The sequence below is a fragment of the Neolamprologus multifasciatus genome, chromosome 4 (genome assembly GCF_963576455.1).
Source record: "Neolamprologus multifasciatus chromosome 4, fNeoMul1.2, whole genome shotgun sequence".
Classification (NCBI taxonomy): Eukaryota; Metazoa; Chordata; class Actinopteri; order Cichliformes; family Cichlidae; genus Neolamprologus; species Neolamprologus multifasciatus.
In genome coordinates this window covers 1,049,936-1,191,610 of record NC_140442.1, presented here as the reverse complement: position 1 = coordinate 1,191,610, position 141,675 = coordinate 1,049,936, and the positions used below count along the sequence as shown (strand labels likewise).

The 141,675-nt window shown below is 44.7% G+C and overlaps 5 protein-coding genes and 2 long non-coding RNA genes across 10 annotated transcripts in view; 4 read left to right on the top strand and 3 right to left on the bottom strand.

Moving 5' to 3' along the window:
• The window catches only part of nupr1b (nuclear protein 1b), a 1,869-nt gene extending 1,426 nt beyond the window's left edge, over positions 1 to 443 (top strand). Inside the window, exon 3 of the mRNA XM_085156594.1 lies at positions 193 to 443. The gene's annotated coding sequence lies outside the window, so the exon portion shown is untranslated. The remainder of the gene's footprint in view (positions 1 to 192) is intronic.
• A 9,381-nt stretch (positions 444 to 9,824) lies between these two features.
• Positions 9,825 to 13,695, bottom strand: LOC146519385 (uncharacterized). The gene is made up of 2 exons (XR_014873671.1): positions 11,441 to 13,695; positions 9,825 to 11,330 (listed from the first exon to the last, which is right to left on the bottom strand). It is a non-coding gene; the product is annotated as an uncharacterized LOC146519385 (long non-coding RNA).
• A 7,635-nt stretch (positions 13,696 to 21,330) lies between these two features.
• Positions 21,331 to 87,697, top strand: doc2a (double C2-like domains, alpha). The gene is made up of 11 exons (XM_085156540.1): positions 21,331 to 23,490; positions 37,366 to 37,698; positions 45,520 to 45,599; positions 51,218 to 51,292; positions 53,202 to 53,311; positions 61,820 to 61,946; positions 62,310 to 62,369; positions 78,332 to 78,537; positions 80,460 to 80,541; positions 83,182 to 83,278; positions 83,631 to 87,697. The coding sequence occupies exons 2-11, from the start codon at positions 37,371 to 37,373 to the stop codon at positions 83,765 to 83,767; spliced, it is 1,302 nt and encodes a 433-aa protein (XP_085012666.1). The 5' UTR covers positions 21,331 to 23,490; positions 37,366 to 37,370; the 3' UTR covers positions 83,768 to 87,697.
• Positions 87,698 to 87,773: 76 nt separating this feature from the next.
• On the top strand, positions 87,774 to 91,252 carry LOC146519383 (uncharacterized). The gene is made up of 2 exons (XR_014873669.1): positions 87,774 to 89,925; positions 90,025 to 91,252. It is a non-coding gene; the product is annotated as an uncharacterized LOC146519383 (long non-coding RNA).
• Positions 89,150 to 95,306, bottom strand: LOC146519382 (uncharacterized). Its single transcript, XM_085156543.1, has 2 exons — positions 94,778 to 95,306; positions 89,150 to 93,797 (listed from the first exon to the last, which is right to left on the bottom strand). Exons 1-2 carry the CDS (start codon positions 94,968 to 94,970, stop codon positions 92,749 to 92,751), a joined length of 1,242 nt encoding a protein of 413 aa, XP_085012669.1. The 5' UTR covers positions 94,971 to 95,306; the 3' UTR covers positions 89,150 to 92,748.
• Positions 95,307 to 96,082: 776 nt separating this feature from the next.
• Positions 96,083 to 122,107, top strand: LOC146519381 (proline-rich transmembrane protein 2). The gene is made up of 5 exons (XM_085156585.1): positions 96,083 to 96,619; positions 109,455 to 109,740; positions 113,755 to 114,044; positions 114,518 to 114,650; positions 114,789 to 122,107. Exons 2-5 carry the CDS (start codon positions 109,503 to 109,505, stop codon positions 114,803 to 114,805), a joined length of 678 nt encoding a protein of 225 aa, XP_085012711.1. The 5' UTR covers positions 96,083 to 96,619; positions 109,455 to 109,502; the 3' UTR covers positions 114,806 to 122,107.
• Positions 122,108 to 134,004: 11,897 nt separating this feature from the next.
• The window catches only part of mvp (major vault protein), a 12,997-nt gene continuing 5,326 nt past the window's right edge, over positions 134,005 to 141,675 (bottom strand). For 3 of the 4 annotated variants that reach the window (XM_085156497.1, XM_085156499.1, XM_085156500.1), the window contains exons 7-18: positions 141,232 to 141,468; positions 141,013 to 141,138; positions 139,061 to 139,273; positions 138,256 to 138,491; positions 137,994 to 138,191; positions 137,696 to 137,840; positions 137,034 to 137,245; positions 136,816 to 136,932; positions 136,422 to 136,548; positions 135,688 to 135,876; positions 134,696 to 134,842; positions 134,005 to 134,336 (exon numbers count right to left, since the gene is read on the bottom strand). In XM_085156497.1, the coding sequence (XP_085012623.1) occupies positions 134,717 to 134,842; positions 135,688 to 135,876; positions 136,422 to 136,548; positions 136,816 to 136,932; positions 137,034 to 137,245; positions 137,696 to 137,840; positions 137,994 to 138,191; positions 138,256 to 138,491; positions 139,061 to 139,273; positions 141,013 to 141,138; positions 141,232 to 141,468 (1,926 nt within the window). In that variant the 3' untranslated portion in view covers positions 134,005 to 134,336; positions 134,696 to 134,716. The remainder of the gene's footprint in view (positions 134,337 to 134,695; positions 134,843 to 135,687; positions 135,877 to 136,421; positions 136,549 to 136,815; positions 136,933 to 137,033; positions 137,246 to 137,695; positions 137,841 to 137,993; positions 138,192 to 138,255; positions 138,492 to 139,060; positions 139,274 to 141,012; positions 141,139 to 141,231; positions 141,469 to 141,675) is intronic. The other variant, XM_085156501.1, reaches the window with a different exon arrangement.

Genomic DNA, 141,675 nt, shown 5'->3' with positions numbered 1-141,675 from the left:
ATAAACTCGTAGATGTACCTGACAGATCCCGTAACGAAACTGTAGATGAAGAAAAACATGGAAAAGTTTAATTTTGGATTTTTTTTAAAGCAGATTTTTAACACATGGTGCTGCTGTTGGTAAATAGATGCTTGAACTCCTCGTGTTTATTTATTTTAATTCATTATTTTATATCTTTCTTTTCCACTTCAGGGAATCTCGGACGGCTCATCCCGGAAACCGACCATGGCGTCCTTGGCGACAGAACGACACGTGCAGATGGCAGGAGCTTCTGAGCTCCGATGGGCCCGCAGGTGTTACAGAGCTCTCACCTGAGGCGGCGTGCCCCTGGGTCCCCGCTTGGGCCGCGACCGCGCACCGAGACTGCGGTGGCGGCAAATGGCTCATTCTTAAGGATGTTTTTTAAAACTTGTTTTTACGATTAAAGACTTGTTAAACTGAAATGAGAGCGTTCGTTGTTTCTTCCTTTTAGGCCTCAGTGAAAAAACACAGCCTGTATATAAAAGATGGATGTAGTGAGGTGCCAGGAAAGAGCCTGGAAAGTTCAGAGCCACACTAACGTGTTTAAATACCAACGTCTGAGCTTTTGTGGATGTTCTAAATGTGAAGCACACTCTGACAGCTTGTTGAAACAAAGCACCAGACTCCACTGACAAAAACAGGAATTAAAGCTTTCAGATCACAGGAGTGATGCACTACTGCTGAGTGCTGCTAAGGGATCGGGAGGACATCTCTTATGACGGGTAAACAGGTGAAAATGTTCTAAATATAACCGTTGCAGTTGGTGGGCCGTCATTTGAAGCAAGAAAGGTTTTAAAGCTAACCAATCACAGCAGGAGCAGACAACTCAGTTTATGAGGTAAAACTTGTTTTTGTGAATGGAGTCTGGTACGGCTAACACCAGCTGCACTTCCTCAGGCAGAGCTGTTTGAATGCAGGTGAAGAGGTGAAAATGTGCAGGTTAAAGGTCAATCTCATCTGCAAAGTGATGAAACAAGGTGATTGTGACGCCACGAAGATGAGAAACACTGAGAACGTGCAGCAGCGATGTAACTTCACCAGCAGCACTCACACAGGGTTACAGTGAGTTATGGTTAGAGTAAGGGGCTACTGTAAATATCAACACTTCCTCAGAGGCTCCGTAGACCATTTAACACTTTATTTCTCTTTCACATTACTTCTAGAAGGGAGATGCGTCCTGCACGACACCACACATGGTGGTGCGCCCCTAACAGTTTGATTACAGAAGCTCATTCTAGTCTAAACAGCAGTCTCAGTAACTTTCCACTACAGATGGTCGCCTCTTATCTACATTTTCCAGGCAAGTGTGAGCGAGAGTCTGCAGCTTTCTACTCCCCGAGGACACATGGTCTCATGCCTTTATTTTCAGGGCTGTGCCCACTTAATACTACACTACATGACTTTATAACACTCATTATTAATAAAAAGCAGAGAATTATTGAGGCACTGCAAATCATTGAATCCCAACACTACGCAAAGCATTATGTCAATTAGATGTCCCCACTAAGATATGAATACCTGTCTGTGTGTGTGTGTGGAGAGCAGAGATGGGCAGTAACACGTAATCTGATTACTTTTTTCAAGTAACCAGTAAAGTAAGGGATTACTATTGCAAAAAAGGTAATTAGAAACTAACAGTAATTAGATTACCGTTAGTTTCCCGTAGGAACGCTGCGTTACTGCGTTACTAAAACTGTGATTTTTTTGCAAGAATGTCTCATGACAGTGACGTAAGCGAGTGCGACGTTCGTGACAACAGCTGTGTGCAGATCAACAATGGATCATATATCGAGTGAAAACTTCTTTTTACAGCGAAAAAAACCCTAAACTTCCGAGCAAGCACCGAGTAGCTACGACGTAATGGGAAACTCACAGAGAAACTCGCAGATTCTTCCACTGACCGCGGCACACCTGCACCAGGGTAACCCTCCGCCTACCCCACTCCTGCTTTACAGGTGAAAATAGAGCAACAGGACCGCTAGTCTTTGACTTTATTTATTTTCTGCTGTGTTTTACTTGCATCTATTTGAACGACTGAGAGTAAACCCAAAAAAATATTTTATTTTATGTGCTGGAATGTGCAGAAAATAGGTTTAAATGTTAAACTAATTTCTTCCAGTCAGAGAATGTTGCAGATAATTAAATTTTATAAAGTTAAAAGATTAAAACTAATAAAACAAGTTTTAAAAAGAGACTTTTCCATTTGATTACATTTTGTATGATGATTATGCAGAAAAAGTAGAATTGGGCTGAAAGATCTATCACTTTATCACCTATTCAGGTTGTAAATCGTGTTTTTAAAAAGTAACTAAGTAACTAAGTAATTAATTACTTTTGAAAATAAGTAATCAGTAAAGTAACGGGATTAATTTTTGGGGGAAGTAATCAGTAATTAGTTACTGATGACCTTTTTCAAGTAACTTGACCAACACTGGTGGAGAGCATGGATCGTCCAGCAGGGGGCAGCGTCTCTCAGCCATTGAGAGTCTGGTATGTGTGAGGACTTTACAGGTCACAGCGATGTGTTGCCTGGCTTCACCTTGGACTCTGTTGTTCTGTGAGCACAGACTTTGAGCAGGACTCAGAGAAAGTTGTCTGATCACACTGAAGTTTATTGTGCTGCAGTTTTAGATGCGAGCTTATGCAACAGTGCAGCGTTACGTAACACAGACTCTGCGGAGCTCACACTGAAGCTCAGGACAAGCTGCAGAGCTGTGAGCAGCAGCAGGTGATGAAACTCAACGCTCAGACGTCCCCGCAATCAAAGATGCTCCGACGACCTTTTGGGTTTTTATGTGGAGTAAAAATCATCCCACAGGTTTCTACACTCAGCACTTCATTAGGAGTTAGCAAAGCAACCTTCAGCTTCTCATTTTTAATAGCACACAAACTGTATATAAATGATGGACATAGGCAAATATGACACGATCCATGTCCTGCATTAACATTTGATCGTGTTCGTGGGTTTTTGTTTTAACTAATGAAACTGTTCAGAAAGAAGCACGGGGGGGGGGGGGGGGGGGGGGGGGGGGGTAAAGAGCCCAGTCATTCAGGAGGAGCTCGGTGTGGAGTCGCTGCTTCTCCACATGGACCCCTTGGAGGTGATTCAGGACGTTCTGGGCAGACCTGACAGTATGTCTCAGCTGGCTTGGGAACCCCTCAGTACTCCAGAAGAAATAGCCTGAGGACCTGGGCAGGAGAGCGATGTGGGCGTATCTATGCTCGCCATTGTGATCCCTGCTATCACCAACTGGGGTTTAAGTTTTGTTGAGCCAGCTAACGCAGAGCAGCCGGGCTGTGCTGGACTTCTTTTGAGTGCCCAGCCTCAGGAGTCCAGAACAAACCGTCCACATCACCTCGACCTGTTTGGGTCGAAGCCGTTTTATTCTTCCTCATGGAAACATTTCGGGTCAATCATTTTTTGTACCTAATAAAAGGATCAAATCAGTCTTGTTCTAAAGTCTTGGCTGGCTGGCGAGATCAGGTCTGTGACAGCGATGGTTGTTGTTTGCTTGTTTTTATAAAGAAATGTTTGATTAGTCTGATTAGGTGACAGTTTAAAAAAAGCTTTTCAGGTATGAGCTGGGTGTGGTCATGTGACCTGCAGGTTGACTGTGTGTTTGCAGCTGTGCAGATGTTTCTGGCTGTGTGTTTATTAAAGTGAAGCGCCGCGTACCTGCAGCAGCTCTCCTCCGATCACGGCGGCTGAATCTGAACCATCGCTGTGATTGGTTCATTGCCCGCCTCACTCCGTGTGAGCGCAGATACGGCGTGAGGCGGGACGCTTATTGAACACAGGCACTTTCGTGTGTGCCGTCAGGGCTTCAGCGGCGGAGATCCTCGCTGACAGCCTCAGACACTTTTTCATTATTATTTCATATCTGAAGTCTTTCCAGAAAAAACAGGAGTTTGCTACTCTGTACTTTTCCTCATCTCAACAAATCTCATGTGTGGCATAAACCCAGCTGTGCTCTGCTTGACCTTTGTTTCTTTAACAGCCCTGAAACTGGACTCAGAGACCCCAATACTCAATACAGAGTAATTTGCTGCTTTTTCCTGATTGGTTCCCCTTTATTACTCTAGTTTTTTAATAATAGAAGCATGTAGGCACCCTTCAACATTAGTGTTTTGCCATATTTAGACAAGAAGGTGGAGTGCTGTTATCAGCTAATTCTAGCTAGCTAGAATTAGCTAATTCTAGCCAGTGTTGCCAACTCCTCAGTAAGGAAAATCGCTATTGGTTGTCCTAAAAGTCGCTAGAAGTCGCTAAATGACGTCATCACCTAATTTGCATAATTGGTCATGCTAATGTAATTGTAACCTATGCTGCTGGAGAGAGAAATAACATCATGGACGAGACATAAAGTGAGCAAAAAACGTCCTAAATGCATTTAGAATTTATTTAGAACTACAAATTAAATTTCTTTTAGCAATTATTGTTTTTTGTAATGTCTTTCACGTCTTTTTTTTAGCGACTTTTTTTTAGAAAAAAAGTCGCTAGGGGGTCTGAAAACTCGCTAAATATAGCGACAAAGTCGCTAAGTTGGCAACACTGATTCTAGCTAGCTAGAATCAGCTAATTAGCTAATTCTAGCTAGCTGATAACGGCTAGCTAGAATGAGCTAATTAGCGAATTCTAGCTAGCTTGTTAGACTGTATCTGGTCTTTAAGTGATGACGTATGAACCCTGGTTCCAAACTACTCTGTGTTTATTAAGGCTGTTGTGTTTTTAACATGTTTTAATGTTTGTATATGTATATAACCTGGTATTGTGGATGGATTATCTCAGTTGTTCTCCTGACTAAAGTTCGTTTAAAGCATCCTGCCATGCGACTGCATTTTACTGTGTTGTTGGTCAGATGATGTCACTAAAAATGGATGTTAGAGGAACCTACAGGTGGCAGTTAGCTGCTAGCTCTCTGCAAAGACAGCTAGCAGCTAACTGCTAGCAAAACTTGTTAGCATCAGTAGTAACTTGTGGAAACTTTAAAATGCAGAACTCAGAAACCTCTGGATCAAGTCACCGTGGCGACATATATCTTTTATAAAGGTCTGTACTGAAGGCCCAAAGTTTAAAGAAGTTGACAAGTCAGATCTATAATTTAACATCCAACTCTGCGGCGGCTTCCCTTGCCTCAGCTGAGGGAGTCGGGAGTTAGCCGGGCGCCGGGCAGGAAACTTCAGAGACTGGAGGCTGATTTGTGTCAGAGTGAAAACAGAACACGTTTCATCAAATCTACACCTGCAGGCTAAAGGATGCTCATCCAACTTTTTATCGGTCTCGGATAAATACCTGTAAATGATTTATATTTCTAGGTATTTTTGCCCCATCCGTGGAAAAACGACTTTTTAATGGAGGCCTTCTTCAGTAAGAAGCTGGAACAAATAAATGGCTCCGTATCATCAAGATGCCGTCAAAGGGACCAAAACATTCAGATAAATCTATTTATTCATTCATTTACGTAAACAGGCATGTTTGGAGTTTACCTTCATATTTAATTTAAAATGTAATAATTTTTTATTTATAGCTGTCTTATTTATGATTCTCACAAAACCAAACATGGATTATTATGTTTTATATTCTTGATGCATTTGATGGATTATTTATTCCTGTATTATTCATGACTTTGGCATCGTCTGCCTGTCACAGCATGAACCCTGCCGCTCTGATCAGCTGATGGATTTGTTTTTCAGTCCACGGGCTGACGCGCAGCACACCTGAACGGTCTCACCTGTTTGCAGATCATGACCTTCAGTCCGGAGCCTTCATGGGCCTCCTGCTGCCGGGAAACCAGATCCCGAGCATTTAGTGAGACAGGATCAGTTCGTGCGGTGCGAACGGGCCAACTAAACGGTCTATTTCTGCTTAATCCTGACTTCCTGTTTGGCTCCACCACCGTTGTAAACGATGCTGCTGGAAAAATCTGCTGCTGCTGGACGAGCGGGGAGCAGGACGGCTCGGATCCCCCGCACACCTGCAGGATTTGGCTCTGATGTGGAAACAGGGATCAGGAATATTTATACACGCTTACATAACCAGTCTCACCATTCAACATCCAGATCAGTGTTTCTGTACCACTATCTCACACACACGCCTCCCCCATCACCTCCCCCTCTGCAGAGGAGATACCAGTGCTCTTAGAAACTCCCCTGGTTGCCTAGCAACTGGTCCTGAGGACTGCCAAAGAGACAGAGATCATTCGTCTGTTATGAGTGGGTAATATGATATTGTGTAAGTGGGGGTGTAAGCGTTCATGTCCATGTTTGTGAGGACCGACTGAAGTTTTTTTGGAACCAGAGCGCGTTGGAGGGCTCAGCTGTGATGAGTCGGGACGCCGTCCACGCCTGCCCTCGACCGTCACCACATGTTCTGCATGTATGTACGCAAATCAGACATTTCATGGAGTTTCTGTAAAGCGGGGACACATTTTGTGTATTGGGGACAAACGTTTATCAAATATTGAACCATTAAAGAAAATATTCATGATATAAACTGAAACATAACCAATAAAGTAAATTTCCTTTGATGAAATTGATTATTTTTACGTTATGTTTCTATAAATGTATCTGTTTGGGTGTATAAAGCCTGTTAAAGTTCCAGCTTCGTTACACTTTCATCCTCTTTTTGCTCCACAGTGACACACGGGAACATTTAGGTCGAGTACTACAGGTTTAGTCCTGGTTACTAATCTGGCCTCATGTTTGTGGACGGCAGGTTAACAGCGGTTAAAGGTCAGAGAGGTCGGCCTAAAGCACAAAAATCTATAAACCTTTGTCACACAGTGAAATGAAAACAAAACACATCGAGGAGTCTGTCTTCGCATTATAACGAGTCTCATATGGAGGCCGACGGAGATAAACACGCTTTCAGACGTGATGGAGGCGGCGACGAGGATGCGGCGAGCTGAATGAAATCAGCCCAGATCGAACTTCCTGCTGCTGATGGTATCTGCTGTGTGAGCTGCTGGTTTCATTACAGGGAACAGCGGGCGCGAGGGAAAGGTCGCCCTGCAGACATTGTTTTCTCGTTCCCGGCAGCCTGCGGGTCACAAATATCGACTAGGCCGCTTCCTGTTGTACGACTGAAACCGTGTTCGGGAGAGAGGACGCGAGCAGGCGGGCAGCTGAACACAAATGAACTTTGATGTTACAGTTTGGCTACAACGAACACGTAACATACGTGAAGTGTCTGCAGAGTTTATGTCCTGTTGGATCAGCACGAAGCTCTGAGGCAGCTGCTGTTAACAAAGGAGGGAAGAAAGGAAAAGAAAAGAAAGAAAGGAGGAAGTAAAGGAAGCTAAGAAAGGAAAAGGAAAGAAAGAAAGGAGGAAGTAAAGGAAGCTAAGAAAGGAAAAGGAAAGAAAGAAAGGAGGAAGTAAAGGAAGCTAAGAAAGGAAAAGGAAAGAAAGAAAGGAGGAAGTAAAGGAACCTAAGAAAGGAAAAGGAAAGAAAGAAAGGAGGAAGTAAAGGAACCTAAGAAAGGAAAAGGAAAGAAAGAAAGGAGGAAGTAAAGGAACCTAAGAAAGGAAAAGGAAAGAAAGAAAGGAGGAAGTAAAGGAAGCTAAGAAAGGAAAAGGAAAGAAAGAAAGGAGGAAGGAAAGGAACCTAAGAAAGGAAAAGGAAAGAAAGAAAGGAGGAAGTAAAGGAAGCTAAGAAAGGAAAAGGAAAGAAAGAAAGGAGGAAGTAAAGGAAGCTAAGAAAGGAAAAGGAAAGAAAGAAAGGAGGAAGTAAAGGAACCTAAGAAAGGAAAAGGAAAGAAAGAAAGGAGGAAGTAAAGGAAGCTAAGAAAGGAAAAGGAAAGAAAGAAAGGAGGAAGTAAAGGAAGCTAAGAAAGGAAAGGAAAGAAAGAAAGGAGGAAGTAAAGGAAGCTAAGAAAGGAAAAGGAAAGAAAGAAAGGAGGAAATAAAGGAACCTAAGAAAGGAAAAGGAAAGAAAGAAAGGAGGAAGTAAAGGAACCTAAGAAAGGAAAAGGAAAGAAAGAAAGGAGGAAGGAAAGGAACCTAAGAAAGTAAAAGGAAAGAAAGAAAGGAGGAAGTAAAGGAAGCTAAGAAAGGAAAAGGAAAGAAAGAAAGGAGGAAGTAAAGGAAGCTAAGAAAGGAAAAGGAAAGAAAGAAAGGAGGAAGTAAAAGACGCTAAGAAAGGAAAAGGAAAGAAAGAAAGGAGGAAGGAAAGGAAGCTAAGAAAGGAAAAGGAAAGAAAGGAGGAAGGAAATGAACCTAAGAAAGGAGGCAAAGAATGGAGAATGAATAAAAAAAGAAGGAAGAGAAAAGGTAAAAAGAAAAAGCAGCAAACGAAGGAATATGAAGAATGAAAAGGAAAAGGATGGAGGAGAGGAAGGAAGGAAGGAAGGGATGAATTCCTCAACCACTTGTCAAACATGTAGGTTTCATTTCAAAAATAAAAACATGTTATGACCTGTTTTTGCTTGCACCACCTACACGCTGCTATCACACCTGATGTAGCTGCTTTCAGGGATTCGGTTGGAGGTGTGCAGTGCTGCATACGCTCGCTGCCACACGAAGACGCAGCGTTACAGGAGGAAGTGTGGTGGTGGTTGGGGGAAGATAACATTTACAAACTCATCAAGCAAGAACAAATCGACACAGGCAGGAACACAATCTCCTCCACCAAGTGAACACAGGGAACAGACGTAAACAGACTCTGTAAGTGCTTTCTAACAGTCACACTCTGATGGATGCATCAGCAACTTGGGGTTAGTGTCTTGCCCAAGGATATGTGGAAGGGTTAGGCAGGCTAAGGTGTGGTTAGAAGCACAAACACAAACACAGCTCTCTCTCCAAATATCGCCCAAACCCACAGGAATGTCCTGTTTGTGGTGACTTAGAAACTAAGCAGGAACTCGTACTGATCCTTGGGGAACAGCACAAATAAAATAACAGATAAGAGGGAAACCGAGCGGTCCTTAGCAGAGCTGCATTTCTGCAGATGATCACTGAGGTGTTAACGGTAGATTGACTTTCAGAGGACGCGTCCGAGCTCACCGGTCATCCGAGGCTGTAACTTCTGATTTACACAGTTTAATATTCAGCTTCATCTGCTGAAAAGTAAAATCAGTTTCTCTTCACAGCTGTTAATCTACACGCTGCTGCTTCAAATAATCAGGTTTAAACCTGTTTCCACTTCAGTAATCTTGTCGTCTTCTCTGTATCTTATACGTCTATTTGTTTTCCTCGCATTCCTCTCATTTGCATTTTAATGATTTGCTGTTTTTGAAAAGTGCTTTGAAACGTCTTCCTGTATAAATGTGTTAAACGATGTGGCCGTGGCCTGCAGTGGTAACAGACGAGCGTCTGGGTCAGTTTTAACCTCAGTTGTGAATATCTGTGATATAAATATTTGTTAAAGAAAAGGAAAAGCATCATGAAGAGGTTATCCTGACTAAAATGTTCCCACCCTGAGATCGGAGCAGCAGTTAATATGCAGCCTGCAGCTCTTTACAGAAGTCATTATGGCTGCTAATAAGATGTTATGAAATGTTCACGCGCAGCGACTCCCCACGAAAGCAGTGAGCTGACTTTGGACGATCCCCGAACATCGAACGCTCACAAACACACACTGACACCCGCTGACTCGTGCATGATGACGATGATGAGAGCACGAGAGGAAAAAAGCTCCGCTTGAAGGTTTGTAAAAATAAAAACGCACAAACTCTTTTTCGTGTGCCAAACACTCGGCGCCGTCAGTGCTAGAAAATTAGACTTTAACTGTTTGAAAGATGAATTTAAACTTGCTCATGCGTGTTTGTTGTGGTCCCGCCACAACAAACACGCTGGCTGTAGCTCAGGAGGTAGAGCAGGTCACCTACTGATCGGAAGGTTGGTGGTTCGATCCCTGGCTCCTCCAGTCTGCATGTCAAGTATCCTTGGGCAAGATACTAACCCCAACTTGCTCTCCGATGCGTCCATCGGAGTATGAATGTGTGTGAATGTAATTAGTTAGCAGTATAGATAAAGTGCTTGTGAGAATGTGTGTGATTGGGTGAATGTGACATGTTGTATAGAGCGCTTTGAGTGCTCCGAGAGAGTAGAAAAGCGCTATATAAGAATCAGTCCATTTACCATTTACCATTTACCGTCTTCAGAGAGAAGCGTTCTCAGCTCCAGATCGTTTACTCTGGTCTGAATCCTTTGAGTGTGTCAGCTTTTTTCTGTGGTTTCGTTTCTTGTCCACAAAGAAAGCTCAAAGCTAACTGCGAGCGAACCACGATGCTGCAAACACTCAGTGGGCTGAGGTCACACAGACTGAGCGTGTGGGGTTAAAAGGCTCGCCAAGCGTGTGCTCATATGGTTGTTGGTGTTTCTCTGCAGGACTGCTTCAAGTTTACAAGCGTCGGGAGATTTGGGGTGGGGAGTGTTGACACACACATTGAGAGTACTAAGTATTGGTGTTGAATCGATACGACCACGACGATATTTTAGTTTCACTGCGTTGCTCATCAGAAAGAAGCTCCTCCCCCTGACTGCAGGTAGGCTGTGCGAGTGACAGCGAGCAGCTTCACATGGAGATATTTGATGGCGTACATCAAGCAAAACTCGACTGTGACAAGACTCAGACCTGCAGCTCAGAGGTCAGAGGTCACAGGCAGTTCTTTCAGAGAGGTAAAGAATCTCCAGGTAACTGATGACGATGACAGCGATGCTGCAGTAAATGTTATCGGTCATGTTGGTTCTTCAGCAGACTATATTCACACAGTCCAATAAAACATTCAGCTCTCTGACACCAGAGTCGTTTTATTAGAGCTGGAATCCGAACCTGGAGCTCCGTCTGTGAAAGTGTGACAATAAAAACCCGTCTGTGTTAACTGTCAGGTCCTTTTTTATTTGAAGAGGAGAAGCTGACGCACACGTCTCTCATTCAGGACTCCAGTCGGTTCAAAACACAAACAGCAATCACATCATTCAGTGATCATGTATGCAGATTTAGTATACTGATGGTCAGTCACCTCCACACGCTGCTCTCACCTGCATAAGCTGCATTTATAAGTTAAAATATTAGTGCTGGTATCAGACTGTGATATCAGACACGCTTCCAGAGGTTTCCAGAGGTCGCTGGCCGGCCTCTACACCCGTGTGACGGAGGAAGCAGGTGCCTTGTTTGTTTGTTTGGTCGACAACATGGAGGATCCTCCTGCATCCCAGAATGCAAAGCGTATCTGACTTCAGGAAGGTTCTTTGGTCGGGTCACCGCCTCAACATAAACAGTCACTGGGAACTGGACTGAGACCCTCCCCTCACAGCTGTGGTTGCCTCGAGTGCGTGGCAGTTACACGCCACAGCTGCACAAATAACCTGCAGCGAGCGGGAAAGAGTAAGCAGCACGTGTTAAACATCCCAATGCAAACACGTAAGAACTCAGACGAACGCCGATGTGACTTCACTGAGGATTAAAGACTTTATACCTGCTGCGTTGTGCAAACAGCGCCGTCTGATGTCTAACATGCAAGCACTTGGTGACAGTGGGAAGGAAAAACAACAGGAAGAAACCTCCCGCAGGCTCAGGGAGGGGCGGGGCCATCTGCTGTGATTGGTTGGAGGTGAGCAGATGAAGACAGGATAAAGACATGCTGTGGAAGAGAGACAGAGGTTAATAACAGATATGATTCAGTGCAGAGAGGTCTGTTAATACATAGTGAGTGAAGAAGAAACACCCAGTGCATCATGGGAATCCTCCGGCAGCCTACATCTATTGCAGCATAAGTAAGGGAGGATTCAGGGTCACCTGGTCCAGCCCTAACTATATGCTTTAGCAAAAAGGAAAGTTTGAAGCCTAATCTTGAAAGTAGAGATAGTGTCTGTCTCCTGAATCCAAACTGGAAGCTGGTTCCACAGAAGAGGGGCCTGAAAACTGAAGGCTCTCCCTCCCATTCTACTTTTACTCTAGGAACAACAAGTAGGCCTGCAGAGCGAGAGCGAAGTGCTCTGATAGGCTGATATGGTACTACAAGGTCACTAACAGATGCTTTGTTGTCATCACACTCTGAGGTGTACAGTAAACTGCTCTCAGCTGTTACAGACGTGTTTACACATGGAGGCGAGCAGCGAGAGGACTGGTGTTAGCGGCCTCGTCGTCGTTAATAATGATGATTTCCGAGCTTAAATCACCACGTTAGCTGAGAGGCGGCGACTTTGTGAAAACCTGATTAAATCCAGGCGGCGTGCAGGGCGAGAATCAGGGGAACATATTAAAGAAATGACAAAGTGAAGGTGAGAAGCAGCAGCGGCGACTCCGTGCACTATATCTCCAACTAACCGAATCCCGTGGCGTGGAGCTCATTTACATGCGATGGTGTTAAAAACTCGTAAATCCATGAATGAAGCGTCGAGGCGTGAAGGAAAGATTGAAAACTCTGAATCTAATCACAGGGTTGCTGATGTTGGACGCGGCTGTTTAACTGGGATTTGTTGCCTCGTCTCTGCAGACTATTACAGAAATCAATCTGCACGTGGACGCCAGCGAGGTCACGACTGAATCGGGGAGATACGACCCTGTGTGAGCAGATCATAAATAAAACACGACCAGGGCGCTTCTCCTCCTTTGTTTCTCTGTTAGAGGCTTTAGGCGTCAGAATGAAATGCAGTCCAGCAGCGGAGACCCTCTGAGGGCCGCGGCGAGTCTACAAAGAGCAGCAAAGCAGAGGCGACAGGAAGTCCAGCTGAACACGAGCGACGTAATGAGGCTCGGAGGGAGCGGGCACTCATCAAAGAGTTTAAGGCTCGTGGGCTCGCGACCTGGCACGCGGGCAGGCGGAGGACGTAAACACCAGGGAGCTCGTCTCTGTACAGCCGCGAGCTTCAGCTGCAGCACGAGCACAAACTGAAGCAGGTAAATTAACGGTTCATTAGCTCATCAGGACCTTTTCAATGAGCAAAGATTAAACAGCAGGAGAAAAACCTGTTTCGTCTCATCGTCTCGTGTCAGTGCAGCTGAGGTGTCTCACTTCCTCTTTTATGTGTTTTGGTTTAGTTTGACTTCCTCGCCTGTGGCACCATCTTTATCTTCACCTGTGTTTTGTTACCCCGTTGTGTTGTTTCTGATTATACGTGTAAATAGCGCCGTCGTCCTTCCCGTCTCAGCGTCGGTCACACTGTTTCCACTTTGAGTTAACTCGGCCTTTCTCTGAATCTTGCATCAGGATCCACAGTAGACGACACACGTGACTCTACACAGCAAATCCAGCACGTCCAAATTAACACTGTCAGATTTGATTTCAACACTATTAAAGTGTCTATATGGGTCCACACCAGAGAGTGTTCATTTAACTCTTTTTGGAGAGTTGATACGTTAACTTTGATTTAGTGTTAAACACCAAATCTGTCTGGAGTTGATAATTTAACACTTGGTGTTAAGAGTTTATATATTAACTCTCAAAGAGTATTTTAGTTTAACTACGTAAGAGTTATCTTCTAATTAATTCTAAAAAGCGGGAATTTTCCTGCTCTGAACTTCTAGAAATTTCTTTTGGAAATAAACATTTACTAAAAAGACGCAATGGTTTTTGAAAAACATTTATTCTGAACTGTGCACCACAATCTCAAAACATTTTCTGAAAGATGTAACAGTGTACATGTTCTCACTTTCATTAGAATTTTGTTTATCAAAAGGTCTGACATAGGTGAGCTGGTAAATGCAAATAACAGCATTCTCATCACTTATGTCTTCAATACAATATGCATGTCCTTCATTCATCACTTTGTGGAACTTCAAAGCAGTTCTGCTCATTTCTACCTAAACTGTGTGCACAAAACTCTGGAGGGATCTAAATGCTAACGTAGAACCAGTCAGGACGTCTGCTACTGCTGTTTGCTCGTTTTTTATGGGAGATCATTTTCAGGCTTCAAGTAGCTCCATTATACCAACATTTACATTCTAGACATTGTTTTAGGTGCATTTGACCAAAGGTTTGACTGAAAATTTACATGCAAGCTTTTTTTCAAGGCTGTGGTACTTGCCTTGAAAAAAAGCTTGCATGTACCTTTCAGCTAGCTAAAACAGAATATTATGCTATCAGCGAGCAACATGGCTAATGCCTTTCAGCTAGCTAAAACAGAATATTATGCTATCAGCGAGCAACATGGCTAATACCTTTCAGCTAGCTAAAACAGAATATTATGCTATCAGCGAGCAACATGGCTAATGCCTTTCAGCTAGCTAAAACAGAATATTATGCTATCAGCGAGCAACATGGCTAATACCTTTCAGCTAGCTAAAACAGAATATTATGCTATCAGCGAGCAACATGGCTAATACCTTTCAGCTAGCTAAAACAGAATATTATGCTATCAGCGAGCAACATGGCTAATACCTTTCAGCTAGCTAAAACAGAATATTATGCTATCAGCGAGCAACATGGCTAATACCTTTCAGCTAGCTAAAACAGAATATTATGCTATCAGTGAGCAACATGGCTAATGCCTTTCAGCTAGCTAAAACAGAATATTATGCTATCAGCGAGCAACATGGCTAATGCCTTTCACACAGCTTTGTCTCAACTCCAAAGAGCCACAGAAGTAAAAGCTAATAATAATAATTGAAACAATCTTTGAAAAAAGGACTTACCAAGCATGGCAAACAACTCAAATATGTAGAGCAAAATGTTCTGAAACAGCTTCACTTCAGCTTCGATTGGAGCCTATGGTGCTGGGGGCGGAGTCTGTGAATTTACTCTATTAGTGTCATAGCCCCTGTAGGAGTTCAGAGTTAAGAGGTCAAGAGTTAATGTTTCCATTCTAACACCTCCAGATTTGAAATAGAAACACTCATTTTTAACACTCGATTTTAACTACTATCATTTTACACCTCAGAGTTACATTAAAAGAATGTGACTCTACTTAGAGTAAAATTAACTCTAAGACTGCTAACGCCAAAACATTTAACACTTTTGAATTTGCTGTGTACATCAACACAAAGTGATCCCTATGAGTGTCACCTACTCCAGTCAGAGACATTATCAGCTGATGATGATACAAATATGTAAAAAACATAAAGTTAATTAAATTAACAAAGAAATGCAAAGCTGCAGGAAATCTGGTGGTTTAGCAGCAAAACATTTTAAATCCACTGAATGATTTTCTGGCTCAGTGCTGCTTTTTGTTCTTTAAACTGACGACAACCAAAAGACACAAAAGGAGCACAAAAATCAGATAAAAGAATAAAAACAGAAGCACAGCCGGCTGAAGCCGAGCCTGTGCTCATCAGAGAGATTCATTCTCAATCAGTGAGTTTCTGCTAAAATAAAGGCTGATGTACGAGCAGACCTTTGCACCGCTGTTCTCTGGAGAAGCTCTGCTCTATAAAAACTCACAGTGCCAAATAAAACCTGACGGCATCACTTTCTGTCACCGTGACACCAAACTGCAACCAAAACTTCCCAACAAAGCAACATTTGGCACATAAACCCTCTCAGAGCGTACATCAGCTCCGCTGCCAGCAAAGGCTTGATGAGCTTCATGAAACAATAACAGGACTTCTGGGCACTTTCAATCTCCCAGATGATGTTCACCGCGTTGGTTACTGCCTCAGCAGACAGGAGCACGCAGATGGAGTCTGAAATGGAAATGCAGCGTAAGGAACCTCTGACTCACTGACATTCAAGTGTTTTTCACCAGTCTGTCACTAATGATGTTCCTACACCACGAGCTGCTTCGTCAGTTAGAGACGCAGGAAAATCAGGGAGGAAATGTTCTGAATGAAGCTTCACCGTTCAGAACGACACAGGGAGGAGGCTGGGGTGGAGGACGGGTGGACGAAACACATGAACTGCACACCAGAGACACGTCCTTCACCCATCGGAGGTGTAGGCAGCTAAAGACGGCGTTAAAGCTGAACGTCACCGACCCCAAAAACTGCGACACAGAACAGACAAAAACAAAAACCGAGCTGCAAGCGGCTCCGCAGCCCTCCCTCCCCCGGAGGACTACGAGCTGTGTCGAAGGATCGCTTTTTGCCTGGTGAAATCACCATGGTAACTGATGATGAATATATAACCTGGTCTGGAGCAGGTGATGTTCAGAGTTTTGATCTAAAATCAGCTGCAGAGCTGAATAAATCCACTGGATGAAGCACCGACAGCGTTTAACACCACCACACCAGTTCAACCAGTCGCCTCCACTTCACTCTGATCTGAAAGGTTGGAGGGTGAAGTCTGGAGACGGCGTGAACCTGCTGGAGGCTGCACAGCTGCTCAGGCTAACAAAGACACATTAGGAACAGCGACCGAACTTCAACGAGAACATCTGAGACGATCCGTCCCTCACGGATGAGCTGCTGCGGTTTTCTCGCGGCCGAACATCCCTGATGGTGTGATGAGGATCTCAGTGGCGTTTGTTTTCTGTCGGCACCGTGAGGAACTTCTAACTGAAGTTTTCACCCAGACGTGAAACCGAATCAAAAGGTTTATAGTTTTACTTTCAGCTTTTCTGACAAATCTAAAAGTCTGCAGGGTGATTATCAACAAAGACGTTAGTGTGAATTAATTAAGGCACGAATAACAAATGCTGTCACACAGAGCCTTAATTTAGGGGCTCACCAGGCGGCTGTGGATGATGATATGAGCTAAGGGAGCAAAGTTTCAGCCAGTATCTTCTGCTGAGGGGGGTTGAAGCGTGGACCCACGTGGTGAAGCATCCAAAGACAGTCGATGCTGCTGAGCAGCCACTGAGACGTGAGCTGAATCTCCAACAAACCGAGTGAGATTCAGGCGAGAAGATGATCCGACACAAAGCAGGACGAAGGCTCCACATGACCACAGGATTACAACACACAACCCGAGTGAATTCAGACTCTGGGTATTCCTCGTGTCTTCAGGGCCTTCGGGGTTAATAACACTCAATCTGCATAATACACAACAACCCAGCAGCACCGCGTGTCTCTAAGGCCGAGATCGGCACAGACGAGCAGGCCGGCTAATCATCGGTGATTAACGGCATCGTTGGCCACGAGAATGACTGAAGCAGAGCGGAGAAAAAGCAGAGCAGGGTGAGGTCGTTTATTATCCAGTGTGACCAGGTTTCTGACTAAAGGCACGTCTGTGAGAGGGCGGCTGGACGATCAAATATTTAACAGCTCTTATAGCGGACATCCTTCACGTTCAGAGGACAGAGCTCTGCTCTTCTTTCTCTCTGAGGTTTCCAACATTAAATCTACTTTAAACAACTGCACGACATCCACGAGACTGCAGATGTATAAAATATGGAGGCAGAGCTTTTTACAGGTTCTCATTTCTTCCACCAGAGTTAAGATGATGAGAAGCAGCCAGGTGCTAATAATGAAACACACCTGATTGGCTGATCCTCATCAGTGTGAGCACATCTGTAGAGCTGAGGTTTCTGATGTTTGCAGGTCTGGAGCGTTCAGGTGCGTTAACAGTGACGCAGTCGTCCCAGGAGTGGAAGTCGCTGCAACTGCAGCCCAAGCAAAAACCCAGGAGGAGACTCCACAGGCCTCAGTCAAAGGTCAAAGTTCATGACAGCACAGAAACAGCCTGAACAAGTACAGCTGCAGGAGGAAACGTCCTCAACACGGTGCCAAAGTTTAACTTTGCAAAGCTGCATCTGAACAAAACAAAGACTTCTGGAACAGACGAGGCTGAAGCGGACATGTTTGTCCTCAGACCAGCTGGCAGCATGGCGGTGCAGCGACGATGGTTTGGGCTCCTCGCGGTCACCGATTGGACCATGAACTCTTCAGAGGCCGCTCATATTGTACCGTCGTTACTTTGCAGTATGAAGAATACGAGAATTAAAACAAGTTAAAAAGCCTGCCACAAACAAGTGTTCAGCTCATTATTAAAAACGTTATGTTTAACATCCACGTCTACAAGAGGAGCAGCACATATGTGACAGGAAGTGAGGAAAAGCAGAAGACGTTTACTTCAAGTTTTGGATTTTCAAAGTTTTCTTTGGATCAAAGTCCAGGAAACAGACGAGAAAGTAAACAAGGAAGCAAAAGCTCTTTAATTACCACGTTCAGCCTCTGCTGTCTCAGCAAACACACATTTCTCCATTTCATCATCATTAAACCCTGCAGCTCTCATCCCTGAACGCTTTTAGAAAACACGTTGTTGTTGCAGCGCAAAATTATTTGTGTTGCTCTGAAGGAAAAGACATGAAATCACACAAAATCACAACAGTCCCCTCAAGGTGCTTTACAATGTAGAGTAATACAGAGAAAACCCAACAATCATATGAGCCCCTATGAACAGCACTTTGGCGACAGTGGGAAGGAAAAACTCCCTTTTAACAGGAAGAAACCTGCGACCGGGTGGCGAGGAAGACGGGACGAAGACATGCTGTGGAAGAGATGAATAATAACTCAAGATTCAATTCAATTCAATTCAATTCAATTCAATTTCAATTTTATATAGCGCCAAATCACAACAAAAGTCGCCTCAAGGCGCTTCATAGATATAGAGAAAAGCCCAACAATCATATGACCCCCTATGAGCAGCACTTTGGCGACAGTGGGAAGGAAAAACTCCCTTTTAACAGGAAGAAACCTCCAGCAGAACCAGGCTCAGGGAGGGGCGGGGCCATCTGCTGTGATTGGTTGGGGTGAGAGAAGGAAGACAGGATAAAGACATGCTGTGGAAGAGAGACAGAGGTTAATAACAGATATGATTCAACACAGAGAGGTCTGTTAATACATAGTGAGTGAGAAAGGTGACTGGAAAGGAAAAACTCAATGCATCATGGGAATCCCCCGGCAGCCTACATCTATTGCAGCATAACTAAGGGAGGATTCAGGGTCACCTGGTCCAGCCCTAACTATATGCTTTAGCAAAAAGGAAAGTTTGAAGCCTAATCTTGAAAGTAGAGATAGTGTCTGTCTCCCGAATCCAAACTGGAAGCTGGTTCCACAGAAGAGGGGCCTGAAAACTGAAGGCTCTGCCTCCCATTCTACTTTTAAATACTCTAGGAACAACAAGTAGGCCTGCAGAGCGAGAGCGAAGTGCTCTAATAGGGTGATATGGTACCACAAGGTCATTAAGATAAGATGGGGCCTGATTATTTAAGACCTTGTATGTGAGGAGTAGGATTTTGAATTCAATTCTGGATTTAACAGGAAGCCAATGAAGGGAAGCCAAAACAGGAGAAATCTGCTCTCTCTTTCTAGTCCCTGTCAGGACTCTTGCTGCAGCATTTTGGATTAGCTGAAGGCTTTTCAGTGAGATTTTTGGACATCCTGATAATAATGAATTGCAGTAGTCTAGCCTGGAAGTAATAAATGCATGAACTAGTTTTTCAGCGTCACTCTGAGACAGGATATTTCTAATTTTAGAGATGTTGCGCAAATGGAAGAACGCAGTCTTACATATTTGTTTAATATGTGCGTTGAAGGACATATCCTGGTCAAAAATGACTCCAAGGTTCCTCACAGTGTTACTGGAGGCCAAGGTAATGCCATCCAGAGTAAGAATCTGGTTAGATACCATATTTCTAAGCTTTTCAGCGCCGAGTACAATGACCTCAGTTTTATCTGAGTTAAGAAGCAGAAAGTTAGTGGCCATACAAGTCTTTATGTCTTTAAGACATTCCTGCAGTTTAACTCATTGGTGTGTGTTATCTGGCTTCATGGACAGATAGAGCTGGGTGTCATCTGCATAGCAGTGAAAATGTATGCTATGTCTTCTAATGATGCTGCCTAGGGGAAGCATGTATAATGTAAACAGAATTGGTCCTAGCACTGAACCCTGTGGAACTCCATAATTAACCTCAGTGTGTGAAGAGGACTCTCCATTTACATGCACAAATTGGAGTCTATTAGATAGATATGATACAAACCACTGCAGTGCAATACCTGTAATACCTACAGCATGTTCTAATCTCTCTAATAGGATATTATGGTCAACAGTATCGAATGCTGTACTAAGGTCAAGAAGGCCATAAGAAGATCATTTGTAACCTTCAATAAAGCTGTTTCTGTGCTGTGATGAACTCTGAAACCTGACTGAAACTCTTCAAATAAACCATTCCTCTGCAGATGATCTGTTAGCTGTTTGACAACTACTCTTTCAAGGATTTTTGATATGAAAGGAAGGTTGGAGATTGGCCTATAATTAGCTAAGACTGCTGGGTCTAGAGATGGCTTTTTGAGTAAAGGTTTAACTGCAGCCACCTTGAAGGCCTGTGGTACATAGCCGATTATTAGAGATAGGTTGATCATATATAAGATCGAAGAATTAATCAATGGCAGGACTTCTTTGAGCAGTTTTGTAGGAATGGGGTCTAAAAGACACGTTGATGGTTTGGAGGAAGTAATTATTGAAGTTAACTCAGAAAGATCGATTGGAAAAAAAGAGTCTAACTTAACATCAATGGTACTAAGAGTAGCTGTAGATAATATTACATCTGTGGGATGATTATTGGTAATTTTTTCTCTAATGATAAAAATTTTATTTGTGAAGAAGTTCATAAAGTCATCACTAGTTAACGTTAAAGGGATGGTTGGCTCAACAGAGCTCTGACTTTTTGTCAGCCTGGCTACAGTGCTGAAGAGAAACCTGGGGTTGTTCTTATTTTCTTCAATCAGTGATGAGTAGTAAGCTGTTCTGGCTTTGCGGAGGGCTTTCTTATAAAGCAACAAACTATTTCTCCAGGCTAAATGATGATCCTCTAAATTTGTTACACGCCATTTCCTCTCCAGATTACGAGTCATCTGCTTTAGGGTACGTGTTTGAGAATTATACCACGGGGTCAGGTACTTCTGATTAGAGACCTTAGTTTTCACTGGAGCTACAGTATCCAGAGTCGTACGTAGTGAGGAGGTGAAGTTATTAACAAGATAATCGACCTCTGTTGGGGTAGCGTTCAGATAGCTGCTCTGCTCTGTGTTGGTACAGGGCATTGACGATGATAACAGTGGCTGGATTATATTCTTAAACTTAGTTACAGCGCTTTCAGAAAGACATCTACTTTGATAACGTCTACTCTCCACTGCTGCGTAATCAATTATTGTAAATGTAAATGTTATCAAGAAATGATCAGACAGGAGAGGGTTTTCAGGAAACACTGTTAAATGTTCAGTTTCTATGTCATATGTTAAAACAAGATCTAGAGTGTGATTAAAGTGGTGGGTGGGTTCTTTTACATTTTGAGAGAAACCAATTGAGTCTAACAACAGATTAAATGCCATGTTGAGGCTGTCATTTTTAGCATCTACATGGATGTTAAAATCACCCACAATAATTATTTTATCTGAGCTCAGAACTAAATTAGATATAAAGTCTGAGAAATCAGACAGAAACTCTGTGTAAGGCCCAGGTGGACGATAGATTAAATGCAGAGAGGTGAAAGTGTGTCAGCTTTCTGAGGACAGCTTCAAGGAAAAGGGCGGGGCTAAAAGAGAGTGTGATTCATGTTGTTCTTGTGGGCGTGGCCACTCACTTCACCAGTCTGCTCTTCTACTTCATAATTATTCACACGCACGCTGTTGCTCATTGGGTCAACGCTGACCAGAGCTGCTGACTCCACCTTACCCCAGCAGATGGCCCCGCCCCTCCCTGAGCCTGGTTCTGCCGGAGGTTTCTTCCTGTTAAAAGGGAGTTTTTCCTTCCCACTGTCGCCAAAGTGCTGCTCATAGGGGGTCATATGATTGTTGGGTTTTTCTGGATTATTGTGATTACTGTAGGACTTTACAGTATAAACCAGCGGTCTCCAACCTTTTTTTGCGCCACGGACCGGTTTATGCCGGACAATATTTTCATGGAGCGGCCTTTAAGGTGTCGCGGATAAATACAACAAAATAAAACTAGTACCGGTACCGAAAAAAAGAAGATTTATTCATAACACACGTGAAAAGACCCAGGAAAACCGAGTAAACGATAAAAACGATAACAAAATAACGCTGAAAACCGATAAAAACCCTGAAAACCAAACATTTCACACCTGAGCCTCAACTCTCGCGGCCCGGTACCAAACGACTCACGGACCGGTACCGGTCCGAGGCCCGGGGGTTGGGGACCGCTGGTATAAAGCACCTTGAAGCGACTGCTGTGCTGATTTGCTGCTATATAAATAAAACTTGGAAGTCATTAGTATTAGTTAGTTAGCAGATTTAAAGTTCTTTCCTTTTGTGCAGTTGTAATAATCATATCTGTTATTAACCTCTGTCTCTCTTCCACAGCATGTCTTTATCCTGTCTTCCTTCTCTCACCCCAACCAATCACAGCAGATGGCCCCGCCCCTCCCTGAGCCTGGTTCTGCTGGAGGTTTCTTCCTGTTAAAAGGGAGTTTTTCCTTCCCACTGTCACCAAAGTGCTGCTCATAGGGGGTCATATGATTGTTGGGCTTTTCTCTGTATCTATGAAGCGCCTTGAGGCGACTTTTGTTGTGATTTGGCGCTATATAAATAAAATTGAATTGGATTGAATTGAATTGAATTGAATAATAATTCAACTGCCCTACCTGCCCAGACTCCCCAACGCTCTCCACCTAATCCTCCACCCTGCTCATCTCCATCTACCCACAGAGTTCAGTCCTTTCACTCAGCGTACTCATTACCGCCTCTTAAAAGGAAACTGTTCCATCTGGGTTCTTAAAAACAAGAACCAAGAACATCAGCAGCGGGAGCAGCTGTGGTACCCGTCCTCATTTTACCCTTGAAGTGGACTGCAGGGTTTCCTGTCATGTTGCACTTGAGACCAGAGGTGGAGAAGAGGTGTGCATGAAACGTGAGAAATAATCACAGGGTTTCCTCGTCCATTTTGGCGTGCATGGACGGAGAGAGAAAGACCGAGTGTGTGGGTGGATGAGATGCAGAGAGAAGAAGAAGAGGAGGAGGAGGAGGAAGGATGGAGAGTGGCACATTCTCTCTCTCTCTTTTTAACACGGGGTTCCTCTACCCCAGGGACACCTTCTGTGTGACCACAGGAGCGAGGAAGAGGAGGAACAAAGGGCCGAGGAGGTGGTGGGACGAGAAGGATCGGGGGAGGAGGAGGCCACATGTTCTACACCCTTTCCTGCGAGGGAGGAGGAAAACATGCTATGTGTGATTGTATATGTGTGCTGGATGCACAAATGTATCATTAGGCATCATTAACCACAAATTATACAGAGAGAGAGACAGATGCTGCTGTTGGCACATTTCTCTGCTCCCTGCAATCTGCAGGAAGGAAAAAGAGGGGGAGAAAGAGGGGAGGGAGGGGGAGTTAATCTAATACATGTGTAGTGTGATTAAAGGAAGAGCTTCCTCGCCGCTGACATTTCAGATGGATGTGAAGCCCGGCGAGAGGATATTAAACACACTTAAATATCTGAAAACAGAGGCAGTGAGGAGGGGGTGGGGTGGGGGGCAGAAAGAGTTAAAAGTCCAAATCTCCGAGCTCTCTCTCTCTCCTCCTACCTCTCTCGACCGCTCGGCTGCTCGCTCCTCTCTCACCACCTGTTAGTGCGGACCCCTCGTGCACTGACATCCACTTGTTTGTGCAGGAATCTCCTCCACTCACCATCAAAGGTACGAACATTTACTCTTTATTCTTAATGCTGCTGCGTGTCTCCTTCTTCTTTTATTTAGGGGGGGGGGGGGGGGGGGATTATGCACTTCTCAGAAGCTTTTATTCCCGCTCCAGTCTCCGCCTCCTCCTCAGTATCCCTCCATCCTCTTGTCTCTCAACAAATTTCGGTGTTTCTGCAAGTGGTGCAAAGTGCATTTACTCTGATGCAGCGAGGTTTGCGTGACGCGCTGCGCTGTTTTATTGCACTTTAACGCTTTAATTACAGTTTGGAGGCATTTAGTAGCCGTGGTTGATTTTTGAGTTTGAGAACAAAATAAAACACTAACCACAGATGGTCTGTTTATTGATCGTGGAGCTAAAAATTCACATTTTCAATCAGATTTAAATGTTGTTATCAACTTATTTTGGTGATGTGTGATCTATGGAGGACTGAAAATGCAACGATATTATTAATATTGAGACAAAAAAATAAAAGAAGGAAATAATGTTGAAATATATGTGTATACAAGTCAGTTAATAAAGTGTGAAATCATTCATAGTTTGGCTTTACTGTCACAATGACCTCTCATTCAGTTTCCTCCGTGTAACTGTAAGTATGAATTTGTTTAATTATTTCTGTAATAATTGACATTATTTGTTAATAACGACTCGTACATTATTGATACGACTACGGGACACGTACAATTTGGGAAATAAATATTTACATGAATATATTTATAAATAAAATAAAATATTAAATGGAAGAGCAAAAATATGAACAAAAAGCGAAAACATACTAAAGCAAGTGATTAGTGATAAGTTGTTTATTTATTTATTTTTTACTTATTCAGCTGGTTTCGACCTCCATACGAGACGAATCAGCTGATTAAATTGTATTAAGGTTTACAGTGTGCATTATTAGGGGCGTGGCCTCTTTGACTGACAGGTGGATGGTGACACAGGCGGCTGTAGCTGCTAGCTGTCTGCTAGCTTCACCTGTTTGTGCTGTTGGAGCCTTTTGGAGCATCTGACCAATAATATGGCTGCTGTGAGGTCACTATAGCAACAGACCGTGCAACGAGGCTGAGCTCCAGGTTTGGTTAAATTCTGGGATTTTATTAATCTGAATAAAGCCCAGACTGTGGTTAAGTTTTGTCTGTTGTTTGGATCTTTGTGCAGTTTAGTGCTGCATGCTGTGAATTATGATGATTTAAAACATTTATCTCAATAACTTGGCTCTGGTGGAAAAGTCGTCGTGAAATAAAGACAGAAAGAAGTGAGCACACATGATGACTCTGGAAATGATTCTGTATCATGTTCGTCTAGTTTAGACGCGATTGAAGCTGTGATGGTACCTCAGCTACTTTAAGCTGAAATCAGTTTGCCAGTAGAAGAAAGTCTCCACAGGAAGCCTGAAGAACATCTGCTCTCTCTGCAGAACTTTATTCCTTTGACCTCACTGTTCATTGACGAAGCTCGGATAGCAGTGCTGCAAAAGCACCAACACGGAGCTGCAGCACAAACGTGACCTTGGACTCATATTTAATCCTGTCCATGCTGATGCTTTCAGCTGCTGAGGTCCGCTTCAAGCTTCTGATCCAGCGAAGAGACGAACGCGATGAGACTCTAACCAAACCTGAACCAAACAGGAAACCAGGAGAATCAGATTTCCTTTCTCTTCCTGTCTCGAGGTTAGAGCGGAGCTCGTCTGTTGTTATTCTGCGATGGTTAAAATGACGTTAAGTGGAGAACTGGCTCCACCCACTATTCAAAGAATGGATGAAAGTATGACCCTGTCACTTTTTTTATTCAAATTACATGTTATATGATTTTAATAGTGAGCACCATGACAAAATAATGTGAGTTCACAGGCTTAAAGAGCAGAGCGAACTCTGGATGATGGGATAAATAAGGAATGACTGACAGGTTGGAGACATCCTGATTGGCTCTGGTGAGGTCATGGCTGTTGTGCCGTTTCTGGAGCGAGGACAGAAGAGGGATGGGTAAGAGGTGGTTAACGTAGGAGGGCGACCTGATGACGGGAGTTCTGGGTGGGCAGGTTACAGGAGTCGTTGAGGTGGTCCTGCTCCTCGACCTCAGGTTTCAGGAAAAGGAAAAATCGACTGTAACATCAGCCACGCGACCTGGTTGGTTTTTGTTTCAGCCAAACTGATGTGTCCTTTAAACATTTCTGAGTCAGGCTCAATTAATCCCAACATTAATCTTCCACTGACCTGGACACAGACATGAACTCCAATGCACTTCTAACTTAATCAAAAGCTTATTTTTTTATTCTGAGGTTACTGAGGAGCACTGAAAGCAACACGTTGGTAGATTTAACCTCCTAACTTCCAAACAGGTTTACCCTTAGCTTCAGGTTCATATCCACCCATTTATTGATTTTAATCCATTTAGTGGGAAATCTTAAACAGAAGTGAAGCCAAAGAACAAGAAAGATCTGATGTGAACGTGTTCAGCATGAGGCTAAAACACAACTTTAACCTTCCACCTTATGTTTCTGCTGACCCGATGGAAGTGCATTAACAAACTGTTGGAGTTCCTGTGTATAATGTACCTACAAATAATCACTAATGCTGCCACAAAAAGATATAAAATGAGCACAAAGTAAGATTTTATGCCTAAAAGATAAAAACAGCAGCTGTAGTTCGCTCACCACATTAATGGCATTTAGAATAAAGAACCTTGTGGATGGTTCTCCTTGTCGGGCTGATCTATAGATCGGCGCGTGCAGTCATTAATGATTCACGGGAGCTTCCTGTATACAGCTGTGCTGTGAAGGTCATCCACTGGCTTTGTTCTACCGAGAATATCCAACAGCGGGTCAAACGGGACCTTCATGCTTCGTGTTTCTGTCGTACGATCCAGCCAGATTTCTTTATTCAGTTGTGCTGCACAAACCGCCCCTCAGCAGGTTTCTGGATGTTAGCCAATCAGAGGAAAGGAGGCTTTTAGGGAAGGGGGTTCTTAAAGAGACAGGACCGAGCAGCGCCTCACGCGACTGCTGCTGATCTGCCGTGGCGCCATTTGGTCCCAAACAAAACAGGCCAATTAAAATCAGCAGTTAAAACATCAAAGGAAGCTGCACCACCCTCCAACAGATGGGTGGATGCTACCAAGCCAGCGAATGTCCCAAATCGAATACTCGGCCCAGCCAGCGAATTTCATCTTTACTTAAAGAGGACAAAGATAAGTCTGATAATAATAATGTGACCTCGAACATGATGAAGACAAACTGGAAGCTTCTGCAGCGTCACACAGATGAACAATGAGATCAGAGGCTGCGCGCTCACGGTCGTGCACACCTGCACACGTGCACACCTGCACACGTGCACACGTGCACACTGACTGCCCGGCCTCGCTCAGCTTTTAATTAAGTTCAGTACAGTTTTTTTTATATAGCAACAAATCACAGCAGCAGTTATAACGTGAACACAGAGAGACCCCAGCAATAGGCTGAGCCTCTCTGACCAAGCAGTTGGTGACAGTGGGAAGGAAAAACGTCCATTTAACAGGAAGAAACATCCGTCAGAACCAGGTTCAGGGAGGGGCCGTGTGAGGAAGACAGGACCGATGACACACAAGCTTCAGTGTGATGCTGATGTGTTTGCTTCTGAGGCGAGCGAGCTGTCGTGTGTTCGTTAAACTCATTAAAATAATTACAACCTCTCCGCTGACTCCAACCAAACAACCGAAAAAACAAATGTCCGTGTGCTTGGATCACGCTGCCTGCTGCTTCTGACTGCGTGTCGCTTTGTGATGGATGCTATGCGTGTTGTTGCTCACATCAGCCAGTAACATCAGGCCTGCGTATTGATTTGCATGCAGCTGGTTGTGAATTATAATGTGGTGTTTTCTGTGGCTGGAGGATTTCAAATCCCAGCGAGGAGCAGAGATTTTTTTTGGCAGAACAACTGAATTATATTAGGTTCCCTCGTCTCTCCTCTCTGCAGCACACGAGCTGATGCTCAGCTTAGGAAGAGAGGAAGCTGTGAGACAGAGACAGAGAAATAATCATGAGTAATTAATGAAGTTATGGAGCAGCAGCTGGTTGTGCTTATTCCAAATTTCAGATCTTTTGTCCCTGCAGTGACTGACCTCGCAGAGCAGCTTTGCATGAGTCACAGTTCAAAGTAATCCTCATGTCTGATAAAAAACTCTTTGCACCATTAGGGGCGTGGCCTCCTTGGTGAAGGGGTGTATTGTGAAAACAGCTGATCTGTGACATCATCATTAACAGAAAACTCCAGTGCACGATCGAATTAACGATGAACTTAATTATTGTCGTGCAGTTTGGTTTGAAACTGCCAGGAGCTGAAAAGTGACAGAATCTGTCCAATCACAGTGCGGCTGCAGCTCCCCTCACACCTGTCACTCAGCCATCAGGTGAGCGTATATGAGGTGACACGAGTCGCCTCTGCACAGCGAGGCTGAGACTGTTAATGCGGAGAGGGACATGAAACGGTGACAGGGCGAGTAAAAACAAGCGGGGAGGGGAGAGCGTCTGCAGACTCCAGGGTGGCGAGTGAGTGGCGGCAGGGAGAGGCGTTTTGTGTGTCTTCATTAAGATCCTCCCCTGTGTCGAGGTCTCACCAGTAATCCCGCTGTGACTGCATATCTCACACTGGACGGGCACCAGGTTTCACTTTCATGTGGGAGAATGTTTTGGCTGATAAACGCCACCTCCCCCTGAATTAAACATGACGGCCTGAGCGCCGGGACACTCGGGGGGCAAACACACGTGACAGAGTGGGAAGGGCCGGAAAATCAAAACAGGACGATTTAAACCCAGGAGACGGCGTCTCAGATGTGCGACTTCTAATTTATAATTACATCCTCATTACGTTTTAATTTTACACGATGCCTGGAGATCTCCTCAGTGATTAGCGCACGTTCAAGAACAGCCTAATAAATTTGACTTCTCATTAAATTAAGTTCAAATTAAATTCAGTAAAGTTAAAATGTTGATGCTGAAATGCCTCAGCATCTCAAAGCTCACTGTTCTACCCTGGAAAATTAGGTGGATGAGATGAGATGAGATTGAGATTGAGATGAGATTGAGATAAGATTGAGATAAGATTGAGATTGAGATGAGATTGAGATGAGATTGAGATGGAGATAAGATTGAGATGAGATGAGCCTTTATTAGTCCCACAAGTGGGAAATTTGCTTGGTCACGGCAGAAAGTGGACACTACAAAGTTAAGAGCAGCAAAAAGTAAGAAAAACAATAGAATAGAATAAATTAAATAGAATAAAGTAGCTGATTAGAATTGAGATTTTATCTAGAAAACATAGTTCTCCCTGTTAATAAAGCGCTATAGCCCAAACATTAGCATCTAAGGCTGAAAAATGAAGCCCCAGCACCTGCAGTTCCCCTGATGTCCAGCTGAGGCAGCAGTGAGTCAGTCCCCATAGACTCCCATGTTAAATCCTTACAGCAGAAATAAACACGTTTACAGCCGGATACACAAACAGTTTGGTCTCTGTGGATCACGTCCCCTTCATAACACCTGTTTTTATAACTCACCTTTTTAAGGATTAAAGTTTGCATTATTAGGGGCGTGGCCTCTGTGACTGACAAGTGGATGGTGACACAGGTGACTCTGGTTGCTAACTGTCTGCTAGCTTCACCTGAACTGCACCTCTGGTGTTTGTGCTGTTTGAATCTAACCATTTGGTTGATTATGACCATCTTTCGTATACAGGTGTTTTGCTGGTTGTTCGCTGTAGCTAACGTGTAGATTCGTGAGCTCTGTGTGTTCTTGTTTTGGGAGCTGAAGCATCACAGACACTTGCTGCTTTGTGAGCTGCTGTTTCCGTCCTGTGTGTTGCTAATAGGACTGCACTACTTCTGCCTGAAAACAAGCTTCAAGCTTCCTGCAGGCTGAACACACAGAATGAGGATTTATTCTGTTAATTTTAATTGGAGCTCTTCTCTGAGGAACTAAGTAACACAGCAGAATCTCTCCTCAGATCTCTGAGTAAACACAAAAACAAAACTGGTGCATTCTCCAAACTGCACCAGCAGCAGGTCGTTAGCTCCTATCCTCTCACCCCGTCTGCTCCACTGGTTTAAGTGGAATATTTAGGAACAATAAGCAACATCATGTGCAGGACGCGTCCAATCCTAAATCTTTTCTTTGATCGTGCATGTTCGACTCGAGGTTCTGCTCCGGCTTTGTTAAGGACGCCCTGCAGAGTTTAAGGAGGAGACACTTAAACAAGCATGATCTCCTTCCAATTACACAGCGTGTGAAATCTCCCACTGCTTAAAGTCCCGTCGGACATCTGAGTCGTCCTCTCTCTTCATGATCACTTAACAAGAAAGCAGCCGCAGGTCCAAGCTCAGGCGTCAGATAACTGGAGCCAGCTGTTGAACATTTTGGGCTAATGACGAGGCCCCTGCCTCCTCTCACTCTGAGGTGGTCTCAGAGCAGAAGGTGAACTAGTCATTACAGCGCTGTGTGTGTTTGTGAACATCTTCTCAGCCTGGTGAAAACTTGGCTTTAAAACCCCCCCAAACGCTTTCTACACTTCATCTAAACCTAAACGAGCAGTTTGCATCTCCTCACAGCTGCATCGTCCTCGCCGCCGCGCTCATTTAACAGCAGAAGTCTTCAGTTTGTGGACACGAATCTCAACATAACACCGCTAAGCTGAAAAACACGCTCGTCAAACAAAATAAGGAGCGCGATTAAATGTTGTCACAAACTGAACAGTTCTGTTCTCCAGACTCGGCTCTCAGAGGATCAACAAACCTGTAATCAGCTCGTCTCTGAGCCGCACTACATTCAGTTTACCTCCGTGATGTCATCAGTGCACGAACGAAGGCTGAAACCACCAATATTATTATTATGATATTATTAAAACTATTACATTTTTATTCAATCTGCTGTAATGTGAGTTCATAACTGCAGGTCCATCCACCCTCACACTCAGCATCAGCATCCACATCTGAGGCCACAGCTCGCAGTCAGGAAAGGGTGGATGCTGACTCCATGTTGGTGCAACAAATGCAGAAGTCAGAGTCAGAGAGGGAGGTGATTTACAGACAGACTGAAGCAGCAGCTGTCAAAAGCTACAGAGAGAGCTTCATAACTCGAGTCGCAGAACGAAGGAGGCAGAGCTCAGGAACAAATATCAAACTTTTAATGTCAAAGACCGGCTTTAAGATCCACGAGGGCGGAGACACGACCAGGAACAGCGCAGGCAAAGACAGGGACAGGACTATTTATACACAGGGACGAACACAGGAGGGCAACGAGAAACAGCTGAACACAATCAAGACAACGAGGAGGAAGTGAAACTCAAAAACAGAGACTATGGCTGTGTCCCAATTCAGGGTCTGCAGCCTCAACGATCCTCAAGGGCCGCGTACTTAAAGACCGCTAAGGCCGGAAGTGCGAGGCTTGTGAAACGGGACGGTCCAGCCTCCGTTGCGCTGCCCAGGTTGCCTAGCAACCATGATACTAACAGCTGGAAACGTTTCATACAGCTTTGTTTGACAGAAATGAAGGAGAAAATCTTTTGTTCGTTTGTTTGTTTGTTTCTACATGAGCTTTGATCATTCTCTGATTAAGCTCAGCTATTGAACGGCGTATATTTTAAAGTAAAGGCTTTAAAACCAAGTTAGTACAAACGTCACTAATGTCACATGACTTTGCCGACATGTGGCCAACAGGAATGTTTTAATGTTCTTCGTTATTAAACATTTGCACATAAATAAGTGACATAATATTCAGTACTTACTTAAAGTTTACTCTTCGGCGCCCCTCATCCGCCGTTTTTTTTCAGCAAAATTATCCACACCCACCGCCGCGCTATGCATTCTGGGATATGTTGGGCCACGAAGTCTACACCGCCACGTCCTTAAAATTCAGGGAAATGAAGGACGCATTTGAGGGCCGCATTTCGAGCAGCCTTCGAATTGGGACAGCCTTCGTCGCGTCACGGTGATGAATTGGGACACAGCCAAAGTAAAACAGGAAATGAATGAGGTGGCCGACAGAGAGAGAGAGCTGCTGGTTCCCGTGAGATGGATATCTAATAAACAAAGTAATGGATTACACACAGAGTATAATAAATAGAGGGAATATAGTGTAATACAACCAAAAGCAATAATAATGCATTTCATATTGATTTATTAATTAATCTATTTGAATAATTTAATAAGTAATAGAAGGAAATACAAATGTAAGATTTTGAATTTTAGTCTTTGTGGAGTAACTAAAGCAGAAAAACATGGAGGATGACACTGGCGGTGACTTGTGTACTTTTATTTTGCCTGTTGTGTGTTTTTTCTGGTTAAATCGAGTCTCTCCTGAGGGGGCAGCTGGTTTGCAGTTGCATATTTATTGTTGTTGTTTATCGTCCCCGGAGTGTTCGAGCAGAGGCAGCACTCGCTGCTTTATGCTCCACATTTCTGGAAGAAACTCTGAGAAAACTTTTCTGCTTCATTGTGGCCTTTAGTTAAAAGACTTTACTTTGAATAAGCAATCTTAAGCATTTCTTGTAATCAGCACTTCAAGGCATGAGTCATACGTGTGCTGCAGCTGAAAAGACTGAAAGTCCCATAAAATGTGTTTTATATCATATTCACAGGTAAATGTTAAAGTGAATCATCGTGTAATACCTGACACTGTTTACCTGTGCGTCACTCAGCGTCCACTCGAGCCTGCAGCGGCGAGCTGCACTCCTCGGGTCTGGAGGGCTGTTGGCGCCACGTTTGACCACGAAAATTACTCTGAAAGGTCAAAGCGTGAGGATTCAGCTCTCTCACTCAGGAGCAAGATGACTGACTTTGTGTTCAGGCTTTGGAACATAAAGTGTAGAAGGTTTTATTATGAAACGTAATCAGGCGTTTCAATCTGCACAGTAAATAAAGATATTTTAAATAGAACAGGATGCTGACGTCATCATTCTAAAAATAATAACAGTGCATGTTGAATTCAGAGGGACTTTGCATTTATCTATGTGGTTTTTATTCAGCCTGCAGATAAAACAATGTCGACGCCTGCAGTTCATCTGACGTCCACTAGGGGCTCCAGCAGACTCCTATGTTAAACGTTGCAGCAGAAATAAACACGTTTCCAGCCTGATGCACGTGGTTTCTGGCGTGCACAGAGATGTAAACGTGACGGCTGTCTGCGTGTGGGCAGAGCCTTATTTACAGCAGATCTCTGAACTGTTTTCTTGGACTCGTTTAGCTCATCTGCAGCTCGGTATTCCTCCTCGAGCTTCCTTCACACAAACTAAATGAAAGTTGCACAAACGTGAGCCTGACTCAGAGATCTGTTTAATCTGAAAGCAAAGCTGCTCTACACAAACACATCGGGGCTGATGTGACTGCGGTTTGTTCTCATGGGTGACTCGCTGAGGCCTCGTCTGCAGTCTGAGCTGCGTTCGGGCGTCTCACCTGTCTCGCTGCTGCAGCAGGTGGAGATCTTCCCTCAGGGGCTCACTGATGAAATATTCTGGCTCGAGGCCCAAGAAGCTGTTTGACTTCCCCCTGCTGTTCATGCAACCTGCAGGCTGTGCGTGTTGTTAGCGAGCTAACTTTTCACTCTCGGGTCGTTCTGGCCGTGTCATTTCCCCCCGTTACGTCCACACCTCCTTACAGGACTGTGGTCGTTAAACTTCCTGCTTTCATCCATGTGTGTCGGCGTCCTGCTGCGACACCTTTTCTTTGTGCTTTCTATGAACCCGGGCTTCCCTTTGTCATGTGTCAGACACACACAGTCCTCATTAAACACCTGCTGTCAGCTCCTGCAGCGGCGTGGAGCTGCTGTCAGGACCACGATGTGTCAAACAGAAGAAAAGGGTTTCCTCTAACACGCTCGCCTCCTGACTGTTAGCTCTGAGCTAAAACAGATGCACTCATCCTTTTCTGCAGCTTTAGACAATAACTCCCTCGAGCACAGCCGAGCTGATGATGAACGCAGCAGCAGGAATCCGTCCACGCAGGTGTTTGTTTGTGTCGCTGAGGTCCAACACTCTGCTGTTGCAGCTTGATGAAGGAGCTCACGGTCCACTCAGCTGCTCTGAGGTCTTATGAGTTTGCTTTTGTGCTTCATGGACAGACTTTCCATACTTGCTCAGCCTGTTTCTAACTGTGCTGCTACGTTTAACCTTTAACCTTTGACTGAGATGGAGCTCCTGGGTTTGAATTTGCTGGGACGTCCACTCCTGGGAAGACTGCGTCGCTGTTAACACACCTGAACGCTCCAGACCTGCAAACATCAGAAACCTCAGCTCTACAGATGTGCTCACACTGATGATCATCAGCCAATCGGGTGCGTTTGATTCGCAGCACCTGGCTGAGACTTGGCCTCGTCATTCCTGTGGTGACAGACACCTGTGGAAAGGCTTCCACGACTTCCTGTCACTCTGAGGAGTATCTCCATCTGCTTTCAGTGACATCCACAGTTTTTCGTGTCTTCTTTTCATCAGCAAGACTTTGTCCCTCGTCAACACTTAAAGTTCAGCCTGGTTTTAACCTGATATTTAACTCACTCTGGTCTTCACTTTGGTTTGTTTGCTGTGTTTAATTTGGGATATTCTGCTCCCGTGTTTGATGTGTCCTGACTTGTATGTATCTCGTAGCTCACTGCACCTGTAGCCGGTCTCTCAGATGCCCCCCCCACCTTCCTGCCGCACCGTCTTCCTGTTAAAACAAAGTTTTTCCTTGTGACTGTCGCCAAAGTGCTCGGGGTCATATAATTGTTGGGTTTCATCTATATTATTGTACTGACTTCTAATATAAAGCACCTTGGGGTGACCGTTGTTGTAACGGCAACCTTCGGTCCTTCTTTGCCGTTTCTGCAGGACGTAAAGTTTCTGACTCGTGCTCTTGTTAAGTAGCTTGGAAGCCTTCCGGTAGCAAAAACGAGGCGAAGGAAAAAAGGGGCAAAACATTTATTTTCCATACAAATCGAAAGGTAAAAAACAAATGCCTCTGGTGGGAGCTCCGTTTACATTCCCTTTATGTTACAGCAAAAAATAACATTAAAACGGCGACGGTCAGAAAACTGTTGCTCCACGTCCTGCCTGCTTACCTAACCTTTTACCCACACCTTAAAGATCATGACAAATACTTAAATATGGTCTGATGTAATTGAGTAAAATATTGGCCTGGACTTGGCTCCAACAGTTGTTGTAATTTGGTGCTGCATAAATAAAGTGGAGATCTTGAGCTTTGGTCTCGGCTTTTTGTTCGTGTTTTTCTTGCCTCCGACTATGACTCTGATCTTTCAGTGATGATGTTTTTATCCAGTTGTGGGTTGCCTGGTTGGATCTTGGACTGGACTCTTCCCCGTTGATCCAATGCTAGTTTTCTTGGCCTGCTGTTAGTCAGCTGGTCCAGATCTTCATCTCTGACCCAGCATGTTCATAGAGATCAACATCTGTACATCTGTACACATCTGGATAAAGACGGCTGTATCTGCAGGCTGCGATGAGGCTTCTTCGCAGAGTTTCGCTGATATTTCTCCTGCAGCTCGAGTCTATTCCTGTCTTTGGACCACAACAGTAGTCGCCTGCAGTTGGCTTAACATATTTATCAGTGTCACAGCCGGCTGTCAATAAAACTGCCTCCGTCTGTGTTTGATGTGCTGTTGGTGCCAAAACAAAACCGAGTTTCTGTCAAATGAAACACTGCATTTAATTTCAGGTCAGAGGATTATTGAACAAACTGCCGCAGCAGGAGAAGACGTCCTTACTCGAGTAATCCAGAGACGGCTGAGGATGTTTTAAATAGCATAGGTTGGGAAAACAAAGTGTATAATTACAGTGCAGCTACACAGAAAGGAGGAAAAGCTGGGCGAGGATAATAAGACCAGACAGAAGGAAGAGTCAAAGTGTTTCTTTTATTTTGTAATGAAATGCAGCTAACAGGATGTGACTGAGCGCCTGTCTCTGTGTTCGCCCTGCGGCACATGGATAACCTGTCCAGGTGTGCGCCGCCTGTCACAGCTATGAATGCTGGGACAGGCTCCACTGCTCGCTGCGATTATTTTACCTGATGTAACCTGAAGCTCGTCACATTCAGTTCTTAGAAAGCAGCGCCGTGTGATGAGGCATCTCTGATAGACAGCAGGTACAATTCACTACAAAGAACCCTTAAAATCACCGTGTCCTCAGGGCCACAACTGTCAGAGATTCTCCTCAAAATATGACGACAATTGCTCCTTTCATTGGCAGGAAGAAAAATCTGGGATAATTGGTCATGAACCGCCTAAAATCTGAGGCTCCCTTCAAATTCTTTTCATCTCCTGGTGGCTCAATTAAGTCCTGTGACAGCAGCAACACCTTTCCCATGACTAATCTCCCCAACGCCTCGTGCTATTTCCTTTGAAATCTGACATCAAACGCACTCAAGTGTTCCTCAGGTTTTCATCACAACAGATCTATTCAGCTTTTATTCAGTTTCTCTGTGAGTCACTTCAAACAAATGAGTCCAAACGGATACCCAGGCTTCATGATCGTCTTCTTAAGGACACGTAAAGAAAGTCACGTCAGATGTTTGCGTGTCAGTCAGTGTTCATAATGCTTAGTTTAGGAAACTGTTGAGTTAAACACTTATTCTGGGTCTGTAACTAACAGTGTTGGTCAAGTTACTTGAAAAAAGTAATCAGTAATCAGTAACTGCTTACTTTCCCAAAAAAGTTTACTTTACTTTACTGATTACTTATTTTCAAAAGTAATTAATTACTTAGTTACTTTTTAAAAACATGATTTACAACCTGAATAGGTGATAAAGTGATAGATCTTTCAGCCCAATTCTACTTTTTCTGCATAATCATCATACAAAATGTAATCAAATGGAAAAGTCTCTTTTTAAAACTTGTTTTATTAGTTTTAATCTTTTAACTTTATGCATCAAGCAAACATTAAATTATCTGCAACATTCTCTGACTGGAAGAAATTAGTTTAACATTTAAACCTATTTTCTGCACATTCCAGCACATAAAATAAAATATTTTGTGTGTTTACACTCAGTCTTTCAAATAGATGCAAGTAAAACACAGCAGAAAATAAATAAAGTCAAAGACTAGCGGTCCTGTTGCTCTATTTTCACCTGTAAAGCAGGAGTGGGGTAGGCGGAGGGTTACCCTGGTGCAGGTGTGCAGCGGTCAGTGGAAGAATCCGCGAGTTTCTCTGTGAGTTTCCCATTACGTCGTAGCTACTCGGTGCTTGCTCGGAAGTTTAGGGTTTATTTCGCTGTAAAAAGAAGTTTTCTTCCCACGCACAACGGACACTAATGTTTTTGTCACTTTTTATGGAATCAAACTCAAAGTAAGGTCAGTACTTCCACGCTTTAAACGCTGCACGCTCATACTCTCTCTGCACTCGATATATGATCCATTGTTGATCTGCACACAGCTGTTGTCACGAACGTCGCACTCGCTTACGTCACTGTCATGAGACACTCGCAAAAAATCACGGTTTTAGTAACGCAGTAACGCAGCGTTCCTACGGGAAAGTAACGGTAATCTAATTACTGTTTTTGCAATAGTAATCCCTTACTTTACTCGTTACCTGAAAAAAGTAATCGGATTACAGTACTGCCCATCTCTGGTAACTAACTGGGTTAACGAACCAAAGCAGAGACAATAAACCAGACTACTAATCCAAACTAAACCAACTTAACATAACTGTAACCAAAGTAAACTCAATTAAACCCACATGAAGTTAAACCAATAAATCAAAGTTATGTATCTAATTAATTATTATTAATGTAAATCTAATTCATCTGTATTTAAACCAACTAAAAAAACCACAATAAACTAAATAATCTGAATTTAAATGCTGTTGATGTGCTGAGATCAAAGCTCTCAGTGAGTAAACATGTTTGTTTGTTTGTTTGTTTGTTTTCAGACTCTATGACGGTTCGGAGAGGAAAGAAGCTCAGCATCTCCATCCAGGAACACATGGCCATAGACGTTTGCCCTGGCCCCATCAGACCCATCCGCCAGATCTCCGCCTACTTCCCCCGCCTGTCCCCCACCTCCCCCACCCCCGTCTCCCCCATCCCCGCCGTGTCCCCGCCGCCGTCCCTCAGCCCAGGCTCGGTGGCCTCGGGAATGGGCGGGTCTCACCTCCTGTCTCCTCTGTTGGCCCAGGGCAGGCCGGGCGGGGGCGGGTCCCTGTCCCTGACCAGCAGCGTGGACACGTCGGTGGAGATCAACAGCTCCGACAGCGACGACTGCAGTGAGCCTCACCGTCGGCATGTGTCTGTGTGCGTGTGTCACCCTGCATCTGTACACATCTGTTTAACGTCATCCCGAGGCTGCTTCCTGCACGCCGCTCCGTCTCAAGTCTGTTTTCATACATTTCACGAGGCTCAAAAATATCACACAGGAAGTGCTCGTGACTCGCCGCTGTCACGGTCCCAGTGACGCTTTTGGGGTTTGGATTTGTTTTTGCTTCTCGGTTCTCCACCGTTAGGCCTGTAACAGTACAGAGGACTTTAAAATACCATCACAGCTGTTAGTTACAGTTACCCTTCGTTTATATTTTGCAGGAAAATGGCTTCAAACATGCAAACACACCATAGAGAACACAAGCCTGCAATGAGTTTGAAAGTGAATTTGTGCTGTGAGCAGTGTTGGACAAGTTACTTGAAAAAAGTAATCAGTAACTAATTACTGATTACTTCCCCCCAAAAAGTAATCCAGTTACTTTACTGATTACTTATTTTCAAAAGTAATTAATTACTCAGTTACTTAGTTACTTTTTAAAAACACGATTTACAACCTGAATAGGTGATAAAGTGATAGATCTTTCAGCCCAATTCTACTTTTTCTGCATAATCATCATACAAAATGTAATCAAATGGAAAAGTCTCTTTTTAAAACTTGTTTTATTAGTTTTAATCTTTTAACTTTATGCATCAAGCAAAAATTTAATTATCTGCAACATTCTCTGACTGGAAGAAATTAGTTTAACATTTAAACCTATTTTCTGCACATTCCAGCACATAAAATAAAATATTTTTTTTGCGTTTACACTCAGTCTTTCAAATAGATGCAAGTAAAACACAGCAGAAAATAAATAAAGTCAAAGACTAGCGGTCCTGTTGCTCTATTTTCACCTGTAAAGCAGGAGTGGGGTAGGCGGAGGGTTACCCTGGTGCAGGTGTGCAGCGGTCAGTGGAAGAATCCGCGACTTTCTCTGTGAGTTTCCCATTACGTCGTAGCTACTCGGTGCTTGTTTGGAAGTTTAGGGGTTTTTTTGCTGTAAAAAGAAGTTTTCTTCCCACGCACAACGGACACTAATGTTTTTGTCACTTTTTATGGAATCAAACTCAAAGTAAGGTCAGTACTTCCACGCTTTAAACGCTGCACGCTCATACTCTCTCTGCACTCGATATATGATCCATTGTTGATCTGCACACAGCTGTTGTCACGAACGTCGCACTCGCTTACGTCACTGTCATGAGACATTCTCGCAAAAAATCATGGTTTTAGTAACGCAGTAACGCAGCGGAAAGTAACGGTAATCTAATTACCTTTTTTGCAATAGTAATCCCTTACTTTACTCGTTACTTGAAAAAAGTAATCGGATTACAGTAACGCGTTACTGCCCATCTCTGGTTGTGAGCAGCTTCATCCTCGAGCTCAGCCTCTGTCGGCTCAGATCTCCAGATGTTTCTCCAGGCTTCCTGAAGGACATCCAAAGCTCTTCTTTGCATGTTTCTGCCTTTGCGCTGCTCCCTGTCAGGATGATCCACTCATTGTTGTTATTTTAATGAACACCAAAGCAGCTGAAACTCACGAACAACCCCTCTGCTACATACCTGACCAGATCAACACCCTGCGTGGATGCACAGTGCAGATAAAGCAGGGCTGAGTTTTGGTTCTGTCAGATGGACTGAAGTATTTTCTCCACGTCTCTTAAATCTCTTAATTCTCTCTCTGAAGAACAAATCTGGGGCTGAATTATTTCTCGTCTTTTTTAATGAATCACGTTGTTTACTGGAGGCTGAAAGCCGGCTTAGGCTGGAACGAAAACAAATATTTTCATTGTGAATTTCCTTCAGACAACAGTGCTCAAGTCTCCTTTGGCTAACGTGCCGATGTGGATGTGGGTTTGGGATGAAAGGTCACAGAGTCTGCAGAAACTCCACGAAGGTCGCTCGGAGTAACTGAGGGACCTAAAAGTGCTGCAGCAGCTCCAGTCTCCACCGCTGCACCGTGGATACATAATTCATGTGTTTGCAGCTCGCACATACGTAACCAACACATCGACGCGTACGCCTCTCGTGCTGAAGCTCGGCCAGACTGCAGATGCTGAGCGTTTTTGGGGGGGGCAGGTAAAAGACGCGGCCGAAACACGTCAACTTCAGAGATGGCTGAAATGTGACGGCACCGGCTCGTCTGGAGGAGCAGAAGGAGCGCGAGTGTGCCGATCCTCTCCTTCATCCTCTCCTTCATCCTCTCCTTCATCCTCTCCTTCATCCTCTCCTTCATCACCACTTCAGTTACAAAAGGAGAATAAATTGTGATAAATGAGTCAGGCTGAATGCTCTCAGAGCTGCTGACATGTTTTCGAGCTCCGCTGTGATTCAGAAAGCAAAGACTAATTAGAGCTTTTTACCATTTTTATCCATCATTAACACATATTTGTTTTGCAGTCACCACTTGATGATTTTTTTGTGCTTTTTAATAACGAGGCGTCAGATTCATCAGAGCGGGGAAAGCCTGAGGGAGGAGCGGAGCGCCAAAGTTTGACAGGCCGTCTCCTCGAACTGAAACTCCAGGCTTTGATCAAACATAAAAGAAACTCTGTAACAAAGAACGCCTTCACAGGGCGCCGCTTTGTGCACGCGTGATCCCTGCAGCCTCGGGCTTCGCTGCTGCAGAGCGATGATTCCTGCGCAGGGCGGTCACAGGCTGTCTCTGCCTCGGGCTGCTGTAAGTCAGTGTAGGTGGGTGGAAGCAGGCTCGGAGTGTTTTTTATTTTTACTCAGTGTTCAGGACTGCAGTGGATTCAGCAGAGAGAGGACGACTATAGGATAGGATGGATGGTCAGAAGCACTGATTTAAGTTTCTGAGGACGACGTCTGATGTTTTACTTACAGGAAAAAAGCCCAAAAGACTCGAAATGCAGAAACTGAAGTCTGCTTCTGCCTCGAGATACTAAAAGACTTAAAATACAGCATCATTACACACTACGCTGCCTTTGTGGGACAGTTAGTTATCTTACACGATACAGAGTCGGTGCCACGAGATGCAAAGCTACCCGGATGTGACAGCGATCATGTCTTTGGGATGCAGAGGGAGCCTTCACTCAGATACAAACAGGACCTTATGAGATATAAAGTCATCACAGGGCTCGCAAAATCGCTAGCCCGACGTCCCGGAGCTAGCAATATCTCCGGTTGGGCGACCAAAATCTATCTCAGCCCCACCCGTCAGGTTATCATATAGCCCGACAGGCGGGGCTGAGATAGAGTTTGGTCGCCCGACCGGAGATATCGCTAGCTCCGGGACGTCGGGCTAGCAATTTTGCGATCATTAACTGTTCTGTAAATGCGTCTCGTAGTGTTGAGATGCTGAGTTTTACTCTTATACAGGACAGACGTTGAGACTAAATCAACGGGCTTCCATGTCTGTGCCTCACGCTGGACGCCAGTTGGTTTTCCCGCCTTTTTCTGTACCAACTCTGTGCAGTTAGCTAAGCTAATTAGTTATAATGGATTGGATTTATATAGCAAGCTACAGTTGTAGCCACAGCTGCTCTGGGGCAGACTGACAGAAGCGAGGCTGCCATATCGCGCCATCGGCCCCTCTGACCATCACCAGTAGGCGGGAGGTGAAGTGTCTTGCCCAAGGACACAACGACCAGAACCGGCGACCTTCCAGATGCGCTTTCCCAACCCCCTGAGCGACGGTCGCCCCGTTAGTTAGCCACATCATCTTTGTACTGAAGACATAATCCAGCCTCTGAGGGATTTACTTAATCTTTACTTTCCTCGTGTTTTCCTAGTTTTTAAATTTTACATTTTTTCCTCTATGTGGTCGATCGATAAGCGGCTTCTCCTCTAGAGATAGCGCCCCCACCAAAAGTTATGGAACAAACTCATTTTGGGTCCTTCTATGCCTTCTGGTATTCTCGTGATTCCTACATTATTCCTCCGCCTCGAGATCTTCACATTTCTCTTCTAACTTCTTTAACTCTGTAGACAAACGCTCCACGGTGGCCTGGAGAGTGGCGATGGTGTCAGAGTGGTTTGATCGTGCTTGGCCACGGCGCTTTTTATGTCCGAAATTGAGGCCTGGACGCTCTGGTTCAAGGACGATATCTCGCCTCTTATGGTGGTAGAAATCTCTAAAGTGTGAGTGTCCAGTGTGGCGCACAATTTAGGCTTGATCGTATTTATCTCTGAACACAAGCTAGTTATAGCAGTTAGTAGCAGTTAATCGGACGGCTCACATTCATCCTTTTCCAGTGCAGCCGTGGCGTCCCCACCAGCTGAGTCCGAAGAGGCTTGCAGGCCTACATCGATCGTTTGGGCTTCACCATTGTTGAAAGGCTCCCAGAAATATCTCCACAGTAATCAGCAGGTTGTGAATTTGTGAAACTCGAAGGCAACGAGTCAAACTGAACACGAGCCTTCCTCAGCACGTGTTGTTATGGCCACAGGTCCTGACAGTTTTCTGGCAGTTTATAGCAAAACTCCCAACTGGTTCTTGTTCTTCAGAGTCATGTTACCAAACAGCGAATCGCAGGCTCACAGCACTATCTCAGTACCTTTAATGACAGCAGCTGACGAGCTATAAGAAGACTTCCCAAAATCAATAATCACGTCTTTTGATTTTGACGCCTTTAATGAAACGAAGGACTCATCACAACAACCCACAAAGTCCTGTCCAACCTGCCCGTGGCCTGACTCGGTCCTGATCACTGTGTGTTGGGAGTTTACCTGACCATGTCATCAGAGGGGCTCCGTAGAAATGTGCCAAAATCACACCTTTGTGTTTGATTTTCTTTTTGTTACTGTGACTGCCAGCTCGTCCTGTGGCCTCTGCAGTCATTTTCATGTCTTTCTGTCATTTGAACATTAAAATTGTGGCCCTCATTTACTCAATACCATTAAATAAATGGGCTTTGGGTTCTTTTTCTAGGCTACTCTCGTACGATATTCTTAAATTAACTTCTCTTTTGTTTCTGGGATCAATGAAGCTTATTCCTTAACAGCAGCACTACACGTGAAAATGAACACTAGTGTCTATAGTGCAGTAAATCATGTCATACACCATGTCAAGTAGAGCATTGCAACCCTCCTTTAATTTACCAAACAATGAAAACAAAATAATAAAATGGCAGATTTCAGTATTCAGGCAAACCAAAAAAAACACACAGCAATTTACCCACTGTACACAGAATCTACAGTGTAAACCACCAGTGATAAAACAATTACAGTCCCAAACTAAACGTAAAGCTGGCAGAGATAAACCCTACGTTGCAGGCCTGTATTGCTCCAGTATAAATCCAAATGATCTCCCAACCAGAAGTTCTTCACTCAACCAGCAAAATATAAATAAATAAACTCAGTACCTTGTGAAACGTGCAATTCCCACCAGATTAATCCAGGCAACAGGTTGTCTTCAGCTCCTTCAGAAACACTCCGCTCTGAATGCAGTAGCACAAAGATGAGGAAGGTCCGTGATCTCCACGTGCTCCACAAGCTTCCTGTTTTAGCTTCCCACGTTGCCAGAGGTACTCTGAGGCTGTGTCCCAATTCAGGGTCTGCAGCCTTAAAGGCCGCATTTTAAGGCCGATTACGTCACAGCGACGCGACGAAGGCTGTCCCAATCCAAAGGCTGCTCGAAATGCGGCCCTCAAATGCGTCCTTCATTTCCCTGAATTTTAAGGACGTGGCGGTGTAGACTTCGTGGCCCAACATATCCCAGAATGCATAGTGTGACGGTGGGTGTGGATAATTTTGCCGAAAAAAATGGCGAATGAGGGGCGCCGAAGAGTAAACTTTAAGTAAGTACTGAATATTATGTCACTTATTTATGTGCAAATGTTTAATAACGAAGAACATTAAAACATTACTGTTGGCCACATGTGGGCAAAGTCATGTGACATTAGTGACGTTTGTACTAACTTGGTTTTAAAGCCTTTACTTTAAAATATACGCCGTTCAATAGCTGAGCTTAATCTTACAGAGAATGATCAAAGCTCATGTAGAAACAAACAAACAAATGAACAAAAGATTTTCTCCTTCATCTCTGTCAAACAAAGCTGTATGAAACGTTTCCAGCTGTTAGTATCATGGTTGCTAGGCAACCTGGGCAGCGCAACGGAGGCTAGACCGTCCCATTTCACAAGCCTCGCACTTCCGGTCTTGGCGGTCTTTAAGTACGCGGCCCCAGTGTTGCCAACTTAGCGACTTTGTCGCTATATTTAGCGAGTTTTCAGACCCCCTAGCGACTTTTTTCCCAAGAAAAGTCGCTAAAAAAAAAGATGTGAAAGCGCATATCGCTTTTACTCTCAACAAGCAGCGGGTGCTGTAACGCAGTCAGTTCTTCTTTTACTCTTATGCTGTTTTGTGGATCAGGTTTAAAACTACTTATAAACACACACACACAAAGTAACTCCACCAGAGTGCCTATTTCGGGTCACTTTTGTCGGTCCAAGCCCGGGTAAAGGAGCAGGGTTGGAATTGTGACATTACAAAAAACAATAATTGCTAAAAGAAATTTAATTTGTAGTTCTAAATAAACTCTAAATGCATTTAGGACGTTTTTTGCTCACTTTATGTCTCGTCCATGATGTTATTTCTCTCTCCAGCAGCGTAGGTTACAATTACATTAGCATGACCAATTATGCAAATTAGGTGATGACGTCATTTAGCGACTTTTAGGACAACCAATAGCGATTTTCCTTACTGAGGAGTTGGCAACACTGCGCGGCCCTTGAGGATCGTTGAGGCTGCGTACTTTAAGGCTGCAGACCCTGAATTGGGATACAGAGTGACTATCTGGGGTGTGTCCGTTGTTATCCAGTTCGGTAACGATCCTCTGCAGCTTGTTACGTTCCACAACTTTAGCGAAACGGCAGCTACAGTAGTCCTTATTAGCTAACGGCTGGGTTAGCCTCGCTTTAACTCAATGCGTGCACGGCCACAGTAAACAAAACACACAGTCCAGCAGCTTCACGCCGAAACTTTACGTGTCATGTCACTAACTTACCGACACTGTGACTTATCTTTCCGAAAAGTCAAAACACACTTACTACTAGTACATAAAAACAAGCTAACTTCTCCGGATGCTCCGTGTAACTCACGCGCCACCGCCCTCTCTCCTCGCGCTCTCCACCCTGTGTTACCTTCACAGACCATATCCCCGTAGGAGATTACAGTTCTCACAAATAATTCACAAGAAAAGAAAGAAAACTTATTTTAAACAATGCAAACATGTTTTTTTAATCAGTTTACATGAACTTTGATCTTTTTAATAAACAAGAAAATTTTAATAAATGAACTCTTTGATATTTATATTCTCAGACTTCACTTATCTTTTACTATTTATGCATCTTTTTAACCCGGGTTACAAAATGTTCAGTCACAGCGGCCCTAAGCCGGAGGTTCACTCAGTGAAGAAGAAAAACCAGGACGTGGCAGAGGCCGCTCTCGTTTACGTAGCCATTAGTCCGCTACACACAGCAGCTCAGAGCGTACGAGTGCGGTTAGTTATGTAAGCAGTGATGTGTTAGTGTGAATCATACGTGTTATCTGAGCGAGCATGTGTGCCCTGTTGCACGTGCACGCCTGTGAATGTTTGCTCTTCTTTGTAGGAAGACTGCGAGTCACGGGCACGTGCGCTCTCCTCCGAATTGGATTCCCATCTTCTGATTGCCTGACATGCCTGACATGTTTCTCTGTTCTCTTGCATGCTTTCAATTAAATCTAACAGTTTTGATCTCTTGTGCTCGTTGATGCGAGGCTTGTAATCATGTTTTCCTTCATGAATCATGGATGTTGTCTGTTTCCTCCCTCTGCCTGCGATGATTCCCCAGCTGCTCTGGGAACGCTGGAGTTCGAGCTGAGGTATGAGCAGAGCTCCAGCAAGCTGCACTGCACCGTGCTCCGGGCCAAGGTGAGGACGCTCTGCACACACCGACACGCTCTTCTTCTCTGTTTTCATGCAACAGGAAGCTTTTCTAATTTCTCTGATATCAGGGTCGGCCCATATGGAGTAAAACCGATCAGCTGATTCACGCTGTGCAGTAACTTCAGTATATTTCATAAACCTTAAAGGAGGATCCCAGGATTTTAAAGAAAAATCCGCCCCGAGCCCTTCACGTGAAAATCACTTTGTTTAGCTTTTTTAAGACAAGTTATAATCCATGCAGACGCTGACAATAAGAGTAATAATAATAATAATATATGAGAAAGTTGCATAAAGCAGATTAAACACAGGGAACTATGTTATATAATTAAAGTCTGCTCTCAGCTGTGGACTTTCGCACTCATCATAAATTAAATCTGCTCTAGTTTCATGAACTGCTACAAATTAGATTCCCTCCACAGAGTGAAGAATGATGAAGGCTGTGCTGTCAAAGATAAATATGAGCTCTAATAGGGTTTCTGTGCAAATTCAGATTCATTGAGCTACTTGGAGCTGTGGGTCTGCTGCTCAGATTGTTATTTGGTCAGTAAATTTCACTCACACACTTTTATTCGTCTGGATGCTGCTGCTGAGGAGCGAGAGTAATCTCTGATTATGGATCTGAGGAAGCTGCAGGAAAACGATGCACCTGCATCCTCAGCTCGTGGTCGACCCAGAACAGTCCCAGAGCAGGTGTTAGGAGTCAGGAGGAGGTGAGATACGAGGCGGCCGAGCCTCGGGCTGCTGAAGGAGACCCGTGTTTGGTGTGAAGAGCAGGTGTCGAGCTGGAGTCACCAAAGTGATTCTGATGGGCGTGTGCTGTATCCAGCAAACAGTCGCATCCGCCCAGCCTGAAGTGAGACGAAACGTGACATTTTCTGCTGTTTTACATCAGGATGCATTTGGTTTCACTGAGGTTTTACCTCAAAGTATGATTATGAAAAACAACATTCGTCGCTTTTAAAACCGTTCCTCAGTTTATCTACATTTTGTTTGAATATCAGCAGCGATACACATCACTACAACCATCAGACTGACAGACTAAAGTTTTCTCGTACTACACCGCTGGCATCAGGTACAAGCGTCGTCCACTTTAACCAAAACACCTCCTCCACTAGAAGCTCCAACACTTTATAGCCTGTCTATATTAAGGCTCAATGTTTGCATTATTAGGGGCGTGGCCTCTGTAGCTGACACAGGTGGCTGTAGCTGCTAGCTTCATCTGACCTGGACCTCCAGTCTGTGTTTGTGCTGTTGGAGCCTTCAAATGATGATAATGACATTATTTGACCTGTAATATGGCAGCTGCGAGGTTATTGTACGAACTGTTCAAGAAGCCTGAGCTGCAGCTGTGCTGAGTGCAATTCTAGTATTTTAGTTGCATGTTACTGGGATATAACACTCACCCTCTATGAAGCTTTATAAAGTGGGATTTGCAAACCACAGCAGGCTGTGGAGTCCAGGAAGTGATGGTTTGGTGTTTGACGCCTTCAGACATCAACAAAAAATGTCTGTGAAGTTTTATGTGTTTATAAAAAGTGGATCTAAAGAGTTAATTTGAGTGAGGAAAGAAATGAAAGCTTATGTTTGTCTGTCCCAGAACCTCTGAGTGGCGTCTCCCAGCATCACAAACACAAACATGATGGAGACGTGTTGCACACTGCTGAGGCTGTTCAGCATTGCTAACCTGCACAAACGCAGCAAATATTAAAGAGATTTCTCCTCCCTGCATGTTGGCGTGTGCTGCATGCACCGCTGCCTCAGTGTGCTGCACAGACCCAGTGTGGGGAGCTGAACCTGCTCCGACTGCAGCCCGTCGCCTCTTTACAGCCTCGTTTGTCTCCCTCTTGTTGTTTGTGACACTTAAATTGGACTCTGCTGTGACAGCTTGATCTGAATTATGGCGCCGTCGCTTCACTTCCTGCCTTTACCTTGTTTATCTGTCCAGAGACCGTTTGTTTGAAGCAGGCTTGTCTCGTCCCCTCGGGCTGCTGGCTTTATATTTCACCGTGAGAATAAACTCTTCGTTCTCATTAAATAAACACAGAAGTGTTTGTGTTTCACAAAAAGCTTTTCATTAGTCACACCAAAGTTAGCTTCAAAGAACCAGAAACAGATTCAAATTCAAAAAGATTAACACAAAACAACAAACTGCATTTTTCTGCTCAGCTCTGCCCGTGTTTCACATGGATGCACCGTCCACAAACTGTTTCCCGACAAATTTCCAAACATCCCAGTTTTATTTTGGCTGCATCCATAATTTCACTTTGCATGAACAAAAACCGAGAGCTACAAGGCTCCGAACGATGCTGATGGTCGTCCTACGAGCTGCAGCAGTTCTCACACACGTCTCCTGACCAATCAGCATCTCTGAAGCTCCTCCAGGTTTGATGGTGTTTTCACCATCAGTAACCTTCACTTTGGTCTTCTGGAGGTTTTTCTTCACCACAAGACCAACGTGATGACCAAACGCATGTTTCTGGTTGTTGTCGTGCTGGAAGGCAAAGCCATGACCCATGACCCATGACCTATGACCCTGGCATGAGACAGATAACCGCTGTTTGTTTATCTGAACTCTTTCGTTTCTTAGACGAGCTGGAAGTTTCACTTCTGCCACATGCGTATGTTTGAAGGTTCAGGGGCACCGTGTGATGCCTGAACCATCCATCTTCATCCACTTTATCCGAGGCCGGGTCGCGGGGGCAGCAGCCTAAGCAGAGAGGCCCAGACCTCCCTCTCCCCAGCCACCTCCTCCAGCTTATCCGGGGGAACACCAAGGCGTTCCCAGGCCAGCCGAGAGATATAATCTCTCCAGCGTGTCCTGGGTCTGCCCCGGGGCCTCCTCCCGGTGGGACATGCCCAGAACACCTCACCCAGGAGGCGCCCAGGAGGCATCCTTGTCAGATGCCCGAACCCGAGTGCTTAAATCTAACTGGGGGTGTTTAATGGCTTCCTGTAACAAACCAACAACTGAAAAAGTAAAAGCATCACAAAAACAACAGATTCAGTTTTATTTAATGTGCACGGAGAAAAAGCAGAAAGCTAACTTTAGGTCATAATGAACTGCAGTCAAGTTTTGAACACAATCCTGAGAACTGGTCCCATTACTGAATCACACTCTGTGCCACAGCTGCTGACATAAAGTTGTCGGAGCTCAAAGCTGTTTCTGTCATTGTTTGTGTCTGCAAAGTCTTCAGATTTTAACGAAGCGGAGATCAGCACGAGCTCGACGTGTGAAAGCTGCTCTCCTTCCCTCTCAGATCACCGTGACACTGATGCAGTCGGCTCTCACTCTGCACTGCAACACTAATAGAAACACACGTGAGAATGAAATTGCTTCATTTCGTGAGGGATGGGAGATAATCTGAGCACCTGCTGGATCCTTTGTTTCCTCTGCTGTGTTCTTAATTTGAGTACCTACTTGAACGTCAGTGATTTCCCTCCTGGCATCAACTCATTTGCAGCAGATGAAGGAGCAGTTTCAGATTCGAGCAGGTGGATTAACTCAGTGCTCCCTGCTGTGTGCACATTTCTTTCTGCAGGGACGAGGGGGAAGCGGAGAATTTTTTAACACCTTTAACATCAGCAAATAAAAGACAAGCCTGGTAACCGCAGCCAGAAACGTTCAGCAGAATAATCTGGTTTAATGTTTGATAGAAACATTAAGAAGCAGCTTTTTGTGCAGCAGTGAATCCACATTATTCAAACAGCTCTGACCCAATGTTGCTGTGGACACGGGACCTCTGACGGGTGCAGCGAGTCCCTCTTGCAGGTTTCCACATGTGAACATTAACCCTGCAGTTGGAAACTCGACTCAACCAGAGAAGTCGCTGCTCTGTCCTTAAACCATCTGTCCTGGGAGAAGCTGAGGCTCCTCCAGGAGGACCTGGGGAGCATTGCTGAGGTACATCCTGTCAAGCCTGACGCTGCCATGACCCAACTTTGGAAAAAGGGCAGCAGGTGGATGGTTTTTTTTGGAGGTCAGGTCAAGACCCGTGCACTTCCTTGTTTTGTGTCATGGTGGCACCACTGTCCTGTGGGTCAGGAACCTTTAATAACGTACTTTTGTGGCTTTAAAATACATTTCAGCCAAACGTTCGTACTGCTGATACGTCTTCACTTGTAATCATCTCATGTCCAGAAACATCTCATCAAAATATTTCTAGATTTGGGGGATTTCACTCACCAAGACTGGACGGTCCGGGTTTGGACCTGTTGTTTTGAGGCTTCGTCACAGACTCACGATTCAGTCTTCTGGAGCTATATAATAATTAATATTCAAATTCTGTGTTAGTTGGTCCAGCACGTAGTTTTCCTGCCACCTCTGGTTCCCTATTTTATTTCCTCAGTTCCCTTTCATGTCCTGGTCTCGTCTCTCGCTGGCGTCCCTCCTATTTGGTCAGTCTTGTTTCCGTGTTTGTTTACTTTTAAATAAATAAAGAATAAATAAAATTGTATTTATATAGCACCTTTGTAGATAGACTCACAAAGTGCTGCACATAAGATAAGATTTAAAAAAAAGTCAATATCAAACAGGCAAAAATGAACCAAAAGCAGTTTTTGTCTCAGTGTCCTGTTATTTCCTCTTTTACTCCATCAGCCCACGTTCCTATGCTGGTCCTGCCTCCACTGGTCCCATGTCTGAGTCTTATCTCGTCAGCGTCCTGGGTTGTGTTCACTTCCAGCTTCTTGTTAGTCTGATTTAGTTCCCCTGTGTTCCCAGGTTCAAACGTCCAGCCCTTAAACAGGTACAGTGGTTCTGAGTGCTGTAAACATGTTTATTTGTGCTGTAAAGTTTTAACTACTCACCGCTGAAGCCTCTGCTGGACATTAGAGGAACTGCAGGTTTTTGAGCTTCAGCTGCTGGAGCCCAAACTCAAAGCTTGAGGAGAGTCAGACACAAACGCGTCCACGTGAATGACTGTGGCTGAACCAACGACTGCTCACACCATTCAAATTAAACTGGACGTCTGACACTGATGAACAAAAGCACATGTAACGGAAACTCGAGCTATCATAGCTGTCATTGTGACACTGGATGGTATTTCAGGTAGATGTGGGAGGTGAGATTCTGTGTGGTGCCTCCGTCTCATTAAAAATGCTGTGGGTGGAGGTGGAGGGGAAGAAGAAATTGCTTCGTCTGCACTGCAAATGTCAAAGCTGTTGAAAGAGATTTAGGAGCAATTTGTCACGATGATCTGCTCCCACTGATGAGGTCAAGAGATTCAAATCAAGTGTTTCATCTGCCCGTGTGGAAAAATCATCTGTCCATCGCCTCTTTTCCTTTTTATACTCCCGAGACGTGAACAGCCGGAGAGAAAATGTCAGGAATCACAGATTATAGCAGCTGGATTTATAGTGAAGTGGGAATTCTTGGTTTTATGTTCCTGTTCTGATTTTTATTTATTCTACTGATAAGTTCCAGCTGACATATTTCACTTCCTCTCTTAATTTTATTATTATGAGTTTTTATAACCTTTCCTGGTCTCACGGTTCATGTAGAGGATAGCTGACGTTCCTCTCGCCATCTTCGTGGTTGTAATCTGGATGCAATGAAACATCAAATAATAATAATAATAATGATCACTTGCTTCTGTTATCTGCAGGGTCTGAAGCCGATGGACTTCAACGGTTTAGCTGACCCGTACGTCAAACTGCACCTGCTGCCCGGAGCCTGTAAGGTGAGAGACCGCTCATGACCACAGAGGGTTGGTGTGACAGAGCGGGACGCTGGGATTGGGCAGGGTGGAGGCCGACTGTGTGGAAGAAGAAGAAAGTCCCACTGAGTGTTCAGGTGTTTCTGACCCACCTGCAGGCTGTGCCTCATGTTGCTCGATGAGGAGCACTACAGCACTTCTGCACTACAGCTGACCTCCCGTCATTCCACAGTGGGTGATGGCAAAAATGACGATGACTCATTAGTGGCAGTAACTGAAGGATGCTTGTAAGGATGCTCCAGAGTCTCCTCAGGTGAAGGAGGTCATCTTAATGTTGTTATGACTGCAGATGCCTCCAGATCACTTCATGAGAAATGCTTTACTTCCTGTTTTATTTTGAAAGTATCTTTCACCATGTGTGTCTCTGGTGTTTTTGCCTCTGTCTTGTTTTCCTCTGACATCTTGCTTCACCGCGGCACTAATCTCTGAGCTTTCATGCTTTGCTACCTGCCGGCTCGTCCCCCTCTTTGTGACAGATACCACAGGGTGATACCAGTGATACCAGTGATACCAGTGATACCAGTGAAACATGGCGAGGGCAAGATTTGAGTGTACCGACTAATTCAACATCCCAGACTATCAGACACTACTCGTCCCTTAGATCCTACCGTCTTTGGAGAGATGTGCACACGGAGACATCGGTCTGACAGCGGTCAGAGCGGCCGTCGGGTCACGCAGACTGCGTTCTGACAAAGTGGGACTCTGAACGGTTTTGAACTTCCCGTGTAACAAATAACACCAAACATGTTGTTTTTGGATTAAATTCATCCTCGACGTGAAGAAAAGTCGACCTCGTGGTCTGATTGGTCAAATCTGATTATTCAGGTTCAAAAAGTCGAGCGTAGTTATTAATAACTATTCATTTAACATCATAAACAGTTCGTTAGACTACAGAAGCTGTTGGGGACACTCAGCGCTGTCGTGTCAAAGACAGGAAGTTACAGGAAGTTACAGGAAGTTACAGGACGTTAGGAGGCTGGAATCACATGACTGTTACCTTTTAATATCTATGCTTCAGAAAATCAAACTGACATCAGTTTGACAAAGTTGATTATGTTCCAAAAAGTGTCACAAGGTTTTGTTTCCCATGGAGGTTATTTTGTGTGAAAGTCTGTGGGAGAATCTTTGTTGAGCTTTACTTTGAGCATCAATGATGCAAAACTGCTCTAAGAATAAAAATATGCAGCTGGAAATGAGAAGAACATTATACAGTCAGCTGAGATATGTAAAGAGTGATTTTATTCTGGTTTGGTGGCCTCTGTGTTCACATAAAGCCGCCTGTGAGCAGCTGAAATGTCCCGTCCACGGTTCAGTGGTGGTGCTGGCAGCACAGTTTTGGCTTCAGCTCATTTCAGGATGTTCAGAAGCCATGAAACGAAATCCTCCTCCTGACACGAGCAATGTGTAAAAACACTGAGGACGGATCGACTTTTATCCTGATGGTAGTTACGTCTCTCGGCGGGTTTCCGGCACCTTCGCTGAAGTGATGGTTTGATTGTTGCTTTATTAATTGTGCGATCTTTGTGAACTTGTGTTTATTGCTGTGAGGAGACAACAACGACTGCCTGCGTCCCCAAATAACATTCAAGTTTATCTCCATCTCGGCTCTGCTGTGAGAAAAGAAAATCTTCTCTGACCTGTTTTTCCTTTCGTCCTGATGGGATCTTATTTTTATCTTACTTTTGTCTTGAAGCGATGCAGCCGTGAGTTCAGCTTTTAATGAGATTTAAAAAGGTTTAAACACATTTTCTGCTCTGTTTCAACTTCTGTGCAGAGAAATGAAATGAAATGTCAAACTATGTTAGTAATTACTAATATATCTGTGTGTGTGCGTGTGTGTGTGTGTGTGTGTGTGTGTGTGTGTGTCCTTCAGGCCAATAAGCTGAAGACGAGGACGATCCGTAACTCCCTGAATCCCGTGTGGAATGAAACGCTCACTTACGTCGGCATCACAGAGGAAGACATGCACAGGAAGACGCTCAGGTCTGTGTTTACATCAGTGTGTGTGACAAACACACACTGATGTGTTTGTGTGTGACAAACACACTCTGGGGATAATTCATCACATCTCATTTCAGAGCAATTACGCTCACAGCCGTTAATCAGCTGCTGTTACATCCTGACATTCACATATGAAGCTCAGTTGTCACATTTCATTAGTTGAGCTGTCGGAGCACAAAGCTGCAGCGCGATGAGATTAAGTGTTGTCTCTGCTGCAGGTATCAAACACGTTTTGTTGCCAATATTGTATCAAGATCCTTCCCCGACTCGCTGGCTGCTTCTAACAGTCTGATTGGACTGAATCCGTCCTTCACAGAGGAGTCAGAGACAACAGTAACGAGCTCACAGCGAGCTGCTGTGAATAAAGATGTTTGTCAGAGTTATCAGATAAACAGCTGCAGCCAAAAAAGGCTCGTTGTAGTTGTTGTTGATATGTTGTTTATTGATTAGCATTCAAATATCTCAGTGAAGACAGAACAAAGATTTACCACAAAGCAAGAAAGCATGAGACAAGGCTAATCAAAAGGTATTGGCTGAAGCATTTGCTTATTACGCCAACCCTTTTAACAAAAGATCTTTTAGCATGCAGCTCCTGTACACAGGGCTCGAAGCAAATAATAAAATTCAATTCAATTCAATTTCATTTATATAGCGCCAAATCACAACAAATGTCGCCCCAAGGCGCTTCATAGATACAGAGAGAAAAGCCCAACAATCATATGACCAACAATCATATGACCCCCTATGAGCAAGCACCCTGGCGACAGTGGGAAGGAAAAACTCCCTTTTAACAGGAAGAAACCTCCAGCAGAACCCGGCTCAGGGAGGGGCGGCCATCTGCTGTGATTGGTTGGGGTGAGAGAAGGCAAAGTGAATGAAGCCATCTTTATTCTGGCTGATGATGGCTAACACTAAGCTAACACTAAGCTAACACTAGGCTAACACTAAGCTAACACTAAGCTAACACTAAGCTAACACTAGGCTAACACTAGGCTAACATGGACAAATAGCAAGTTGCCCAACAAAACCACGAGCTGTGATTTGGTAAATAAGTTTTACCCCTGATGAAGGTAACAATATGTGTCCCACCCCCAGATTGTTAGTGGTGCATGTTGAGATAATTTACACTGCAAACAAAAACCCAGAAATGAACTCTGAGTGTCCATAATCTGATGTCGGTGTGAGGGTCCAGCTGTGGGCCAAGCAGAGGTTGGACCCAAACGCAGCACTGAGACAAGACATGAACTCGAACAGCTGCAGTGCTGAGAACTACAAAGTGCAAAACAATAAACTCCACAAAACATGAAGCACACAGCACTGGAGGCGTGCAGACTGACGACACAGGATGATGAGAGGAGGGGCAACAGCAGCAGGGATAAATCTGACGAAACAGGGTTAGCAAAACACACCCGAGACAAGGTAGCTTCAAAATAAAACAGGAAGTGAGACAGACTAAGACATGCGAGCTTAACAATAGCAGAGGGACCCACAGAGGAGTGTGCTAAAGACCGAACACTGAGACGAATAATGGACGGGACAACAAGACTGACAAACACAGGAAACACTGCCGACAACACACAAGCAAAACAGTAAGAGGACGAAACCAGAGCCACTGTGGAAACACCAGAACACAAACGCATAAACACAAAGCACTGGATCAGCGACCCAGGACAGCGTGCCCAACATTATTCATGAAATCAGAGTGAAAACTACCATCAAGTAAATATAAGAGCAGTGACAAAGATTCAGACCATACTGAGACTCCCCACTTGCCTGATCGGACATCAGAATACCCCACAGAGGAATCTGTGGCTTCTTATCTAAACTTGTTGTGAGTCCCTGCAGTTAGAAAGTCCTCGGTCATGGTTCATGAGACAAACAACCACACGACTGGTTAGAAGCTGTGGTTTGTAGGGCTGAAACATGTTTAAACACATTATCACAGGGCGTCACAGGGTGTCACAGTGGCAGCAGTAATCAATAGTCTGTCTGGGTTCAACGATGCAGCACCGTCTGCACTGATTCTCTGATACTGAGCTGGTCTGAAGAAGAAATGACTGTTTCCACAGCAGCATGCAGAATAAAATAGTATAATTCACAAAAACAACACTGTTAATAGGAAAGTGAAAGACTAATAATGCAGTAGTGCAAAGTTTTATGTATCGCAGTGATAAAAATCAGACTCATGCTGTGCAGACGATGCAGCGTGCACTGAGATTGTGCAGGAGAGAATTCTGGCCTGGCAGTGAAAGCGGCATTAATACAAATATATAGAGTGTAAACCTGCAGAGAGAACAGCATCATCTCCTGCAGCGTTCCTCAGGTGGGTTCTCCACGATGGACAGCAGTGTGTTCAGTCCTGACCCTCACTGACTGAGTTTTTGACCCTGCTCTCACCTCTGGCGACTGGTAGAAGATCTCCAACATGTTGGTGCACACACTGAAGGATCTGAGCTTCGTCAGACAGTAGAAGCAGAATACGGCGCACTCTCAAAGTGATCGTCCTGCTGCTTCTTCATGTGACTTCAGAGTGCAGCATAATCAGAAGTGTCCTGTGGAGAATTGTGGCGTGATCTTCTAAATGATGGAGCCCACCCTGTACTGATAAACGTGTGTTTGCAGCACAGCGGGACGCCTTCGATTACGGCGCTCGGGAGCAAACGTGTGGAAAACACACAGAAGCAAAGCTGTGGATGAAGCTGTGAGGGAAACACGAGCTGCGTCTCACAGTTCCTCCTGAAGCAGTGACCTCCTCATCCTGGCTTTTCATCATCAAACACTCTGCTTCCTTCTTCACAAAGAAAGCTGTGATCTGCTTGGATTTAAAAGGATTTGGGATAATAAATTCTGGCTGAGACAAGTTTTCTTTTTCAGATGTAAAACTTTGCTGTCTTGTTGCTTCGGGAGCTTTAACTTTCCCAGAGGAAACGAGTCTGTGGCTTTAAGCTTCTGACATGCATCCGTGATTTGAAGCTGCATAAATAAAAGAGACTGATATTATATTCCATCCCATGGAGGTCCAGGACAGCCATGAAAGCAGACTGAACAGAGAGACGTTATCTGATAATTGCAGCCTCAGGTGATTATCGGTCATTTCTGTCTGCAGCTCGGCCGTTCGGGGCCATTACCCACTGTTTCTGCAGCCTTTCATTTCTTTACAATTTGGAGACTGAATCCACAGAATTAGCTTTTAATCGTTTCATCTGAGCCGTCACTGAAGTATAAAAACATGAAGACTCTCAGTGCTCTGATTTCTAAATGAGTTTGGACACCAGATGTAACGATACAGATGATATGGTTGGATCTGATGTGCAGTGACTCTTCTGTCTCTGCTCCTCACAGCCTGAAAACCTCTGAAATCCAAATTAAAAGTAGGCTGAGCAACAGCAGCCCAGTAAGTGTTTCTTTGGCCTCCCGTGCACAGAAGTTTGACTCTTTTCAGTTTGGCCCACGCCAAAACTATAAGTGTCAAACCTTCGCTGGATTAAAGAGCTGAACATTGATGAAAACAGCTGAGATCAGACCCAGCTGTGATTGGTTTGATCTCAGTGCTGCGAAAACCTCGTTTTTCAAAAGTTTGGGAAAAAGTTGAAACTGTGAGTCATTGAAATACTCTCCTCACTGCTGTAAAAGTCAGATGATGACACTTCTCACTTTTCAAAACTTGAAAAACGTCTAAGAATCCGTTGTATTAATGTTCTCACTTCCTAAAACAGTTCTCGGTTATAAAACTTCACATTTTAACAAACAGCTTTTTGCTTTCTGAACAAAAACACCTGTTTGGAAAACAAGCTTAATTAAAGAGTCGGGCCTTAAAAACACAGCCTCTCACCCCGTCAGCTCAGGCACTGTGTAACCACACAGATGTGTACCTTTCCTCACTACATCATGGATTAATCTGTGGTTATACAGCAGTTTCTACTCTACGGATCAGTCAAATAAAACGCGCCTCATTCACATAAGCACTTTTTTCTACACCTATATATTAGGGATGCAACGATACTCGTATCGATATTGAACCGTTCATACAGTGCTTTCAGTTCGGTACGCATATGTATGAACAATACAAAATTTTTAATTTATTTTATCAACTTTTCTTCTGACGATGCTGTCTGTGTTGAGCGCTCAGTGGATCTGTGCTCGACAGTGCAGCCTAGGCGGAGTAGTCGAACGCAGATTCACTGAGCGCAGCGCAAGCTAGCAAGACAGAAGCTAAGCTCGTTGCAACATGGCAAATTGAACCTCCCCCACCCTCATTCAGATCTGGCGTTTGGAACTATTTTGGTTTTCATGTGACGTATGACCCTGAAGGTAAGCGCGTCATGGACTAAAGTAAAACAGTATGTTGGATGTGCCAGCAATGCTCAATTACATGGGTGGGAACTAGTGCGTTAGCGCAGTTAGCTCGTTAGCGCAGTTAGCTCGTTAGCGCAGTTAGCTCGTTAGCGCAGTTAGCTCGTTAACTTGTTGGCCGTCCAGCCCCACGCACGGGGCGATCCGCGGTAGCTCGTTAACGGAGATTTGCTGTGTTGTGGCGTTAACGTCATTTCAGATTAACGCTGACAGCACTAGTGGGAACACAAAGAATGCACATTTACTCCGACATCATCCTCGTGCAAAGACAAGTGGAAGCAGACAAAAACAACAAGCACGCATGCTACACACTTTAGCCGAGTCATTTAGACAGCCGTTAGCACATGATTCTCCTTATGGGGACCTGATATGTTTAATATGCTGCTGAGAATATAGCCCAGAAGAAGCGTATACTATAGCTTTTATTTTGGAAAGAGACATTTCTCTGTAATAAACTCTCTTTTCCAAAGATGAGGGATTTCTCCATCAGATTTATTTTTTATTACTTTGTTGTTTCAGCAACATTAAATTTAAAAACTGTACTTTTGAGTTAAAATACATATTTATAATTTTAATAAATGACAAATTAAAAAGGCATGAACATTTTTTTTGTATCGAAAAAATATTGAACCGTGACACCAAAGTATCTAACCGAACCGTGAATTTTGTGTATCGTTGCACCCCTATTAAATACTTTGTCTGACAATCACACTCTGATGAACACAACAGAGCAAATTGGGGTTCAGTATCTCACAAAAGGAGACAAAAAATAAGGAAAGAAAAGAAAAATACTAATGATAGCATCAACACTTCTATTAGAGTGATTAGTAACTAATAATAAGCCCATCCGGTCTGTATGTCTGACGTCATTAACTGTTTCCGGGTCCAAACTCTGCTGCAGGTCCCAAAATCAAACTCTGCAGCATCACTGAGCTACAAGCTTTCATCTGTAACACAATGATAGCCTGGCTGCTGTACCAGGTTTAACATCCAGACAATGAAAACATTATTAAATTTGATGTGCGTTAGCAGGAAGCTAGCGGAAGTTAGCTCGCTAGTTAGCTAAACATGATATAGCATGTTCTGACCGAGAGATTTCTGAAGCATTTAAACGTACAGCTCTGCTGTCACTTCCAACATAAATGAAGACAGAAAACTAAACAGCAGTGACGTTTGTAGGGTTACTGAAGTTGGGCTAGCTGCTATATAATGATGTGCTACGTGCTCGCTAGCTAACAGCTATGTTAGCATAAACACAGTGAAGCTGGACGATGAAGCTAACTTTGTTCCACTCGATAAAAGTTAACGTGAAGGTTCCTGATGGTTAGAGACAAATACAGTCGCATGGCAGGATGCTGTAAACGGACCAAACTTCAGTCAGGAGAACAACTGAGATAATCCATCCACAATACGAGGTTAGTCATTAATGTACTGCTGCTGGGCTGCAGTCGTCTTTAAAAGAAGCTAAAGCCATTCTTAACAGCTGTGGTCTTCTATATTAAACAATTCCTTATTTCTTCGTCTAGTTTCTTTTTTAAAAACAGTCCATATTTTCACTTTCTTTACAAATCTTATGAAAAATCCTCTTTTTCTAAAACTGTTCTCACAGCTTCTGTGAACCTCGCCTCATTAAGCTGCTGTTTAGAGGTCAGAGCAGGGCTTAGGCTCGTGGTCGGGGTCAGAGTTCACGACTAAAGATGTCTCGATTTCTCAGTATTAGCTCTGCAGGCTTCTGACCTTTGAACCGATTTGATCCCCAGAAGCTGGAGATCTCAGACAGATTCAGGCTGTAAATAAAAATAAAAGCCTTGCTGAGGAGAGGTCAGTCACACAAACCCACTCTCAGTGTCCACGCTGTGAATGTCATTTTTTATAAATATATCTGGTGGGCAGCAGTTTGGCGACACGCTCGGCTCACAGCATTCGCTCTGTCTCGATGTTTCCCGTCAGCATTCCCACATTGTTTGCATCCACATTTAAAATGTGTTTGTATGATGTAAAGGTTTAATCCGACGCCGTCTGTCGTCCGTGTCCTCAAAACGACGTTTGATCTGATGCAGTTTGATCAAAAGCAGAAACGTGCGTGTGTGTGTGTGTGTGTTTACACACTGTCAGAACAGGAAGATGTAAACAGTCAGGTAAACTCCAGCAGGATTAAATGAAGCCGTTCTTGCCTCTGGTCTCAGCACAAACCAACACTGCTCGCCTGTCTCCTCTCATGTTTCCTCTTACATTTCCTTAAACCTCTCATGTTTCCTGTTTTCCATCCTGTCTCGTTCCCACCTGTATTCCCACTCCTCTCCCTCTCTTTGTCCTCTGCTGTTCCATTTCTTCTCTTCTCACTTCCTTATTTTACTTTTCTCTCCTGTGTTTCCTGTCGCTCCAGTTTCTCTTCTCCTGTGTCCTCTTCCTCTCTGGTCGTTTCCACGTCTCCTCATCTTTCTTCATCGTTGATGATGATGTTTCATTCACTGCCTGATTCGCATCCTTTAGTCTACTGTCTACTTATCATTTCCCCTGTCACTTCCTGTTTCAGTGTTTTTCCCTTTCTTTCCTCTCCTGTCTCATTTCCATTTGCTTCCTGATTATTTTTCTTTTATTGTTATGTTTCCTCTCCCATTTCCTTCCCAATGTCCTTTTCTTTTTCATGTTTGCTTATCCCATTTCCTGTTTCCTATAGTGTTTCCTCTGCCTCTGTATCCTCTCCCATCTCCTGCTCTTTCCTTCATTACTTCCTCTTGTTTCCTGTTTCCTTTCTTGTCTGGTATAAGCTAACCTCAGCAGAGCTCGATGTTAGAGCATGTTTCCCTCACTGTGTGCTAAATGTAAATGAACTGGACGAAGGCCTGCTGACGCTCAGCCTCGGTGCCGTGTTTGATGGGTGGATGAGGAGGCGCGTGTCAGGAGTCGGCAGCTTCGTTTGATCTGACATTTTGCTTTTTCACTGGCAGCTTCTGCAGTTTGATCGCGATCGCACTCACGACCTTTTTCAGAGCCGTCAAGTGCTCGTCAGCAGCAGTGGGAGGAGGAAGAGGAGGATGATTAGGAGGAGGCTTTCCTCTCCTACGCCTGCTGCTGATGGAGGTTAATCAGGGCGTGAGGAGGAGCGTGAATCACTGTCAGAAATCCCAGAGGAGGCGCGGGAATAATGATATTCTGAACTAGTTCCAGTCTAACGTTGAGCCCGAGGAGGTCGACTCTCCCTCTGCCTCCTGCTCGTGTCCAGATTCCTCCCACTGAATAAAGAATGAGATGCAAACTGAAACGCTCTAAAGATGATCATTAATCTCACTCTGAAAAGCAAAAGAAGAATAAAACTGTTTTTGTTGGCTGATCACGGCAGCGGCGTGCGGGCGGAGGTTCATCTCGAACTCGGTTATGTCGTCGGTTAGGTGCATCTGTGTGTTTCCTGTGTCTGTGAAGTTCTCAGTGAGAAAAAAAGGTTGTTTTGAGCTTCAGACCTTTATGTGCTTCCTTATTTTATTCCTCCTGTTTCCTGTTCCTCTCATGTTTCTTTTCAGCTTCCTCTTTTGATTCCTTTGTAATCTCCTCCTCTCCTTTCTTATTTCCTCTTCTGTTTTCAGTCTTTGTTCTTGTTCTATTTCTTCTGCTTCCCAATTGCTTTGTTGTTTCCTCTTTCGTTTCCTGTCTCCTTTCCCATTTTCATCTCCTTGCCAGGTCTTTTGTCTTCTTACACATTTCTGTTCCTTCTCTGGTCTTAGTGTCCTGATTCCTTATCCCTGTCCTCTCCCTTTCTGCTGCTTCCATTCCTGTTTCCTCTTCTGTTTCCTCTCTTTTGTCCTCTCTTGTTTCCTTTGCTGTTTCCTTATCCCATTCATTTTTCCTTTTCCTTCTGACTTGTTTCCTGCTTCCTTTCCTTCATTTGTTTTCTGATCCCTTTCCTGTCTGCTCTACTGTTTCATGCAATCTTTACTATATTCTTAATACATCTGCAGTTTAGTCTCCTGTCTCCTAAATTCATTATGTTTGTTTCCTCTGCTATGTCCTGGTTCCTTTCCTGCCTCTGGTGCTCTTTCACACTCCTCTCCTGTTTATTTGATTTCAGTTTTTTCTACTTTTTCCTCTTTCCTCTCCTTCCCTTCCCTCCTAACTCCTTTGCTTCCTCTCCTTGTTCAGGTTGTCCGTGTGTGACGAGGACAAGTTGACTCATAATGAGTTAATCGGGGAGTCCCGAGTCCCTCTGAAGCGCATGAAACCCGACCAGACAAAACATTTCCACACCTGCCTGGAGCATCCGCCACCGGTAGGTCACTTGGTCACCCAACGTGAAAAAATTAAAAGTCATTTGCTGCCTGCAATAAAATCACCAGGCAGCGAAAGACTTTTCCTTGTGACGAGGAGGTTACGGTCCTAGTGCACCTTCATGTGATTCACTTCAAAGATCCAGACTTTAAACAGGTTTTACAAAGAGAAAGAATCTGCTGCAGTTCCACTGACGTCCAGCAGGCTCAGCAGTGAGTCAGTCCCCATAGACTCCCATGTTAAAACGTTACAGCAGAAAGAAACACGTTTACAGCCTGACTTCCATCTGCTATATATAGTCTATGATACGATGAAGCATTAAAAGTCATCCTCACTGTTTCCTCTCTCTGTTCTCGTCTCTCAGCTTCCCTCTCCGACTGCCATGGGTGAAGCCCTGAGAGGAATCTCCTGCTACTTACGAGAGGTAAAGCTTCAACAAGTGCAGGTCTGCAGGTCTCACAGCAGACTCAAAGTCATGTGATCACCACAGTCATCAGCTTTGTGCGGTGATCACATGACTATAGTACTCATGCTACTCGTGCAGTAATGAACTATCACTGAGGACGATCAGCCAGCATCCTCCGGCTGTGCTGTCGGTCTAAAACGAGCGCTCTCGCCTTTTTGAAGTATTTATATGATGTTTTCTAAACGCGTGGCTGCAGATGCCTGTGCTCTGACAGCGAGGGTTTGATCTTTGGAGTTCCTTGTTGGCGTCCTGTGGTGCTGCTGAACACTCATTAGGACCTCACACTGACGCTCGCTCAGCAGAAACTGAGCTTAATCAAACGTTTGGCGAGGATTTTTACACAAACTGATCTTCTGGTCCTCTCTGCAAAACTCAGCTGAGAGTATGTGTAATACTTTAATGCTCTGGGTGAGTACAGCGTAAATCAATCAGTTCTTTGATCCCGCCCTCTGGGGGGGCGGGGCCTGTTTCAGTGGAAACTGAAATGACACTGTGCACAATGTGTTGTGTTCTGGCTTTGATCACACAAACTCATGACACAGTTTCACCGTCTGAAGCTACATAAGGGATGTCCAAGTTCATGGGCTGCGTCCTCCTGAGGCCGCATTTGAAGGCCGATTACGTCACAGCGACGCAACGAAGGCTGTAGACTCCTCCGAATGCGGCCGACAAATGCGTCCTCCTTTTCCCCGAATTTGAAGGATGGGTCGGGTGTGTCCTTCGTGGCCCACCATATCCCAGAATTCATAGCACGGCCCAGCCAAACTCCAGTTTCCAACAATGGCGGCCGCTACTAAGTTTTAAAATTACCCTTATTATTCTTTCTGGGTCACAAAATAAACTTTTAACATATTTTCTGGTGAGAAAGTAGCTGTGTAAACATCAAATATCTGCTCGGTTTATTAAGACATCACATATTTGCAAAAGTGCTTTGACGTTTTCAGAGACGTCTGTTACCCACCCAAGGAGCAGACGGACGAGTTTATCAAACTCCACCGAGACAGCGGTGACGCTGATCAGAAAGCTCGACCGTCACATTTCACAGCCGTTCACTTCCGGCCGACCCGACCTTCTGAGGACCTGGCCCACGTAGACCGCGAAGGCCGGGTCCTCAGGAAGATGCAGCCCATAAATTTGGACACGACCATAGAGCAGGTGAGCAGGGCAGGAAGTCAACCACAGGAACAGCAGAGAGAATCATATCAGTTTTCAAAATAAAAGACCCAGGAGCAAAACCAGAAACAGACTCAGAGTAGTTCAGAGGTCAAACCTACAGATTTGTTGTTATGGAGCGTATCCCAGCAGTCCAAGCACAATCAGCAGGTACACCTGAGACAGGTTCAATCCACAGTCTCAACAAACAAAAGCAGCAAACAAAATAGTCCCACCAGTGACAAACCCCAGTTTAAGCCCAGATTACACCTCATTGCTGTTACTGGTTGCACAGCATTATTAGTGAGAGCTGTCGGTGCATCGGATCTCTGAAAGACGACTTCAGCTGTTCCCGTCCTGACGAGACGGTTGTCATGGGGAATAAGTCTCCAGAGCTTGACCTTCCTGAATAAATCCAGCGTGTTGAGTTGAATGTGAGTCATGCTCTGAAACGCTGATAACAGGAGAGGTCGGAGGAATTAATGCTCTAATTAACCCCGTTTCTGTGTTTAGACCAGTGTGTTGCAGAGAGCTGACTCTCTCTAAGCTGTCTCCTCAGCTTAGAGAGAGTCAGCTCTCTGCTGTGAAGGAAGCATAATCTGCATGATGAGGAGCTGAGAGAGTGTCTCTGTCTTTAAGTGATATTTGATGTGAAGTGGATTCAAAACATTTATAGAGGAGAGGCTCTTTGGATTCCCCTCTGACATCATCGAGCTCTATGAGAGGCTCCCCAGGAGGAGGCGGTTAAACATTTCCCTGCGGGGCTGCTTTCACATGTTGATACTAATGAGGCTTTTTAATTGATGAGTTTATTTTCAGCAAAATATTAAAATTAGATAAAAGTTCCCAGATGAAGGGAAAATAAAATCTGAGATATAAAACAGAAACATGAACGGCTCATCAGAGCAGGCCCTCCTCGAACCCCAAATATTTACCCCTCACTTAAACCTAGCTGTTTAAGCTCCTCCCTCTCTAAGCCAACTTTCCTCTGATTGGCTGCTGCTCACAAACAACAAAACCTTCTGCTACTACAACCACGACCCAAAGTACTGCAGAAACTCACCGCTGGATCCACAGATTCAAGACAAAAAGATCATTTATTACGTTTTACGCACACAAAGCTACGAGCGTGCGTTTGGTCTTCCTCGAGTAACAACCCAGACTATCAGCTGATTGGTTTTTGACTCCTTCGGAGACCCCGGAGGCTTTGCCGTGTCTCACATTGTGCTGCAGTTCATTTAGATTCAGCTCCACCTCATTCAGTCTCCCTAAAATAAATTGCCTGCCAATTTCTTTTTAAGTGTACTGCAGACCTCGTTTTGGAGGAAGCAAATTCAAAGGCTGCTCCAAATGTTCTGATTATATCAGGAGTGCGTCAAAATGTAAAGTAACAGCTGTGAAAACCAAACAAATACAGGCTCTATCGATCTGTCTCCACCCGTCCTCTCAAAGTGCACCTCCAACCAAACCAACAGAAACAAAGTGCAGCGTGGCAGTAAGTTCAGCAGTAATAGTTCCTGAGACGTCTGAGCTTGAACAGTAAAAGGTGAAAGGTCGCCGTGTTAGGATTGTGGAGGCTACACATTTGGTTCAGACTACACCACACCTGGCAGCTCATTACCTGGACTGTGTCCCATAATTAAAAAAACAAAAAACAGATGGTGAGAAACAAACAGCAGTTAGGACGTCCAGGATCTGTGGGACGGGACGACCGAGCAAAAAGGACCTGAGTTTGAATAACCTGCAGGGTCGCTGTTATCAGACGAGGTGTAGCCGTTTCGAGCTCGCGGACTTCACAGTGCACCTGCAGTGCAGTCTGATTATTAATGAACAGCTGTTAATTAGATCGTACCTGTGGGATCTCCGTAATGATGGAAATCAGCGTGTGACCGCGAGATGATCACAGCAAGGTGGGACCACAGGAATTCGACCACGCTGAGCGACTTCAAGCAACGACCGCAGAAATTAGCGATCTGTACTGGGAGGATGCAGTTGGTTGTCATATGACAGGGAGGTAAATTAATTAGATTGTTACCAAGGGAACCAAGAGCATGAAATGTCGACAAAGCACCAAGCGACCGACGAATCGCTTCCTGTTTGGACGCCAGGGCTCGGAGTGATGGGACAGTGGAGGATGGGGCGCACCCTTGTGGTGAGGCTGATGATTTTCCAGTCGATCGACGTTCCTACACTCAGGTTTGGGCCGGAGCGCTGGGTCGTGAGAGAACAACAGCTTCTGTCCGTGGGGTGGCTCCGACATCTGGAGGAGAGCCTCCTCTGTGCTGCTGAGTGGATCAGGATGCTTCCACTCGGAGGTTTTTCCAGCTGGGAGGAAAATTGCTGAACGTGGAGACACAAAGCATCTTTGTCACAAAGCTGATTATCAGACATTAATTTTTGGTGGTGGTGAGCATGAATACATAAATAAAGGAAAAGGAAAGGAAGTATGTTTCATGTCCCGAGGAAGCTGGGAGACGTCACCATGGCAACCATGAAAGAAAACCTCTAAAAGATGTTTTTGCAAACGTAACTCAGTTCAGTTCAACTTAATAAAGTATTAGTAGTGTAAGGTAATGTGTATGTGACCAAGTGGTTGGCGGGGTTATACAACGAATTGGGCGCACAGATTCAAGGATGCACACCGAGGCAGGTTGGCTCCGATATTAACAGCTTTATTTATAGTAAAAAAAAGAGTAAAATATTAGGAAAAAGAAATATAGCGCTGTAGTTGACAGTGTCCTAAAGTTACGATAAAACAATCGTGGAACTGGGACTTACCAGCGGCCGTGGACCTAAAAGAAAATCACACAAAAAGAAAATCACCACAGCACCCAGTGCTGTACAAAAGAAAGTGTGCAAACGACAATCAGACAACCTGGGAGCACTTGGCAAGAGTGGGAAGGAAAAACTCCCTGTTAATAATTTAACCCAGCAGTTATAAAGCCGAACATTAACCCAGCCACGTATTTTAAATGAATGAAGAATTAAAAAGTGAAGGTCTGTGACAGCACCTCTAACCTCCAAATATTTTTGTTTTCTGAACGTGGAAAATATTAAATTATTAATATTTAAACTTGTGATTATTTCATGAAGTGTGTTGTACATCAGGCACAGGAAGTCCTCAGGGTCCTCCGGGGGAAGTGTTTCGTTTACGATCGTTGGACTCATCAGGGCTCTTAGACTAATTATTTGTCTCTCTGTTTCTGTCTCCTACATTTAAAACTTTTTTAAAAAACACATTACATGATTCAGTCCATTTACTCCACTAACTGGAATATTCCTGCTTGAATCTGAGGACGTTTGTCATTAGAGGTTTGATGTCTGCAGTAATGATTTATCTTGGGCAGAATTTCTGTGTTGGGTTCAGAGAACGAGAAACTCCGAGCCAGGAAACAATAAGAGCTCAAACTAATGAGAAAAATCTGAGACAGCACAGGACCGAAGACGGGATGGGAGCACGAGACAGGACGCGCTGCCGCCGCCGCTGGAGATACATCAAAGAACCCGAGGCTGTGCCAGAAGCAGCAGGCCGGAGAGGATGAATCTGCAGAAACGAGATCTAATTCATCACCTGAGCTGAAAGTGACAGCGGGAGGAAAAAAGGCGACAGATGACGAGTTAAAACCCACCGAGAGGTCTGGATGGACTCGTGCTTCGTTCCTGAGTAGTCTGGAGACAAAGATGTCTGCCCCCCGCTGAGCTCACGGTTCAGGACATAAATACAGAGCGTAACTTCTTCAGACTCAGTCAGACTGAAAGAAACCTCTCTGGGTTTTAACATTTCAGTCAGGCACAGTTTAATTTCACCTGTTTGTTACAGGGTCAGGCGCTCGTTGAAGCGAGGCACGTGTGAACACAACCTCTGCTGAACGCCCAGTTCGGTGTTTGTTTCGCCCACTTTTATGAGTTTATGCTCGCAGTTTAAAATGGAAGAAACTTGTTTTTTACACTAATCAGACGTTGTAGTGGTCTCCCACAGACCGCCGAGGGCTTCCTCCGACATCCAGCTGCAGAGTTGGATCCTTGAAGGTTTCTTCCTGTTAAAAGGGAGTTTTTCCTTCCCACTGTCGCCAAAGTGCTGCTCATAGGGGGTCATATGATTGTTGGGTTTTCTCTGTATCTTTTATTGTAGGGTCTACCTCACAATATAAAGTGCCTGGAGGCGACTGTTGTGATTTGGTGCTTGCTCTAAAGTATCCCATGGACTTGTGATCTGCTGTGGGACCGTGAGGCCACCAACTCTGAGCTGTGTTTAGCTAAGTTAGCAGCTAATCCTGCTAAACAGTGTGCATCCACAGACTGAGAGCATGACAAAGACACATCTGTGGCTCAGTGACATCCAATCAAAATCCTAGAATTTCACTGCCCGCTAAAGCTGGAGCTCAGCCTTATTGGACAGTTTGTTACTACAGTAACCTCACAGCAGACATATGATTGGTCATTAAAGATGCTCCAAAAAGCTCCAACAGCACAAATGCGGCCCAGAGGTCCAGTTCAGATGAAGCTAGCAGACAGCTACACCTGTGTCTCCATCCACCTGTCAGTCAGAGGCCACGCCCCTAATAATGCTAGCTTTAAACATGTGAGTTATACAAAACATGTTACTGTTGAAAGGTTTTAACAGGAGAGTCTATGGGGACTGACTCACTGCTGCCTCTGCTGGACATCAGAGGAACTGCAGCTCTTTCGTCGGTCTGTAGCTCAGGCCTCGGATTCGTATCACAGTTAAAACAACATGAATCCCAGCTGCTGTGCTCTGAGGTGGAAGCCAAGGGGCAGATTTCGGTGCTGAAATATTGCCCTCACAAACACTTTGACACCTCTGGACTCCTGATTGTGTTTTCAGACACATTCGTGGCCGTGTGTGAAATGTAGGGAGTGAGACGTCCTTCACAGCCCACTCCTCCTGGAGGAGGATTTCAGATCCTGACGTGTCTCTCACAGATTCCCGGGAGGTCACACTGAGGCTGTGAAGGTGGTTTAGAAGGAAAAGCTCACTGATCCAGGATCAGCAGCAAAGACGAGTCAGTGCATCCTTTACAACCATTTAAAAGCAAAACCATCTATAAATATGGATGTAATTCATTTTACATTACATTACACTTTATTTACACATGAGGAGAACTGGCTCATGTGGCGTCACAGACTCGGTGCAGATGTGTGTTTAGTTTTCCCGTTAGGACTCTGGAATCCGCAGACATTCCTGATCCGGCCATCGGGCTGATGTCCACGTGTGTGATGTGTCCTCCTGAGTCTGTCTGCCGTGGTCTGAGGAGCAAACCCAAACAGAGTGATGTCACACACTTTAAGCTGAGAGGACTTTCGTATTAACACGAGGCGTTATCCACCTCACAGGTGATTTATGTTTGGGCCTCAGCGGGTCAGGCGCTCGGGGGCTCTGAGTCTATTTTCAGAGGCTCATTTCAGAGACTCATTTCTGCTCTCTGCGATGCGCTCTTCATCACTTCTCTCCATGTGGGCAGATAAAGTTGGCAGAGCGGAGTGAAGCCCATTATCTAAATTAGTCCTCATTATACGCTCTCTGACTGAGATCATTTCCAGTGAATTAAACTATCATGAGTTGAAACTACTTCTCATTTTCTCTTGGATGAGTCCTTCAGGACCTCTGGGCGTCTCCGAGCCGCAGGTTTAAAACGCGATGCCCCTCCCACCGACCCCAGGGACCCTCGGGACGTCGCGTCGGTCACTAAACTGTACCTGCACATGTCCGAGGGGATGAGCGTGTGCTCTGATCGCTAATAATGGCACCGAGCGTCATGTACAGCTTCAGATATTACAGTGATGTGCAAAAGAAACGAGTCACCTCTCGTCTCACAGGAGACGTGTGTGATCGTACCTGGACATCCAGAGTTTGTTTGTTTGTCAACATTTAGTATTAAAGTTTTGGGAATCAGTTTACCACCATTTAATGTCAGACTGTGTCATCTCTGGCATTTTTCATAGCTTCAGGTAAAGAAAAGGGAAGCAGTGATGTGTCCTGGTGACGGGCGGCTGGCAACAAAGAGCTTAAAGATACGATTAGGGATGGGTATCGTTTAGGTTTTATCCGATACCAGCACCAAACCGGTACTTTTGAAACGGTGCTCGAACCGGTGCTTAAAGAATAGAGAACACAAAATTGGTCAAAAACCTTCATGTTCAGCTGTTTTTTGGTAAAAAGATAACAATGTTAGCCTTTTCTGCAGCTATGGGGCATATATGGTATCACTCTTGGCTGGAAGCAGCTTAAACAATGGAAAAAACAAAAACTTTATCCAAAAACCTCTCATGTTTAACTGTTTTCCACTTTTTCTTTGGTCATTTTAGCCTTTTTGTCCAGGGTGAAGGGAGTATCTGCCATCAAACAAGAAGACAGCCGCATGTAGCTATGATGATGTTTGCTAGTTCACCTTACATGCATTAATGTAATAACGTGGTTAGCCTACTCAACGTAAATTACACACGAACAACATTAAGCTACTCACGCAGAGAAGAACGGCTGCTGCTGCATCATCATCATCATCATTTCTGCTACACTGGCAGGGCTAGGGGCCAGGACTCTCCTCTTCGGGTTTTTGGGGGATGTTGCTAACTCCGGGTCGATAACAGGCACCACACCCGCAGTAGATGTGCTCGATGTGAGGTCTCGCAGCAAGCTATCAAATACGGCGCATTTCTCAGCTTTAAAAAAAACGCTATGCGTCGCCAGGTGTTTCATCAGATTTGAGGTGTTACCTCCTTTGACAGCATCACAGTATCAGCTTAAAGCACTTGTTGCAGCTGCTGAGTTTGCATCTTTTGCTGTGAAGTACAGCCAGACTTTGACCGCTTCGCCTTGGGCATTTTTAATCTGTAGCTCTGCTCTAAAAGAACGTACGTACCTGGACCCGCCTACTATCCTCGGAAACGTAAAATGATTGGCTAGAATCTAAAGTGTATCACAGCTCAGGAAAAAAAGCACCAAAATGTGCGCTGCTTTTCGGTCTGGTTACTACCGTTTATGACAGAACCGGTGCCACCATGGCACCGGATACCGGTACCCATCCCTAGATACGATCAAAAATGATTTAAATAAAATGTGATGATCCATCAGAAATTACCAAAACGAGGTCTCAGTGCTAATAATAACAACAAGCGACAAGTGACACAAGAAACCTGAAATATGAACCTGTAAACCTGCATCTGTGATCATGTGACGTCGTACAGCACACGGGGAAACGAGACATCGTTCCTCCAAGACGACGGTGCTACAAAAACCCCAAAAGAAAGACACAACAGTGCAACAGAAAAGTGCAACAATCACTGTGTGTTGTGCAAAAAGTAACTTGATGTATGAGCACAGAACCGATTGATTCTAATCCATCTATATGATCATATCACTGTATATAGATTAGGTATATAAATCCCTGATTCTCACTTGTTGCTCATCGTCCTGCTGGTTGACGCTGACGCGTTGAACCTGCACTTCCTGTTCTGATTTCAGGATGTTTCCCGTCTGTGACTTTTAAAAACATGGTGGAGGGGCTGCTGCGTGATTAAAGAAGCATGTATTCAGAGCCGTGTCTTCGTTTGAAAAAATGAGCTTCGGCGTCGAGTCGAACTCTTTTACAGATTAGTCTGGAGTCACGCGGCGTGGACGACGCAGGCTCAGCTCGCTGCTGCTGTTGTTTTATGTGTTTAAAGCGTCGCGAGCTCATTAGCCGCCTGTTCTCGCCTCTGCGGTCGTACAGGTGTTTTCACAAAGACGGACGCTCGGGGCTGTTTTACTGTTGCTGTTTTCAGCCAATTGGCCTCAGCGCGCAGACAAACAGATCTCTACCTAATGACTCACCTCCAGTCTGAAAATCCAACCCAGACACACAGCTGCTCTGAGTCTCTCCGGGGATTGGAGGAGCTCCTTCTCCGGGCTCATTTTCCACGTTTTCTCTGTGGAAATGAAGTAATTTGATTGATTAGCAGTGCAATTAAAAGGCTGAGTGTTTTCCCTTTTAGAGGCTTACACAAAAAGTCCAATTAAACTAATTATAGCGACACAGAATATGTATAATTACATCCTTCAGCTCAAAAAGACAGTATTCATTACACATCATAATGTGTTGCAGTTAATGTTTGCTCATTAATAGTTATTCTTTTTTATGTGGACGGCTGGATGAAGATGGTTTAAATCCCCCCTGCAGCTGTGAAGCAGGAGTTGGGGCTGCAGCGACTTTGTAGTTTTGGCGTCTTCAGCCGTGCAAAAAAACTGGTTTGATTAATCCAGCTAAATGTACTCACAGCGTGATATATGATGTGAAAAACACAGAACGAGTTGATGTTAGCGACCTCGTCTCACAGAGTCAAAGACAGACGCGGTGGCCGTGACATCACTCGCTGGTCACTGAAGCCCTGCTGATGTGCATCTCTGTGATGTGACTCGAGGAGCGCCTCATTTTCAGGCTCATTGGACCCGAGCGTGTTTCACACCTCAGGTTTCTGAAACACAGCAAGACGGAGCTGAAATAAACTTTTTATTCAGTATGACCAGAAACAAGTGACTGAGCAGATAAACCAGCAGGTCAGAGGTCAGAGGTTCTATCGGGTGGGAAGTCTTTCATCGCCACCTGGTGGCAAACGTTTCCTCAAGGCAGCAAACAGCAACCTTGAGGGAACGTTCCCTAAAGGCTCCCTAAATGTTGCATTTCCGAATGTTCCCTGAAGGTTGTTTCTGTAGGATCTCTAAGGGAACTCTAAGGCAGCGGTCCCCAACCCCCGGGCCTCGGACCGGTACCGGTCCGTGAGTCGTTTGGTACCGGGCCGCGAGAGTTGAGGCTCAGGTGTGAAATGTATAGTTTTCAGGGTTTTTATCGGTTTTCAGCGTTATTTTGTTATCGTTTTTATCGTTTACTCTGTTTTCCTGGGTCTTTTCATGTGTGTTATGAATAAATCTTCTTTTTTTTGGTACTAGTACTAGTTTTATTTTGTTGTATTTATCCGCGACACCTTAAAGGCCGGTCCATGAAAATATTGTTGGGCATAAACCGGTCTGTGGCGCAAAAAAGGTTGGAGACCGCTGCTGTAAAGAGCCTTCAGGGAACGTTGCCTAAAGGTTTGCAACCAAGCAGCTGCTCTCTTATGGAGAGAGCGCTGCCTAGGTTACACTGTAATGTATTCATGGTAGCTCTTTCACTCGCGCCGCTAAAATCTGAGAAACGTTTATCTGAGTCCCGCCACTTCCTGTCACAAGCAGTTTTTTGCTGATGTCACTGAATGTCGTTCACTTTCTGCGGTCTCTGGTTATCAGGTCACTCCTGGTGAGTACGCAGCTTCAAGCGCCGCACTGACTTCATGTTTCCGAGCCCCGTGACTGTGAGCTAGCTTTCAGCCGCGTTAGCCAAAAGACAGCTCAGGGTTGAATCTGAAACCATACGTTCACTGAATCCTCAACATCTGTCAACATCTGTCAACATCTGTCCATAGTTTCCTCCCTGATGTGAACTCCGTGTTGATGCTGGGAGTAGAAGAAAGATGAAAAGTGGAAAATTCACAGAGCCGTTCACGTGGAGATCAGTCCACAGGCTGGTCGATCAAAAGCATTTAAACATGAAAAGTTGGGTAAAGCACACTGAAGTTTGCAGTGTAATAAATCGTCTCTCAGCTGCTTTTGCTGCTTTTCAGTCTCATTGAAAACATCAAATCAGATTTTAAATCCTCTCCTGCTGCCGGTTTATCTGGATGACCCGTGCAGACCTTTCCCTTTCAAAGTCGAGCGTGGACGCTTCAGTCTGCGCGCCGGCTGCACGTCACCCACTCACCTGGATCGTGAACCTCCGGTGTGATGACATTTCCTGCAGCACAGTCATTGAAGTGTGGATGTCAGTTTCACTTTGTGTTTACAAAGTGCATCTCCCTCTGTTTGGTGGGCGGGAGAGAAATCCTGCCAGGCGCTGCTGATTCCCAGTAAAAGCCATCGATCTGCTCATTCCCGACCTGTTTCCCTTTTTTTAGCTGCAGCTCTTCGTGTCGAATGGTGGAAAGTGAGCTCGCTGCAGCTGAATACCAGCTCAGACCGTAGGAGGCGGTTAGTACACGACTTAAATAAAATCTCTGCCCTTTCATTTTCCCTTCACAGAGTTTCAAACTGAAGCTTTTGTTTTTTAAAGCTCAGTGAAAGGTCGAAGTGTGAATTAGGCCAAGGTCCAGGTGATACACTGAGCGCGCTCAGTAGGGCTGAAATGAGAACGGCGGGGTGATGGAGTGAAGCCGTGGCATCTGACGGAGACAGGAAAGCTCCCCCCGGGAGAAGGGCGAGGCAGACACGGAGGATTAAACCATCGATCTTCTGCTGTGCCGTGATCACAGAGATCAAATCGAAGACCTGCTGTGAGACGAGTTTTAACGAACGCCATCGCTGTGGAGACGCGTCTGTTTGACCTCCATCTGTGGGAACATTTTAAAGAAACAAAAATCAATTTGTTTCTTTAAAATGATAATCTTGGACTTAGGTTTTAGTAAGATTTCAGAAATGTGCAGTAATTTCAACCCTTTCAGGATGAAACTGTGGAGAGGACAGCAGGACGACAGCAGCAGGGATGAGGAGGAGGAGGAAGGTGAAAGTTCAGAGGAGGTGGATCTGTGGCAAAATAATTACACCTGAAGTAATAATGTTGTAATGAACCAATCATGTGATTCAGGTGTGTTGACCCAGGGTGAGCTCTAAAACCTGCAGTTCCCCGCCCCCGCATGGCCTCCTAAGACTCCGCCTTCTTCACCTGCTGGTTCAGGCTGAGAGTAAACCTGTGCTCCAGGTGAGGCTCGACTCACAACCTCGGCACCGCTCTGCTGAGTACTGACGTATAAGTACCGCGCACTAACCGATTGCGCCACTGGAGCATCAGCTGCACCGGGCTGTCTGTCAGGCGACCATCTGATGGCGTTTGAGCCTCTGATGATGTGGGACTGTGCATAAAAATGTCTGAAATACACAAGTTGGATTTTAATGCCACACTTTAGATAAAGCCGTTAGATTAAAGCTGCGTGTCTGCACCTCGATCACAGCTGAGGGTTTAAAAGCTGCTGTGGCGACGGACGGAGACAAAACTGCAATAACGCGTCAGCATTCAGACGCTTCACAGCAGACAGATCTGACAGCGCTGCCTGTGCCCACTCCCACAGCTCACATGGGGATTGGACTCTGGATCACTGCCACTCTTTGCTTTGACACACAGGGAACTGTGACAGATGTGAAATCCTCACCTGTCAGGCCAAAAACAGCATTCCTGCCTCACAGCGTGGCCTCTTCTGTGGGAATAATGAACACAGCTCTTTGTAGACGCAGTCATTATAAATCTGGCAGCCTCACACTCAAAGAGAACACACAGGGCGTCCATGTCACAGCGACTCTGTGGTTCTCACCTGTGGGAGCCGGTCTGCAATATGAACTCTGCAACAGCTGAAGTGAAACCATCAGAGCAGCTGAAGCACCAAAGCCCTGCAGGAGAAACTGAAGCTCCGAAGGGAAATTAATCCAAAGCGTCTGATGTTAGCTTCAACTTTCCTCAAGTGTTCAACTTCTTTCTGCAGCAAGAGTCCTGACAGGGACGAGAAAGAGAGAGCAGATTTCTCCTGTTTTGGCTTCCTGTTAAATCCAAATTCAAAATCCTGCTCCTCACATACAAGGTCTTAAATAATCAGGCCCCATCTTATCTTAATGACCTTGTAGTACCATATCACCCTATCAGAGCACTTCGCTCTCGCTCTGCAGGCCTACTTGTTGTTCCTAGAGTATTTAAAAGTAGAATGGGAGGGAGAGCCTTCAGTTTTCAGGCCCCTCTTCTGTGGAACCAGCTTCCAGTTTGGATTCAGGAGACAGACACTATCTCTACTTTCAAGATTAGGCTTCAAACTTTCCTTTTTGCTAAAGCATATAGTTAGGGCTGGACCAGGTGACCCTGAATCCTCCCTTAGTTATGCTGCAATAGATGTAGGCTGCCGGGGGATTCCCATGATGCATTGGGTGTTTCTTCTTCACTCACTGTGTATTAACAGACCTCTCTGCATTGAATCATATCTGTTATTAATCTCTGTCTCTCTTCCACAGCACGTCTTTATCCTGTCTTCCTTCTCTCACCCCAACCAATCACAGCAGATGGCCCCGCCCCTCCCTGAGCCTGGTTCTGCTGGAGGTTTCTTCCTGTTAAAAGGGAGTTTTTCCTTCCCACTGTCGCCAAAGTGCTGCTCATAGGGGTCATATGATTGTTGGGTTTTTCTCTGTTGTTGTGATTTGGCGCAGAATCACAAACATGGCAACAATGTCCAGCATAAATTGAGACAGCTCAGAGAAACCTCTGCTGGAGTTTCATGGTTAAGTTTTACATACAGTGGGGCAAAAAAGTATTTAGTCAGCCACCGATTGTGCAAGTTCCCCCACTTAAAATGATGACAGAGGTCAGTAATTTGCACCAGAGGTACACTTCAACTGTGAGAGACAGAATGTGAAAAAAAAAATCCATGAATTCACATGGTAGGATTTGTAAAGAATTTATTCGTAAATCAGGGTGGAAAATAAGTATTTGGTCAATAACAAAAATACAACTCAATACTTTGTAACATAACCTTTGTTGGCAATAACAGAGGTCAAACGTTTACTATAGGTCTTTACCAGGTTTGCACACACAGTAGCTGGTATTTTGGCCCATTCCTCTATGCAGATCTTCTCAAGAGCAGTGATGTTTTGGGGCTGTCGCCGAGCAACACGGACTTTCAACTCCCGCCACAGATTTTCTATGGGGTTGAGGTCTGGAGACTGGCTAGGCCACTCCAGGACTTTCAAATGCTTCTTACGGAGCCACTCCTTTGTTGCCCGGGCGGTGTGTTTTGGATCATTGTCATGTTGGAAGACCCAGCCTCGTTTCATCTTCAAAGTTCTCACTGATGGAAGGAGGTTTTGGCTCAAAATCTCACGATACTTGGCCCCATTCATTCTGTCCTTAACACGGATCAGTCGTCCTGTCCCCTTGGCAGAAAAACAGCCCCATAGCATGATGTTTCCACCCCCATGCTTCACAGTAGGTATGGTGTTCTTGGGATGCAACTCAGTATTCTTCTTCCTCCAAACACGATGAGTTGAGTTTATACCAAAAAGTTCTACTTTGGTTTCATCTGACCACATGACATTCTCCCAATCCTCTGCTGTATCATCCATGTGCTCTCTGGCAAACTTCAGACGGGCCTGGACATGCACTGGCTTCAGCAGCGGAACACGTCTGGCACTGCGGCATTTGATTCCCTGCCGTTGTAGTGTGTTACTGATGGTGACCTTTGTTACTTTGGTCCCAGCTCTCTGCAGGTCATTCACCAGGTCCCCCCGTGTGGTTCTGGGATCTTTGCTCACCGTTCTCATGATCATTTTGACCCCACGGGATGAGATCTTGCGTGGAGCCCCAGATCGAGGGAGATTATCAGTGGTCTTGTATGTCTTCCATTTTCTGATGATTGCTCCCACAGTTGATTTTTTTCACACCAAGCTGCTTGCCTATTGTAGATTCACTCTTCCCAGTCTGGTGCAGGTCTACAATTCTTTTCCTGGTGTCCTTCGAAAGCTCTTTGGTCTTGGCCATGGCGGAGTTTGGAGTCTGACTGGTTGAGGCTGTGGACAGGTGTCTTTTATACAGATGATGAGGTCAAACAGGTGCCATTCATACAGGTAACGAGTGGGGGACAGAAAAGCTTCTTACAGAAGACGTTACAGGTCTGTGAGAGCCAGGGATTTTCCTTGTTTGAGGTGACCAAATACTTATTTTCCACCCTGATTTACGAATAAATTCTTTACAAATCCTACCATGTGAATTCATGGATTTTTTTTTCACATTCTGTCTCTCACAGTTGAAGTGTACCTCTGGTGCAAATTACTGACCTCTGTCATCATTTTAAGTGGGGGAACTTGCACAATCGGTGGCTGACTAAATACTTTTTTGCCCCACTGTACATATGTTTATGAGGGGTCAGTGTTTTTCTCCTCAGACTGTGCAGGAAAGACCAGCAGCTTAATGTGACTCCACACGCTGCAGCTCATAGACCTCTGCAATCAGCTGATGTGCGTCTGTCTGCAAAGGCGATAGGTCGAAAACATCTTAATGAATGCTGATAAAACTGTGTGGGCGTGTTGAGCTCATGTTAACAATCAAGAGCTCCAGCTCTTTGCTTACAGGTCTGCAGTTAATAACTATAATAATATAATAATTAATATAATTATAAATATAATTTGTTATATTATGAAGACATAACCAGGTCAGATGGTGACATCATCACACTGAGAGCCTGCTTCACGCTGCGACAGAATCAGCTGGGAAAACGCCGCCTCCACATGATGCTGGTGAAAACCAGGCTGGGAGACTCTTCTTCTTCTCTGGGGTTTAATGGCAGCTGGTGTGATGAACACCTGCTGCTGATCGACATGTCCAGTAGCACATCTGTTGCTTTTGTATTTATTACGTTTATACCCAAGACAAGAAATTAAAGCACAACCTTAAAACTTTCATTTGTTTAACCTGAACGTTACTGCTCGCTGGGGTAAAGGGAATAAAACATGGACGTTAAAATGAAGCGTAAATTAAACCCTGCTCCTACCTGAAGGCCACCAGGTGGCTGTGAGTGCAGAAAGACTTCCTGTGCTTCATGATGAGTTAGTTCATCTTCGTCGTCCTCTGCACTCTTGAAAACCATCCCAGGCTAACCTGAGCTGTCACGTGACCTGACGCGACTTCCTGATAACGGTGTAATCTCGTCCGCAGTGGGAGAACGAGCAGCTGCACAGCCTGGAGGAGCGAGGTCGTCTTCTGCTCTCCCTGCAGTTCCTGCCTCCGGTCAGTCTGGAGGATAACGCCGTCGAAGGAGGAGGTGAAGGTCCTCGCAACGGGGGTCTCTGTGTGGGCGTGAAGCGCTGCGCCCACTTGGCCGCCATGGATGTTAACGGATTCTCCGACCCCTACGTGAAAATGTAAGGGCCCCACGTGTGTGTGAGTGTGTGTGTGAGTGTGTGTGTGAGTGTGTGTGTGTGAGAGTGTGTGTGTGTGTGTGTGTGTGAGTGAGTTTGTGTGTGTGAGTGAGTGTGTTTGTGTGTGTGTGTGTGTGTGTGTGTGTGTGTGTGTGTGTGAGTGTGTGTGTGTGTCTGTGTGTGTGTGTGTGTGTGAGTGAGTGTGTTTGTGTGTGAATGAATGTGTGTGTGTGAGTGAGTCCAAGACTAAATTAATTTTCCTTTGAAATCATGAACGGAGCTGTTGATTGGCTGTGGGTGGGTCTGATTTAGACCAATCAGTGTATCAGGCTGTTAGTTTCAGCTGTGAAGCTTTAACAGTCTATGGGACTGACTCACGGCTGCCTCTGCTGGACACTAAGGGGACTGCAGGTTAGCAGGTCGTTAGTTTTTATGTCCCAAAGGTGGAAAAAGATCCTAACCATAACCTGCAGGGGGCGCTGCAGTCCTGTGTTCATGCTGTCTTCAGCAGTAAAACATTTTTGAAGAATTAAGCGATCAGAGTGAAGACAAAGCTCCGAGTTCTCCAAAGGAATCAGACCAGAAAAAGTCTTTTTGAACTGATCTGAGCTGCCGATCATTATAAAGAATTCTTCTATAAATATATTTTGTACAACGAAACAAAAGGTCTTCATTCAGACAAAATAAAAATATCTTTTTAGTTCAGTGTGTTTTGCTTTTAGGCACTAAGAGGTTACTTCTAATCAGTGAGAGCTTTTTCATTCCTCATTTGTACCTAAACATTTGCATTTCCAGCCAGATATATTTGTTTAAAGAAGAAACGTCATATTTTGGAGATTTTTTGGTGTGTTTGGGCAGTGAAGTGACTTTTTGTGTTAATGTTTCAGCAGCTCAGCATTTTGTCCATTAACCAAACAGATAATGGTCTCCCCAAGTAACTGTTTAAAAGCAGGACTGGTGAGTGGTGCTGGTCGGCACGCTGGTCCAGAATGGAAACAAAGATTTCTTTGTTTTTTTTCTGTGGTTTCCTCCCTGCAGCCTTCGCTGAGGACTTAACCCGACACTTCTGCCTGAAAAAGACAATCAAAAGCTGGAGTTTTGCCATCTTATTAACTTTTGCAAATCAAGGAAGCAGTTATTGTTTAAAAGCTCCGTCTGTTTCCTGGCAGGAAGGATAATTAGCGTGAAGGAGAGAGCTGCGAGTGGCGTCTCGGCTCTGTCAGCGGGAAACATGGGAGCTTAAAGCTTCTCCTCTGCTTTTGTTTCCTCTCGAGGGACGCTCGCTTTGAAGAACAACACTTGTTGTTTTGTTTTTCCTGTTGCACGCTCGCTGAATACAGACGGAGACGCAGCCAGAACAACCAGGCCTGGCTGGGAGGTTTGAGGGAGAAGTGTTTGGTTCACATCCCGACTTTTGCTTTGCTCGCACTCACAGTTTCTCCTCGCCTTCATCGGCCCCTCAGAGCATCCTTTCACCTTCTGCTCTAAGAGTTCGGGGCGTGATCAGGTTTGGGTTGATCACTTCGCAGTCAGCGCTGTAAAGCTGCTTCAGTAACGATGACTTCCAGGATTTCATCAGACAGCAGCATGAAGTTCGTCCTGCGCAGAGCGACTGTCGCCTCGGGCTCCCACACACTCGTTTAATTAAGCTTCATTTACAGTCTGTGACTCCAGATCGCTTTGTTTTCTCTCATTAATGCATTTCTTATTAACAGCAACCACACACAACGGAAACATTCACTCAGCCAGTGTGTACCAGCAGCCCAAACTGAACGATCTGTTTAATTAGCTGAATTCAGTCTTTATTTACTATCCCCTTCAGCATTCACAGGACGTTTCCACTGAAACTGCTCTGCAGATGTTTCTGTATATTAATCGTTTCTGCAGACACACATGTTGACGTTTCTCCTCCTTTTCTGCTTCAGATACCTGAAGCCCGACATAGAGAAGAAATCCAAGCACAAAACGGCCGTGATGAAAAGGACCCTGAACCCCGAGTTTAACGAGGTAAGACCCCCGCAGCTGCTCCCCTCGGCCGAGCGGCAGCGAGCTCCGCCCTCACACAGCAGCGCTGTTAACAAGCTCGCTCCATTCACCTCAGCGGTTAAAGTTTCATTTATCTCTGGTCCGGCTCGCTGACGCCGTCGCTGGAGGATGAATCTCCTGCATGTTGTTTTCCTCTCAGAGGAAATAACTCGTGTTTCTCCCACATCAGCGGACGAGAGACCGACGGCGCTTCTCTGGCACTGAAATGAGTTTTTCTAGCTGGTGATGGAAAACATTCACTATTTCCTAATTTTATGGAAGAAACTGTAAAATGTGTTGCTTTGAAGTATCAATTGGTGGAAACATTTTGTTGAGGAGAAAACTTTGGTGAAGTTATTACAAAAAACAAACTTAGAAAATGTGATTTAGGTGTTTAAAGTCCAGTCATGTGGTGATGGCCCATTAATCAGGGTATTCCAGTTTTAATCAGGGTAAAGATCCTGCAATAATAGAGAATCAATAACTTTAACAATCACACAAAGCCCTGTGAGCAAGTACTTGGCGACAGTGGGAAGGAAAAACTCCCTTTTAACAGGAAGAAACCTTCAGCAGAACCAGGCTCAGGTCATGGGAGAGATGAAGAACATCATTTTCCAGCAGCATTGTGTTCCAGTTCCTCCTGAAGCACTTCAAAGCCAAAGGTCTCTCTACCAAGTTCCAGATGTACCCGGGTTCACCTGGCCGACAAAGACAAGGTGGGAGTGACAGACTGGTCTGAACAACGCCACAAAGACGACTTTTCAACACCGAGAGATGAGAACAGGAAAACTAGTTTGAGGTGTTGACTTGGCCTCTGAATTCCCAAGATCTCGATCCGACTGAGGAACTGTAGGGTCTGCTGGGAACATGAGGCCGATCCATTAGGGGTGGGGGAAATGGATACTTTGTAGCATGGTGATATTTTGTTTCTAATAATGTATGGATACAGGGACAGCAGAAATCGATACTTTGTTACAAAAAGGTTTTTGTGCTCTGACTTCAGAGCATGTTGATCCTTTTTCTGAGCAAGAATCCTGACATTCCTTCACTGTCCAAATGTGTTTAATAAACATGACAGTTTACTTATTTTAATTTAAGACATGTTTTATTTTAATTAAGTTTAAAACTTTTTTATTTAATGTAAAATTATATTTTGTTTTAATTTACTTTCAAATTCTTCAGTTGCTGAAGGGGCTGCATAGTTTTCATAAACTGCATAGTTCAGAATAGCTATAATTGTACCAGATGGTTGATTCAGTTAAGTTGGACTAGACTGTAATACAAACCGTTCAGTTTGTCAACAATCAAACTGAAATGAGAGAAAGACTGAGTGTGAGACTTTGATATGAGAGAAAATGAATATTGATAAAGTTTACCTTTATGTACAGAATCTGAATATCACAAAATATTTTAACCCTTTAAGACCGACCATAGAACCAAGTCCGCCAGAGCTTATATTATATGTTTACATGCTGTGGAACCATTTTTGGGAGCATTTCAAGTTGCTATACATCAATACAACCATTATAGTCCAGATTCTAATAATATGTCTGCATTAAGTGCATAGTAATTACATAAATTGCAAAAAAGTGCAATAAACTACAAAAAAAATTGAAAATCGTTTTTGTTTTTTTAACATATATTTCTAGTTAGAGAAATTTAAGAGGCTTATCCCTCAAAACTGTAAATACAAAAAAGTTGCACCAAATAGTTTCCCACCACAGGAAATTTATTTTGAGTGTCTTCATAGTTTTATTTTTGAAATACACCAATTTTTATACACTGCAGGAAAAACGAAAATAAATATTATGATGCAAATTTGCAAAAAAGCAGCATATGCATCAAAATAAACTATTTCCAGCAGTGCAATATGAGTCCTAAGCATCCCAGAAACCACACAGAAAGTCATAAAGTCAAAGATAACTTTTAAAAACACCAGTATAGGCTCATGAGGCCCTGATGGTAAAAAAAAAAAAAAAACTAAATTTCTGCGAAAATGACGTCACTTCCGGTTTCGGGCAGGTCATGGTGGACATGCGATAGTTTGCACTGACGTCTTATCCAACGTAGGAAGTGTTACGAACAGCTGATCGGATCGGCAAAGCGTGTTTCTGGAATATTATGTTTTTGTTGCTGCAAGTGCTTTTTATGCAGTTTTTGCAAAACTATATGTGGAAGGAAACTGTGACCGAGGACAAGCTGATGGCATAAGATGTAAGTACAACTCCTCCGGTTTCATATGCAAAACAAATTATTGCGCTAGCTCACGTGGTTGCAGAGCTACCGGGATTTAAAAATAGTTACGCAAAACGGAGCGTGCAGCTCTGACTGGCTTTAAAGGGTCAAAAAATTGCAATAATATCGTATCGTGGGATGTATGGTGATTCCCACCTCTACGATCCATGGAGGGCAGAGAACACCTTCACGTCCGCAGAGTTCTCGATCAGAGCGAGGAGCATCTGTAACATTAGGATCGGTGGATCTGACCAATCAGTGAATTTTAGCTTCCTGATGGGGTTGGAGGGTCTGGTTGCCTCATCTGAGCTGCAGGTCCACCCAGCGTTGAGCACCACCTCTCCCGTATGCTCTCCATCCCTGCATCTCTGTTTCTGTTCACTGCAGGAGTTCTTCTATGAGATCTCCCCGTCAGAGCTGGCCAACAAGACTCTGGAGGTCACGGTGTGGGACTACGACCTGGGCCGCTCCAACGACTTCATAGGTGAGCGACCGATCGTCCACGACTCGCCTGCACCTGCAGCTTCTGGGGAAGTTGTCAGAAAGTGTTTTGTACTTGTGTGGAGTCTCAGTTTAACATCGTCTGGCTCAGCTGTGACAAACTGCTGTAAATATTCATGAGTGGAACACATGCTGAGATCAGTGTGTTTAAGCTTATCACTGCATATTTATCACAATTACCATCTGGATTACTGACTTCATTCTCTTCCTGTATTTCCATAAACAGTTCCTACTCTGTTAGTTTTCTCATGTTTGTCCTCAAACAGAGGACACCTGAGGCGCGACTGTTACGCTAACTGCAGGAAGTCTTCCTGTGCTTCCTTCCTGTTGTGCAGGTGGCGTCTGTCTGAGCTCCAAGTCCCAGGGCGACGCCCTCCGTCACTGGACCGACTGCCTGAAGAACAAGGGCCAAAGGGTGGAGCGGTGGCACATCCTGACCAACGAGCTGCCGCGAACCCTCAGCCACGACTAACCCCGAGCAGCGGCGCCCATGCATGCAGACAGTCGCTGTCGATGTTCACAGATTCTCGGGGTTTTTACGGCACAGACGTGAGCGACTTCAGCACAGGAAACAGCGGTAACTTAATGGACGAGTGTATTATAATGTGAGCCGCCATGAGAGCAGGGCGAGGCCGGAGCAGCATGGTGGCGTGCCTTCATCATTGATCTGTAAGTCATCGGGAGCAAAGAGGCCGTTGGGTCCAGCATCAGGTCACACCTGCACTCAGCATCAGGTCACAAAAACAGGGTCAATCTCCCGACTCGTGAAGGGCGGAGCTCTCCGATGACGCCATACGGCAACAACATTTACAGAAACTAAGGCTGGAAGAGGCGTTACAATTAAACTAAAACAAAAACCTCACAAGTTTTGAGAAAAGTTGCAAATTTGCCACAAAAATTAACATTTTGTAAACATTAATATTATCTTTGACATGTTTTGGCAGCTTTTCATGAACCTTGTTTTAAACTTTACTTAATTGTTTTGTAAATCTGCCCATTTTTCATAAAATTTGTTTCTTTTTACTTTGTTTGGTTTTTTTATATTTTCACATCAAAAGACTTTTTTCATTCTTATTCATAAATTTTTTGTTTCCTCTTGAATTTTCCTTTTTTTGGAGAAGTTTAAATTCTAGTAAATATACATTTTTTCTCATATTTTTTGCTGTTTTTCTTTAGTAATTTTATCTTTTCTCTTGTAAATTTGCCATGTTTCCTCTCATGATCTCGCTCCTCTGCCGAGCCCCTTAGTTGTGATTTCTGCCCTCTCTCATAGGAACTCATCAAAGAGAACATGTGTGGACTTTAAGACTCAAATGGGTTTGCATGTTATTTTCCTGTGCATTACGTGTCTGGTGCTCTTTTAAAAAGTAAAAACGAGAAAGTCAAGCAGTCAGAAAATCTCTGTTTACACTGAACTGTTGCTGCTCGAGCACAGCTCAGTCCTGCAGTACTTACACAGCATGCTGTGTTTACATGTACGTATAATCCAGACTGTGAGAAACATGCATGGACGTGTCTTGTGTTGCACTAAAGCTAACTGAGCGCTAACGTTAGCTGGCTAAAAAGCTAATGGACTTGTAGCAAACAACAGCTGAGCTGATCCACTTCCTGTTAATCCCATTTGACAGCAGGGGGCGCTCTGAATGATTTTTAACTGCTGCACAAAAAGTCCAAATTTCATTTCAGTTTTACCCGACCAAGCATCCATAACGTGTCTGAACTGTCTTATGTGACAGTCGGCGCTTTGATAATATTTCAGCTCGATGGAGTAACGTGTGGAGAGGAAGCTGAACCCATTTAAAGATGAAACGTATCAAAATATGGACGACGTGAAGCTTTACGTTTGCTGGTGTTCAGTCTTACAGTTGGTGGTGTTTTAACTCGTGGGTTCAGGGAGCCTCACACGGAGGACGCGGGGTTTCTGTTCGCTGTCGTGGATCGTTTGGTTTGTTTTGGTTGAAAATGATGACGAATGTAACTTCAGTTCAGTTACGACTCCAGTGTAACATCACGTCTGTGTAATGAGACCTGTTTGAATCAGTGGGTAGTGTTTTCATGTGGTGTGTTGTTGGGAAAAGACTTGACGGGGGGTTTCCTTTCTGTAGCTGTGGTTTGGGGCCAGAAACACTTTTGATGGAGTTTGGATGGAAAGCTTTATTTTGCGGAGCACCGTGCAAATATCATCCTAACTGCATTTTAAAATAATCTCTGGTAAAAGTTTATGTTCCTATGTATAACTCTGTGGTGACTCCAGCATGTGCGTCAGCGAGGACTCCATCCACACAGTGACCAGCAGGCTTAAAGGGGATCTATTGCAGTTTTATTCTCTCACATTTATACAGATACGTTAAAAATAAGTTTATTGTTTTATTTAACTTTACCTGAAACTAATGACTGACACATAAGCTCAGCAGGAAGGGAGGCGAGGGTCCTTTTCTGTGGCCATGACAAAGAATGCAGGGTCACGTCGCTGTGCAGACATGGACGCCCTCGATTACTCTGCACTCACGAGTGATTAGTCCCGTGGACGCTTACATGTCACTGGGACTGCTGGATAGTTGGTTAAATAAAGGATTAATCTTTAAACCAGGACCAGTTAATTATTGGTTATTAATTATTGGTCCTGAGATGTTAGGATGCTTCTCCCTCTGTGACAGGAAGTTGTGTTTATCAGCTTAGTTCTGCAGAAACAGCTCATCTGTGTTTAAACTGGGTCACGTTGGACTGCAGACCTTTCTCTGAAACTCCCAAAGCAAATGAAGGTTGACTCAGACCTCAGCTGTTCTTTAACCTGCTCCGGATGCTGTCGAGCTGATAGTCCAGTGCCTTCACTGACGGGGCGTCGAGGCTCGCCACCTGCCCCCCAGATGTTTTCATCTTGACTAACAGACAGCCGACCATCTTTTATCTACGTAGAGACTTGTTCCAGAATGAACGTTGTGCTGATGCCGGAGATGCAAACACAACAAGTGTTCTTGGACTTTCTAACAAAAAGAAAGAGGAACAAACACGGTGCAGCATTACGAGTCTGCACATGTGAAGTGGACTCTTATTAAAGCATTGAATGAAGCAGACACGTACATGTTCTGTCTTCGCTGAAAGAATCGGATCGATTGTTTTGCTTTGGAAGAAGAAAAAAGGCAGAAACTCTGACATCATCTTTGTTAATCCTGTTGATAAAAACTGAGCTGTGTCCCAAAACCTAGGCTGCATCCTTCGGTGGGCCCGGCCTTCGCGGTCTACGTGGGCCGGGTCCTTCGAAGGCCGGAAGTGAGCAGCTGTGAAATGTGACGGTCGAGCCTTCAGATCTGCGTCACCGCTGTCTCGGTGGAGTTTAATAAACTCGCCGTCTGCTCCTTGCTGTCTAAAATATAACAGGACACTGGAGGAAACTCTCGACCGTCTCACACTTCTGTTTAATCAGTTTTCTGTTTGATGTTTATTCAGCTGTGTGGAAAACAAGGAGGAACCCACCCGATGGATTAATAAAGTTTTATTTTATCTAATCTAATAACTTTAATCTCAGCCAAACCGATTTACTCACGAACAAATCAAACACTGAAAAAGCCAAACAACATTTTTAGGTTGTCCGAGTGACTTATATATGTTTATCCTGAGTAACAAAAGATCACAGGGGGTCTGAAAACGATGAAGCCGGGAGTTCGCTGCTCTCGTCGGCTCCAGTGACCCTCGAGCTCCTGGTCAGTGATCGAGCTGGTGGGTAACAGACGTCTCTGAAAACGTCGTAGCACTTTTGCAAATATGCAATATCTTGATAAAACGAGCAGATATTTGATGTTTACACAGCTACTTTCTCGCCTGAAAATATGTTAAAAGTTTATTTTGTGACCCAGAAAGATTAATAAGAGTAATTTTAAAACTAACTAGCTGCCGCCATTGTTGGAAACTGGAGTTTGGCTGGGCCGCGCTATGAATTCTGGGATATGGTGGGCCACGAAGGACACACCCGACCCATCCTTCAAATCTGGGGAAATGAAGGACTCATTTGTCGGCCGCATTTAAAGGAGTCTACGAATTTGGAAAGCCTTCGTTGCGTCGCTGTGATGTAATTGGTCTACAAATGCGGCCTCAGCAGGAAGCAGCCACGTTTTGGGACACAGCTCTTGACCTGAAGCCGATCGGTTAGCTAGCTGGGATCAGAAATAGACTTTAGAGCATGAGGTTCAGGCCTATGACAGTGAATTATCTCCTCAAAGTTCAAGAAGCGAGTGAAGCAGACGTTGATGTCTCCGATATTAGCACAACTTTCATTTTTTGGAACAACTTTCCAACCAAGACGACAGATACAGCAAATAACGTTATTGAATGAGCGAAACGAGCTGGAATAGACGGGCCCGCGTCCAGCTACATGTAGCTACATTTGGTAGCTACATTTGGTAGCTACATTTGGTAGCTACATTTGGTAGCTACATTTTGTAGCTACATTTGGTAGCTACATTTTGTAGCTACATTTGGTAGCTACATTTGGTAGCTACATTGTAGCTACATTTGGTAGCTACATTGTAGCTATATTTGGTAGCTACAATGTAGCTACATTTGGTAGCTACAATGTAGCTACACGGCGCTGCTTTTAAAACGAGGTCAGCTTATCGGAGAATGTGATCGACAGTCTCAAATACACACCATGTTATCCTCAATCATTAGCTCAGAAGCTCTGGATGCTTCCAGAAAGAGGCCAATCAGGAGAAAGTGGGCTTTTAGGGAGGGAGACCTTAACGAGACAGTAGCTTGTTTCTGACAAAGACAATTTTTAAAAACTGTGAATCATGCAAAGCTACTCTAGAATAAAAATGTAAAGCTGAGTGTAATGTGACAATAATAGGTCCCCTTTAACGCTGCAGCTCCAGCTGTGAGGGGGAGAAACCAGAGTGCCTGACATCGTTTAAAGACGCTAACCAGAGCAGGCTCAACACGAAAACTGTGTGGGATCAAATCAGTTTCCTTCTCTGATGAGTCATAACGCACGCATCACACTTCTATTGCACTCTCCAGTAAGACTGTGACAAACAAAATGCATCCCGTCGACTGATGATGACGATATATCAGTACAAGTGGTTCTTCCTCGTTGTTGCATGATGCAATATGTTGATATACTTCTTTGTATCTCTATACTCCGCCTGCCTGTTTTCTAATGGAAGTGAGACCTTCAGGGACGCTCGTGTTCCAGACTCTCCTGTTTACGCTGTTGTTGGTCTTCTTTTATGCACGACTGAATGTACGAGTGTGGCTTTCTATACGATGTCGTTGTTTACACACTAAGCTCGTGCTTTACAGGTGTTCTTACATTTCTATCAGGTGTTGTATGTACGATGCAACAATAAATTTGGAATGCAATGCAGACCGGAGAGTGAGTGTGGATCTGTTCTTACGCCGGGATGGTCCCGGCTGGCGCCACGCCGCCCCCTGCTGCCTGAAAGCGCAACAGCAGCTCGAACGCTGCCGTCTGTCAGCCGAGTTCATCCTCGCAGCAGGATGAATGAAACCACACTTATAAATGTGAAGAACCTGCAAACGCAACACAAACTCACCTCAAAGCTCCACAAACTCTTTTTTCAAGCTTAATACTGGCTTTTACAAGCTCATATTTTTATAGAGATGTAATTGTGATTTAGCTTTCTGACTCACATTAGCTGCTGAAGCAGGGCTGCTTTCTTACAGCAAAACTCATGTTTATCAAAGAATCTGGAAAAATTGTGTATTTATGAACTTTACTCATAATTCAGCCGACAAAACTAAAAGAAATGAATCCATGAACCGAACGAGAGCTGCCACAGGACAGAGAATATGACAATAATATATCAATAATTTATCTCAATTACATCACTGGAAGCCAAACTTAAAATTCTAAACTCAAAGTAACAAAACGTCCAATTTACAGTGAACACCTCATCTGTATCTGACACAGGGCTGAAGATTTACCACGGGCCCTGAACGCAGCAGAGCTCTCATCAGGTAAGCACAGCAACACACCTGGACTGTGTTTAATGTGGCGTCTGTATCGATGCTGCAGGAAGCAGCTTCAACTCTGAGAGAAGAATCTGAAAGGGTTTCAACATCAGGAACCAGGAAGTCCAGGAAGAGCAAGTTCTAGTTCTGGGAAGCTCTTCCTCTGAGGAGGAGGAGCTGGTATCAAACAGATGGCTCTAAGTTTCTCAGCTCAGTGAACCGACACAGATCTGCTCACATGTTTAACGTGACGTCGACAAACAGATGCTGCGTTTGATGTTATTGATGCTTTTGGACCAACAAAACAGCTTTCACACCTGCACTCGGAGCGATCTGATTGGTCAGTAGGTGATTTTGTTGATGCCTGGTCTTGAACGCGACCGTCTTCAGCGCAGGTTAGGCCTCAACAGAGAGTCTCCTGAGAGGCGGGACTTCAGGACTTCTCAGCCTCTGTACATTGCGCTGATGAGCCGACGCGCTGACGAGCCGATGCTCTGACGAGCCGATGCTCTGACGAGCCGACGCTCTGATGAGCCGACGCGCTGACGGCGGTTTCAGCAGAAACACTGAAACCTTAATAAATAGACTGTACGATGTGATGGCCGACCTGGTGCAGACAGGAACTCCTGGTTCCTGTGAGCTGCAGGTAAACACGGTGGACAGGTGAGTGTGCTGTGCAGGTGCTAGCTCTGATCATTATCAGGCAGCTTCAGCATAATTCAGATAAAAATTCACTCGCTTGTATTTCCTGTTTTTCATCAGCCTTTCCGTTCGTCCTGTTGGGAATAACTGAGGAAACAAGGAGCACGCACACTTTCACAGATTGTGGAACGAAATGTTTGAATAAAGAGCAGCTGTTTGTACTCGCTGACCTACATCGTATTTGTCATGAACTCAGTTACTTTCCTCTCAGAGTTAAAAGCTGCGTCCTGAAATCGGTCAGATCTGATAGTTTAACAGAGTCTCACAGGTGGAGGCAGTTTTTTAAACTTTTATATATTACTTTTACATTTGAAGAGCTCAGGTGGGTCTCAGGAGTTTTACCAGGATCGCTGATTTGAGAGACTTGACCTGAGAAAATGAGCTCAGCTGATCGGAGCTCAGTGAACGTCTGAATAATAAACCAGGGGCGGAGACCTGTCAATCACAGACAGCCCCGCCCACTTCCAAAACACTAAGATGGAGAAAACACTTCATTCGCAGTGTGATGTCACGGATCTATGCTCGTCTGTGTCTTACTTTACTAAACATCATGGTTACCTGCCCATCAGCATATACTGCCCTCTGGTGGCACATCTGTGCTCTGCACACCGTGTGATGTCCTGATATTACCTGTAACCTCATCAGGTTGTTTTGTTTCGACTTTTTTAGCCTCACTGAGTCAAAATAAAACTTTGTTTTCAGAGTCAGGGTCCACGTGTGTCTTTTTACCTCGTTTATTAACAGCCACATTTAACCACCCGAGCACCACGACCTCTACCTGTCAACTTCCTGTCCACAAACAGCCTCATTCGTGAGTTTAAAGACTATTTTCCTTTCACATCCCTTCAGGACTCTTAAGCAGCTTCCATGCTGGCACAGTGTCGGCGGTGAGCCCTGATAGGCTGCCCTCCCCGACAGCGTTAAGGTAGAGGCGTACCTAACAAACTGGCAGCTCAGTGAGGTGTTTCAGGAAGTGCAAAGTAAGCAGACAGTTGTGATAACAGACGGGTATATTTGTGATGGAAACAGAAGAAACAAAGCGCCACGCAGGAAGTGACCCGCGAGGAAAATAAATAGATAAATAACGATGTCCACGTAGCTGCCTTCAAACGCCGCCAAGTCCTGTTAGAGAGACGCCGTGTCAAAGACGGGAGGACGAGGAGGAGCGTGCTCTTCATCCTCTGCAGTTTCCCGTCGCTCGCCCACGTCTTCACACGTCGGCGTCTCACTTTCAGTTCCTGCTGCAGCTCGCTCTGATCACACCTACAGACTCACAGCTGCAGCTCAGTCACATCCTCTGCTCTGATTGGTCAGCCGCTGTCTGACCGACAGCTTCGCCAGTTTTCTGTTGTTCACATGAATCCGTAAATCTGCTGACGGCAGCAGGGACGCACCGATCCGACGACAAACTGGCTTCAGGTGTTCCGAGTCTAATTCTACGGTTTCTGCTTTGTGAGCTTTTATTTTTTAAAGACCGGATTCTTCCAACCGCCAGTCGCTCTGATCCGGGATCTGTGCTCAGTGTTTAAAAAGCAGAAGCCCACAAACCTCAACGATCCAGGAAAAATCTCCATCAGCCAGGATTTGTCCCAGAAACTGATCGAGCACAAAGACAGCTCATCGCTGCCAACGCTTTAAATAGATTTACTTAAAGTTCTGGAAAGTCCTAAAATGTCTGAGTGAGCTTCATGATGCCAGAACATAATCTGAATAAAAGCCGAAGGTAAAATCTAAAACACGGGCCGTTGTTACAGGACAGGAACTGTTTCAGGTTATGAAACTGGCTGATAAGGGGTTAAAGCGCCCTCTGCTGGCAGGTCCGTCACTCGCGCGCAATAAAAGTGATTTTTAATCTCACCGAGTGACATAAATACATAACGGGCCCATCGTTCACACTGTTAGCGTGCTGCTGCGCCAGCTCACCTGCTGCTAACGAGAGTAAACACAGAATAGGGCTGTTCGATATAACGATATAAAAACGTCTATCGTTTCATTTTACGCTATCGTTTGTTTCGTGGTGTCGCAAAATAAACTGTTTACGGCAATATTTGTTCATCGTTCTGATGTCACTGTAGTTATTATTAATTTCTTAAAGTTCTCTCTTTCTCTTATATTTAATATAACCACACTACGGACGAACAAGCGCCTGTTTTTATGCGTTGTCGTTAGCAACAACTGTCGCGTGTCCGCTTGTTTATGTTCCACATAAACCTTTCACAATAAAGCTCAAGATCCTGTTGAGACAAAATAAACTGAATCAGGTGAAAGAGCAGATTATTTACGGATGAGAAGTAAAAAAGACGCCAGGTGCTAAAAAGTAAACCTTAGACTCAAACGTTAGAACAGGCTTTTCCCCGCAACACGCCGTGTAATAAATACACAAAGAAAACGGCGCCGTTACAACTTATGTCTAAAAATGTATCGTTTCATGCATCGGTTAAAACACTCGACTCAGCTACATGACGCGCAGCTGGAAACACTTCACACAAGTCGAGCTGCCCGAGATTCACAGAATTTACAGGAAATGTTACATTTTTGTGATTTATATCGTTATCGGACGATAGATGTTTTATATCAGGATATGAGATTCTGGTCATATCGCACAGGCCTATCACAGAACACCTGAAAGCCGTCTGAAACATCAGACCGGTGCATCCCTGCAAAGTGACGTCATCGGTCATACATCCAGCTTTCATTCGATGACTCTGATTGGCTGCTGTGTCTGAGCATTTCTGCCTGATCATTCCGCTCTATCTTAACGGCGCCCATTCCCGAAGCGCCCAATCAGGCGTTAGCCACAAAGCACATGTCCTTCTTCATGTGAATCTGCAGGCCGCTGGCGCTGGTGAAGGTCTTGGCGCACTGCGCGCAGCGGTATGGTTTCTCTCCCGAGTGCGTGCGCTTGTGCTTCTTCATGGTGTCGCCGTCGCTGAAGGTGCGGCAGCAGAACGGGCAGCTGTACGGCCGCTCGCCCGTGTGGATGCGCAGGTGCCGCCGCAGGTTTCCTCTCTGGCTGAAGCTCTTGGAGCAGAAGGTGCAGCGGTGCGGCCGCTCCCCTGTGTGCGTGCGCAGGTGACGCCGTAGGTCCGCCGACTGCGCGAACGACTTGCAGCACCAGTCGCAGGCGTAGGTCTTCCTCTTCTGCTCCAGGTGGAGGCGGAGGCTGGCGGCCTGTCCGAAGGCCTCACCGCAGCGCGGGCAGCGATGGACAAGTTCGGGGATGAAAGCGGAGGCTGCGCCGTCTCCGGCTGCCGGCTTCTCCTGAGAGGACTTCCTGCTCCGCTCAGCTTCCTGCCTCTCAGCGCGCACCACCACCACCGTCCTCTCCGCCTCCGCCCTGCTCCAGAACTCTTCGGCGGCACCGTTTGCGGCCTCGGTCACGGAGTCCGTGCGACCTTTGGGCTTGCTCACGCTGTACTCCTCTGGTTCGGCTTTGATGAGCGTGGGGGGCGGAGCCCGGGGCTCCTCCCTGAGCACTGCAGGAACTTCAATGTGAATTTTGGGGACGGAGACAGTGGGAGGGTTTAGGGAGGAGTGCGAGGTGACAGGCGAAGTTTTCCCAAACGCTTCCTGTAGACGGTCAGGCTTTGGTGCCACGTCCCGCAGCTCCAAGAGCTTCTTGTCCACAGGCAGGTGCACCGGCCCCGGAGAGGAGTCACTGTGGACCGCCAGCAGCTGCACAGACACCACCTGCTCATGGGGGGGCTTGTCCACGTTAGGCAACAGCGGTCTGGGTGGGTTCGGGCGAGAGTCCGGCTCTTCGGAGCGAGGCCTCCGGTCGGGCTCACCAGGCTGGTCGGGAGCCGCCAAACCAAGACTGGACCTGGTGGACTCTGAAACACAGAAAGTCCAGCACGTCAGCAGAAACATTCGACTCACACCTGCAGCTCCAGAGTTCACACTTGTTTTTGGGCCCCAAGAAAAGCTTTGCATGATTTACATTTCAAAATAAGCTCCCTTTGTGTTACACTGTCACTCCTGAATAGTGACAGCCGCTTGTCCTCTAAGCCAGCTGTCTTCAGATTGGCTGCTCTTCATAAACAGGAGGTGGGTGGAGCCATTTTATTTATTTATTTATTTTTTAGCTCACAGGGACACATGTACTTATACTGACCTCAATATTTAAAACAGGAGATAAAACAAAGCAGAACAGGTCCATGTTAAGCAGTAGTGCCACCAGGCGTCAGCCAGTTATCCTCATTATTTTAGAGGTTGACATATTTTCATAGGTTACCGAACATAAACAACTCCTTTGCTCTCACCGTCTGGTTTCTATGCAAATGTGTTTTTTTACAGTTCAACGTGCTGTACCGTAAATATGTACGGAATTCCCCCGAATGACCGAAAGTCCTTCAAACTTCCTGAAAGTCAGCTCTCCCCAACTGACACCTCACGCAAAGCTCCTCACACCAAAGTCAATGTGACAGTCTGCCAATTTAATGCTCGGCTGTGTCCCCCCTTTATTTTTAATGGGGTAAATGAGATGTGTAAATAAACTTTAAATGAAAACACCGCGTGAATAAAAGTGAAAGGACTACCTACATCAGGTGACTCTCATCAGGCTCGAAGGCAAAAAGGAACTGACACGAAAAATGACAAAGTCACATCTATCGTATAAATGTCGGTAAAATCAGACGGTTTGAATGATGCCGAACACACAAATCCGTCCTTAACAACACACGAAACCGTGAAAATCTGCAGTTAAGCCTGAATTTAACGTTAAAACGGCGGATTTCTATTAAACGGGCGGATTTTCATCGCAGTTCTGAATGCGCGTTCTCTCGCGGAGCTAGCCGGCTAGTTCGGCCCTTACTCAGCCACTCGGTCCCGGCCTCCAGGAGCAGGATGTCCCGCAGCTGCCTCCGCAGGCTCTCGTTCTCCCGCTTGGCTCTGGCAGTCTCCTCCCGGTACTCGGCCACCGTGTCCTCCACCACGTCCAGGATCTCCTTCACCACCACCGTCAGCCGCTCCGTCAGGTAAGCGTTCAGCAGCTGCAGCTTGGTCATTTTGATGCTGGGACCTCCAACAGCTGCATCCACACCGGAAACAACAAACCCGACAGGAAACGCTCTTGCTCAGCTCCGGTCTTTCAAAATTAAAGCGTGGTCATCAGTCTCTGTCCGCCATCACTGAAACTGGAGCTCAGCCTTGTTGGACGGCCTGTTGCTATAGTAACCTCATAGCAGAGATGTGACATATCTGATGATGTCGTGAAAGATGCTCCAACAGCACAAACACGGTCCAGGGGTCCAGCTCAGGTGACGCTAGCAGAAAGCTAGCAGCTACAGCCGCCTGTATTAACTTCCACCTGTCGGTCAAAGAGGCCACGCCCCTAGTAATGCAAACTTTAGAGGGTGAGTTATAAAAACAGCTGTTATGACGGGGAAAGGATCCACAGAGACGGGAAGTTTGTGTATCCGGCTGTAAACATGTTTATTACTGCTGTAAGGATTTAACATGGGAGTCTATGGGACTGGTTCCCCTCTTATTTTGAAAGAACTGCCAGGAAAGTGTGTGTCAGACTGAGCACCTGTAACACGTTTGTAAATGCAGTTTCACACTGTGACCACTGGAGGGCAGGAAACACACATGATTCTCAGTATAAGGGTCTTATTTCAAAGTAAGAGTCAAAAACCTGGGAAATTATTTAAAGAAAGAAAATACAAATCTCATAAGCTTTTTTTTATCACAATAAAAACACAGAAATATATCAAATGTTTAATATGAGCTCATTTTTAATTTGATGGCAGAAACACGTCTCAAAAAAGCTGAAACTGAAGCAGTAAAAGGTAAGAAAAGTATCCTCCAACAGACCAGCTGCTGTCCTCGGCTCACAGACATCACAGACTAATGTTAGAGAGGAAACACACACCTGTGCCGCTGACATCATCATTTTTTGTGTTTTGTGCAGCTTTATTTATATTTGATATATCATCCTAACTTTTTCACAGTCGAGGTTGTACGAGGCGTCGTTGAGTTGAGCAGATTTCGTGGTGCTTGTCTTGACCAATAGAAATCTTCCTCACAGGGTTGATTTCAGGTTGTAATTTGGGGCCAATGTCACAGATTCTGCTAAATATGGGTCAGAGTTCGGTTGTTGGATCAGGGATTCAACTTTTGTAAAAGCAGATCTGGTGGCAGAGAGGCACTAACATCGATGAAAAGGGTTTGAGCTTTCATCTTCAGGCTTTTATTTTGAAGGCTTTGTCAGAAGGTGCTTTTAAGCCTGAGCCAGCTCGATACTGAAGATGGAAAGAGGGAGAGGAGGGCAGCTACTACTACTACACACACACTCTCTCACACACACACTCTCTCTCTCTCCCACACACACACACACACAGACACACACACACACACACACACACACACACACTCTTAAAGCACCCCTCCCTTCCCTTTCACCTCTTGCGGTGGAGCAGACGGAGCTGCTGCACAGACTCTCTGCATCACAAATCCAACAGATCTTAGTGAGAGGAGGCTGAGCGAGCCACAGCATCATTTAAAAGAAGATCTGAGGGTGCTTCGCCGAGCGCAGCGTACTGTCATCTCTCATTTCAGCTCCTATCGCTCACGTCGGGGGATCCGTACCTCCCACTTCTCCTGCAGAGACACGATGAACCTCACCCTGCAGCTTCCCGTGCTGGACTAGGACCAGGTGAGCGTCCCGGGAAAAACCTTTCAGTTTCACAGGTTGGATGTGCAGGACATGTGCGGCTGCCTCCGCCCGGGTGGGTGTGTCGCTGCATCTCACCTCCAGCTGGATTCTTCTCTTTTCTTTGTCTGCCTGTGATGAAGATGAAGGTTTTGGTGCATTCATACAAAGTGTGTGTGTGTGTGTGTGTGTGTGTGTGTGTGTGTGTGTGTGTGTGTGTGTGTGAGTGAGGCATGGACATGTTCATGCATCACTGCGTGTTAATTATGTATAAAATATGGCTGCAGTCGTGCTGCCTCGCAGGATTTCATTCAAGCTTTTTGGGTATTTTCTAGAAAACAGACACCGCCTCATGTCCTCGTCTCCTCGCTGCCTCGTGTCCTCGTCTCCTCGTGTCCTTGCTGCCGTGCCATCCTTGCCTGAGGTGGATCATAGGGCTGGGTATCATCACTGATTTCTAGAATCGATTTGATTCAATTTGATTCGAATTAAATCTGGGAAATTTTGCCTCAGACAGTCAGAAATATTATAATCCAGATCAGTACATTTACATATTTTTGAATCTATAAAAAGAAAGCTGACACTTGTGAGACTTTATCAAAGGTGTGAGCGTCACAGCAGAGGCCTTTGTGTCAAAGTAGCTGAGGATAAACACAGAAACACATGAAGGTTTTTCTGTTCTGGATTTTATAAAAATATTCTGCAGTCGATCAAAAACGAAAGAAAATCATTAATCAGCACATGAACATCACCTCTGAAGTTACAGCGGTTTTATTAGAGACACAGCGTTTTGCATAATTTTAAATTTGTTCAGTGTTGAACGGCAGAAATTAGATTTTCTTTTCAGAAGTAAGTAAAAGGAAAAAACATCAGCCGACAGCCTGGAAACAACTTGTGCGTAACAAGCAAGCGAATAATGAAGAAAACAGATTTTTAGACGGGAAACTGTTGTTGAAGAGAGAGAGAGAGAGAGAGAGAGAGAGAGAGAGAGAGCTGTGCATGAAGTGTGATTTTATCCTGGTGAAAGCAAAACATCAAAAGTCAGAGAGAATTCATGACGATGTTTATGTGAAGCTAGTTTGGATCTTCTTTTGCTGGTTCGGTCAATATTGTTTGGACAGAGATAAACTAACAGCTTCAGAATCAGCACATAAAGGGCGTGAAAACAAAGCTCGACCCGCCGAAACATCAGGATCAGCGAGCTGTCGGCGTTCAGCCCCGACCGTGTCCGTGCCGTCGGTGAGAAAGTCACATCTCACTGATCCTGATGCGTCGGCGGGTCGAGCTTCGTGTTCACGTCTCTGTGCAGAATCCTGTTCCTGCTCTCAGTTACTGTTTTAAATGTTTGGTGGTTGTTGAAACTGAGATTCTGGCGTTTCGGGCAAAATAAATTTATATTAAAAAATCGATTCAGGATTTGAATGAATCGATATCACGTTATCCAAGACAGAATCGATTCTAATCGCTGAATCGATCATCAAAACCCGCCCCTAGCGGATCAGTTTATCCTGCTTTGCTCGAGCTGGAGGTTAAACTCTGAAAATATTTCATTTCCAAAAAACTGAAAGAAACAAGAGCAGATTGTTTACAGTCTGAAGTCGGCCAAAGAATTTCAAATTAAGCTGCCTAAAAAAATGTGAATATTATTTTGAAAGTCTGCCTTTAAAGACTTTTAATGTTTCCGTTTGACTGAGTGAGCTGGTTTTAGTCACGGTGACAGCTTTAACTGAGAGGAGTCACAGTCAGGAGGCGTGACCCGCCCGAAGAGCGAGGAGGTGACAGCAACACGGCCGCTCTGTGACCAGGCCGAGAAACAGGAAGTTGAATTTTGAGTTTAGAAAATAAAACAAAGATTCATCCTTTCAAAAAGGCTTCAAATCTCTTGTGGGGCCGCTGAGTTCGGATCAGTTTGTAGAACCTGAATTTAGCTGAATATGGAGGCTGGATGTGATGTCACTATGATGTCATCTGACCCTCACGCCGGTGCCTTGCCAGCCTTGCCGCAAGGCCGTGGTCAGGGAGGAGTTACTGCCCCGGGTGGAGGTGTTCAGCTATATCGGGGTCTTGTCCACGAGTGAGGGGAGCATGAGACTGACGGATTGGTTCAGCACCTGCAGTGATGCGACCGCTGTACCGATCTGCGGGGTGAAGAGAGCTGAAAGTTCTCCATTTACTGCTCGATCTGTGGGTGGCCTCTCCCTTAGAGAGAGGGTGAGGAGCTCAGGAGCTACTTTGAGTAGAGCTGCTGCTCCCCCATATTGGAAGAAGCCAGTTGAGCTATTCTGGGCAAGTCCTAACAGGACAGACCCTCTATAGTGTCTGTCTCCTGAATCCAAACTGGAAGCTGGTTCACAGAAGAGGGGCCTGAAAACTGAAGGCTCTCCCTCCCATTCTACTTTTAAATACTCTAGGAACAACAAGTAGGCCTGCAGAGCGAGAGCGAAGTGCTCTAATAGGGTGATATGGTACTACAAGGTCATTAAGATAAGATGGGGAACCAGCTCTTGTTCTCGTCCCTGTCAGGACTCTTGCTGCAGTATTTTGGATCAGGGTTCGCCCATGAACATGGTTTAGGCTGGTTTAGGATCATCTCGGAGGACTTGGACGTCAGTGGCATGGAAGTTGGGATTGGGGCTTTGGGTTTTACACTGGTCTTTACTCATCTGGCTTTGGAGCATCTCAGTGAACTTCCCACAGCTCTTGTGTGGATTACTCCTGAAACTCCCGCACAATCCCAGACTGATGCATCTGTTTGAGGGCTCTGCGTTCTTCTTGTAGTTGAAGTTGAGTCTTTCTCATGGTGCCTGCGTTGGAGAAGTGAACATCGTTAACCTTTGCACATGACTACAGACAGCTTTAACCGAAATAAAGAAGACAAAGTCAGCATATGAAGAATTTTCTTCTGTACAGGTTCAGAGTCCACTTCTGGTTGGAGTGCCTCTGCAGCTCCTCTACATCCATCAGGTCAGCCAGGCTGGATCAGGGCCGAAGAGGCAAACTCTCATGAGGTGGAAGATGTTCCTGTTCAAAGAAAAGCTCGTACAGACAGGCAGAGAGAAACTGGACCCCAACTCTAACCTAGAGGGTTTATGACTGGGGCGGGACCAAACTCTGATCCACCGTAAAACAGATCAGATTGGGGCTGATCTGAATCTGGATCCAGGCTGTTCTAGTGAGAAAAAACAAACTAAACCTGAAAGGAAAAAGATTTTAGTTACTAAAGTTCAACAAAATGAAAATCTAGACTTCTGGAAACAACCTGACCTTCAGGGTCACGGGGCGCTGGAGGATGTAATCACATTAAGAAGACGAATCTAAGTGAACGGTGAGATGACTCACAGCTCTGAAATCTCCATCCAGCCTCCAAACATCATTTTTTCATGCTATAAAATTTGGATTCATTTTGTGTCTGTGGTGCAAAAACAGCTGATCCGAGTTGGAGATCCACGTTTGTCAAACGCTGAGAGGCTTCATCCTGTTACAGCCTCGTCTCTCAGACTCATGTTGTCCTGTAGCTGATTAGTGCCACAGCCTCGCAGCTGCAGCCCAACAAGCTCCGAGTCTGTGCAGGACGCAGCCTTACCAGGATTTCATTAAAGGCTTCTATCATGTCATCATGACTGGCTCAGCAGCATGAAAGAAACATCTGCAGAGCCCCGAGTCATTACGCCGCCGCAGAGCTAACAACACCAGACTAATGGCTGCGATGGTCGTGTCTTCCTGCTGCCGCTCCCTCCGGAGTGCCCGCCGCAGCTCGCAGCGCTAATCCTGCCGCTCGCTGACAGGACGAAGGCAGCAGCAGGTTAATTAATGTTAAGGACTCTTCATTAAAGACCTTGTGACCTCCTCCAGCCAATGAGATCAAAAGGGGAAATCTGATCTTTGACACAACAGTAAAATCTCAGTGTACCGCTGTAATCAGCAAAATTAATGATTAATAAATCATTCAAATTCATTGATTTTGTTTGATTTAGTCACAGAAATCTAGAGAACTACAGACTCTAATCTTTTTATTATGATGATGAAATATCCTCATTTTTATGGGAAGTTTTTTTTCCTTTTTTTCTGGAAACATAGTTTTTGATGTTTCACTGTGAAGCTTAAAAGTTTGTTCATACGTCTGACAGACTCGGTCCCAAACAGCAGCCGCTGAAGCTCGCGGGTCTAACAAATAATTCAAACCGGCGTCCTGAGCAGAAGCTCTTTAATTATGTAGGACACCCCTGTGTCTCCATGTTCAGGAAAATTCAGGTTGTTAAAATAAAAATTTGAAGTCTTTGCAGCAGATAAAAAAACCGTCCTGTGCTTATTCTGCAGATATTTCCTCGAAGCCTCTGATGTGGGTCGCATAGAGCTCTCTGTCACATTTTCTAAACGATTCTTATTTCTAACTGCAGTCAGCTGATGATTACATGTGCTGCTGTCGAGCTGGTTCTGAAGTAAAAGCTCCATCCAAGGTTATCTGCTGCAGAGCGCGTCAGATTTATATGATGATCAAAGGTTTTGTGTGAAAACTGGAAACAGTTTCCGTCTTGAATAAACATTTACAAAATGGTCTAAATAAATGTTTTAGCATAAAAGTCATAAGAACATAATTAGGGATGCACCGATACCGATACTGTAAAATGTGTGTGTACTCATACTCGTAAAAGTTAACCGATACCATGAACCGATACTAACTTATTTCATTAATCAGAGGGTGGCTTGTCATTTCTGTTGTAGTTTTTTAGATTGGCCACTAGGGGGACATCCCGCGCTAAACAGGCACAGGGTTAGGCGAGTGAGACTGGCGGCTCCAGTTGAAAAAAGAGAAACTGGAGGCTGCTGTAGCTAGGCTAAACAAAATGTCAGCAGTGTGGAACAGCCAACTTTAACTCAGGTTTTGGAAAAGCGATGAAAAATGTCAAGAGAAAATCCACGGGCAGTTAAAATAACAGAGGCTCTGACTCATTTTATCGCTCTGGATGACCAGCCAATGCCGGTCGTGGAAAACATAGGATTGCACCGTCTTCTCAGCATACTCGAGCTGCGATATGAAATTGGACACTCTGCAATAATTTAAAAGTTTATTTGATTCCAAACAGAAGTGTTTATTTATTATTCTGAAAGCTCGAGACAGTGCCAATAGTTCAGTGATATTTTGTAAAATTACAATGTGGAGACTCTACAATAATTTAACAGAAGTGCTTATTTTTCACTTGAAATTTTTTTTGTGGTCATTTTTATTACGATTTTATTTTTTATCGGCAGGGAATAAAATAAAACCTGTCTTCCAATTAATTGCATTTGTGTGTGTGTGTGTGTGTGGTAGAAGTATTGGTTTTTGTACTCAGTATCGGCAAGTACTCAGATCCAAGTATCGGTATCGTATCGGTTTGAAAAAATTGGTATCGTTGCATCCCTAACATAAATTTATAATAAAATGAGAACATGCAGTTCCTCTAACATCCAGCAGAGGCAGCAGTGAGTCAGTCCCCAGAGAAGCAAACATGTTTACATCCTGATGCACAAACTGTTTGATCTCTGTGGATCATCTATAACTTGTTTAACTCACATTAAGGCTTGAAGTTAGCATTATTAGGGGTGTGGCCTCTTTGACTGACAGGTGGATGTAGCTGTAGGTGTGGACCGTGTTTGTGCTGTTGGAGCCTTTTTAATTCTGTCATGTGACCAATAATATGGCCGCTGTGAGGTCACTGTAGTAACAGACCCTCTGAGCTCCACTTTTAGTGGAGCAGTAAAATTTGATGATGGCTGAGTAGCAGTGCTGAGTTCATCTTTCTCCATCACATTTCATTTTAAAGGATTGATGGGTTTTAATACACAGATCCAGGATGAAAGTTAAATCTTAAAGTTAAAGAAGTTTTCTGGTAACCTGAAGCTCCTGAGGTCACCAACAAAAGAACAAAGTGCTCGCCTCGCTGAGTGATGAAGAAGGGGAGGAAGGAGGTGAACACCCTCTCGTCCTCTGAACGCTGAGCACGTCAGCGACTCGGGAGGATCGGAGGTGTTTTGCAGATGTATCCTGTGATCTGCATCGAATGACACTGATGCTGCTAAACGGTCGCACTGCATCAGGGAGCACGTGCAGCTTCGTGCTGTAATAACACACTCTGCTTCAGTCAGCGAAGCAGCGCTGCAGCGCCGGGTCCTCGGGGAGGGGGACAAGCGATCGATGCAGTCCTGGCAGTCTTTACAACGGCGAGCGTGTAGGCGCTGCGACAGAGCCCCTGCTCTTTAGGAAGCAGCTCGTCCTCCAGGCATCGCTCGGATCGATGAGCCTGTCTGATTGATCCGATAAGATTACTGCTGATCACAGTGAGGAGCACAGGGTAGCACTGAACCGAGAGCAAACGCAGCACAAGTTTGAAAAAGTCCGATAAATGATGCTTCAGCTTCTCTCTCTTTACACAATAAACTTTGTTTTATGGTCAGCACAACTAAAAATGTCTGAAATATCAGCACACTCAGCGAATCTGCAGTGTTTCCAGTGTTAATAAAGCCTGTTCTATCTTATGTTCTCTTAGAAACAGGAAGTATTGTTTGGAAGTACATTTAAAGATGTGTCTGAATCTAAACTGTCTCGTTTGATTGACGGTGAACTGCTCGTCTCAGAAAGTGCCGACAGCACGAGCTCATGCTGTCTGCATCCACCGTGTGGAGCTTGTTGGAGGCTTCCCTCTTTGGTTTCCAGGCTCCTGTTTTTCTGTTTAAGGATAAAGATGGTGGAGGACGTCTGCATGTTGCACAGGCTGCACCTCCAACATGTTACCCAGCCGTGACCTCCTGTTCGTGGGAGCTGCACATGTGAAACAGAAACAGTGGTTACTGGACGTAACTGCAGTTCTATGAGTGTGTCTAAACTAGGGATGCACCGATACCACTTTTTTGGAAACGAGTACGAGTACTTGCATTTCAGTACTCACCGATACTGAGTACTTAAAAACATGATTTAAATTTACAGGTAACAGCTTTAGTCCTATAATTTAACAAAAAACAAACAAACAAGGGACTAGTTTGGAATTAAGAACATTTATTTAAAATGAAAAGCATGTTGTATGCAACATATTACAGAATAAATAATTATAAAAAACAAAATTTAATTTTAAATTTGTTCGTCTGTTTCTCTGTTTGAAGTCTCACTAGCACAGTCACAGCTGGGATGACATCAGAGGCTAGTGCGTCGTAGCTGCTCACTTTTTTAGTTAGTTCCTCAAAGGGGGCGAGGATGGCAACAGTCGTCTCCATAAGAGCCCGTTGGTGAGCGGTGAGATAGTCAGGGAGTTCGTGCTCGGACACGCCCAGCACTCGCTTTTGCTCAATGAGGGACTGGAGCATGTAATACGTGCTGTTCCAGCGCGTCTGTACGTCCTGCTGCAGTCTCTTTATTGGCTGGTTGAGCTGTCCCTGAATGTCCTCGAGGCGGGAGTAGGCTAAGGCGGAGTGTTTAAAATGCCCAACTATTTTCCGTCCCCCTGCTGTAGCATCAGCTATGCTCCTCTGTGCTAATAAGCGTGGGTAAATAAGCGTGGGTAAACTCTTTGTACTCGTTGTTGTGTTGGGATTTTGGTGCTTGATTAAATTACTTGTGTTAAATGCGCTACCTTTAGAGCCTCTGGACAATTTCGCTGAGCACAATTTGCAGTCCGCCTTTGTTTTCACGTCTTCGTTCACTTTGAAATAGTTCCACACGGCTGACTTGTCTCGCCTCGCCTTCTCCCCGCTCTGAGCTGCAGTCGGGGCCTGGGGGCGGGCACTCGGGGCCTGTGATTAACCCCTTACATGCCGCTCAAACATAGACAGGTCTCAGACTGTGGTATCGGTCTTCGGTATCGGGGGACTTTTAACGAGTACGAGTACTTTAGAAAATGTGGTATCGAGGCCGATACCCGATACCGGTATCGTTATCAGTGCATCCCTAGTCTAAACGTTGACCCAGCTGGGACAGTTTCTCTTCTTTGTTCTAAAAGCAGAGGAGCGATGTGGACGCTGCGCTGCGTTCTCATTTTGCATTCTGCAGTGGCCACCAGGTGGCGATACCTTTGCTTACAGCGTGAGTTCTGGTCCTGTAGACGTCTACGGGGAGATCGGCCCTCTGCTGTAACACTTTCCTAGTTAGTTTATGGGCTCGGTCACTGATCTCAGGTCCTTTTTAGTAAATTTGATAATTCAGAGTTTCAGAAAGGAGGATTGTTGAGGATAAGCTCCTTAGGTAACGTCTTATCAATCGCGTCATGTCGCATCCACATGCTGTCATCTCAGAGCTCTGAGCTAGCGCCCATCACCTGACGCAGATCTGAGGATGTCACAGCTGGTTCAGTTTAAATCCAAGGATGTAAAAACAGATAAAGCTGTTGTGACTGAAGGCTGTAATTACTCCTCCGCCTGCTCGTACTCGACAGCCTAATGATCCCTTCCATAACTTCTCAGTCTCTGATAAATTACATGATTGTTACTGTGCTCTTTGTTCACCGACGCATGAATCCGAGCTCCTGACGGCGCTCTCTCCTCCTACACGAAGGCCCGCGAGCTACAAACCTCAGCAGCAAGAAAGTGTTGAGTCACCGTTATTAAACAGGAAGCTGATCAACCCACACAGAAGCTGCAGATCTGCTTTATAAATATTTCTCTCCTTTTTCTCGACCTTTGGAGAGACAAAATTATTCTGAGCTCTGTGACGCGCCGCTGTCATCATTTCAGCTTTTAACTTTGGTGCTGTTAGATAAGCTGTCAGAGAAATGTCTGAATATTTCATGAATAACTCCGCCGCCCGTCCATTTGGAGGAATCTCAACTTTTATTAAGAACAAGGAGCTCGGGATGAAGGAACATCACAGCTCAGAGGCTCCGCCTACAAAGGAACGTCTCAATAAATAATCCAAATAAGATGAAAAGTTTAGAAGTCATGTGTTTTCATTTTATTCTAAATTTATTTATTTATTGCTTGATAAAATTAATCAAATTGACTTTTGAATGAATAGATTTGGAGAGAAGGATTATTTATGCAAGCACGAGCTGCTGAAATTAAAATAGTAGATAAACAAATTTAAGGTTAAAGATTGATTTTAATTTACTTTATAAAATATGGCATAAATGTGATCCATGTCAATATTGTTGTTATTTCACTGGCAATGAAGCTTTTTTCACACTCTCACATTAATGTGTTCATTTTTATGAAAAGTAAGTAATAATCAGTAAAATGGTGAATAAAGTGGTTTCTACGTGTGGAGCCTCAGGACTCGGCTTGGTTTCCTTTAATATCTCTGACGCCAGCAGTTCTTTCATTATAGTTTTAATATCATGTCTCTGCTGCATCTCCCGACTCGTTCTCAGGACGCTGCAATTTAATAAAACTGAACTTATGAGAGGAAAGAACCTGAAAGCATGCACGGATATATGAAGGATTATTGCTTTTCTTACAATGGATTAATGAGCTAAATTATCCATTTAAATTAGTTTATTAATCTCCGCTTTTTATAACACTTAAACATTGAAACCAAAAAGAACAACATGATTTAAAAACTACAAAATCAAATTTAGTTTCTTAAAAGAAAATTCATCAAATAAACTAAAACTGCTTTCAGTTTGAACAAAGTGCCCAACGACTGCAGTTCCTCTAATGGCCACTTGAGGCTTCATCCAGAAGAAGTGAGTATATCTGGACCAGCGTCAGGAACGCCGACTTCCATAAGTCTGGAAGAAGCAGCAGGTCGTGGCCAATAAAGATGATGCTATCAGGAGTCGGGATGTCCAGAGCCGATCACGTGGTTTCAGACTGATCGGAATCTGACTCGTTATTTGCGAACACATCTGTAGTTATGCGCTGGCACCAATTTAGACCTCTTGACTCTCTTGACAGATACAGCAACGCGTGCGGCATGACATCACTTTGTTGCACAGACGCCTGCCGGCAAATCAGAACACGGAAGCAGCTTGAAGCGGAAAGCGCGAGTATGTCTGTGGTCTGCAGGTATTATAAAGTTGATGACAACAACTAGAGGTGGGAATCACCAAACATCCCACGATACGATATTATTGCAATTTTTAAAAATATTTTGTGATATTCAGATTCTGTACATAAAGGTAAACTTTATCAATCATCATTTTCTCTAATATCAAAGTCTCACACTCAGTCTTTCTCTCATTTCAGTTTGATTGTTGACAAACTGAACGGTTTGTATTACAGTCTAGTCCAACTTAACTGAATCAACCATCTGGTACAATTATAGCTATTCTGAACTATGCAGTTTATGAAAACTATGCAGCCCCTTCAGCAACTGAAGAATTTGAAAGTCAATTAAAACAAAATATAATTTTACATTAAATAAAAAAGTTTTAAACTTAATTAAAATAAAACATGTCTTAAATTAAAATAAGTAAACTGTCATGTTTATTGCTGCCATAAAAACAAGTTAAACACATTTGGACAGTGAAGGAATGTCAGGATTCTTGCTCAGAAAAAGCATCAACATGCTCTGAAGTCAGAGCACAAAAACCTTTTTGTAACAAAGTATCGATTTCTGCTGTCCCTGTATCGATACATTATTAGCAAACAAAATATCACCATGCTACACAGTATCCATTTTTCCCCCCACCCTAACAACAACACTGCCATAGCAAACTGTGAGATATGTAAACTTGAAAAGTGACCCACTTCGGTACTGGAAAGAACATGCTAACCAGTTTTCCTCTATGGCTGCAACCCAGTATCTCAGTGCCCCCTGCAGCTCTGTGGACAGTGAGAGACTTTTTAGTGCTGTTGCAAACGTCCTTGATGAGAACAGAAACAAAGTAGACATTTCCTTCTGTGAGACTTACTGTGATGACAGTAAGAGTTAGGAGTGCAGTCCCTAAAAGCACATTACTGGCTTTGCAAACACTGTGGCACCTTTATTGTTTTATTTGTTTACATGCATGCCGGATATTTTAAGTTGAGGTGCTAATTGTTGTTATATCAGACTTTTTTTATATTTACTGTTGCACTAAAATCCATAAGTGAATAATTTATGTTATTTATTACTTGATTGTTCAAGTTACCTCACAAAAGTGTTTTGTTTGTTAACGGAGTTGTTGAATGTTAAAATAAGGTGAATTAAATAAAAAATGAGGAACATCCAGGATCTGTTTCTCTTCTTTATTCTTTAGAAGTATCGGATCAGGACTTGGTATCGGTGGATACTCAAAATCAAATTACAAATGAATCAAAACACCTGATCGGGACATCCCTAATCAGGAGGCTGCTGCTACAAATACTCTGCTGCTGCTCGCTTCACGCCCCAGATCAAAATGGAGGATGACGTAAAGCAACTTGTGGTATTGTGATGTTGCAAATACTCACACAAAGATATTTTAGTGCAGCAGAAACCTGTAAAACCTGTAAAACCTCGTCTGTATCTGCAGAGTCGTACATTATATCAGAAGTACTGCTGTCAGCGTTAATCTCGTTAAAATGACGTTAACGCCATAACCGCGTGCAAACAGCAAATCTCCGTTAGTGAGTTAGTGCGGCTCGCCCAGTGCGTGGGGCTGCACGGCGTCAATGCGTTAGCGCGGTTAGCTCGTTAACACGTTAGTGCCGTGCAGCCTCTCGCAAATTGGTGCTTGCTCCACCCACCTCTCTACTTCTGCTTTCAGAACAACGAGGTGGGGACATCGGCCTCTACGCTTTAGGATTTCTGACTATTTGGAGGTATTTTCTTGGTTGAGGCAACGCTGCCACCACCAGGTCAAAGTTGAAATTACAACACAGAGCTTTATAATTTCAGTGCCCGTGTCTCACTGTTACACTCGAGGTGTCTTTAATGTCTCATTTACTGGTAATCACAGCAGACCTGCAGATTCAGTTTCACTTTCACTCATTATGGTAATTCTGTTCACTACACGGTTAGGGTAAGGAAAGGGTTGTGCTTTCAGGTAAACTATAGCTCCTCACAACAGTAACCCTACACATCCAAGAACATGGAGTCAAAACAGGGCCATCCGAATGTCTTCAGCAAAACTGCAAAGATTAATATCGTTGGAGTAAGAGTGGCAAATCATTTAATGCTGTATTCAGTTAAAATAATAAAATAAAATACAAATCTTAGGTTGATGTTTTGATAACTGGAATCAGATAAACAAAGCATTGCTGCACCAAGCACTGAACCTCTAAAGCTCCTCCGGGTGGATGTCCCACAGGAGGGTGGAGCCATGTTGCATGGCGCCTGGTGCCCAACCTCTCCTACTTGCCTGGATCCAGGGTGGGGTCTTGGTAACCTGGGTGAGTTGGCATGGTCCATTGTTTGTCTCTTCACAGGGGTCTTTAGAGTCACACTCCAGCTCATCACTCAGGACTCTTGGAGGGGTTACATGGGCACTCAAACTGCTCAATGTCCCCCAGAAAAGCTGGAGGTGGCTGCACCTGAAAACCAGATATGGATATAGATAAACATGAACTCTGAGCAGTGTTGGCTGTTACACAGTAATGCTGACATGACTTTGAGGGTTGCTTTATATAAATGCAGACATGATTAGGACCTGCAACAAAGGAACTCTGGCTCTTAATCAAAGTATGGATGCTGCAACCTTTGGATCATCTGGACGCTCCGTGTTGCCATCGATTGCATTCTTAAATCAAGCAATGCTTCACCATGCAAAGTAGATTCTACAAGGACCTTGAACACAGTGGTTGTGTTTTTCTGTTTGCAAAGCTTTTCCTCCACGAGTCTGATCTGCCACATTCTGTTTTTATATGCAGCTGGCGGTTTAGCCAAATTAATCAGCCAATCAATAATCAGAATGATGACTAATGACTTTCATAGCAGCAACATAACTGACGGCATCTCTGTAATTCTTTTCAGAACAAGCCCTGCCTTCAGATTTCCTCAACAGTTAGCTTCGGCAGTCCGATGACCACCAGCCCCAGCGCCACCCATCAGCCCGGTAATATGGAGGAACCCCAGCAGCCAGACCAGCCAATCACCACGCAGCAGGATGGAGAAGCTGCCCAAACTGCTGTGACTTCTCAACCAACCAGCTCTGACCAACAGGCCCCACCCTCAACGACAGATGGTCCCGAGGCCCAGCAGACAGAGGACGGGAAGGGGATGGACCACCTGACAGTAATCAGCGAAAACACAGAGACCAGTAAATACAGCCCTAAAAGTCCGCTATGATAAGTTTTCTTTAGCTTCACAATGCAGATACAGCCGTGAGTTCAGCAGATCTTTACTTGGGTTAGTGACCAAAAGTGAAGCATTGAAGATACAATTGGAGGAAACAAGCTTCCTCATCAAAGATGTTGATTTAGTGGTTGACCTGTGTTCCCAGAATAAGAATAAATGAAAACAGGTTTGACTTTATTTACATATATCACATATCAGTGATAGTTGAAGATCCAGGATTTACTAGAGACATAATATAACGACAGTTAAAAACTGATCAATTTCATTTTGAAAATAAATTTGACTAAACGTTCTCCCTTGCTGTGTCCAAATTCATAGGAGGATCCGGCCCACATAGACCGCGAAGGCCGTATCCTTCGGAGGATCCGGCGGTCTATGTGGGCCGGATCCTCCAAAGACCGAGAAGGCTGGAAGTGTGAGGCTGTGGAGTTTAATAAACTCGGCCGTCTGCTCCTTGCTGTCTAAAATATAACAGGACACTGGAGTAAACTCTCGACCGTCTCACACTTCTGTATAATCAGTTTTCTGTTTGACGTTTATTCAGCTGTGTGAAAACTGTAACTTTAATCTCAGCCGACCCGATTTACACACAAACAAAAAAAACACTGAAAAAAGCCCAACAATAACAGTTTTAAGTTATCTAAGTGACTTATATATCACGTTTAACCTGAGTAGCCAAAGACCACGGGGGGTTTGAAAATCATGTGCGGGGAGTCCAGTGTTCTCGCCGGCTCTAGTGAGCCTCGACCTCCCGGTCAGCTTCGAGCTGGTGGGTAACAGACGAAAACGTCAGAGCACTTTTGCAAATATGTGATGTCTTGATAAACTGAGCAGATATTTGAGGTTTACACAGCTACATTCTCGCCTGAAAATATGTTAAAAGTTTATTTTGTGACCCAGAAAGATGAGTAAGAGTAATTTTAAAACTAAGTAGCTGCCGCCATTGTTGGAAACTGGAATTGGCTGGGCCGCGCTATGAATTCTGGGATAGGTTGGGCCACGAAGGATACACCCCACCCATTCTTCAAATTCAGGGAAAAGGAGGACGCATTTGGAGGAGTCTTCAAATTTGGACTGCCTTCGTCGCGTCACTGTGACGTAATTGGCCTACAAATGCAGCCTCAGGAGGATGAAGCCCATGAATTTGGGTTCACAGTCCAAAGGCAAGGCAAGTTTATTTATATAGCACAATTCAACAACAAGGTGATTCAAAGAGCTTTACACATTAAAAAACAAAAACAAATAAAAAGCATGGTTTAAAATTGGAAAAAAAAGAAAAAGAAAAGGAACAGTAGATAAAATCAGTAGTTAAAATGTAAGTTTTGAAATTTAAGCTTAAAAGTAAAACAGTGCAGATTTGGTGCTTTATTCAAATGCAGCTGAGAACAGGTGAGTCTTCAACCTGGATTTAAATAAACTGTTTCAGCTGATCTGAGGCTTTCTGGGAGTTTGTTCCAGATATAAGGAGCATAAAAGCTGAATGCAGCTTCTCCGTGTCTGGTTCCGACTCTGGGAACTGATAAAAGACCGGATCCAGATGAGCTGAGGGATATGGAAGGTTCATACTGGGTCAGGAGGTCACTGATGTATTTTGGTCCTAAACCATTCAGAGCTTCATAGACCAGCATCAGAAGGGGTCCCAAGATCGAACCTTGGGGAACTCCACATGTGAAACTTGTCTGCTCAGATGTGAAGTTACCTGTTGATACAAAGTATTTCCTGTTTTCTAAGTATGTTTTGAACCAGTTTAGTACAGTTCCTGAAAGACCTGCCCAGTTCTCCAGTTGTTTGAGTAATATGTTGTGGTCGACTGTATCAAATGCTGCACTGAGATCCAGTAAAACTAAGACTGACATTTTTCCACTGTCTGTATTCAGACATGTGTCATTAAACACTTTGGTCAGAGCGGTTTCAGTGCTGTGGTTCTGTCTAAAACCTGACTGGAAGGCATCATAGCAGTTATTCTGTTTAAGAAGTAATTGAGCTGTTGAGAAACTGCTTTTTCAATGATCTTACTTAAAAATGGGAGATTTGAGATCGGCCTGTAGTTCTTCATTTGTATCTTGTCAAGATTGTCCTTTTTCAGTACAGGTTTTATTACAGCAGTTTTTAGTGGTTCTGGAAACACACCTGATAATAAAGAAAAGCTGACGATCTGTAACAGGTCTGACTCTAAAGTCTTTGAGACCTTTTTGAAAAAACTTGTTGGCAGGACATCTAAACAGCAAGAGGAGGAGTTCAGCTGAGCTAAGATGTCCTCCAGGTCTTTGCTGTTAATCGGGTGAAACTGTTTCATGGTGTTTAAACTGTTTTTCGGTGGACACAGTACATATTCTGGATCTGCTGTTGATGTAATTGCTTGTCTAATCTTTTGGATTTTGTCTGTGAAGAATTTGGCAAAGTCATTGCAGGCCATGGTCGAAGTTCAGCTGCCACTGACACAGGAGGGTTTGTTAGCCTGTCAACTGTAGAAAATAAGACCTGAGCATTATGACTGTTTTTGGTGATGATGTCAGAGAAGTAGGACCTCCTTGCACTCCTCAGTTGTAAATTATAATTGTGAAGTTTCTCTTTATAGATGTCATAATGAACCTGGAGGTTTGTTTTTCTCCATCTGCAGCTTTCCTACACTCTCTTTTTTCATTTTTCACTAGTGTGGAGTTTCTCCATGGAGACTTTTTCCTTCCAGAGATAACCTTCACCTTAATGGGAGCAATAGTGTCCATTACATTTAACATGTTAGCATTGAAGCTATTGACGAGCTCATTGACTGAACCTCTGGACAGGTCAGGTGTTAATGGGAAGACCTGGTTAAATATCTCACTACTGTGTTCAGTTATACACCGTTTTGTGATCACTGCTGTTGATATATTTGTGTGGGCTGAGATTTTACTTTCAAAGCAAACACAGTAATGATCAGACAGGCCCACATCAGACACAGTAACCTTTGAAATGCTCAGGCCCTTGGAGATTAGTAGGTCAAGAGTGTGTCCTCTATTATGTGTGGCCTCTGTTACATGCTGAGTGTTACTCAGGTCTTTAGTCCCTTTGTCCTGAGGGTTGTCCACATGGATGTTAAAATCCCCAACAATAATTACACAGTCAAAATCAACACAGATCATTAAAAAAGTCTGTGCAGTATTTGGGAGGCCTGTAAACATTAAGAAACACAACTTTGGATGGGCCTTCAGCTGTAAAGCCACATATTCAAAAGACTGAAAACTTCCAGGAGATAGCTGCTTACATTGAAATGATTCATTAAATAAGACAGCAACCCCTCCTCCTCTCCTGCTCACCCTGGCCTCACTGATAAAACTGTAGGAGGGGTCGTCTCGATGAGAACAGCTCCACTGTTACTTTGGTCCAACCAAGTTTCAGTTAGAAACATAAAATCACTGCAATCTTCTGCAGGAGGCTGTGGTAGTCATCTGTGGAGAGGGAAGACATCTTGTTGCTAGTTAGCCTAGCGGTTAGCACCTTTCCAGGCTATTGAGGCTGTTCGGTGCCCAGACGCTGTAATCAGGCTTCAGCTGTGTGTAGGCCACAGACACACGGAGCGCTGAGGATAAGGTAACTATAAAAATTCTGGCCATGGTGGAAAATGGCCTACTGTCCTGACTGTCAGCAGGATTACGGCCCGGTCCAGTCGCAGCGGGGCATCGCTTTAGGTCGGGAAAGAAAATATTGAAAGGTATTTTTGGCAGATCGTTGTTTTAATCACAATCATTTCCTGTGAGAATATCCAAAAACAACATGCTAGTTCCTCTCATGGAGCTTCCTGACTTCCCTGACATCTATTTTTAGGTGTTTTATTTTTATTAACACAGTGACGCTGTTCAGCACCTACTAGGTTTCCTCTTGAGCAACATACTGTCAGGGAAGCTCAACACAGCCAACTAAAGCTAAACCCCCGGCAGAGATGATGGTTGCTCATCAGTTGTTTTTCAGTTCCTTCTGACAGCTTTTTGTTTTCTAGGTAATGGCGTCGCGCCTCTCATGGCTGACTCGTCACCCATAGCGCCCTCTGTGTCGCCCAAGCTGCATGCAAAGCCAGCCGGCCATGCTAATGGCCGGCCCCGCTTGGGCAGCCGGTCCGGCTCGCTAGCGATGGGCTCCCCCAGGCCCTCGCTCACCCGCCAGCCCAGCGCCATCACAGAGGCCGCTGTGGATGGGTCCAAGCCGAGGGACTACCTGATCCTCGCCATCTTATCCTGCTTCTGCCCAATGTGGCCCATCAACATCGTGGCCCTCACCTTCTCTGTGATGGTACGACTTCTTAGTATCATTTAAACCTCTCAGTTAACAGCAGCTCAGACAAATTTATAAGTCACAACCAAAAACATTTTGATCTTTAAGGACAGCAGAGCTGACAACTCCAAAAACAAAAGAATCTATTTTACATGTTAGTAACCAAGACAAAAGAGCTAAAATGGGTTTTTCCCAGAAGAACTCGGGCTGTAGAAAGAACCAGCGAAAGATAAATGAGGAATATATTTTAGCTGAGAGCCTGGAAAGTTCTTTGGTGATGTCCCACAATAGAAATATGGAGCTGCAGGCAGAAAAACATTTATATAACATATAAATTGTCAGTATCGAGTCGTCTGCTGTCCAATCTGGTGATTTTCTTCTTCTTTTTATCTGTAACTGTTGTCTTGTTGTCCCAACCCAATCATATCATTACTTTACGATGTTGAGTGACAGTTTATTGCTTGTTTTCTTTGCTCTCTGCTTCCCTTCAGTCCCGAAACAGTCTGCAGCAAGGCAACGTTGACGGTGCTCGCCGTTTGGGCCGTAACGCCATGGTGCTGGCTGTTGTCTCCATTTTAGGAGGGATCGTCATCATCACAGCGGCCATCGTCCTGAACTGGGGATGTAAGTCTCACGATTCAGTCATTTTCTCCGCAAAAGCGCCCTAAAGTTGACTCTACAAGCTTTTCTCGAATGTTCAGGATCATTAAAAATGTAAAACCAGCTTAAATCTGTGTGAATTTAATCTTTATCTCTCTCCAGTGATATTAAAATCTTGATTCAAACCAACCGGCACGGCGAGACTGACTTCATGACAACATCGAACCCGACACGACACCATTTCCTCCCGTTCCTGAAGCACTATCGTTGTCGAGCGCCTGCACCAGATGTAAAACGAATAAAAACCCGTTTCTGTTCTTCGCTGTTGTTTCTTGCTGCACGACAAGCATGGTCTGCCTGACGCTCTACCTCTGACACGACCGACAAACCCAATCCTGACGCCTGACACCTGATCTGGAGAAAACGATGGATCACCAGATGCTCATTTCATTCTGTGGTAGCAGCTTATCTCCTCCTCAGACGCCACAATTACAAGAGGAGATGGACATCCTGGGAAAGGGGATTATTCAGATTCCTAATGGTCCGTAATGGTGTGAACTGGGGGACCTGGTTTGTTGCGTTTGATGCCAAAAATTTAGAAACGCAGCTGAACTGAAACGGGGAGAAGCTGCTGCAGTGACAGTTGAACTCAAACTGAGGATGAACTCTAAAAGTCTTTGAACTGTGACGGCAGATCTTTGTTTCAGCACAGAGATGGACTTCCTCTGTTTCACTGTCTTTGTGAAAAAACCGGAGGCATGATTCTGATGTTTACTCTGCATATTCATGATAAATGTCCCCCGGAGCTGCTAAACATTCATCATGTTCCATCCGAGGTTATCAGAGACCGTGAACTGACCACAGACTGCAGGCTGTTAGCCGTGCTCGTCTCACTGTAAGCCAGTCCCTTAGTAATTAATGAATTATTCTCCCTGACCACAGCCTTTGGCTCTAAGTGGACATAAAGTGGTGGAAAGTTTCACAGTATTCCTGATGTTCTCCAGGACTTCTATTCATTTGGGTGGTTGAGGTTACTTTTGGACTCCCCCTGAGTGCTCACAGAGATGGATCAATTCTTCTTTTCTCTCCGGCCTTTCAGTGTCAGTCTTTTACTTTAGTCTCGCATTCACAGCTGCTGCCCGCTTCCCTTTCTGTTAAGTGTTTTACTGCAGATACAAGAAGAACTTCCTCAACAACTTCCTGTATGAAGTTCTGTCTCAGTCTTCACTCAATAGCCTAAAATCATAATTCTGAAACATCTTTGTTTGCCAGTGTGACCCTCGTGTTGGTAACGACCTTGGAAGGAGTTTGTTCATAGTTTTAGGAAGTGTTGGATCAGGTACTCACCTCTTTGCTGTGACAGTGGATGAACATGGTTCTTATAGCTGCACAAGAACTGCGACAGCCGTGATCTTTGAATGGTGCGAGGTTATAAGCTAGGCTTGTTTAGCATATGTCTGGATTGCAGTGCTAACCTTAAACTTGGGTAGTTCGACCTGGTGGCTGTTAACCCTCTGAGCTTTTAAATCTAACGCTATCAGAATATGTAATATTCTTTTAAATTATTCTCTTTTAAACTATTCTCCTGGCAGGAGACGATAACATTTCAAAACTATTTACATTTCTTCTCAAAAAGTCCTTTTGGCTTTTCTGAAAAACACGGAGTTAGGGGTAGTGATGTGCGATACCACTGATTTCCTTTCCAATCCGATACCGAGTAATGTTCAGGGTGGTATCGACGATACTGATCCGATACTTTGTACAAAAACTTATTTTATTTATTGTATCTCAAATTATAGCGTCATAATGATTACAGGACATCAGATTACTTGTTCTTATCACTTAATAATGCAGAGTTCATCATATAGAAATAGAAAAACCTGAAGTTATTTGAACACGTTGCCTGCAGCACTAAAGGACTCGTGAGAGACGTCTGTCTCGCCCTGGCAGCACCTGTCCCTGTCCTCCTCTTCAGAGACTCAACATACGCTCGTCATATTCTGTGATATGATTTACTCTGAGGTGTTTGACAAGGTTAGTGATGTTGCCACAACCATACATGCCAACCCTCACGAGTTTTCCAGGAGAATCCCGGAGCCACCATTCTCCCGAATTTCTCCCGATTTTCCACCCGACAAACAAAACCAACAAAATTGAAAAACCATATTGCAGAATTCATAGCGCGGCCCAACCAGTTCCAGTTTCCAACAATGGCAGCAGCGACTTAGTTTTAATATTAAGCAGCCTCTGAATTTGGACACCCCCGCTGTTTCTGGCCGGCAAATAATAACGGTGACATTTGACGTATTTTATCCGATAAATAAACCCTGTAAAATGTATTTATCCCCCCCCCTCAAACCCCCCCACCCAACAGCCCTTTTGAATTGTCTCCCTAATTCTGAGGTCTCAAGGTTGGCATGTATGGCCACAACACCTCACTTTTTTTGCCACATGTATCGCAAACCACGTCTCAGCTGTTTGTGGAGGTAAAATACGTTCGCACATGACTCCGATTACGCTCAGCCATTGTTGTGAGTGCGCTCGCCAGCGGCTGTGAGACATTTATACAGCGTATTTCGCACATGACTATGAAAGGCAGAAGAGGAAGTAGTTCCTCTGAATGTAGACAATCCGAATGTTATAGTTTCTTTCCACTGTGTTCCTGTTAACTACAAATTTACTCTAAATTACTAAAATATCGATATTTTCATGTGAGAATCGATTCTAAAACATAAATGATCGGTATCGGAGGAATCGATATTTCAGGATCGATCCGCACATCACTAGTTAGGGTTAAACTGGAGGTTCACTTTGTCTGGTTATTGGATAAAACTGCAACATTAGCAACAAGCAATTTTTTTCTTGCAACCCATTTAAGCTCAGCGCTGCAGGTGGGATTGGTTCTAGCCAAGGCTCACGTGCTAAACTGTTACATTAGTGATAACATGAAGACGTTTTATATTTCATATCTTTAGAATTTAGATTTTTGCGAGGCGTGAGGTTTTGGTTTTTCCAAATGACGTGAATGTTAAGAGGTGAAGCCCCGGCTTTACTGACCTTTATGGGAAGCAAATGTGATTTTGACTGATCTATACCTTCCATCAGCGGGCTCGTTACCGTTCCTGTTTGCAGTGCAAATGCAAAAAAAGAGAAACGCTCCGGAGGACATGTGGTTCTCATGGGAACTCCTGAGTACTTAGAGTCTCCTGAATGGTTTAACCCTCTGGGGTCCAGGGTATAATTGGCCGTTTTTGACTACTATTGATTTTACCTCTGTATTTCACCTTTAAAAACTGTTTATCTTGCCTTCTTTGGTATCATTATTCACCACAAACTCTGAAATTGGAGTTATTTTTTCATTTTGACATGCTATATTAGCACAATTGATCTAAACTCAGACAAAAAAATTAAATTTAAGTCATATTTTTTACTGTAAAACCCACAAACATGTTTAACGAATCATTTTCATAACTTCAATTGCAAATAGAAATTGTACATTTCTAAAAATTATGCACAAGTTTTGCAAACAACAAAGTTATTTGGTACTATTAACCTAAAAATGCAGCCAAGGCCTCAGGCGTTTTTTATATAACCATTAAATCTATTTACAGAACAATCAGCTGTGCTGCATCAAATAAGAAGGTACACGTTATTAGTGCCAGTCCAAAAAACTAGTTTCTGTCCACTATGCCCGCTTTCTCTCGCGAGCGTCACTCCTCAAACCCCCCTCTCCCTAAACAACCAAATGCCACATGTTGCCATATCATCCTTTGTTTGGTTGACATGGCACAATTTAACACCAATAGGGGAGGGATGTTTTTTCTTTTTCCACTCGCTGTAAACACCACGGTTTTGTTCAGAAAAACACATTGCATGCATTTATGATCATAACTCTGGTTTTACGTGGCCTATCCACACAATTTAAAAACTGGTATATAGTTTGAAGTCTTTCTTACAAGCCTTTCATTTTCCAAGTTAAACTATGCTAATGCTAATGCTAATGCCCAAATCTGGTTAGTGTGCAGCTGTGAAACAGCTTTGGCATTATCAATCCATCCAACATTTACAGATGTTTGTGATGGAGTTTACAGTTTACAGTTGATGATTCTTCGAATCCACTGCACACAAAGCCAGGAGGGACTGTCTGCAGCCAGACACTGTTTAGGAAACCTGAAATCATGATTTTTATTGCTGTTGAAATGCGATTCTGGGCCACACACTCATTTTTAGTTGTCAGGTGTAGTGTGGTTATGACATGACCCCATTTAGAACACTCTGGCTGTTTAACTGCTCGAGTTTTACACAGAAAACCTCTCAAAATGTTCATTTTGTCCTCGTCCAGTCGCCGTTCTCTCAGCCGAGCCTCAGCGTGACGCTGTGCCAAATACCAGAGAGTGGTACACATTTCCTCTCAGTGTGGAAATGTGTGCTAACAGAAATTTTGGGGGTTCTTTGAGGATATAAGCTGTTGTTGTGGAACTAAATCAGCCCTTCATCTCCTATAACCTGTGCATGCTTGGAGTATTTATTACTGAATGCTTTTATACAGACTGTAGCCTCAGTTAGCAGGTGAGCTAACTGAGTAGCACTATGTAAATAAACATTATGGGATGTTAATTGGAAGGTAACCGATCAGCCGGTCTAGGTTTGTCACTGGGATGTGACTGCAGTCACCTCGGTGCCAAAAACGCACTGCAGGTCTTTAAGGAGATCAGGTGACACGTTTGGACTGAGAGCCAATCAGAGTGTACAGGTAAGGTCAGGTGAGGTCAGGCTCAGAGGTGGGGGAGGAAAGGAGGGTCTTGTAGTGCTGCATTCATGTCATATTTCACAAATGTTATTAGTCGCATCATCGACTGTGTCACTGCAGAGGTGGTCGTTTAAGGATTAGATGTTTGTCGACAGCGTCACAACATTTGTTAAATGTAGAATTTTATTCAGCGCTGTTTCATCGTCTGTATTTTCACACAATCAGAAACGTGTCGTAAACCAACACAAGTACTTCCAGTATGACATGAATGCAGCACGAGGTCCCGTCCGTCCCATTCACACCTTCACTCCGCCCACTCTGTATGTAGCATGCCTGTTTACTAATCACATTATGCAAAAAATAAATTGTAAACTAAAAAGGAAAAAAAGGCCTGGCACGTTATCAGTACGAATGCTAGCTTTGCTGATTCCTGCTGTGGTGGTGTACTCTTACACGGTTTCATACGGACTTTGCTTGCGCTACCTCTCAAAGCTGCCTACCATGTTTTATTAACCGCACATCACACGGTGTCACCGATTTCTAAGTGACTGTTAAATCTTTGTGCTTCTGTTCCTGTGAGTTTCACTGCAGCCGTTGTAATTACGATATCTACATGCAGGGTTTTGATTGTGAACATGTTTCCACAAATCTATAAGTTTCTTCATTTGTCCAGCAGCACAACTCGTGTAAATAGAAAAATCTCTACAACATACATTTAAACAGGAAACTGTGTTATAAGAATCAAGCTGTCTTACACTGAGAAATGAAAAGCTCTGAGGAAGATTTTGGTAACCAGCATTTATCATCGTTAAAGAAACAATTAGTAAAATAGTCTTGTTTTCTAATTTGGAAAAAATATTTTTAAGAAGATGCCATACTAGCTGTTTTAGGTTTTAAATCTTTCTTATGCCTCCTCCGGCTAAAACCCACTGTCTTCTGATTGGCCAGATTCTGGAAGCCTGCTGAGGGTCAGCAGCAAGCTACACTCGCCTTACTTTGGGGTGTTTTTTGGCTGTGCCCAGCACGATGTCATAATCCAATAAATGTAAAAGTTTTCAGGTAATATTTGATGACACGAATGACCCCAAAGTTCAAACCCTGAAAACAATCCAGTAAAAGATGATCTCAGAACATCTGAAACGTGCCTTAAATTCTGCGCTTTTAGTTGCAATCCCATGATATCGTAACATAAATAAATTTAAATAAAAGTCAACACAATGTTGAAAACATCCTTAAGCATATGTTTGACTTGTTTTTGGAAAACTTGGCCATGATTAATATGAACTTCTAATTCCTTAACATTATAAATTTACAGAAAATGAGTCCGCAGTGAGTAGCTAGGTTCTTCAGTCGGGAAGCTAACATTTTATTTGACAATGCAAAGTGTGGGAGGCTGGCATGCTAGCTAACAAATCTAGATACTAAAGAATGCTTGAAAATATATAAATTTGCTTTTCATTTAGAAAATTTGCGATTTGTTTGAAATTTACTTAAATAAATGTTTCTAAAATATTTTTGGATTTGCTTAGCTTAGCACAAAAGCTTTGCATGCTTTATATGAAACCACAATGATGTTTAATATGATCATGTGACTCTGTGACACTATATACTGACAGAAAATAACTCTTGCTATGAACAGACAGAGAATTGTTCTTCAGTGGGGGTTTTAGGCACAATGTTTAATTAAATACAAGGAAGCGAACATTCTAGCTACATTGCTAACATTGCTATTTAGCTAACATTGCTAGCTAAATAGTTAATCCTGACACGAAACTATAATGTGTGAAAATATTTAAATCTCACTGCTTCGTGGTGACGGTGTCTGGTTCTTCATAGAGAAATGATCTGAATTGTTTTAAATAAAATGATGCAGAATATGATTAGCTTAGCACAAAATCTAAAAATCAGTAGCAGCGGTTAGCTAGAAATCTACTTTCCAACAAGAAAAAAAATAAAATTTGCATGTTTACCACTTAAATTTTATTAGTGCTAATTTTTTTAAACAATCTTATTCAAAGCAAATAAAATCACATTTAATACGGTTATGCTAATTTTGAACCAGTACCAGTGTGGCTGTACTGTATGTTCTGTTATGTTTAGCTAATTATTTATGTGTCATAACTTACTCTTCAATGGTTATGAAATTAGGTTACATTTTACATTTTTTCCAAAATACCTAAAAGACTTTTGTCATTTAAATACTGAAAAGTTTCTCAAGAGCTTCTCATTTTGAACACACGCCTGTACAGATAGAAGCTGCAGTTAGTGACGGTTCATTTGATGCCTACTTTAACTCTTTATGTTTCACCAGTTTTAATTTTCCTTTCTTTTGTAAATGCTCTTTGAACACCTGACAACCTGATCTTTGTATTTTTATATTTCCAGTCTCATCCTCTGAATCTCTTTTGTATTTACATGGTAATCTACTGTTTGTATCGCTCAGTATGACCTGCTTCCTGCTTTTTCTTTTTAAGACAAAGGAGAAACTGCAAGGCGGGGGATGGTGTAAGCATGAGTATACCAACTTCATTATGTCCTCTTATTATTGATTGCTGTGTCCTGACACCGAACTCTCGTTGTGCCTGTGCATGCCTTAAATTGATTGCTTTATGGAGCATAATGAATGAGTATGGTTGTACACAAAACATTTATCAAAGACACCGTTGATCTTGACTTCTGATGTTGAATATTTGATCATGTTTGAAGGCAATAAAGCCCATGTTAAATACGACCTCCTCGACGTCTGCAGGCTCATGAATCTGCCGAGAGCAGCGGCACAGAAACACTTTTGCTGGCGGCGTGAACCAAAATAAAAATCCAGCTCGCCGGCTCTCTCGCTACACGCCGGTCGTCTCTGGGGACTGAATGTTGTTATCGCTCGCTGGGTCGTAAAGTTTGATACGGGAAGCTCATTGAAAGTGTGACTCGCTCTCTGAGTAACCACGGCTTGCCAGTGCACGCCATCATTTCTGTTGACGTCAATGCGAGACCTTCGTAGGCTGGAGCACATTTACATCTACCACACATGTTTTTGTCTGTGCAGAATTCAAGTATCAAACTTTACAAACTTTCATGTGAGTCCAACATGATATTGAGTCCTGAATCACCCGAGTCAGTAAAACTTTATGCCAATATAATGTGATGGCGGATATAATCTGTGTGTCTCCATGTTTACATTTGAGGATGTTTTTTAAATAATAATTTCGTCTTAAATCAAAATGCAGCCATGTTAACATCACAATCAAACAACCAACATGAAAAGAGACGCATGCTTTGTGTCTGAGGAGATATACAGGTAGGCTGAGCTGCCTGTGCAAGCAGAGCGAGACCCAGCTCCTCTAGTCCAAGCGATGAGAATCTTGAATCCATTATCTATGAGACGGGAACAATCAAAGAAGTAAGTAAGGCTCTTGTGAGATGGAGCACAGACGCAGAGATAAGTCAAGATGACGAAGACTGTCGCTCAGAACTGCAACCCGGAGAAAAAGTCTGCAGAAACTGAGGGGAAGGCTCCAAGTGTCCGTCCTCCTGGTACTCCGGGGAAGCCTGTGTAGCTGCAGCTGGCATTGCAAATGCAATAGTTGATAACTTTGAGTATCCTGACGCAGAAGATATTACATAAGGGGAGAAATGTAGCTCACCCAAGCCTGCTTTTGATTTTATTATGAAACAGGTGAAAGAGTTTTCCACGTCATGCGAATCATCACTTGCAAAATCAGATGAACCAAAACAGAAGAGAAGCAAATGGTTTTTCACCTTTCTCAGAGAACAGGCAAACTCCCCTGAGACTCCAACACAGGTTTATATTTAAACCCATCAGGTTCACTCACAGACGTTCCCAGAAAATCACCAAAATTAGAAACCACAGCTAAAAGTTCTTCTCCACTCAAATCTATCACCATCATGCCAGGTCTTAATCATCTGTTTAGTAAATTGACCCTTAAGATGATCAGAAAACCCCTGGAGAACCTGTCAAGTGAGGAAATCAAGATGTTCTCAAAGGGGTTGACAGATAAAGTGTACGACCATATCCAGTCAACATATCCGACCCGCAGGATGCAAATGGGTAAAAGTCTCTCTGAGTCTGACATCTCCAAGAGTTCACAGCGTGACTGTGGCGTTTTCTCCTGAGGTGCTCCATGTGCTCGTACAACAATCAGTGGACAAAATTCAAAATAACAAACTATTCAAAATAACAATATTTCTTGTGTTGTGGAAGATAAGAGCACTGACCCCATCGGAGGAAGGAGATGTGATTGGATCAGATGCCAACAACACAAGCGGCAGACTGTCCACGTCGCAGTCAAGTCCAGTTACAGCTCCCACAAAGCAGCTTCTTCTCTGTGAGTGCAGGAGACCAGGACCAGGCACCAGTCTCTCACACTCAACCCACAGAGGGTCAGCCGCTAATCAGGAGGAAGACCTGTTAGAAACACCGGTGTCACCTACATATCTACATACATATACACATACATCTTACATATCTATATTATTGCTAATATATATTGTAATATATCTATATCACTAAAGCACTTCTGGATGGATGCAAACTGCATTTCGTTGCCCTGTACCTGTGCATGTGCAATGACAATAAAGTTGAATTCTAATTCTAATTCTAATTCTAATTCTAATGCTGAGAAAATTACCAATAGTTGTTTTCTATTAATGAGCAAATCCCACGAGCACATGAAGAACAAGAACCAGCGCTGTGGTTTGGTGCATTCTGAAGTGAGATGTGCTAAATCTCTGACAGCTCTTAAAACAACACGAGTAAAGTAGCCAAGGCCACAGCTAAAGGCTTATCAGGGAGTGTGGATCTCCAGACCAGTCCTTCTCTGCTGCTCTGACAGATTCATCTCTTTATTCTGAAGCACCTGACTTGGTGTCGTCATGGATCCTCCAAAGAAATCCAAACTGTTTTTTTCAGCTGCTGCTTTAAGGGCAGTAGTCATGACAACATTGTCATCTTAATTTTGTTCCATCTTAAAGTAATTAGTCTAGTCTGCCCTCAGGATTAACATTTATATTTGTATTTTATTTAAAAATCATTGAATTCGACTTGTCTGTACCATCACCCCCCGAGCCTGGTTCTGCTGGAGGCGTCTTTCCAATGAAATGTAGTTTTTCCTCCCCACTGTCGCCGAGTGCTTGCTCATAGGGGATTATTGTGTTTTCTTGCTGCTGTAGGGTCGTTACCTTACGGTATAAAGCAACGTCAGAAGACTGTTGTGAATGATACTATAATTAAAATCTTACTTTCAACTGAGTCTTAAAAACATCTAATATAGCTTCACATCACCATGAAGTCAATGAATGACGTTTATGAATAAAATAACCGAGCTCGCTGTCTGAGGGAACGTTACAGGAGGTCGTTCCTTCTGCTGCTATTAGACTCTTTGATTCATCCACTTGGGTCAGATCCACACATGTGGATCAATATCTCTGTTTCTACAGTCATCGTATATGATTGATGTTTGTTGTATATTGGCTGGGATTAATAAACTTTCTCTGATTCTGTGAGTCAGGGAGGTTGTCGTTTTGCCCACACCGGCGGATGTGCGAAGACGCACTTGACTCTCGGGGAGCCTCGCTCCGATAAGATGGCCTCACCCCGAGGGGAGAGTTTGTAAGTATAACTTTGACTTTTCTTTTTTGGACTAAATAAAACAAATGGAAGCCTCCAGTGGGACACAGCCTCCAGATCCTCCCGTCCTCACTGCCCCGTGTTGTTGCAAAAGCACCAGTTTTTTCATAGTTGATCCTCTCTTGCTTGATCTCATGTTTTATCCGGTCGTTCTTTCAGGTTTGGGGTGTTTTTCCATCTGTTGCGTGGCTCAGTTTGGGCTTCAGGTTGTTTCATGGGAGTCGGGAGTTCCACGTGTTTATTCTTCTGCTCCCGTATTGTTCTCTCAATCGCATATTTGTTTTCAAGATCTTTGAATTTCTCCTCCACAGCCAGAATTTTTTCCTCATATTTGCTGCTCTCAAACATCTCCTCTGCCTCGGTGATGTTTCGGTCACGTCTGGTCCGGAGGAAAAGAATTTGCTGAATGTTGATAGAGTTGGGTTGAAATCTTCTTTTTAAGCTGTTTAACTTCATTCATGAGGCGCCTTCTTTTGTTCTTTCCAGCTCATTTTGGAGTCGCCTGAAATCAAGTTTGCTGCTGCATTTTTAAATTGATTTATGTTGTTTGTATTAATGAATAATTTACTGACACTGTGCTTCACACGTTATCTTCTTGTGCAGGTTTTGTGTGTCCAAAAGCTGGCTTTAGCTTAGAGCATTGATTGGGTTATGTATTGGTTATGATGGTTGCCGCTAGAACTGTCTGAAAAAGACAAATCATTTTATCAATGAGACAGCACTGTGATGTCACCACTACGATGTCATTTTTTAGACGTGTTTCTTCAGTGTTAGTGATGTCGGTCACGAACGAAACGGCTCTTAGAGCCGAATCTTTGACGTGAACGACGCGAGCCGGCCCCTTATCACGAGCTGTGGGGTTTTTTTTCTCCTTTCTCTCACCCTCTCTCTCTCTCTCTCTCTCACACACTTTTCCCGCTTCACTCCGCACGCGAGCCTTGTGCTTTACGCTGGGCAGAGGGGGGAGGGGCGGTACCAACTGGATACAAGCACGCTGTAGTGCAGCCAGTGCTTAAAAAACCGAACCTTGTTCCAAACCGAACCTGTTTCCAAGCTTCCGTTTCTGTCAAAAATTCTAGAAAGGATTGTATTTGAGCAGCTACAAACCTTTCTAAACAGTCATAATATTTTTGAGAAGTTCCAGTCGGGCTTCAAAACCCACCACAGCACAGAAACTGCCCTCCTAAAAATACTTAATGATATTTTATTAATCACTGACTCAGGAGACCCAGCTGTGCTTCTGCTCCTAGACTTAACTGCAGCCTTTGATCCTGTTGACCACAGCATTCTGATCTGGAGCAATGTGGTATCAAAGGTTTCCCCTTGGAGTGGTTTAGGTCGTACCTCTCCGAGAGGACTTTTTCCGTGAGCCTTGATGGTTTTATTTCTTCCCCAGCTCCTTTTACTTGTGGTGTCCCGCAGGGATCCGTATTAGGCCCAATTCTTTTTTCAATCTACATGTTGCCCCTAGGCCTAATCTTTAGGAAGCATAACATCTGCTTTCACTCATATGCCGACGACACCCAGATTTATCTTCGGTTTAATAGAAACACCTCTACACCCATGGACTCGTTAGTCAAATGTCTTGACGAAGTTAAAACCTGGATGGCCTCAAATTTTCTTACCTTCAACGAGGATAAAACAGAGGTAATTATTTTTGGTAAGCGGTAATTTCAATGCCCCAGATTTGGACTTATGCAACCTAACGTGTGCTGTTAAAACACTTGTAAAAACCTGGGGTTTTCTTGGAGAGCAAACTTACATTCGAGAAACAAATGAATTCAGCTGTCCAGCGGTCCTTCTTTAAATTAAGGCTCCTATCCAAAGTGAGATCTTTTTCATCCTTTAGAAACTTGGAACGAGCAATTCACATTTTATCTTAACTGGATTACTGTAATTCACTTTATGTGGGTGTCAGTCAGTCCAGCTCGGCCTGGCTCCAACTGGTACAGAATGCTGCAGCTCGCCGTTTGACTCGTGTGAAGAAACACCAACATATTACTCCGGTGCTTGCTTCCCTTCATTGGCTTCCAGTGCGTTTTAGAATTAAATTCAAAATCTTAATTTTGACTAATAAAGTGCTAAATGGCACCAGACTATTTGTCTGCCTTTTGCAGCTTTATACGCCCTCTAGAGCCCTTCGATCAAGCGATCACCTGCTCCTTAACTTACATAGGTCTAGGATGGTTCGTAGAGGAGATGTGGAACGATCTACCTCTCCACATTAGAAAGGCCCCGACTGTCACTCTGTTTAAATCGCATCTTAAAACATATTTTTTTACTCTGGCTTTCGAAACTGTAGGAGAGTTACCAATTCTTTTATCCTAATTTTCTTTTAATTTTCTTACCTGTTGTTGTTGTTAATGTCTTTGTTTAATTGTTATTTTGTACAGCAGCTCCCTGTTGTTATTAAATGTGCTTTATAAATAAATAAATAAATGAATCAATATGACTGCTGCTGATGTTTAAGCATGAGCTTGGTCCAAGTATTTATATCGCAGCTTATCCGTGTACGCATGTTCCCTGTTTCCTTCTAGACTGGTCCAGTCTTGATGAGACTTTGCATAAACATTGTCTGTGAGTACCAACATCTATATGATGTATGCAAATATTTTATACAAATCCCACAGGTGCACATACAGCCCCAATCAAAAAGAAACTGTCAAAAAATTCACATTTTGCACAGTTGGATTGTAACAAGGTTCCAAGTCAAACTTAAATATGCAACAAGAAGAAATGGGAGTGAGACAAAACAGTTTTCTGAGCATGCAGTTTATTGAAAACATCGCTTAAACTGAAACAGGCTGTTTTACAGCTGATAAATGTTTGGGACCACGTGCCTTTAAAAGGCCAAATCTGTGCAAAAATGTGGATTCGTTGTCATTTTCCGTCATGATGTTCTGATGGCAAAGGCAGAAAAAGTTCCCTTTTTGAATGCGATCGGGCTGGTGAACTGTGTGAGTCACTTGTGTGTTATTCACAGCCCATCGGCAGCTTAATAGAAGCCATAAATCAGGAGGTGTGTGGGTGTTTAAGTTCACAGTAATCGATACTGGAAACGCAGAGGCTCAGTTTGCAAACGCGAAACAATCGTGTGTGTTCAACGTCATCTTAAAAAGTCGGCGTGTTGCATGTTCATACAGATGCTTTCATGTTTTCATGTCTTTTTATTTGACGTTAAGGTGGCGAGGGAGGAAGGACGGAGACATAATGAGACGTTTTCTTGCAACTTGTTTCTAGGACGAGAGGGTTGTCATGGTAACCGTCAGCAAGGGAGTGAGATGTTGGGATGTGGTGGGAGAGGAGAGAGAGGTCTGGTTCTTCACTGTTAATAAAAGCTCTCTCTCTCTATCCCGGCGAGCTGCATTTGAATTTTAGATTCTTATAAATTATTAAAGGACTCTGCTGGGGCTGCGAGAGGAGAGATGAGGACATGGACAGCAGGAGGAGGAGGGAGGTGGGGAGGTGTGGGGAGGTGTGGGGAGGATGGAAAACGGAGAAGAAAAGCAGAGGAAATAAAATTTTAAAGAGCGTTCGTGTTGCATGTGTGGGGGCTGAGATAGAGGCGTCTCCAGGTGTCTGCAGAAGGAACAAAAGATGGAAAAGTAACGAGACAGGAGGAGAAACAACAGATGAGCAGAGGAGGAGGTGTGAGGGAGGGGGAGGAGCTGTCATAATGCAGCAGGGGAGGGAGAGGACGGGGGTAGGAGGGGAAAATGAGGAGAAAGCGAGAAGCTAAATGACCCCAAACACTGGAGAAAAAAGGAAAAGCCAGGAGGCAGGAGGAGGCGCAAAAACATGTCATGTTTAAGGAGATATGCTCCCATAACTCATCCTCGATGGAGACGTAAACAAAAGCAGCACAGAAGCATTAAAGTGAGGCTGTACGAGTACCTTTCAAAATAAAGGTCACAGAGTGCCACAGCTACACAAACAGATGGTTGTGGAAGGAAAACACAAAGAGAAGTGTATTTGTGTATTTGTGTTTCAGTGTGTGTGCTGCCTGCTGTCACAGCAATGAGTGTGAAGACTCCCTCAATCTGTCTGTGAGGCCGGAGCGACAGCAAACTCCCAGCTTTCCTTTATCTGACACTGGGCCTTACTGTGGCCCCCAGGGTCAACCTGTGTCTGCTTTAGTCCCTCCCCCTTTAACACGTTTGTTTATGATTGACTGCCCCCTCCAAAGGCGAGGTCTGAACAGCAGGTGGAGAAACAATCCACCGCAACAGTTTAGTTGCAGGTTGTCAATGAAATGATTGCTGTAGAAGCAGAGATTGCTGGCGTAGTGTCGGTGATTAGTTGCTCTGAGTGTTTGCAGTGATTGGCTGCAGAAATCGTTGTCATTGGTTGGTTTAGCTGCAGGTGTGTTGCTGCATGGTCTCTCAGTGGTTGCCATGTTTGGTTGCAGGATCGGCCACATCGCTGTAGCGACAGCCCGTTGCAGGACGACTTTACGTGCAGATGCTGCTTTAATTTCATTGGTTGGTGTCGTTGCTGATGTTGCCGTGGTCGGGCGATGCCACCTTCACATTAAATGTCTTTCTAGGTGATTTCAGGCAGAAGTTGCGGTTTGGTTAAACTCGGTCGTTCCTTGTTGATCATGTGACGTGGTCTCCACCCTGCTGCCGTTCTCCTTTCAGTCCGTTTTTCAGAACCAACGGTGAAACTCACGAGAGCACAGCTGTGACCGAAAACTGCCTCTGAGCGTCGCGTTCCTGCAGCACCAGGGGCACGATGGAAAACAAGTCTAGTTGTGCAGATCGTGACCCTGACGGTTCGCCTTCACTGTTGTTGTTATTTCTTTGTTTGTGGTTGGATGTGTGTAGCTGTGTATTGTGTATATACTTGTGGAGTTCATGGTGTGACGGAGGCTTCAGTCGGCAGCGCTGGGTGCTCCTGATCTTCTTCTTCTTGGGCTGTTAATGCCGTGGAGCTTTTCTGTGCAGTAAATCTGTGCTTTGGGTGCTTATGAGGTGCATTTGGTTTCTCTGCGTTCGCCTGCCTTCATGTCACCTTGGCGAGCATTCTGGAGCTTAGCGTGACGCCGCTGCCGTCTGGCTCCCTGCTGAGGATCTGAGGAGGGTCAACCTGTGCCTGCGTGGCGCTCGCTGGCTCACAGGGGGGTGATTTTAAAATCTCACTCAGGAGATTCAGGTCTTTGGATTGTCCTCGACGTGGTTGGTTATCAGGAATAATAATAATAATTAACTTTATTTATAAAGCACACTTAAAACCAAGGGTATGCCACGGTGCTTAACAAGTAACATAGAGAATAAAAGGAAGATAATAGAAATAGGACCAAAGCAAGTACTACGTATGCAAGCAGGTAGCTGTCACTGATACACAGGAAAGCAGCAGATACAGAACAAACAAGGAATTCAATTCAATTCAATTCAGTTTTATTTATATAGCGCCAAATCACAATAAATGTCGCCTCAAGGCGCTTCATAGATACAGAGAAAAACCCAACAATCATATGACCCCTATGAGCAGCACTTTGGCGACAGTGGGAAGGAAAAACTCCCTTTTAACAGGAAGAAACCTCCAGCAGAACCAGGCTCAGGGAGGGGCGGGGCCATCTGCTGTGATTGGTTGATGAGAGAAGGAAGACAGGATAAAGACATGCTGTGGAAGAGAGACAGAGGTTAATAACAGATATGATTCAATACAGAGAGGTCTGTTAATACATAGTGAGTGAGAAAGGTGACTGGAAAGGAAAAACTCAATGCATCATGGGAATCCCCGGCAGCCTACATCTATTGCAGCATAACTAAGGGAGGATTCAGGGTCACCTGGTCCAGCCCTAACTATATGCTTTAGCAAAAAGGAAAGTTTGAAGCCTAATCTTGAAAGTAGAGATAGTGTCTGTCTCCCGAATCCAAACTGGAAGCTGGTTCCACAGTCGAACGTTGCTGTGTAAATGTTGCTGTGTTGGCTTCAGCTTGGATCTGGTGGCTGTGAAGAACACACAGGTCCTGACTGGTCGCCTGGAAGATGCCGACCTCTCTGCAGAGACGCTGAGGTGAGCGCTGAGTGTTTCTGACATCATTCTGAAAACATAACGCGATTGTTCCCGTCTGAACGCCCCCGGCTTCAGGATGTCATGAAAAAGAGCAAATCTGACACAAAGTCCTACGTGGAGGAAAGATTAGATCAGTGCAGGACTGAGTGAGTCACCAGTTAACTTTCTGTCTGTTTCTTAATGAATTAAGATTCATTTTTACTGAGAAGTCGCTGCACAAACACACGTCTCTGTTCTCAGTCTGACTGTGACGGGCACTGTTTACTACTCTTTCTGTGGCATCGATCAGCTGATTTATCGATGAATCCTGGATATCCACACAAACACGGAGCCAGCAGAGGGCGATGGGTCGATAACAGAAGATGAAGAGGAAACTGAAGGAGAGGAGACAGTCGGAGAGAGTTCGAGTCAACCTTGAGGGATTTCATTATCCTCCCCTGATTCAATTACAGGGTCGATGAATTGAGTTAAAGAGGAGCCACCTCGTCTCTGCAGAGCTGCTCGCCCTGACGTGCCTGCGATGAGTCCTGATAACAGACTAAAAACATGCTTTCACACTCGTGCCTCTGTCGCTCAGGCTGATCGATGTGATCGCTGTGCAGAGAAAGCATGTTTGCAAACACCGGGACTGGAATCTGCAGTTCCTCTAATGTCCACTGGGGGTTCCAGCGGGGGGTCCTGTGTTCACATGTCCGAAATTTCAAACATGCAGAAAATCATGGTGGCTCTGCACAGGATCGATCATTTTCATAGAGATCAGTGGATCTGTGGGGAGCACAAAGACACTTTGTAATATTCTGAGTAAAGCTGCAGTTGTTTCATTTCATTAAGTGTGATAGCTTCAGTATGTGCAGCTCTACAACCTCACCTGGGACACACATGAGCTCCCTCTAGTGGACACACGGGAGAACACGCCCCAGTGTTCAGGACCCAGACTTCCTTTAACATCGTTTTCCTCTCTGATCACTCCTCAACGTTTAAACGTCACTGTGACGTGAAGCTGGTGATCCCAAACCCAAAAACTCAAAATGACGTGAAATAAATGATGAAGATGGTCCCAGTGGTCCCAGTCTCACCTGTTCATTCTGTGCCACTGGGCCGAGAGGGGGCGTTGCCCCCTCAAACAAACATCCTGCCGCTCAAGTCAAACTTTTAGAAGTTGAGAACGAAAATATTAGTTTACCACCAAACTGAACATGGACATGATTTATTACAGTAGCTGCAAAACCGCTAGAAAAGGTGCTGTGTTTGTGCGCATGCTCACACAGCACAGAGAACCCCCCCACACACACACACACCCGCCCTCAGCCAATCACTGTTAGTATGCAAATGATCCGGTGGCAGGTTTCTCAGTGGGCGGGGCGTCAGAATCACAGCGACTGTAACTGACAGTGAAAGATTTTAATGTTCTTCACTGTTAGAAACATTTATTTAATTTCCTTTAATTAACTTTGGTTCAGTTCAATCCGACCTTTGAGGTGCAGCTACGGCAGGCAGCGAGGTGCGTTTAATGTGACTCTGTTCATTTGAGAGTCCGTAAATTGAATGTCTGATTTTATTCTTATTTCATTTTCGCAAAATAAGGTCATGTGATTAAGATTTGATGTTGTTGGTTGTAACGATCTGGATGGATATTTTATTTTATTCTGTATTTCTATTTCTCACTTTTATTTTTCAAGACTTGGTGAACTTTTCTTTATAACTTGGGCTACTTTGTTTTAAGAAAAGAAAGAAACTTCATTGATCCCCGTGGGGAAATTCCTCTCTGCATTTAACCCATTCACTCAGTGAAGCAGTGGGCGGCCATTGGGCGCCCGGGGAGCGGTGTGTAGGGACGGTACCTTGCTCAGAGGTACCTCAGGGTAGCTGTTCAGGGGAATCGAACCCCCGACCTTCCGATCATGGGGCCACCACTCTACCTACTGAGCTAGCCCTTTATTTACTTTATTTAAATTAGCAGTAGTGAGAAGTGTTGTTGTTGGGCTTGAATATATTTGATATAGGCCATCCAATTAAGGTAAATGTCATGTTTTAGTTGTTAGAGTCTGATGAGGAATATTTTATTTATTTTTTGTTCCCCAAAGGTTGATTCTGTTCATCTGGACGTTTGCGTGTCTCAGTGACCCTAAAAGCTGGACCAGCAGAAGCTCGGCCACCCAAGTTGGTCATGTCTTAGGGTAGAGGCCTGAGAAAGTTCAATCCAATTATCTGACAGAAACAGTTATCCAGAGCACCACCCCTCCATTGCCACCGTGTGCCCCCTCGTCCTGAACCGGCCCCGGTCCTTTCTACAGTCAGGTGTATTTTCTCAGGTGGAGGTAAACGGGCCTGCCTCGCTCTTTGGCTTTGCGTGGGTCGCGGCTCAAAATCATCCCTGCTTGTTTTACGCCAGGCCTTCGTGCACTCCTTGACCTTTGAGACTTTCTTCTGATTGGCCGAAGAACAGGTGGGCGGGACTTGTGTGGCTGAGTTAGCCACTGTTTGCAGCGTGCTCAAACACCCAAACACTTCAGAGTCTAAATCTGGCGAGTAACCTACATGATCATCTCAGACCTTCTCTATGCTGAACTTTGGCCGCTCTCGCCGCCTTCTTCCTGTCACATGATGCCGTCTGTCACCACCCATCAGTGACCCACAACCTGACCTTTTATTGAGCAGTTGCCCCCTCGTCCTGGGCTTCACTGACCCCGTTTCATACATCCTTCAATCAGAACGGGCGTATCAGATTTAGATGGAAAACAAACCTTTTTTTGACTTTAAACTTTATTGTAACAGCTGAGAGAACATTTGATCCTGTGACGGTTTGCTTTTGGACTGGAGGAACATTTGAACCCAGAGATGGGACACCACATGACCTCACACAGAGCCAGGAGTAGAAACACGGCGATGAACTGAGCGTTTGGAGCTTTTGTTTGCTCATTATTGGCGAATCAGAGCAGCTCATGAAAATAAAACACGGGCACAGAGGAGGACGTCAGTTTTAATATTGCTTCAGCGAAAAAACCCACAGAAGGAAGAACATCAGCACTTTGTAAGGCAGAGACATCCACACACCAGAGTCAACATCTGTAAACAGCATTGTTAGCTCGTTAGCTCGTTAGCTTTGGGAGAAAAAGTGCTCAGTAGGAACAAATCTTTGGCTGTCAGCGTGGGACGGGGAACAACATCTTCGCTCCGGGTTCTCCGACACGTGCGCACCTCACTTCCTCCGGACAGCACACGTCGCTTTAATATTGAACTTTAACATATTGTATGGTAGGTGGAAAAAACCCGTCACGACCTCCAATGTTGAACCTGAAAAATAAAGAAAACACACAGAATGAAATCCCTAAATGTCGTCTTCATCAGTGACCTTTGTTCCACTGAACCATTCCTTTTATATTTGTTCCTCTGGCTCTTATTTTGAAAAGCAAGAGATGTGATGAGGGTCTGACTGTGTCCTTCAGGTACATCAGCTTCATGTTTCTGAGCCTGAAGCTCGTCACAGTCCAACGTTTCCTGCTCGACACTCGTGTTAAACAAATTTGTGCTAAATGATTAAAAATAAAATTTCTTTGAACAGAGCTGATGATGAGGTTAAAAGATTTTGTGGTTTTGTTTGATGGCTGCAGACACAGAAACACAAGAGAGAAGATCTGCTGAGGTTTACTTACACATCTGCTCCCTCCTCTTCCTCACTGGGCCTGTCCCTGACCCGGCAGCGCCCCCAGCAGGCCGTTGGCTGTGGTGAAGAGGTTGATGGGAGACGAGCCGTCCGTGATGAGGGTGGACTTGAGCCCCAGAGACTGGAGCATCTTCACCTGGAGGAAACAAACCAGCGCAGACAGTTTGAAGCTCAGCAGCAGCAATAACAGGTTGAAATGAGACGACATCTGTAAACAACCTCGAATTTGTTTTAATTCATTATGACACGTTTATGATTCGAGCAAACGCTGCAAAAAGCGTCCGGCGTCCGAGTCAGGCGAGCGACGTGATGGAAAAGTAAACAAGCACAAATTAAAAGCAAAGACTCCGTTAATAAATCTTCAACAGACTGTAACGAGTCTGTGCTGCAGTTCAACGTCTCGCCTTATTCATCATCACGCCGTTCATACAGACGACTCACTGAGGTCAGAGGTCATGTTGAAGCTCGATGACGAGCTCGTCGTCTTCAGTTACACATTTTCAAACACAGATCTTTGCGTCTGGTCTGAAACACGTGTGTCTACAAACACACGGAGTTTCAGTGCTGGTTGTGAAACTGAAAAGGAAACAGGAACTGTTGAGCTTTTCAAAATAAAACACGTTTGGTTTGTTGGAAACTCAAACATCCACCAAACGTTGGGTTACTAGTTTGTGTCGCATGTTTTCTAGTTTTACTCTAACAAGCATGGTGTGGTTTTTCAAAATAAAAGCACGGGGCGTGAACAGCGATGGCTGCTGTCAGACGTCGACAGAAAGAGCAGAAAAAACGTTTTTAATAAACATAATAACACAGAATCAGCTTGTGTGGAGCAGACTCTCAGCAGAGTCTCATTCTTAAATAATTCGGAGCATTTCATGTTCGTGCGGCGTGGGTGTGGTGTCAGCGGCGTGGGTGTGGTGTCAGCGGCGTGGGTGTGGTGTCAGCGGCGTGGGTGTGGTGTCAGCGGCGTGGGTGTTGTACCTGCATCTCGGGGCCGGCTCTGGCGATCTCCTTCAGCGTGTCGCTGCCCAAACTCTCCATCATCTGCTTGAAGCGCTGACTCTCGATCTCAGCCAGCCGCTGCTGCTTCTCCACCTCCAGACGGTCGATCTCCTTCTTATAGCCCAGCTCCTGCTCGCGAGCCTTCGCCAGGCGCTGCAGCTCCGCCTCCTGCACGCACACACACATTACAGAGACATGTAGGGTCGACCTTACAATGAAAAGCACCTTGAGGCTGAATTAAACTGAATAGCTGGTGTGGAGATGGAGCAGATAAGACCGATGAGCCGATGAGGGAGAACTTTGTCGCAGCGCTACGACAGAAATACTACAGCGAAGAGACGACGGCCAAAAAACGTGACAGAGAAAATATCGCCATGGAGACGAGAGATTTTTTTAACAAAGCTGTTCAGATCTGCTTCTTCTTCACTTTGACAGCTTCGACTCCGTCACTTTTTATTTCTTTTGAATCCGTTTAAACTGGCGTGAGCCGGCCGCCTTCTTTCAGATGGCGAGGTTAAATCCATCCAGCTCAAAGTCTTTGTTCATGTAAACCGGATTAATCGGTGTGACATCATTCGACCCTTGAACTCTATTGTGTTTAATCTTTTTGGTGAAATCAGCGAGCTGTGAGTCAGCGTTTGATGCCGACTCGTTACTTTACAGCAGATTTTACTGACATGTTTTATTCTGAAAGGGAGGAAGTGTGAACGTACCGCCTCGATCCTCTGAGCCTCGGCCTTCAGTTTGGCCTCACTGACCGCCGCCTCTCCCTGAATCCGAGCCGCCTCCGCGCGAGACTGAGCTTCAGCCTTCGCCGCTCCGGTGCTCTCCACCGCCGCGCTGAACCACACACACACACACACACACACACACACACATTAGTTCTGATGGTTGGAGTCGGTCAAAGTCTTTGTGCTACATTCGAGCTCTGCCTCATGGAAGCAGCTCCAAGCTGATCTTTAAAAATCGGACAAAAACACATAAAACATGTCGAAGTCTCATAATCAATATCGTTATTGTGGTTCGTTTGCATTCTGTGAGCTTGAGAAGACATTTAAGAGCCATTTAACGCTCTGATTTCCTCCTGCTGGCGGCGTCTGGCTTCACCTGAGCGCCTCCAGCTCCAGCAGCTCCTTCCTGGCTCGCTCCGCCTCGGCCTGGTCGGTGATCCGCTGCCTCTCCAGCTTCCCCCGCGCCTCCTGCTCCAGACGCTCGGCCTCGTGTCTGCACGCAAGCAAACCTCATGAAGCTGCGACGTCTCATTGATGCTGTGTGTGTGTGTGTGTGTGTGTGTGTGTGTGTGTGTGTGTCTGTGTGTGTCGGACCGTGCAGCTGCTTCCTGGGAGTTGGTGGTGATCTCGATGGCCAGCTGGACGCTCTTCTGCAGGGCATCTCGTGTGCGCTGGTCGACGGGCTCCACGGACTGGATGTCCACGCTGCTGATCACCAGGTTGTTCTGGCTGAAGCGAAGATTCGAGCGAACCTGCATCTTCTCGTCGAAGCCGAACACGGCCGAGCAGATGATGCGGTTCGAGTTCTGCAGACAGAAACACGCCGGCTCAACGATCACGTCAAATGATCCGTTGCACTCGGACGTGAGCTGAGCAGTTATGATCCACAGAGAAGTGAAGATCTTATATTTCTATTTGAATCTTGTGACCTGGGCGGCTCGGTTTAGACTCCAGCTCCACAACAGATGGAAGCACATTTGTTCTCATCACGCCTGAGCACGCTCAGTTTGTCGAGCTGACATTAATTATGAGGAGAAAACTTTACTCGAAGCTGCGCTGGTCTGCGGGTGAAACAGCTCGTTTCAGAGGCTCTCAGGCTCAGTGTGAGACAAAGAAGGATTATTTCGAACTGAATCATGCAAAGCTGCTCGAGTGAACAAACACAGACCTGCAGACCGGCTTGTTTTTCATCAGTTGGCGATTTAACTTCATCTGAAAGTAAAAACTTATCACAGGCTGGATGTCCTGATACAAACCTTGTGGAAATCATCAAACTGCACCGAGGCGACAGCTCCACGGATCCGCGATGCGATGGCTTTACAGGCGTCGCCCACAAAGTCGGGGACTGAAAACACGGCCGCGGCATCGGCTGCGTCCGTCCGAGACTTCACCTCGAAGTGCCTGCGAGGGAGAGGGGGAGGAGCCAAGGTAAGAAACACTGTCGGCGCTTTAACCCGGAAATGTACTTTTTTTTTAAAAACCCGGAGCAGTCAGAGATCACGCTGCTGCGCCGTGAACCGGCCTCTCCACGCACTCACACGAGCGTGCGCTTACCAGTTGTAGGAGAGCTGCAGCTGCAGCCGGGCGTGGTCGGCCGTCTCGATGGTGATGATGTCGGTGAAGAAGTCGGGCCCCAGCAGGAGGCAGATGGCCTTGATGACGTTGGCCCTCTTCGGCTTGTCCCCGGACAGCGACAGCACGGTGAACTGCTCGTCGGGTCCCAGCATCACCATCTCCGGTCCAAACACCACCCTGCAGACAAAACACCATCAGCACCAGTTCAGCTTCATTTAACCCCACCCACAGCAGCGCCCACCTGGCTTTCTTCTCCCTGTAGTCGTAGACCTGCACGGCGGCGTTGTGGGGCACCCTGAAGGACACCACCCTGGTCTTCTCCCTCGGGTCGGCCGGTGCCTGCTGGCCGCGGTCCGAGCGGTCGGCAAGCGGGTCGAGACGAGCGGCCAGCAGGGCCTCGACGTTCGGAGGAAGGTCCTTCTCCCACAGCTCCTCGTCGTGAGTCAGCATGTAGGTGTGACCAATCACCGCGCGCACCTGCAGACCACCAATACGTTGCTATGGCGTTGACCACGATCATCATTTACAGACACGTGACACGTAAAAGGAAACCTAAACGCTCTGCACTGAGGTCCTGTGGTGATGATGAGCTGAGGCAATCTTTACTAACGCAGGAGTCGCCCCCTGCTGGTCACGAGGACGGTTTAAAGGACTCTTGTGTCCTGGAAGCTCCGCCCATCGTCACACACAGCCTGTGAGCTGCTGCGACATTCTGCCGTGACGCTTCGGGTCGCCTGAACACGACGGTCAGATAAACGCTGACGACCCTCGGACCGTGATGGGAGAGCGCTCTCCCAGGTTGGATCCATCCACTGGACTCTCTGAGTGCTTTAATGAGGATGAAGATTGACCTTTGACCCTCACAGTCACACATCTCACCTGAACTGAACACCTACCGGAGATTTTGGACCCACATGTTAGACAGACCAGCACCAGCACCAAGACGAGTGCTCCTCCCTCCAATAGCGCGTCACCTGACTGCAGCGTTCTGCTAAACATAAGACAATGTAAAGAGGCGGGGCTGGGAACGCTGAGGCCACTCCTACCTTTCCTGTTTTGATGTCCCTGACGTAGATGCCCTCGTTCTCATCCAGCGGGATGGCTTCGCGCCGCAGCAACACCTCCACGCTGGCAGGGGGGACGTACTCGATGGGGCCCCGCAGCATCCAGCGGTCTCCAGGGCGACGGGGGGTGCCGCTTCTGCGAGAGCGCTTGGCCCTTTCCTGCAGCTCTTCCTCCTCCTCCTCGTCTTCCTCCTGCTGGCAGAGAGAACGGGAGACAGAGAGGAGGAGGACGGAGAGAAGGGTTAACGTGGTGATGCACTGGAGCGGTGGGGGAGGGAGAGGGGGAGACGGGATTGGAGGAAAATACTGAGTAAAAAAAGAGACGGGAAGATAAACAAAAGGAAAAGGTGGAAGGTGTGATGGTGGGTGGAGTCAGGAGAGGGTTTGGGGGTGGGGGTGTTGAGTCAAAGGAAGGAAGAGAAGAAGAAGAGGAGGAGAGGAGAGTGGGTTAGTCGGGGTGAGGAAGGGAAAGTGAAGGACAGGATCACCAGGGATCCGGTTTAAACCAGTTCCAGCTGGAGGCTCACATCTCCACCCAGCTGGGATCAGAGAGAGAGCGTGTTTTAATGCACGCACACGCGTGTTTTAATGCACGCACACGCGCGTTTTAATGCACGCACACGCGCGTTTTAACGCGCGTGCATTAAAACGCGCGCGTGTGCGTGCATTAAAACGCGCGTTTTAATGCACGCACACGCGCGTTTTAATGCGCGCACACGTGTTTTAACGCACGCACACGCGCGTTTTAATGCACGCACACGCGCGTTTTAATGCACGCACACGCGCGTTTTAATGCACGCACACGCGCGTTTTAATGCACGCACACGTGTTAAACCACCTCTGATGCACTATGATGAGATTAAATAGAGACATGGCTCGATGTATGTAAGGGTTCAGGCCTAAAGGCTGATTGTCTCATCTCTGCTTTACATTAGAGCTCACTTCCATGTTAAAGGTCAAAGGTCAGGACAGCACAGTTAGAAACAGGCTGTTGGACGGCTGATTGGAAGGACAGCAGGAGAAAGCTTTGGTTACGCTGGGACGTGTGCCTGCAGTCGCTGCTGTTACTGTGGGACAGTAAAGGTTTGTGGGGCTTTGGTTCATGCAAACCTTTCGTCCGGTGTTGTGGCTGCGAGCTCAGGCCTCGTTTCTTGGCTTCACTCTAGACTTCAGTTCTCTTCTTTCCAGGATCAGTTGGCTTTTAGTTCTTTGGCCCCCAGAAGACTGCATCTCATTTCGCTTCTACTTGAAGGAGATGATAGTTTTGGCTCTCTTTGGCGCTGCAGAGTGGCGAGCGCTGCTCCTAGAAGGACGCTGACTAAAAACCCTCAACGCTGCCAAAAATATGCACACAATAAATATTTCCACACGACTGGTGGCTCAGTCTGCACACAGCCTGGGCCTCACCCTGCTGCTTTCTATGACTGCTCTGACCAGAGTTCACTCTGTTCCTAGAAACACCTGCGATAAAGCCTTTCAACCACACCCCTCAGCACTGCGCGGCGTGCTCACCTTTCGACCAGAGACACGCCTTTCACCTGCATACCAGCCTTTACAGAGCTGCAGCACGTTACAGGTGGCCTCTTTATTGAGCTGATCATGTTTGCTTGTTTAATCTCTCTGATCGACCGGTTGCACAAGATGGTTTTAAAGTGCATCATCTGTGCACGCCCAACCTTCACCTGACAACACCTCGCCTCTCCTTTCTGCTCAGCTGACGCTCCCAGAGAGCAGCAGCAGAGACAGCAGAGTTCAGGAGAAAGAGCCTGAGAAAGAAAGAGCTCAAATCCAGCTCACCGAAGGGTTTGACAGTGAAAGCACACGACAAAGGTTTGCATGAAGCAGCCGTGATTTAGTCAGTCATGCAAATCTCTGAATATTTTAGGAAAATCAACCAAAACATGAAGCGATTCTGTGTTTCGCTCTCTTCTTACCTCCTGGGTGTCGATAAAGGCCTCCACAGCTCGCAGCACTAGCCCCTCCTCCTCCGACAGCACGTACACGTCCTGGATGCCGTTTTCCAGGTGCTCCCCGGGCTGCAGGAAGAACGAGCGCTCGCCCTGACAGAGGAAGACGAGGGGAAACGATCAGGCCTGAGGAAATGACACGAACGCAGCGAAACTAGAAACGGCCAGACTGAAGCTCCGCCTCACCTTCACCACCCTCTTCTGACCCAGCTGAGGTTTCCCGTCGGGTCCGACCGGGTCCAGGATCACGCAGTACTGCCTGCTGCTCAGGGTGGTTACATCCACCACTCCCACCACCTCCTCTGCCACAGACGGGATGTGGGCCTCTCTGTCAGCCATGGTGACCAGCCATTCCTCCCCGGTGCGACGTTCTCGCCCGCCGGCGTCTTTAAAGGGCCGCAGGGCGCGCACGTGCAGCGCTTTCTGAAGACACGACAGCAGCGAGCAGTCAGAGAAACCGTCGCCATCCGTGTGGTTTCTCTGAGGGCTCGAGAACCACGAACACTGAAGAAGCTGTGTGTGTGTGTGTGTGTGTGTCTGTGTCTGTGTCAGTGTGTCTGTGTGCGTGTGTGTGTGTGTGTCTGTGTCAGTCTGTCTGTCTGTGTGTGTCTGTGTCTGTCTGTCTGTGTG

What these genes read in the sequence shown, in the direction of transcription:
- doc2a (XM_085156540.1), top strand. Translation starts at nt 37,371, where the DNA reads ATGACGGTTCGGAGAGGAAAGAAGCTCAGCATCTCCATCCAGGAACAC. An exon ending in TCTCCTGCTACTTACGAGAG is followed by an intron (nt 62,370 to 78,331) that starts GTAAAGCTTCAA and finishes TCTCGTCCGCAG; the next exon opens with TGGGAGAACGAGCAGCTGCA. An exon ending in TGAACCCCGAGTTTAACGAG is followed by an intron (nt 80,542 to 83,181) that starts GTAAGACCCCCG and finishes TGTTCACTGCAG; the next exon opens with GAGTTCTTCTATGAGATCTC.
- LOC146519382 (XM_085156543.1), bottom strand. Translation starts at nt 94,970, where the DNA reads ATGACCAAGCTGCAGCTGCTGAACGCTTACCTGACGGAGCGGCTGACG. An exon ending in GGCCGGGACCGAGTGGCTGA is followed by an intron (nt 93,798 to 94,777) that starts GTAAGGGCCGAA and finishes TCTGTGTTTCAG; the next exon opens with AGTCCACCAGGTCCAGTCTT.
- LOC146519381 (XM_085156585.1), top strand. Translation starts at nt 109,503, where the DNA reads ATGACCACCAGCCCCAGCGCCACCCATCAGCCCGGTAATATGGAGGAA. An exon ending in CAGCGAAAACACAGAGACCA is followed by an intron (nt 109,741 to 113,754) that starts GTAAATACAGCC and finishes TTTGTTTTCTAG; the next exon opens with GTAATGGCGTCGCGCCTCTC. An exon ending in CCCTCACCTTCTCTGTGATG is followed by an intron (nt 114,045 to 114,517) that starts GTACGACTTCTT and finishes GCTTCCCTTCAG; the next exon opens with TCCCGAAACAGTCTGCAGCA.